The 124,673-nt window shown below is 39.4% G+C and overlaps 7 protein-coding genes across 9 annotated transcripts; 5 read left to right on the top strand and 2 right to left on the bottom strand.

Moving 5' to 3' along the window:
- The first annotated feature begins 473 nt into the window (after positions 1 to 473).
- Positions 474 to 2,669, top strand: LOC106925038 (uncharacterized). The gene is made up of 2 exons (XM_014999065.2): positions 474 to 825; positions 1,147 to 2,669. The coding sequence occupies exons 1-2, from the start codon at positions 585 to 587 to the stop codon at positions 2,457 to 2,459; spliced, it is 1,554 nt and encodes a 517-aa protein (XP_014854551.1). The 5' UTR covers positions 474 to 584; the 3' UTR covers positions 2,460 to 2,669.
- A 13,569-nt stretch (positions 2,670 to 16,238) lies between these two features.
- On the top strand, positions 16,239 to 32,389 carry chst13 (carbohydrate (chondroitin 4) sulfotransferase 13). The gene is made up of 3 exons (XM_014999063.2): positions 16,239 to 16,895; positions 27,500 to 27,573; positions 30,779 to 32,389. Exons 1-3 carry the CDS (start codon positions 16,802 to 16,804, stop codon positions 31,622 to 31,624), a joined length of 1,014 nt encoding a protein of 337 aa, XP_014854549.1. The 5' UTR covers positions 16,239 to 16,801; the 3' UTR covers positions 31,625 to 32,389.
- LOC106925036 (solute carrier family 41 member 1-like) lies at positions 32,388 to 43,385 on the bottom strand. Of its 2 annotated transcripts, none has more exons than XM_014999061.2 (10): positions 43,134 to 43,385; positions 39,357 to 39,464; positions 39,164 to 39,235; positions 38,506 to 38,650; positions 38,267 to 38,413; positions 37,298 to 37,442; positions 37,035 to 37,114; positions 35,171 to 35,305; positions 33,405 to 33,553; positions 32,388 to 33,328 (listed from the first exon to the last, which is right to left on the bottom strand). In XM_014999061.2, exons 1-10 carry the CDS (start codon positions 43,260 to 43,262, stop codon positions 33,158 to 33,160), a joined length of 1,281 nt encoding a protein of 426 aa, XP_014854547.2. In that variant the 5' UTR covers positions 43,263 to 43,385; the 3' UTR covers positions 32,388 to 33,157. The 2 variants fall into 2 exon arrangements, with proteins under 2 accessions (XP_014854547.2, XP_014854545.2); XM_014999059.2 differs by lacking the exon at positions 43,134 to 43,385 and adding an exon at positions 40,680 to 41,483.
- Positions 43,386 to 45,699: 2,314 nt separating this feature from the next.
- On the top strand, positions 45,700 to 47,292 carry ppp1r3db (protein phosphatase 1, regulatory subunit 3Db). The gene is made up of 2 exons (XM_014999057.2): positions 45,700 to 45,978; positions 46,059 to 47,292. The coding sequence occupies exon 2, from the start codon at positions 46,065 to 46,067 to the stop codon at positions 46,941 to 46,943; it is 879 nt and encodes a 292-aa protein (XP_014854543.1). The 5' UTR covers positions 45,700 to 45,978; positions 46,059 to 46,064; the 3' UTR covers positions 46,944 to 47,292.
- A 5,282-nt stretch (positions 47,293 to 52,574) lies between these two features.
- phactr3b (phosphatase and actin regulator 3b) lies at positions 52,575 to 78,464 on the bottom strand. Its single transcript, XM_014976258.2, has 12 exons — positions 78,301 to 78,464; positions 78,077 to 78,151; positions 77,788 to 77,928; positions 76,345 to 76,581; positions 76,069 to 76,276; positions 74,973 to 75,163; positions 71,978 to 72,131; positions 55,978 to 56,033; positions 54,728 to 54,789; positions 54,501 to 54,641; positions 54,077 to 54,153; positions 52,575 to 53,119 (listed from the first exon to the last, which is right to left on the bottom strand). Exons 1-12 carry the CDS (start codon positions 78,452 to 78,454, stop codon positions 53,104 to 53,106), a joined length of 1,512 nt encoding a protein of 503 aa, XP_014831744.1. The 5' UTR covers positions 78,455 to 78,464; the 3' UTR covers positions 52,575 to 53,103.
- A 29,700-nt stretch (positions 78,465 to 108,164) lies between these two features.
- acot8 (acyl-CoA thioesterase 8) lies at positions 108,165 to 114,023 on the top strand. Of its 2 annotated transcripts, none has more exons than XM_014978127.2 (6): positions 108,165 to 108,383; positions 110,138 to 110,274; positions 110,370 to 110,595; positions 111,562 to 111,719; positions 111,800 to 112,012; positions 113,187 to 114,023. In XM_014978127.2, exons 1-6 carry the CDS (start codon positions 108,202 to 108,204, stop codon positions 113,303 to 113,305), a joined length of 1,035 nt encoding a protein of 344 aa, XP_014833613.1. In that variant the 5' UTR covers positions 108,165 to 108,201; the 3' UTR covers positions 113,306 to 114,023. The 2 variants fall into 2 exon arrangements, with proteins under 2 accessions (XP_014833613.1, XP_014833614.1); XM_014978128.2 differs by having other exon boundaries at positions 108,166 to 108,383; positions 111,821 to 112,012.
- Positions 114,024 to 114,712: 689 nt separating this feature from the next.
- Positions 114,713 to 120,335, top strand: ift52 (intraflagellar transport 52 homolog (Chlamydomonas)). The gene is made up of 14 exons (XM_014977583.2): positions 114,713 to 114,828; positions 115,191 to 115,360; positions 116,572 to 116,659; positions 116,764 to 116,893; positions 116,978 to 117,053; positions 117,161 to 117,232; positions 117,322 to 117,448; positions 117,548 to 117,631; positions 118,131 to 118,199; positions 118,277 to 118,431; positions 118,504 to 118,591; positions 118,667 to 118,775; positions 119,839 to 119,984; positions 120,125 to 120,335. The coding sequence occupies exons 2-14, from the start codon at positions 115,239 to 115,241 to the stop codon at positions 120,164 to 120,166; spliced, it is 1,308 nt and encodes a 435-aa protein (XP_014833069.2). The 5' UTR covers positions 114,713 to 114,828; positions 115,191 to 115,238; the 3' UTR covers positions 120,167 to 120,335.
- The last annotated feature ends 4,338 nt before the right edge of the window (positions 120,336 to 124,673 follow it).

The raw sequence follows: 124,673 nt of genomic DNA, 5'->3' as shown, positions 1-124,673 counted from the left end.
TTTTGAAAAATACAAATAATGCTTACTTATGGGAAGACGGACCATAGTATTTAACATTTTTCTATAAGTAAACATGTTTTAAATGCTCTAGTATTTGATGTTCTATAATTAATACCATGGTCACAATATCTGAGTTATATTTCCATAATAATCATAACAGTGGTCAAATAGGAGTGTTTATTTGACCGTATTTCTTTCCATTTGTTTGTTCCCCTCCCCCACAGTATACGTTCACAACATACGGTGGTCAGGTCACAGAATATGGTTTAACACCTGTGGCTCACCGGGAGACGTGCTGCTGAGCTGCACAGTTTGTGCCAGAAAAAAAGGGGGGAAAACCTTTCCATTTTTTCAAAATAAATCGTGTAAGTTCAGTAATGCTGTTCCATACATATGTTAGCTAAATTATGCTAAGCTTGTTAGCAAGATTGCCAATGTTGACGTCACTGGTAGGCATAGCCTGCGGCGCAGTGGTTGATGGGATATGAGCGCCATCTTGAAGGGCAACAAATAATCATATCCGTCGAAAACAAAACTTTCTCGCAGATTCTTTAAAAATTTAAGTAGGTTAGAATTACTTAGCAATGGTTCGAACCTGTTGTGTTGTTGGATGTAACGTCCGGTCACACGACCGGAGTGGTAAAAAGATAGAAAACGGACTTTCGTTTCATTGTTTTCCTGCCTGGAAACAACGGGAGGGAGAACATGTTTCTGAGCTAACGAAACGAAGACGAATGGCCTGGATATCAGCGGTGAAACGTCCTGATATAAACTTCTCCAGCATTCCAAGATACATACAAGTTTGTTCCAAACATTTCCATTCTGGTGAGTGTCTAAATTCGCTTTGTTGGTGTTGTGCCACACGTTTTTGCCACGACTTTGTTCGGATGTACTCACGTTTAGTTCATGCTTAGGTCACAGATGGTAAACACGACCTGGTTTATGCATATTTTTTGTATGTAACGTGTGTTGTATTCTAATGTGGTTTTATGAATACCGTACAGCACTGTGGTGCAGTTAATAGCTGTTTTTAAAGTGCTTTATCAATGAAATTAACATTAGATGAAATAAACTGCTTGCATTGTTCTAGTGTTGCCAGTTTCACATTAGTAACGCTGATCTGTGTTCTCATATGTCCTCTTCAAGGCAAACCTTCATATGAAATGGATGAGCAGAATCCAGACTGGGTTCCAACTCTGCTGATGAGTCCCCCCTCAAATATGTCGACATCAGACCGACGTTCTCGTCGAAAGAGGCGCCGCAGCGGTGCAGCTGAAGACCATATAGCGACGGACATGTCGGATCGACAGCTGGAGGAGCAGGTTCCAGAGACTCCATCAGAAACCCCAGAAGAGCCAAATAATAAACACACAACAGTACAAACTATAAAAGAGGAACTCAGTGAGGCTGTAGGTCGGGAAGACGAACATGAACCAGCATCAAAAAGGCAACCAACCAAATGTCAGTTGTGTGAAGAGAGGATGGCAGAAGTAAACCGTCTGTTACAGGAGAACAGGGAGCTCAGGTCCGAGCTCAACAAAAGACTGCTGGCCGAAAATTTTTTTAAGGATGACACAAAAAAGGTCACATATTATACAGGACTTCCTTGCTTTGCTGTCTTGTTGTCGTTGTTTAACACTGTTATGCCTTTTCTCCCAGCATCAAAAAAACTTTCACAATTTCAAATGGTTGTACTTACACTGATACGTCTTAGACTTGATCTACCTGTTCAGCATCTCTGCCATCTTTTTAATGTGTCACACAAAACTCTGTCTGATACCTTTGCTGACACCCTAGATGTATTGTACACACGCCTTAAGCCAGCGGTGAACTGGCCTGAGAGGCATTGCTTACAAGCCGACATGCCACCTCAGTTTTTGAAAACATTTGGAAAGCGTGTGGCAATTATTGTCGACTGTTTTGAAATAGGCACAGAAAAGCCCTCAAATTTAAAAGCACGCGCGCAGTCCTTCTCTCAGCACAAAGGTAGACACACAATGAAATACCTGATTGGGATCACACCGCATGGTTCAATTTCTTTTATTTCTAACGGATGGGGCGGGCGAGCATCAGACAAGCACATAGCAGAAAACTGTGGCATTCTCTCCAATTTATTACCTGGGGACATTGTGTTAGCTGGCAGAGGATTTGATGTTAAAGACAGTGTAGGAATGATGTGCGCTGAGGTCAAAATGCCCTCATTCACTAAAGGGAGAGGTCAGCTCGACGCTAAAGATGTCGAAGACACACAAGCTGTAGCTCACCTCAGAATCCATGTGGAAAGAGTGATCAGTTGCATGACAAACAAATACAAAATGTTGCACAGAACTGTGCCAATAACTTTGCTGCTCACATGTGAGGGAGAAGAGACGACACTTCTTGATAAGATTGTGTATGTGTGCTGCAGTTTGGTGAACATGATTGTAAAGTCTAACGCAAAAGAAACCTCCACATGTTGACATGTAAAACACAGACTGGAAAAAAAAAGTTTGCTGCACTCATTGTTTTGAACTTTTTGTAGCAGCTGCTTGTACTGTTTTATGCAAAAATGTGCATTGTAAGAAATGGATTTGCACAAATTGTTTTGTGTTGAAATGTTTGTACAGTTGAATACTAACATGGACTTGACTGATTTCTCTCATTTAATAAATGTTCATGTGGTGAACATTCCTAAGACGTTTTATTCAAACACCAAGTAACAGTTTAATATTTCAGGTAACAAGCATACATGTAATGAAATAGATCCTATTTTTAAATTAGCACTTCGTGGAATTAAAGTAAACAATTATATAGTCAGACATTTCACAGTAAATATTAATATAAGTAAACTGAAATGGAGTCCATCTTTAAACATTTGATGTGATTAAATATTTCAAAGTAAATATTAAAGGTGATAAAACGTGATAAAGATTCCAAATGTACATTTGATGTATGTTAAATAAATACATCAAATGTATATATGTACATACATAAAACAAATGTACATATAGTGTATTTTTGATGTACATCATGTTAAATACATCAAATACATTTGATGTATTTAACATATTTCAGGTCAGAAGTAAACAGGTAATGAAGCAGATCCTATTTTAAAGTAAACATTTTATGTAATTAAACATTCCAGCTAACAAACATTGTCTGATGTAATACATTTTATAGAAAACTTGCTTCACAACAGTAAGTGCAAACATAAGTCTATGCATTATTTACATGCTGTTAGATTATTCTGTGTCCCTTGAAGCTGGAGTACAGTCCAGAGCTCTGATAAATATCTACCTACAAACTCTGGAAGGTAAATATTTTGAAAGAAGTTTTGCACTTTTTGTAGTCGTGGTTCCCAGGATTCCTGTGAAAAGACACGGACGACCAGGTCACGGCGGTTTGATGTTACAGAAAAATCTCAGTTTGCACCTGTTTATAGTGCAGATGATGTTTCTTCAGGTGAAGTTTGTTGCCAGACAGCTGGATGGAAAAGTTTTTGTCGTTTGCATCCACAGCTGCTCTTTGTGACTACTAGCTGTAATTTTAATGTAGACGTTTTGCACATCACCCTCATGATTCACACCACAAACACTATTACTACACATCGTATTACCACCCAAATGTCAAATTTCCATAACGTTTTGTGAGTAATACCAGTTTAGACGACACATGTAAACACATATTTCATCTACACTTTCACTCACCTGTGGAGATGTAATGGCCTTGTTTGGCTGTTATGTGTCCAAAAGTATTTATCAATAAAACAAACCAATCAAAGACAAAATGACCAAGTCTGGACACCAACTGATGCCAGAAACCAAAGGCCAAACAGTTCTGTTTTACTCAACGTGTTGTTCTGTCAGTACCAGCCTGGATGAGACGTGGAGGAACGAATGAGTGAATCCAAACACTGCACGTCACAACTTTTTTTAATTCAAAAAGTTGTTTTGAATATAAAAAACATGAAAATCATACATTTAAATTTATGATTTTAATCATTCCTGATTATCTGCTGCACTGCCAATGTTTGACAGCTTCTTTACTGGAGAAAAACAGATGTTAAATTTGTTTTATGCACGTTAACGATTCATACATCTCCAAACAAAGATCACTTCTGGGGAAAAAAACAGATCACAATCTTATTTTTCTCTGCTCAAGAATGTAAACACCTTGTTCAGAGGAAACCTGTAATAAGAAGAACAATCAGAAGATGGTCACAGGAAGCTGAGGGTCGTTTTGAGGCCACGGACTGGGATGTACTGTGCCAGCCACATGGAGATGACATCAATGAAATGACCGTGTGGTCAACACCATACGAAAGTTTGGTGTTGACCAAACTTTCGTATGGTCAACATTATCTCCATCAAAACAGTGAAACGCTTCCTTGGCTGACAGAACTACTAAACAAGGAAAACAGCATTCAGGGAAAGAGACAATTGAGAAAACAGAAGCAACTTAAAGTCAAGATTATGGACAATAAGGAAATAGAACAGAAAGATGCTAGAGAGCAGGAACCATGTCAGAGGGTTTCATCATCAAACCACTGCTAAAAAAGAATAATCTGGACAAATCAGTGTTGCAGAATTACAGGCCGACATCCAACCTCCCACTCATCAGCAAAATGATTGAAAAAGCTGTTTAAACAATGAAATAGCTTCTAACTATAACCAACTGCTTTGACGTCTTCCAGTCTGATTTCTCACCCTACACTAAAGTCCCTACACTGGCTCCCTGTAGCTCAGAGAATAAACTATTAGTTTATAAATCATTGAACAGCTTAGCACCACAATACATTAAAGATCTCCTGTTGTCGTAGCAACCTTCCAGATTCCTCAGGTTCTGGTTCTGGTTCTGCTCTGCATCCCCAGAACCAGAACCAAATGAGGAGAAGCAGCATTCAGCTTCTATGCACCACAGATTTGGAATAAACTTCCAGAAAACTGAAAAACAGTTGAAACACTGAGTCCCTTAAATGTAGATTAAAAACCCACCTATTTAGAGTTGCTATTGAAACATAATCGATTAAAAATGTAATGATGGCACTTGATTAAATGTAAATGTTTTGATTGTTGATTCTATTTTGCAAAACTTTGTGTTTTTATGATGTAAAGAACTTTGAAATGTCTTGTTGCTGAAATGTGCTATACAAATAAAATTTGATTGATTGATTGATTGATTGATTGATTGATTGATTGATTGATTGATTGATTGATTGATTGATTGATTGATTGATTGATTGATTGATTGATTGATTGATTGATTGATTGATATGTTGTTAATATTAGTGGGCAAATTACTTAACAGTACGAACCCTATTATTATTAATCAGGTGTGGTCAAACACACCTGAACCAAATAACTTAATTACTTCATCTGTATGCAGTGAGGGCAATTAACAAGGGGCAATTCAGACAGGTGAACCATCGTCACCTAATATGGAGCTTTTATGGGGAGAAGTCGGAGAACCCGAACAGAACCCGCAAATGTTTATGTTTTATTGTTTGAATATTTTGATTGATTCTTCTGACATTTATTTGCATATTTAATTTGTTTTGTGCTTGTCTGGTTCATTGATCAGGTGAATGTTATATGTGATATGAAGTTATTTTAGGTGTGGGTGTGTGGAGAGAAAATAATTGCAAATGGTTCAGCAAAATGGTTTTTGCACATGTCTTTAGATAAGACTAAGGACATGTTGATGGTGACGTTTCTCCAGATTTCCTGTTTGTTTCGGAACAACCCTGAATGGAGCCAGTTGTGCACTTTGCTGATAAGCAGGGATTTTAGAAAAAGGCTTATTGAGACTCAGCTTCTTGGGAATATCTCAGATCACCTGGAGAAAACTTGAAAAAGTTTTTTGTGTATTTGTGAGTGTGCTTGTCTGCACGCGCGTGTGTGTGTGTGTGTGTGTGTGTGTGTGTGTGAGCTAGGTCTTATTGTCTGCCAATGAACTAATTGTGGGTGGTTTTAGGTAAGGCAAACAGCATGTTGTAGAGGGACACATTCCACCATCTCCCCCTGTGGTTGGACTGCTGTGGCTCAGTTCTGTCACACGTCTCATCTGCACTACATCCATGTTCCGCAGTGACTTCTGTCTCGTCCACTTGGTGGTCAGGTGAGGAACTGAGGTCCATGGAAACTTCCACCATGTCGTCTCCTTTCAAACTCTCTGAATCTGTCTCTGATTGTGCTTGGATGGATTCTGCTTTATTGTCGGTCCATTGGTCATCAGGATGTGGGTCGCCATGGCTGAAGGAGACCTCTGTGTCCTCCACTGAGTGGACAGGTGACGTGGAAATAACATCCAGCATTTGTTCAGGCTGGCCTGTCTCACGTTCATCGGTCTTTGGTGGACAGGCTGACTTTCCAACTTTGTCCTCCGTGCTTTTAAGATTCTGCAGTTCCTTTCTAAGTCTTAGATTTTCCAGCGATAGAGAGGCGTTTTCTTCCTCCTTAGCCAGAACAGCGGACTGAATGTCACCGTGTTTGTCCTTGAACCTTTTAGCTTTCCTCAGCTCAAGCTTGAGCTTCTCGTGTTCTGCTTGAAGTTTGCTGTTCATCTCACTTATATCCCTCCAATGACTCTTGATAGTTTTTAGTTTGTCAGTCCAGTATTTTTCAGCCTTAAGCTGTTTTTGGAGCTGGCTGATTTTAATTTGGAGGTTTTGGGTGTAGCTAGTCATAAAATTGGTTTCTTTTTCCCAAAGTTTGTCCTCTAGCCCTTCGAGCTGTTTCTTCAAAACCTCGATGTTCATTTCTAAGCTTCTGTTGTACCGTTCCGTTTCTTCACACTCCTTTTCCACCTGGTTTTGTATTGAAATCTGTTTTTGGACCTTCTGAATCTGCATTTCCAACCTGGTGTTTTCTTGTGTCAGCATTTCTTTCTCATCTTTTGCTGCCTGGTAGTTTTCTTTCAGTTTATTGGGATCCTTTAGTTTCAAAATTAACTCCTCAAGTACTGTTTCAAAAGCTTCGTTGCTTTGGATTATTTTCTCAAGTTCTTTCTGTTTCCTCTGGTGTTTATCCTTCAGGGTAGCTTGAGCTTCCAATTGTTCCTGCAACTCAGTAAAATCCTGTCTTAAATATTCATTTATCGCACCATAAATTAATACCTGGCTTTTGAGGTACATGTAATCTTCTTCGAGACATTCCATGTCTCCTATTTTCCTCTGCATTTGTCTCGTTTGCTCGGTCAAATCCTCCTTCTCCTCCAACATATCGGTCGCCTCCAAAAGCAGAGACAGGACTTTGCCAAAAATGCTCTCGTTATCTTTCTCCTGCTTGAAGGAAGGCTGTGGAGTCTTTTCAGGATGAAACATTTTCTGATGGCTTTCAGCGATTCTTGTTTCACCAAAACTGAGTATGCAAAAGTTCAAAAACTTTGTAAGATCTCTGTCGGAAACAACGCAGTGTGATTCTGGAAAGAATTCCACACAAGATCAAAGGACTCAGTGACATAATCAGTGACATCGTCAATAACATCAAAACTTTTTTGTAGTCATGCATGAGTTCCAAACTAGTCTTTATGGCTAACTCTGGCATATTACATGTTTTGCATTGTCCCTTTTGAAATAAGTGAACAACCTATGGATAATTAATAACAATAATACATTTCAATAAGTTAGGATAATGTGTGTTATGAATTAAATTCCTTATTAATCTTATTTTTGCTTAAGTTTTTATGTTTTCCTTTTTCTTGAAGACCTAAGAATCGAAATTTAAAGATGAACAAATCCTACAATTTATGAATGAGTGAATAGGAAACATTTATTATATCATTCTAATAACTTCTCAGCTTCCATATCACATACCTCCTACCTGTACTTTAAAACAATTATTACTTTAGTCATTTCTTCCATTATGTTATGCAATCTCAGAAGTACAGAAGTACAAACAGATACTTTGTAATAATTCAACTCTTTTTCTAAATAAGAAAAATGATCATTTTCTTGGTTAAATGAAATAACATCATATTCCTTAATGTGTAGTTTGGTTATTTGTAGCAAATGGTGCATCTGCAACTTTCTTTTTTTCTTTTCTTTTTATTTTTTTGACATGAAAATGTGCTTTCCTCGTCATCAATACAGTGTAGATCTGAACTGGTGATAAGTTTTTTAGTTCTAGGTTGAATATATTTACAGAAAAAGAAGCTTTTTTATATATATCTTAAATGCAAAGTGCATAATTTTATAATTACTGCTCTGAGGGTGTTTGTTCAGCAAAGGGCATGTTTTACAGCCTGTATGCTTGAGGTAGTGATTAATTGGTTGATGAATTAGTTGACGATTATTTCAGTAATCAATTCATCATGACTAATTCGCTTAATAGTGACAAAAAAGTGTTTTTATATTTTTCTTTTAAAAATAGAAAAACAGTTCGCGGACGGCAAAACTCTTTAGATGGCGAGTCACACAAAGAAATAGTCACCTGTTTAAAAAAGTTTTTCCATTACAAATATGGTTTAATTACTACTCATCTTCCACACAGTTGCAGTAAATCTCTCCTCATCCTGCAGCAATGACAGAACAATGAAAACATCCGGTGGGAGGAGGCTGTGTGCACATTTGAAAGGTTCAGGCCATTGAAGTCTCTTCACATCATCTGCATCAGAGAGGCCGGGAAAGAATAGCATCCTTTCCTCTGCGTGTCTGTGTCTCTGTGGGACTATTCAGCCTCAATAGCGTCCAGACTGGTGTGAAGCCTTTGTCCGGCTCAGCTGTTCTCATCTGAAAGCTCCATCACCTGCAGGCACTGCCATGGCAACTGGCTCTTTGATGAGTTTTTATTTGACAGATACCCGTTCAGGACGAATGATAGGAGCTAATTGATTCTCTGGCTTTTTGTTGTGCAAATACAGACAAAGACTGATAGACTGATAGGCTGCAGCTCTGTTTGTAGGGGAGTTGGCATTCTGACACATCCACACAGCTCTGAGGAAACTGACTGACAGAGAAACTGCAAACAAAACTATGGAGCTCATCATGCTAATATCGCTCTGACACCAATACTCACCGTGGTCTTGATAGGATCGATAGTTTGTTTCTCTCAGTGTTTATGATTCATTTTAACTCAGCCTCTCATAGCCTCTGTCCATCCGACCCGCCTGGCTCCAGTGCCACTGATCACCTCCCCAGCAGTTATAAGCTGCTCAGATCCGTCTTTTATTTGATAAATATCACCACCAACACGAGGCTTCTGCTGTCTGTACCTGGAGTATTCTCTTGCTGAACTTCAGGTATTATGGAAACAAATACCTGAAGTTTCAGTTTCTAAATATGTAACATCTTGAAGTTGTATTTGGAGCAAAAGAGTTAAAAAAAAGAAAGAAAAAAAACCCATCTCCACTTTGAAGTGACTTTAGGAAAATGACCAAACTTCCTTGGCTTATTACTTCTTTGTGTCATCTTTGCTTTACTCAATGTTGTTTCTAATTTGGTTTTCTTAGAAATGTCTCTGTGTCATGACTTTGTGTCTCATTTCTGATTGAGGATGACAGCTCAGTTTGTGGGGTTTATTATGAAATCTCAGCTTTTTTTAGTACCTCTGTTGTTTTACATCTGTTAGTCGTTGTCTGTGTGATGTCTTCTGTCTCCCTTTAGCTCCATTGGTTCTGTAATAATTATGACACATGATTGTTGGTTTTGTGCCTTTGATGATATTTCTGATCTCATGATTGTTACGGTGCTGACAACAATGTCAATGTTTTGACCTGCATCACAAAGCCCTGATCTAAACTCTGTAGATAATTTGTTTAGAAGATTTGAAAAGACATGTTGGAGTGAGGTGGAAACCTACAAACCTGACCCAGTTCCACCAGTTCTGTCTGGACAAATGGACCAGAACTCCAGCTGGCTGCTGTGAGAAACTTGTGGAAGGAGACCTAAAAGAAAAAAATATATATGTAAACTTCTGATTTTGAAGACTTGATAAATAATTTTCTGACATATTCACTGTCATTGTTGTGATATTTATATAATAAAAACAATTCTGGTCATTCTAAATGCCCTAAAGCAACATAAGACTGGTCTCATTTAAATGCAGGCAGTGAATTTAAATCCATGGTGGTATAGTTCAAGAAAATACTTGGTTAAAGGTTTTGATTCACAACTTTTCTTACAAAACCGTTTACATTAATTACATCAAGTGTTATGACCTGAACATTAACTTAAGAAATATCTTTAGTTGGACATAAAATAAGTCAAACTAACTGTGTGTATAGTATTTTTATTCAGCGTGTGTATAATAGCTGTATATTGTCTGTTGGTATCTGTATCTGAGTAGAAATGATTTCAGGCTCAAAAGTCTTTTTCTGCTCTTATTTTCACGGTCAGAAAATGAACAATTTGGGAATTTCCATATTAGATGGAAACTTTTGGTGGATGTTACAGTAAAACCACATATTTAATGGAAATCTAATTCATATTTCAATGTTCTTCCAATCTAACCTGGTTATTTGCACCAAAAACAAAATCTCTAGAGCAACCATCAGTAAGGAAGTGATATCTGGAAATGTCTACCAGACAAACACAGACCACAGTGAAGCTGACTTAGATGACTCTACTTCCTTGTATTATGCCCACTTTATCTAAAGGAAACTTGGAGCTTTCTTCTCTTTGGTTCTTGGGTGAGGAGTACAAAGCGTCCCGGAACAGCTGAAGAAATTTCCAGAAGGACATTTAAGTGTCTGCTGACGCTGTGGAGCCTATTTACCAAAGCCATTAAAAATCAACTTTGTCTCACTATGACTTGCTGATTTCATCACTGGCCGGCACAAGCCACGTGGTGGAACCCGTAATTATGCAATCAAATGTCCCAATGCTGCTGACTGCCATGGTGACACAGATTCTCTTTTGTATTGTACTTTCTGCAGATCATTAACCCACCTGAACATAAAAGAAGTTCAACTAACCGCATGTCATTTTCATTCATCTCACCTTGACTATAACAGCTTATGTTCCTCAGTTACTGATTGATTTTGAAACACAGGTGGGTTTTTTCCAGGAAACAATCAGTTTGTTTCCTGCAGGGAATCGGAGAAGTCATGTGTTGTCTGTATCTTATCCCTGCAGGATACGCCCTGAGGAAACACACTCACACCTTAAGGCCAGTCATGTTCTGTGGGAGAAAACCTTCAAAAAGGAAAGTGATCAAACATTTCCCACCTTCGTGGCTCAGAGTGGAATTAAACGGTTGTACACCACCTGGGCAGTTTTCTCTATTCTTTATGTTTTGTGTGAAACTTTTTACAGCAGGCACCGCAGGACCACCTGGTGTTCTGACTCAGGCATTGGTCACACAATGATCTACATAGTTGTCTCCTTGTGTGACTGTATACTGCTGATGCTGACAGTCATCAGCCTGTAGAGGGCAGACTTGTCCAACCAATCTCTACATCCCATGTCTGCACCTTAAAGAGACAGCATTGTGTTTATATCATTTTAGAGTACAGTCAAGTAACTATGTTACCTTCAGTTAATATAAAATACTGTATATATCAAATGTGACTTAAAAGAAATTAGACTTTGCCTTGAAATTAGGCCTGCATCTCTTTCTGAAACTCCGCCTTCAGGAAGTCATCACAATCTTTCTCTTGTGTGCTGTTTACAAACGTTCATCACACGAGCTACTTCTCAGTGAAACAATTCAGTTTCACTGAGAAGTAGCTCGTGTGATGAGCTCAGCAGAAGTTCGGTTCCACCAGGTGTTTGCCAATTGCTGCTTCTGCTAGTCTAGAGGAGCTGAGTGTGGGAGCAGTGGGCTGCTGCTGTGTGAGGCGGAACCTGAGCTGGAGACTGCAGCTCTGAGGAGGAACTTTGTGAGAAAAAGCATTTAGGCACTCCCTGAGATTCAAGGATTTCTCAAAAATGCATGAAAGAATCAAGGCAACGCTCCAGGTCTGTTTCAGATGAGGGAATGACATTATGACATGTCGTTAATCATAACACTGCCCCTTTAAAATGAAATTCTGGAGTGACTCTACAATTTAATGAACAACTATTTATGACCACTAAATGTTTTACACGCCATAATGACAAAAATCATTTAAGCAATATGTGGTGAGGCACAGCAGCCATCTTGAAAAATGACCAACATCTTGGATTTTCACATGGCTAGCAGTAGTTTTGAAAATCGTAAACCTTGGAGAGTATGTACAAACTGTCATGCTTGCATTACCATTGGACTGATTCTTATAAAATGTGCAGTAGGGAGCTGCTAGCAGGTGTGGCAGCTGCTCAGTCTGTGAGCAGCACCAGGTCCCCCTCACTCCTCTCTCCCACGTCGTGTTCTTCTTCCTCGCTGTAAAGGGATCACTCTCTCTCTCCGTCCCTGGGCAGAGGGGTGGGCGTGGTCTGGCCCTCTGACCTGCGGTGTGGGGCCAGCAGAACACTGGGTCAGAGTGATTAAATCTCCAGATTTTGATGGAAAGCTTCTTCTTGAACATGGTATTTAAAATTCATCCTTTACGTTTCAGACTTTTGGAGATTGATCTTTTCACAGATTATCTGTCTCATATTAACATGACTTGGTGACGGTTTTAATAAATAAAAACATTTTTTTTTTAAATAAAAGTTACCTCCTGCAGTTTTAAAGGCCTATTAATGCTTATATACACAAATATTTTATACTTTTCCCATTGCCATAATAGGATATCTTTATTACAGAATTTTGGGGAAAAAAATATTTGATCATTTTGGATCCAACAAACAGCTATGAATTGTTCTAATAGGTGTTGACCTGACCTCGTCTGTCTGCTTCAGTCAGTGTTACAGCAGGAAGCCAGGGGTCCGGACCCCGTGTCTGTCTGATCCTGTTAATTCACCAACCAGATACAAGCTGGCAGCTGTTTGTGCCAACCTCTGACCATGGAATGACTCAGCTTCACACTTCTCGTTAGACCGGCCGGCCTCTTGGAAAATGTGCTCCGGTTTGTTGACCTGACAGCCATTAGCCACCATTCCATCCTGAGACTGTAAACAGAGACAGGCTTCACACCAGCCTTCCATTAGGCCTCAGGTTTGATCAGTCGCGTGTTTCCAAACCTGTCCTGACTTCTCCTGGGGATCTTGATTTGTGACTCCCGGGACGATGGATGTGAGGAATGCAGGGGAGGTCAGAGGTCAAAAGTAGCTCTGTGGGCTCTCCTGTACTGCTCTAATTAGCTAAAGGTGGACTCTTGTTTCGGGGCACAAGGAGCCATGAGATGTTTCTTCCTTTGTTTTAGGGTCTTGAAGGTTCAGGAGGCGTGTTTCACATCATATCAGTTAGATTACTGCACTTCATGTGCCTCTATAGAAAGCAGTTTTACCATTTAATAAACAAAATACACTTTTTGGAGAATATTAATACATTCTTATTTGTCAAAAATCAAAATCAATGATTACATTACTTACATGTAACTGCTGGTAAGTAAATTTGAGTACATTTATATTCTCATTAATACTGTACATATAGTAGACAAAAGTTTAGGGTTTCTACAGGTTTCTATAAACAGGAAGGTCACCTCATCTTCACTGTGGGCCACATCTGGATCATGAATGTTCTCAAGGGCTGGTTGATAAAACCGTTTATGACTCGAGACAAAGTGAAGCAGCAGTGTAGTAGAAGCAAAAAATACTGCCACCTGCAGGTGGGAAGTAGCATCACTTAAACTCAGTGTTTTTGACATTTTTTGTTGAAAATGTGCAATAAACTCACACTTGTGCGTTAGAGGGAAAAAAGTGTAGATCTGATGATTTTGTGTGAATTTCCACATTTGTGTAATCGCATAAAATTGATGTAAAGCAGAATATCATAAAAAATTGCTCTGATTTTACTGCTAAAATAACATTTAAGCACACAATTGTTATCTTGAAGGCTCTATTTGTGTCTCTCTAGAATCTAGACTTCTCCTGAAGCCTAGATTGCAATGGTGGGCCGGATTTGGACCCCAGACCCTCAGTTTGGCACATGCTATGAAGCTTATTGGCTACTCTGACATTTTAAAGCCAGAATGGGAATGTAATCCAGATATCCATAAACAAACTCTTCATGGTACAAATAAATAATTCAGATATCTAAGACATTATTGTAAATAATGTTTAGATATTTAGTAGCTAAATTACATCACATTTTCCATGTATTTGGTTTTCAGCAATAGATATCCAGGAAAACATGCAGCCTTCTAGAATGAACAATATGGATATTTAATCATAATTATTACCAGGAGAAACCGTCATTTCAGATCCCACACAGTTCTTACTAGTATTAAGTTGAATTTAGACAACAGAACTCCGGGAAAACAAATATTCCAGATTATAATTCCAGATTATAATTTGGATGTCCAGATTATAATTCTGGACATCCAAAAAAGACTTGGTTGATATGGTTTTTTGGTATTAGAAATTATTTTGTTTTTTACATTTTAATTTTGTGCTTGCTAAGCTTACCTTACATGTCAATGACAGACATAAAACAAGTTTGATGATGACAGAAAGTGTGCAGGTCGTGTCCTGCATGGGAAGCAGAAGTGAAAACAGTTTACTTTCATGTTGTATTTCTTTCTGTGACACTTTTTTCACTTAATTTAGAGACTGATGTTCAATGTCGTAAACTATAGTTTATAGTATCAAAACAAGTCTGACAATATGGATGACATGTACTTGTCGGTTATCACAGGATAACAATATTTATGAATTACAGATAAGACGATTTCTACGTTGTCTTGAAAAAAAATTACAAAGGAATATTTTACAGCAAAAACCAACATTTTCATACTCCATACAGAAACAAAGAAAAGTTGTATCTTGTTCTCATTATGAAAATAAAAAGGATTATCTGTTGATAAAGGATCTTTATTATTATTATCTGGAGCATCGTAAGGAAAATGATTTAGAATAGGAATATCTATTCTAAGCTTCTGTAAGTTTGTTCAGGATGTACAGTATGCTAATGACACGCCTTCTACCATCCTAACTCTGATTTCCTTCATTTCTCTAATCATGTCTAATCATGTTTAGACATGTAGAACTCTAGAACTTCTTCTAGCTTTACTGAGATCCATTTCAGATTTTTAAAGTTTTTTTTACCTCGTTTTTTTACGTCTGGGTCTGACTGCAACACATAAACTCCCTTGCCCGTACTTTGCAACAAAACATTATTGTGATGATGAAAAACTTTTTTGACACTTGGTTCAGTGAATAGAGAAGAATTCCTTGTGTATTCCACATTAGATGCTAAAGCCCTGACACAAGTTACTATAACCGCTCCTCCACCCATAACTTTTCTAAAGTGCAGTGAGTATTTTTTTTTTTTCCTTTTTTTGTGACCCTTGGCTTTTGCTCTGACCTCAGGCAGAGAATCCAGTCAATCGCTAAACTGGGAGGAATGACCCGACCAGCCATTAAATTTGTCACACTGAGATATAACACGTGTGAGTGTTTGCAGGGCTCAAACTTAGTTAAAATCAATAGAAATACCCCGGATGAGGATTTGGTATGACTACAAAATAAAAGCGGGGTTCTTACTGAATTTGTATTTTTTTTAGTTTTTCCAACTTTTTCAAAGCTTTCCATAAATACAATTTCTTTTTATTTCCTAGAAATTGCTTGGTAACTTGTGTTTCAGTTAAAATTATACATTTCATAGTAAATCATGATAAAAAAAATTACACAAAGCATATAAAACCATACAAACACCATACAAAAGTGTTTAGTTGTTTTTTTTTTTATCCAAGAGTCAAGACTATAATTATGTGTTTATAATGTTGTTGTTGTTTTTTTTTTTACCTATAATGATGTAATCAACACATCTCATTATGGGAATGCTTAATGTTCTTTTATTTGCCTATGTATAACATCTCACCCAATTTAACACAGTTACTGATATAAGTTGGAAAACTTGTTGGATTTGACTGTAACCAGGCAAGCTGATACTGGCTACACCAGCTAGTAGAATGTATTTCACTCTTTTTTATTCATTTCATCACTGAACAATAATTTGTTTCTGTTATGAGTCTGTTTTATAAGACATGGCATATACGCATGGCGGACATGTAAATTGCATCATGTATACATGTCAAATACATGGCCTGTTGGACCATTCATACTTTAGAACTTTGGGTAAAAATTGCAAAGAACTAAATATTTTTTACGTAATTTATATGATAAAAAATCAGGTTGTAGTATTTTTAACATTTTAAAACAAATAATTGCACTTATTTTCCAGAGTTGAAAAGTATCAGTAGGCGAGAGGCGGGGTACATCCTGGACAGATCGCCAGTCTGTCGTAGAGACAGACAGGACAAAACATCCGGTTCCTTTCTTGGAAAGCTTTTACTTTGAAAAAGGTGACCGGAAGTTCACCCACCGAGACAACAGCTTGACGGCTTACTTTAAGAGTAACCGCAAACCTCTGGATTTTGGGCAGAAAGGGGTTAACCGAACGGTAGGAAAGGCCCGCAGGGTCACATAAAAGCCCTTTAACGGAACCAGGCAGCCGGTGACCTCCGCTCGGACGACGCTGGCAGTAAAGAAGCCCGCCCGGCTGGTTTTCCAGCAGCGCACAGAAACGCCATAGTAATCGTTAAAAAATACCGGAGAACAGCGGACTCTCGTTTCGCTACCGCTGCCCCCCACCTTTTTTTTCTCTCCTTTTCTTTTCGTCGCTTTGTCCTCCGGTACGGACATGCAAACATGCGCGAGAAAATAACCAGGGCCGTGAGATGTGAGCGGGCCGGCTCGGTGCTGTTATCGGTAATAAAGTAGTTAGAGGACGGACGCCGGTTGTCGTATGAACCCGGGCAGAAGTCGGCCCAGCTGCTCGGTCGTTTCCACAGACTCAGAATGAGGAAACCCAAAGGGATTCGGATGGTTTCTGCCCTGTGTCTGGGATGTTTCATTGTGGTCATCTTCTACTTTAACAGCAGTCTGAAGCCAGGTGAGCTTTAACACAAATACATAAATATAACCCTGCGGCGGGAACAGAAATACTTGTCTGTGTTCCAGTATGTCCGTTTGACATTTATCTTTATCTGGGGTAAAAAGCTCAGTCTGAGCCTGATTCACCAGAATGTGTTGGATCCCAACCAGAGACAAAAGAAGAACACCTTCCACTGAAATGCATTCAGGTGTGGCAAATCCCGTCAGGTTAACTGGAATTATCAATCATTAAATATGAAGCAATCATTCCTGCAGCCATCATAATAAAATAAACATCCGAATTCATTTACATTTAGGTCATGTTTCTATATTTATATATATTTTTAAAAAATCTTATTTTGTGCTTCAGTGCACCCTGTTATGCACATGAGTATTCTGCACATGGAGCACCAGGTCATTTTCTTAGTGACTTAATAATGAAGTTCATTCAGTCTTTCTCAATATTTTGTGTTTCTGCTTCCATATTTCATGCAGTACCTAAAAATGGGATTTTATTACAAGAAGTATAATCTAAATCACACACATGAAGTAGAAGGAATGGTGAGATTCAGTTTTATTATTATTATTATTATTATTATTATTATTATTATTATCACAGTCTGGCGACCTGTCCAGGGTGTATCCCGTCTCTCGCCCAGAGTTTAGCTGGAGAGGCACCAGCAGCCTTCCTGACCCCACTAAGGGACAAGGGTGTACAGAAAATGGATGGATGGATTATTATTATTATCATAATTTCTTTTTATAAATAAAAATGTAAAACCATTGGCATATGAATCCAGCCTCCAATTTACTCTGATACTCCTTAATAAAATCCACTGGAACCGCTAATCAATCGGAACAGTACATCCCCTGGAGTGACACACGGCAGTGGCAGCAGCATGCTGCTGGGATCCTTCAGCATAGCAAAGTGGGGCGGAGTTAAAGGGCGGAGCTAAATCCAGGAGTGTCCTGTCCTGCTGAAAGACTTGAGACAATACAGCCAGAACTCAGAACATTTTCATTCATATATATATATATATATATATATATATATATATATATATATACATATATATATGTGTGTGTGTGTTCTTATTGCAACACAGCATTTCCCTGTCTGTGTACGTTATTGATTATCACCGTGGTTACTCGTGGAATATCAGAAGAATATCTGGTCCCTGCTGTGATGTCACAGAGCGGAGTAGTTATGTGTTGTAATAATTATAGAGATTTCTTTTTTGTACTGTAAGTGTTTCCTGAATATGTTTTATCTTAGTGGATTTTAACCAATCAGATGAGCTGCTTCATAGTGTGGGACGTCCTGGTCAGGATTATTTTTGCCTCCAACATTCAACATGAGTCACTTCATGATACAGTCGATGCCATATACATGTTTGAAAACTGCAGTTTTACAGTGCAGTAAAACCAACAGTAGTTCATCAGTTTTATAATCCGAACTGAGCAGCAACTGGTTTAGCAGAAGATCCAACACAGTTAGCATCAACAGCTGCTGTGATAGGCCTTCAACATTACAATTAACTAAAACAAACAAAATAATAGCGACTGAAATTAAGACAACATTTCCGTTAATTTAAATAAATATTTAAAAAAATGGTAATTATTGGTAATCGGTTCAAACTTTTCGAACCGATTTTTTTTTTCCTCCCACAACAGCAGTCTACATCAGCCATCTGCAGATTACTGCCCTCCATCCTCATCCTGGTGGTCTGCAAAACCATAACAGAATGAGTTTGGAGAAAGTAGCAGTCAGCTGGTGAGTCAATAATTGAAAATATTTTTTATATATTATATCTTCTGTTGACTATTTATTATCCCAAATGATGTATAAATAGTCACTTTTTGAATTCCGCACCTACAAATTGACCAAATTATGAAAAACAAGACTATTATCATAGCTAGTAAAACCTGAACTAAAGTTAAACAGTGTTAATAGCAAACCCACTGTAAAAACGAATTTAAACAAACTGAATTAGTCAAACAAAAAATCACAATGAAATAAAACTAAGCTATAATGAAAAGCCCCAAACTATTCAATCCCTGATTGGAACATGAAGTTATGCCGTTACTATTAGTTATCTAATAATAATGGCATAATAATAATAATAATAATAATGCAGTGACACATTGTCAAAGATCAATAAACTTCCAATTCTAATGAACATTTAAAACTGAAACTGGAAAGCATTTTTAAATATCCAAAGAAATAAACAAACAACATCAACAACAAATAAATAAATGATGAAGTTTCTGCAAACAAAATTGTCCTTCAGAAAAAAACACCAGACTGAAGCCTGGAGAGGAAAGGGGGGAAAAAAACACACTAATGGAAATTATTGAGCTTGTTTTAATTTTTCATAAGATTTATTGTGGCAGGTGTAAATGTCTGCCAGATTTTACTTATTGATACCGATATCAATATGTGAAGTTGTGCTAATATTGGCCGATATTCCGGTTGGAATCTTTGTGTATTTAAAAAAAAAAAGCAATTAATTGCATTCAGTTTTTTTAACACATTAAAATCCATGTAAATAATGAATCGAGACAAACAAATCAGTGAAGGGTTGAATAAGTTCAGTGGAGTTTTGTGCTGACTGTCCCTCCTGCTGCTCTCCTGCCTCGTGTCTCGGATCCGTTGCCGATCGTCTGCATGAATGAAGCCGTGTGCAGAACGGTGGAAGACTCACTCTGGTATTTCTGCTTTCATGCACTTCAAATGCACTTGGAAAGCAGCATGTTTCTGACAGATTAATACAGCCTGCTGGCTTTCAGTTTGAATAAATTGATTTCAGAAATAAGCATGAACAATTCATCCATATTTGGAACAGCTGAACAGTTCTTTTCTGCTCCATGTGGGCTAAAGGTCAGGCAGTTTGTCTAAACTCTATATGGAGCAGCAAGATGCTCTGTAAACAGAGGAATGTTCGGGTTGCACTTATTATAGGATTGTAGTTTTTTATGTACTTTGGCACTCTGAACCCACAACACTGAGCTACGGACTCAGTGTGGCTTTACAGTGCATGTACTGTAGATGTGAGCATTGGTCCACTTTAGTCCAAGAGAAAAGGGGAAATGTTCTAAGAAACATCCTGCTAATTCGAGTCACAAATACTTTATTTATGCCAAAGGGAAATTAAATGTTGTCATAACTCATATCATTTGTTATGACAACATGTGGAGGCTGATGCTGTAGGCAGGAAGTGTCTCCAGTAGCAGTCAGTTTTACAGTGAATCTGAAGAGGCCTCTGACTGAAGACAGGTGCTGTCTTAGTCTCACAAGCCTGTTGCAATGAGCAGGTCATCTTTAATTGAGATATAAATTAAAATGAGCTCAATAATTTCCATTCAGATGATTCATATTTTTTGAAGGAGGATTTTTTTCACAGACTTCATAATCCTTTTTATCTGTTTATTTCAGTTGCATCTGGTTTCTATTTCTGTTTTATGTATTGTATTTGGTTTGTGTTTTACTTAGAATATTTAGAATATATTCTAGTTCCAGTGTTGAGAGATTTTACAAAATGAGTTTATCAAACTTGTATTGTTATGCCATTTTAAATATTAATTTAAAAATGTCTCAAAGTAACCGTTCTTAACTGATAAATCAATAACAATATGTTGCAGTAAATATGTGATCTATATAAATAGATAAGTGCTTAAAAATGAAGAAAAACATTGTGGAGAAAAACCTGGATAAACAGGAAATAAAAAGCTAATTAATGTCATGATACATTTTCAGCCATATGGTCCAGTGATATTAACAGAGATTAAAAGCCTAAACATGCAATTCCCAAACCCAAAAGATGTGGAGTAAAAGTCTCCAAAAAGAAGAAATGAGCAGCAGAGACCTTCTGCTCCAGCAGGCCGCCTCCATTTTGGCTCATTTCTAGACAGATATTCTGTTAAGGCTTTACTGGCCTTAACAGGTGACCTGATGGAAACCAACAGTCAGACAGCTTCACTGACAGCAGCTCTTCTGTATAGATGCTGTTACCGAATCCATAAGGTCAGTCTCAGTGAGCAGTTTTACAGTTATTTTCATGTGGGCACATAAACGTTTCTGTGTGAACCAGACTTTAGTTGTCCTGACGGGCTAGTGGCAGAATCCTCAACACTTCAACATTTACCTGTCGCTTTATCACTGTAATTGTGCTCAGAATGCAAAGATCCGTTTTGCTTTCTCTCACACAGTGTGGCGTCTCCACTGCTCTTTACATAAATAATCCGTAACCAGTCCAGGTAGCGTTGAATGCTGTTTTCATGTTAAAGAGAAATCTGAACCAGTTTATGTTTTATTGGCAGCTCAAAGCTTTAGAGGGTTTCCTGTGGCTGCATGCACCTGTCTCAAATTATGTTATATTTCCCTCCATTGCCAGAGTTTTCCTCTTACATGATCCTGGAAGCAGGATTGATGTTTATGTCAGCGGTAACACTACAGACCCAGATGTGGAGTGACGCCTCTCGTGCAGTTTGTTCTAGAGGTTTAATTAGCAGCAGATGGAGGATGGAGGGTAGAGACAGCAGCCTGGAGGCTGCAGGCGGCCGTCACCATCGCTCCTGCTCAGCTCATTCCTTCCCTGCCCAACCTCCACACCACAAATTATCTGTGCAGTACTTCATCTCACTGCATGCTGAGCGTTAAAGCAGCTTGTTCCCCGGCTCCCCGGGAGACATTTCATCTCTTGGATCTGGAGGAAAGCTTTAGATGTGAAGAAATTTGCAAGAAAAAAACTTTTTCAAAGTCAAAAATTTTATACTTTTGGAAATCTTCTGGATTTAAAATGTCAAAAATTCACAACATTTGAAGCTCAGACATGTTCATGTTTTTAATTAATTAATATAAAACTATCTGAGTTTTTACTGGTAAAATTTTGACTTTTCAAACTCAGAAGGTTCCAAGTATTTTCTAGAAAATTTATAAGATTGAGAAGATCTCAAAACTTCTGAGATTTTCTTGCAAATTCTTGATGTTTGGAGATCAGAAGCTTCCTTGTTTGTGTGTGTGTGTGTGTGTGTGTGTGTGTGTGTGTGTGTGTGCGTGTGTGTGTGTGTGTGTGTGTGTGTTTTGGGGGTTGGGGGATTAGAATTTAGTTTTTGATTAATATCAACATTTCTGGGGAATTTTCTAGCAAAATTTTGTCATTTCAAACTCAGAAATTTTCAAGTGTTTTCTAGAACATTTCTGAGAAAAATCTTAAAATTTGTATTTTCTAGCAAAATTTCAATTTGTTTTTGGTCGTTTACTTGCAGCTTAATGCTGCAGGTTCTGGCTTTGAGTCTGAAAGGAAACTAAATGACCAAAAGTTCAATTTAAATTTTTATATAAGCTACAACATGATTGTTATTAGAAACATAATGATCAGCATCAACACAAACATTTTATTACATAATGCGCCACATTATAATTTGTAAAGCAGAGCTGCCTCATAATTGGTGGAAAATGTAACGTTTTTACATAATGTGGCAGAAAGTTTTGCAAAACGTGTTCAAGGATTTTATTGTTTTGCGTTGATTATTACATAATGCTATTTCAATGATGTTTTATTACTTTTTGAAGATTTTACTTCATTATTACATAACACAGCAACACATATGTACTGCAGGCCGGGTGTAGAGGAGGACTGCTCTCCCTCCTCAGCCTGTCTGATGACGGCTCTCAGGTTCTTATACAAGCAGTCCTCTGGTTCCTCTGAATCTGATCAGGACCATCTGTTTTGGAAGCGGTTATTCTCAAATGATTTGCAGGTTTGCTCTGTCGCAGCTGAAACTACTCATGACGTTCTTCAGAACCTATCAAAACGAGCTGCACAGATTACATTTCCTTCAGCTAAACGCTCCCCACATGGAGCACAGCCCACCTGGACCTGTCAGACATGATACTTTGTTTCTGAGCACAGCGTTCCACTCAGAACTACACCTGACAGACTCTTGTTTGCATTATGATGCGATGGTTTGGTCGACTGTCTGATCAGGAGAGAAGTAAAGAGGAATAATAAAGTTGGTTTCTCAGCAGTTTTTGTGACCCTGCCATCCCCAAGAGATGGAGTTATGCAACTGAGGAAAACAAGAAAAATCCTCCCACATTTTGTTTTCTTCCAAACAAGTCATTTTTCTCGCACACGTTGGGGCTCAACATTTTTCTCATTTGCTGTGTGTTTGTCACCACAATCCCCAACGTCCAGGCTGAGCATAGATGTCTGCGAAAAGATAACAAAAGCAGACGCAAAATTTACATCACGCACGCTGTCGCAGATATAAATTTGCCCATTTGTAAAACAAACAAACAAAAAAAAAACTACTTGCGAGGTTCTAGAGGAGCCTGAATCTGAGGTGTGTGGACGTACTAATTAAATCATGTTTAATTAGTTCCACGTTTAGACGAGACCACGTACACCTCAACAGCTACAGCGGTGTAGTTCTTATGCCAGGCTACTGTGTGGCGCTGTGATTTTAGCATGTCAATGTATGCGTTTTTGGCCCTTAGCTTTTATTTTCCCTTTTTAATGTAATTATATTTTAAATATCTTTGAGAATAAAATTGGACCAAAGTCAGATTCCTTGTTTGTCTGCACAGACTTGATGAATGAAGCTGGTTCTCCTTCCTAGACTTCACTCCTTCTGACCCGGCCTCAATGTTTTATTCTGAAAAGTTCCCTTCAGAAATGTTACAACTCTAAACAGGAGTCAAGATTTAAAGGAACTCAGTGTTTCAGCTGTTTTACAGTTTTCTGGAAGTTTGTTCCAGATTTGTGGTGCATAGACGCTGAATGCTGCTTCTCCTCCTTTGGTTCTGGTTCTGGTGATGCAGAGCAGAACCAGAACCAGAAGACCTGTTACCTCTTACAATTCACACTGTGTGGCTCAAAGTAGCATTTCTTAATTTAAAAGCGTATTTTATGTTATTTTGACTTCTTCACGTTTTTCCACTGGAGTCTTGGCCCCCAAAACGCCGCTGCCATCTTTAGCATCAGCACTAGCTGATGCTAACTGCAACTAGCGCTTAGCTAGCTTACAGCTTACTGCTTACAGATATATTATAGTTGTATCCAAATTCAGGGTCTGCTAATGTGTGTCAAGCTTCAGCATAACCAAAAGTCTTTATTAACCAGCTCTGTCATCACAAAATTCAAAAAAGACTTCCCTTTTCACTTCAAAATAAGAGCCTCCAACATGGATGCAACATGGTGTTGATGTCATTTCTTATGTCTCCTAATGATGGCTTCATTAATTCACCATTTGTCATGTGTTCATAGTATTTAGAATTAGTAAAAAAAACTTGACTGGTGATTTTTACTGTTGAGTTTTTGTCCAGAACTGGTCTGGCTCTATACGTTTATCATTTCTATGCTTTTTGACAGGATAAGATTTACACTCATTTTTCACATAAAAGGATGAGGCTTTTACTTTTACAGCATTTCTCATAGCAAAGTGACTCCTTGGCATTAGAAGCTGAAGGGGGTTTAGAGGATTGGGGGCTGTTTCCCCACTGGGATTCAAACAGAGCTCTGTTCATAGCCAAGACAGGACGAACATACATGGGCCTTCCTGCGTTTTGCATTTCCTGCGCTGTGGTTGTGTGACTAGCGGAGCTGCAGGGTTTTCACACCAGACCAGGTGAAACCGGAATGTTTCAAATGGAAAAGTTCCAAAGCGGGATCGATCAGCGTCTTTAGCCCCGCTTTAGTTCTCTCCCTCTCTCTCTTTTAGATGGATTTTTTTTAAAACATTTCCATAATTCCATATTGCAGTGATTTGCTCTGGTAGAATAATTAGATAGCTTAATGTCCTGATATTTTCACCAGAGAGCCACTCAGATTTCCCATGATGCTGCACTAGCAGGGAGATGATGTCACACAATGCATGCTTTCAATGTGTGCCATCTCAGCTTGTTGCTGAGCTCGCTGTCTGCCAGGTGTTAGTCATTTCCTAAACCCAAGCAGACATTACCTTTGCTCACTGGCCTTTAAACGGAGGAGAGAAAACGTTACTTTGGATGTTTTCATGCGTGAAATGTGATTCTGAGTCAGCAGATAAATCAAAGAGTTAAAGAAAAATGTTGAGTTGGACCTTCTGTTGGCAGAAGGATCATCTGATTTGTCTTTGTTGCTCTTCTCTGCTGATGTGAATCTTCTTGAGGAAATACAAAAAATCTAAAGCTTAGCTTGGTGGAAAATAAGCGTTATCCTTGTATTTAAGTTATAAGCCAATGTTTCTGGGAGTGATATTGAGTCACTTTATAGTATTTCCACACTTCTTCCTCAGAAACTGCAGCTATCTAGACTGGACGATCTGTTCCAGAAGCACATCGGTACATCAGCTAATTTATGCTAGTGCTAACAGAAATGCTTCCAGGAAGGATATCTTTATTTCCTTTTTTTCTTTTTCTATGTCATTGTATGGTAAAAATAGTGTATGATTTAAAAAGAATAAGAAATAAAAACAGAAACAGTTTAACAGCAAGTAAATATATAAGTATATAAGTAAGTATATATAGTAGCTGGTGTAGAATAATCAAATATGAGGAAAGATTCTTTATAAAAACATCAACTCCTTCAGCCTCACTGCACAGAGTAAAAGATCCATTGATTTTTAACACAGGATTACACTTTACTAAATGTTGTGACTTTTCTGAGAATGGGCTTTAAGAAAATGTAAAGTTTAAACACTGAATGTTTTGTTGTTGCGTCCAGATGTGGGTCAGTGTAGAATCCTCTCAATATTCTAATCTAAAATGTTTTCATTAGCTTTTATGATCAGCATTACAGAAATAAAGATTTGATATGATCTGAGTTTCATTTAGTGAACTGAGTTACTGAGATACATCAACTTTACATCAAAATTCTGACTTATTGAGTAGGACTGCATGTAGATCACGTAAGAGACAGACATATATACATGTGGACTACATCAATTTTTGTCTTTTAGATTTATATTTTAAAATTTAAAATGCCATGTCTGCCCTTCATACTCTGTCATTCCCTGTACATTACATTTTTACAGTGTTCTCCTCCAGTGTGTGTGGCGCCCTTGGCTCTCCAGAGCACATCCAGTGAGCAATATGTGAAACGGCTGCAGCTACTCCATGAACTACCAGCTCTGCTGCTTCAGCTTTTTCTAAAACGATATTAATTTATAATAATCCACTCACAGTGGAGCAGTCTCAGGTCTGTTTCCAGATGTTAATATAACATGTAGAGAAAAATAGTTTTATGCTGCTGTTTATGGACTACATGTGTTTATATCTCCTATTACTGAATAGATATTAATGAGAAACAAAATATTGAATATTAGGTCGGTGTTAAGGAGCCACATTATAAATGAACTCAGTTGCAGTTAGATAAAAAAAAGCTTGAATAAAGGTTCATTTTTATTCAAGTAAGTGGATAGATTTATAATATTTAGTATAATATGTTTAAGGGTTGATTCAAGTAAAATGGATCATTGAAATAATAATAAAAAAACCCTTTAAAAAGTGAATGTATGTTTGGTTGTTTTTGATCCAAAATAGAGAAGTCCTTTAAACTTTCTGGCTTCTTACATTGTTAGCATGTTAGCTGTAGCTTACAGTTCTGGTAAAAATAGAATAACACAACAGCAAATGATAGACCCAAGGCCCATATCATCAATCTATGCTTCATATTTCCCTTTTAATTCATCAATCATATTTCTGAAATGTAATGTGAAATGTGGTTAGCCACCAACACAGTACAGTGAGACAGTATTTTTGGAAGATGGGAATGATTAAAAAAAGGATCTTAAAGTTAAGGTCTGACCCGCTGATTCTGAATTTATTTATTTTTGTCTGAAAAGTCATTAAATATGGCAACAAAGTGACTAAGTTGGCAACTCTGTGCTGACTGTCATTAACTACACACTAAGATGTGACCTAAGATGGGCTTTACAATGAAGGATCTGTCAACTGCAGCTCACCCAACATGAAGTAACTCTTGGCTGATTTGTTTGTTTCTGTTGCTGAAAATGAGAGGATTTTGTAGAACAGATTTCTCTCGTTGCCCTTCATGAGTTTTGCCGTTATTCCCTGGACCTCCTGGCTTTGAAAGTCTTACAAACTCATTCTTAATGCAGGTCTTTTTAGTCTTTTTAAGTTTTCAGGGATGTTCTGTGGTTACTGCTGTTTGGGCAGTTAGATGGTACAGATTGTTGCACTAATCCAACAAAGCACATAAATGTTTCACAAAGTGTGAAGTGACTGTTCATCAGTGTAACGTCTGTCTTCTGATACCACAGATTCACCACATTTGCTTCAAGTGTGGCTGTGTGTGTGTGTGTGTGTGTGTGTGTGTGTGTGTGCCCGTGCGTGTGTCTCTGAGCCTGTGAGGTAAAACGATGCCGACCTGAAGGCTCAGACTGATCCTCATCGCCCTCAGCCTCCATGTTAGGTTGGCTTTACACTCAGCCTGCCGCTTTATTCATTTTTAAACTTCAGACTTTTTATCCTCGTTGTTTGTTGACATGTTGTGATGTTATAGCGTTATTGTCTGTGATTCCCATCCCTTTAAATATGCCAACACCTCGTAATGTGTAGTGTGTGTGAGTGTGTGTTTTGTGACGTGAACATTGTCACTGATGTGTTTTGTTCTTCAGAACATTTGTCGGAGCGGAGCAGTGGGCAGAAAACCCGGAGGAGCCCCCTGCAGAGCCTGTATGAGGGGGAACAGGTGAGTGGTGTGGAACACGTTCCCTTCTTTTAGAAACCTCAACGCTGTTTTGATTTTCTTTGTTTCTTTATTTTGGGGCGGTGTTAAAAGCCCCTTTGATTTTTGTGTCTTGTAGTCAAATTGCACTGCTTCAGAAGTTTTGTGCCTTTTTGTTATTTGTTTTACAAAGAAGAACCACTTCCTTCTCTTGCAGTTATTGTTAAAACATTTTACAACTACATAAGTCACAGAATATAATAAGTTATTCTCTTAATGTATATTTTTAATTTATTGACCTAGTTGACAACACTTCCCAGTTTATTATTGTTCAGAATGTTCTCAGAAATAGTTTTTTGAGCACATAAACCTTCTCTTTGAATTTTCCATTTTTAACAGCAGAAAGCATCACCAGATGATGAGACCTTTACATGTTCTATCTTATCACCTGCATTTTATCCTTTGCTGCCTTCGTCGTTGGTTGTGTTTCCTGTGTTGGTTGTTCACTGAGATCTGCACAATTTTTTTTCTTTTTCAGATTTGAAATGCTTTGTGTAAAAACACAGCAGCTGTTCCCAGTTAAGTCTTTCTGTGTGGAGAAGGAAGGTTTAATTTTCATAAAACAAACAAGCTCCAGCAGGTTCCCCTTAAATTTAACTGCTTGTAATATTTCCTTCCTCCTCAGGTCTTAACTTGCTAATCTCTCAGGATGGTAATTAGGAGGTAAACTGTTGGCCAGACTCACTTATGTGTCTGTTTGGACCAACTCAACCTTAAGCAGCTCTTAAAACTTAGAGGTTTGGGCAAAATAAGCTGTAAATATTGTAGAGTAAATACTTAAAGTGGGGAAACTTGGTGTTTAATAAACAACCAATTTTTTATGTTTCCCTTCTGAAGAACAGAGAGATCTTGGCCACATAGAATCTGAGCTCATAGTGACGAACATTTTAAGAAATTTCTTATAACTTCTTGAATTCTACAATTTTTCCTTGAATTTTAAATCAGTAAGATAAAAGTTAAAGAGATGGGCAGATCGATCCGAAATATTGATAACATGTCGGTATTGGTATATTGAAATTTCATCTTATTTAAATATTATAGTTTCTCAATTTTACCCAAAAACAGATTTTTGTTTTGCTCTCAAATTATATTTTTTGCACTTTAAGGAAAAATATCCTCATAAATTTGCTTCGTTTTTTTTAGTATTATTTCTGTTTATCTTGTATTTTGTAGACGTCTACAAACTTTGTCCAAATTCTGTCCTAGATTTTAATAAAATATTTCTAAGAAAAAAAAACACAAAAACACCTAGAGGTCAGCAGTATAACGATATAAAAACCTACATAATAAAAGTATTGATAATATTGATATCAGTATTGATGATATTGGCCTATATTTACTTGGTATTGGATTGACAGCAAAATATTTAGTATTGCACTCCTATCTAGTGCAGGGAATTCTGGGTAAAATACAACCAAAACAAACATGCGTGTCCAGTGCTAGCAGAAGGAACGACTCAAGGTTGTTTTTTTTTTACCAAAGACAAAAGAGAAATCCTACAACCACTAAAATCTGATGCCACTCCATTTTGGTTTACATAAAGAAGGAAGATTCCTAAACTGTAGCAATAAAGTCAGAATCAGAGGAATGATTCAGACTTTTTATGGCTAGCAATGATGTCGTGCCTCTATGTGATTGTTTACAGCACATGCAGATTTCCTGTAAGCTTCATAGCGCAGCTGGCCCATTGATATTTAAAATGTCTTCCAGTTTCAGTTTATTAAAATTTAAAATATATTGACCTTTGAGGTGCTGTTCTTGCATTATGATGTCATTACCATTATATTACTTGAAAATGGTCTCTCGTTTACCGCAATAACTTTTGGGACAATTTATCATCCAGCAACATTTGTTAAGGTGACAGGCCTTGTTGCATGTGGCTCACCTGAAAACCAAACCCTTTATGTTAACCCTCAGCAGCAGTACCAAACCCTGCTGCTGTCTCCCAAGGACATGTTTGACTTGGACGGTCCTAGTTGCTATTAATGTCCCCTCATTGTCCACACGGACAGACTTAAAGGCGAGGTCTAGGTTTACGTGAGAGTACGGGCCAGGTTCTGCTGCTCAGAGCGTAGCCCCTCAGTGTTTCCTGGATGTTCCAGTGTCTGTCGGCAGACACAGAGAGCCAGTCATCAGGTCGGACACAGTCAGACTCTGAGCTCTGGGGCTGTGGCCGCTGCACTGCCAAGCCAGCCCGAGTAAATAAAAAGAGTAAATAAGACATTTGTGCCAGTAGGAGAACAGGATGAACTAGATGACCCTTGGTTTTACCAGGTAGCTGCATGTTCCAGCGGCTGTGAGACCACCCTCTGTGGAGTCAGAGCTTCACTCACCATGGAGAAGTGAAGTCCTCATGACATGCAGAGCATCTGGTTTAATGAGGAGTTTGTCCTCCAGTACAGTGCACTGCAAAAGAGGTTTTTACCTAATAACTATAATCTTCAACATACAGTGCATCCAGAAATTATTCACAGCACTTTACTTTTTCCACATTTTGTTATGTTTCAGCCTTTTCACAAATAGTCTCAATTAATCATTTTCCTCAGAATTGCCCACCTGAGGGTCCAGGTTTCTGGGGACGGGTGTTGTGACTTAGCTATGGCTCTGAACACTGTGATGCAGGCATCAGATTGTCTTGAGCCATGTTTCTAGTATCTGTCCCCATCAAATAAACTGTAAAAAAATAAATAAATAAATAATAGAGCTAAGTTGGTGACATCATATTCAAAAAGACTTGAGGCTGGAATTGCTGCCAAAGGGGGATCAACAAACTATTTATCAAAGGCTGTCAATGTTAATGTAAATATGATTTCTTAATTTTAAATTTGCAAAACTCTCAAAAACCTTTTCCACATTGTCATTATGGCAGATGTGTAAAATGTTGAGGAAAGAGATTCATTTAGTAGAATCTGGAATAAGGTTTTCCAGATCCGCTGTGTATTGTGAGCACATCACCAAGTCATGCATATGTGTGAAGTAGGAAAATGTTACATGGTCCTATTAGCATTTTCAAAAAACAAAACATCTGATATGTGTGATATGCATTTATCAAAAGCCAAATGTCATGAATGTATTTACAAGGTGTGCTACTTTTTTGTTCAAACATTCTGAAACCATCCAAACCTGAACCAAATTAAACTATCTGCTCCTGGTTTTCCTTCCCCAACAGGTGGAGTCTGCTGTGGCGGCCGTCCATCAGGGTCGCCGGGAGCTGCTGGAGGAGGCCTGCCGCTCCTACACCCGCAAACGCAGAGTCCTCGTCCCCGAAGACCTGAAGCACATTATTGTGGACGACCAGCACGGCCTGCTGTACTGCTATGTGCCCAAAGTAGCCTGTACCAACTGGAAGAGGGTGCTCATGGTTCTGACAGGAGTCTCGGGTGACCACAAAGACCCACTAGCCATCCCCGCCAACGAGGCCCACGTCCCGGGAAACCTCCGGACCCTGTCCGAGTACTCCACCTCCCAGATCAACCAGCGCCTGCGCTCCTACCTGAAGTTCATTTTTGTGCGTGAGCCATTCGAGCGGCTGGTCTCTGCGTACCGCAACAAATTCACGCGGAGCTACAATACAGCTTTCCACAAACGATACGGCACAAAGATCATCCGCCGGCATAGGCCAGACCCTCGGCCGGAAGCCCTGGAGAAAGGGGACGACGTCTCCTTTGAGGAGTTTGTGTATTACCTCGTGGACCCCGCAACCCAGCGGGAAGAGCCCTTCAACGAACACTGGGAGCGGGTGCACTCGCTGTGCCACCCCTGCCTCATCCACTACGACGTGGTGGGGAAGTACGAGACGCTGGAGCAGGACTCCCGCTACGTGCTGCAGCTGGCTGGGGCGGACCAGCAGGTCCGCTTCCCCGCCTCGTCCAAAAGCACCAGGACTACCGGAGATATGGCAGCCGACTTCTTCCAGAACATCAGCCCCTTCTACCAGAAAAAGCTCTACAATCTGTATCGCATGGACTTCCTGCTCTTCAACTACTCGGCTCCAGCCTATCTCAAGTTCAGATGAGGCTGGGACGTCTTTCAGACACAAACTTATGGACCTGCTTCTCTTTCTGCTTTTAATGGAAAAATCATGAAGTTTTCATATCTGAGCAGGTGAGAAAAACAAAAGCTGGTGAGGACATTCCATGAGGAGATGGGAGTTTCTGCCTCACGAGGCAAATGAGATTTTATGGAAGACGTGGAGTTAACTGTTAGTCACTGGCTCTGAATGTGTGAAATGCTGTTCAAGTTTTGGTTTTCTGCTGTTTCAAAGGTGAATTTGCACAACAGGTGATCTCTCTCTAGAGCAGTGGTGTCCACTTTTTGCCATGTGGGCCAAAATTGTAAAGCGGAAAGTATCCATTTGCCACACAGACTAAATTTTTTTAATAAAATGCTAAATGGAATGTGTCCATGATAGAAACAAACTGGTCTGAAAATGGATCTCTAATTCATGTAAGACTGGAATCATACTCACTTTTGCCACCCATTTGTTTGTAAAAGTTTGCGGTGTTTGGACAGCGCTGCTCTAGGAGGAGAATGAATCGCATCCAGATCGTGTGTGGACAGCGAATGTCTCCAGACATGTGCCTTGGATCGTGGGCCTTCATTTTGTCCCTTGGCAACAAAGAGCTTTTCTAACTGTGACTATTGTTCTGTTTTTTTTACTGTAGGAAACATTTTTTTGTGTAACTATTATTTTAATTTATTATTTCTAGCTCTAAAAAAGCCAAACCAAACTAGATATATGTTCTTCCATGTCTTTCAAATAAATGCATTTTCACCAAGATGGTTCCATGTGTTTTATTTAACTGTGTTTTATTTCTTATTTTCTTAAAAATAAGAAAAACAAATTGTTTTTTCTTATTTTTACAAATGCAGAAGCTCTACAAATTCAGCCAGGCCTCACTGTTATTGCTATTTTTTTCTTTATGGACATCAAAGAAATAAAGAAAAAGGCTCCACACAAGAATAAACTCTGACCTCAGACACTATTTGTCAATAGGAACACACAGTCAAGTTAAATGCTAGAGCCTTATAGTGTCTGCTTTATGTTGACATACAAACACAATTATGTCTATTGGTCGTAATATAAACACCCACCATCTAGCAACTATAGACGTGCAATAATTGGTGTTTCTACAATTTCAGTTTGAGCTCATTAAACTGCATGTGAACAACAGAGAAACACTAAGGACCAAAGTACTGAAGTTTACAGTTACATTTTTTCGTACTTGGACACTTTCTTACGTTGAACTGGTCAGATCTGTGACCTAATTCTGACCAGGAAGTGATAATCAGAGCAGAATGAACAGCAGCAAAATCTGAGTTGTTGATCTTTAAACTACTCATTATGTGAGCGTTTTGTTTTCCCTTATAGTGAATCATGATTGTGATAGAATTATGATTTGATCCAAAGTCAGATTATAGCATCTCTAATTATTAAGTCACCACCTGTCACCTGTCTTTTTGTTTCATTGTCTTTCAACTGCAGCTGCAGTGAGCTCAGCGCTGTGCTTCAGTCTTTCACATTAGATTCTGGTGCTGACCAAATGTTTCAAAGCCCGGTCCCTTCAGAGCTGAAAAGCCTGAAGGTCAGGGCCAAGAAAGCAGTTCCCAGCAGGTCCCCCAGAGCCGTGAGGTAGGGGATGGAGTAGTTATCTGGATCCAAGCTCCGTCTCCACAGCCAGCGGACCATCAGGACGGAAGAATAGAGCAGAATCACCACCTGGAGGAGGAGGATGCTGGGCTTCAAATGCAAACCGTAGAGGTTTTATTACTTCTTGCAGTAAAGTGTTTCTAACCTGAAGCAGAGCTGCACACAGGTAGCAGATGATGAAGGAAGGTGTCATGGCGGTATGGCCTCCCCTCAGCAGCTGGACTGTGTAGAGGAAGAGGAGGTGACCCGGTACCACAAGGGCCACCAGAACTCTGGCCGATTTAGAGTTCACATCTGGACAAACATGGACAGAGAAGCAAACCTCCAGTAGGTACACTCACAGCTAAAGAGCCAGAAAATGTAGAATCTCCGATTTAGCCAACACGTATGTTTTGTTCTGTGGGAGGAAGCCAATGCCTGGGGCGGTTTGGAGGTAACTTCATTGATTTGTGTTAGTTTAAGTGGCAGCCATTTTGTTGTTTTGGTACACTTGTCTCTTGCATTTTTAACTTTGGTTGTTTTATGTATGAATATGTTCTGGATGCAACATTAACTGCCCATCCAAGGCTTGAAAAAATCTGAACTGAACTGAACCCTCATTTCTCTGACTAAGAGTATTAAAGGGGAAGTATTGTGCAAAATTGACTCTTTAATCTTTACACCATGTCATAATGCTATTCCCTCATCAAAAACATACCTGGAGTGTTGCTTTTATTCTTAAAGGTATGTTAGAGAAGTCCTTTAATCTCCATGGCAACCACTCAGCTATGTAAAACGCAGCAGTTAGCAAACACCTGGTGAACTCCTTCTGCAGTTTCCAAACTTCTGCCTCACAGGACAACCCTCCATTGCGATTCCCCCATTCAGCTCCTTCAGACTAGTCAGCAGCAATTAGCAAACAACTGAAACTAAGCATCTACTGAGTTTGTTATAGAGCAATGCTGGTAAAGATGTTGTTAAAGGGTTAATAGAGGAGCCATGTTGTGATGAGTTCTTGAATGCAGAGCTTTAGAAGGAGCAGGAGTTTCTTAAAGAGACGGAGGCTCAATTTCAAGGGGTTAAATTATGAAGTCAAAATTAGGTTAGATTATATATATATTATACGTATTTGATATTTATAACATTTATGACAGCTGAATGATAGTAAGAATAGTAGTAATAAAAATATATAAATTTTTATAGGGCTTTGTCAGACATTCCAAGATGTTTTACAAGAAAATAAAATAAATGAATAAAGTTAACATAGTAACTTGATTGGTGCTATAACATGGCAGTGTGGCTGGAAAACACATAAAACTGCCCCTGTCTAATGTTTTCACATTAACAATGCTGTCTCATAGAACCACATGAATGCATTCAATTATTTTTACACATTTGTTAAGTTTAAGTGCATCTGCCCCTGAAAATCAAATAAAAGTGATTCACACTTGACCCCTAGTTAGGCTTCACTTGACTTCAAATAGGTTTTGGCCTCATCCAACATGTTGGCTGTTGAACATCCAACAATATGTTGGAAAAATCAGCTATTTTTCCATCACACATTACATTGCATGGAGTGCACACATAATTCTACTTTATGTTGTATTAATACATGTGTTCCACTTTGAGACTTTGAGTTTAGTTTATTAAGCTGACTTCTTTTATGTTGGCCTGTCTGTGTAAATGTCGGATTTGTTCATTTTTTCCATGTTTTGAGTAAACAAAACTCACTTTAAGGCGCCATAAATAATGAACCTGAAAATTAGATTTTTTTTAGTAAACATTCCCACTAATCTCAAAAGTAATAAAAATGGCTGTTTTTGTTCTTTTACTTTTATTTCCCAACTAAAGCTCACTATGATACTGATCTATTGACAAAGGGTTAGTAAAGATCCAAGCACTTTTTTAATGTAACATTGTTGTTGGTTTGACCTGAGGAGCAGAAGGCGGTGCAGGGTCCAGGACAGTCAGCACTCATTTTTACTGGCAGAGCTCCAGGAACGCTCCAGTGATGGAGGTAGGTGGACATCCTGCTCGCTTGGACCGCCACGAGATTTCCTCCAACTCCTGCGAGAACACGGAAACATAGAGCAATGGTCATCACTTCTAAGGAGGAGCGGCAAAAGCAAATGAGGGGGATTAGCTGAGCCGGTCAACAATTGATGTCATCCAGCACAAGTTGCTGTGGAATATTATCTCTGCTGCCGCTAAATTCAGGTGTGAACAATCCATTAGGGCAGATCTATTCAGTCTAATGTGTCTTTGGTTTCTCGCCCTCAGAATCACTGTCGACTCCATGAAGATACTTGTGTCGACTATGAGTTCAACATTTAATTTCCTGTTGGGACAAATAAAGTATTTTTAGCTGAAGTGACTTAAAAATAAGGAGAATAATAAACGGCACAGTTGAAGATCTACAGATTCATTTGGGAGGAATTACATTTCAATGTCTTTAAACAAAGAAATGTGCCATCCTCATAATCCATCATGAAGAGAAACTACATCATATGTTGAATCAAGGTTCTGATCTGGTATGGATGTGATTTTAAACGCTGAGCCCAGTGCGTCAACAAATAGAGAAAAAAACTTAATCCATATCCAAACAATCACTTTACTGGAAATCTAATCCAATTCTGTTTCCCATGACTCCTTTCTTTCCCCTCAAACTGTCTAAAAAGGCATTGTCAAGTTTATTTGGTATTTTCCATCTGCCTTATAACCCCTCCAGCTGATTTTATGAGCAGCAGAGTGACTACTCTCTGCTCTCACAGCTTTGAAGCACACGGATCATCGGAACAAAAACAGGGAAAGTGTTTCTGGTCAACAAGGCGTGAGAGGAGAGCCTGCATTGGAATGCAAATGCACTTCCTGGAGCGGGATGGCACAGAACAGCAGCCAGTGAAGGCATAGTTGGCATTCTGATCAGGCTTGTGGTCTATGTAAAGGCCGTTGTTATTGTTCTCCGCTCAGCGTGCCGCTCTGTGGTCAGCAGGACTCGGGTCACAGACGATCTGGTCCTCTACGCCCCTCTGAGGATCCTCTGACACAGAGGCCAATCAGACTCCAGCAGCTCTTTCATGGCTAATGATTGATGATGGACTCAGATCTGACGCTGAGCTCGGCCTCAGCAGGGGTTTGGTTTACAGTCAGGCTCTGGAGGAGTTAGAAACACTTAATCCCGTTATTCATTATGGGATTTACTGCTGGCTTCCAGCGTAGTTCAATCATTTCGACATGTCATCATTTTTCTGCTTTGCTCGTAGTTAGTCTCTTTAAAAGCGACTTTAGAGAGAGAAACATCATCATTATAAATCCCGTCATTGTAATTTAAAGCATTGTTTTAGCTCAATTAAAAGGATTATATCAACAATGATAAAAGAAAAACAAAGTTACTGTTCAAATCTCCAGAGACACTAACAGAGGATGAGTGCTTTACAAAAACATTTTTTACAAAACATCCTTAAACATCTATTGTTTAAGAACGATACGATTGTTCTTCTACTTATCCAACTACCTGCAGTATCTAGCTGTACTGTTATGGATAAGGCTAGCTTGAATGTAAAATGAGTGGAGAATCAGTTCTGGAAACTATTTATTCCTAATACAATTTGAAATTTTTTCTTAACTTTAATGTTCCTTTAAGTTATTTTGACAAATCTTTAAAGATCTTTCCATTTTTTTCAAATGTCAAGATTAAAATTATGCATAGGTATTATTATTATTATTATTATATTTCTAGGCCGTTACTGTCTTGTGAATAAAGGGTTTAAAGTTTGTCTTGTCTGCTTTGACTCACCGTTGATGATGGGCGTGAACACAGCCATGCCTTCAAAGCTGGGGTTGCTCACAGTTTTATCCAGAATCAGACCACCAATACTAAGAAGATGAAAATATGATTACATATCAATCAGAATAGAATAGTTTTGTTAAAAATAATTTTGATTCCTAATGAGGTAAATTTTTGACTTTTTGGAAATGAAGCTTGTTATGTGAAAAGCTCATGACTAATCTTTGAGTTGACTGAGGAAATGATCAGATGACTCTCACTGGTGAACTCACCTGCTGACAGACATGGCCAAAATGACTGGCTGCCATCCTGACTTTAGGACCTCTCTGATTGGTGGACTGCGGCTGGCGATGATGACCCACACAGGGGTGAGCACCAGGAAGAAGCCCCCCACCACGGTGGGCAGGTACCACACATCTGGAGGGCAGGAAAACAAAGAATCAGGAGAATCTGGCTGTGGTGACTCAGCTCTTTTCTAGCTCTTAGCAAGAAGTTAATCAGGATTTTGCTGCCCTCCTCTGGTTAAAAACAACAACAACAATAAAAAAGCAGTTAAAATGCATTAACAATGTTTCTATAACAAGCGTTCCAGATGTTGGTATCACAAAACTCCCTTTCAGTTACTCCACATCTGGGATGTTTTTGTTCTTTATTCTTTAAAGCAGCAGTGTTTTCCAGTCACATGGTATCAATTTTTTAGCACAGTCAAATAACTATGTTACCTTCAGTTGCTAGAAAAATGCTGTCTGTTTCAAGTATGACTTTAAATAAACATGACTTCCTAATTTAAATCCTTTAAATTGGGCCCATCTCTCTTTAAAAACTCCTGCTCTTTCTGAAACTCCACCTCCAGGAACTATCTCAGTATTAACCCTTTAACAACATTTTTAGCAGCGTTGCTCTGAGAAGTAGCTCCTATAATGAGCTCGGCTGCTCCACAGTCCCACTGCTAATTGCTGATGACTAGTCTGAAGGAGCTGAGTGGGGGAGTCCTGGAGAAGGGCTGCTCTGTGAGGCAGAAGCTTAGAAAGTGAGGAACTTTGTCCTTGAAGGCGGGGCGAGTTCCACCAAGGTGTTTTGCTCAGCTGAATGGTTGCCATGGAGATGAAAGGATTTTTTTCAAACATGCATGAACCACTCCAGGTATGGTTTTAATGAGGGAATAACATTACGACATAATGTAAAGTTCTTAAGTTAGTTTTATACTATACTGCCCCCTTCAGGTAGGTTGTGTCTCTGACCTCTGTAGGTGAAGAAGAAGCTGCTGACCCCAGCAAGCAGGGACAGAGTGATGAGGTCACCGAGGCTAGCAGCGATGGGCGTGGCCACGTTGTCCGGGTTGATGCCCAGCTTTCTGGAGCCAATAATCACGGCCACCACCACCAGCCCTGTCTCAGCCCACAGGACAGCTGGATGAAGCTGCAGCATCACATCAACTATGTTGTATTGTGTAAATTAAAGTGTTAAGCATCGGGCTGACCTAGAGCGAGCGCGGCAATGAAAGCGGTGCTGATGCTGCTGGCACACAGGATGGCAGCCTGGATACCGTCCACTCTCTCTCTGCTCAGATGGCCCAGCGCGACGGCGGCTACGGCAGCCAGGAAGCCCACAACTGTAGCCTGGACCTGGAAACAAATTCAATGCAATGTTAAATACAGAGTCCACATTCACACATGGAGGCAAGGAACCACAAACCTGGATGCTTCATTCATCAAGGGTACGCAAGTACATCAATTTTATGAAGCAGCTAACTAACAGAGGCTAGCTGTCTATGTGTGCAGGGGCTCAAGCTGTTGAGGTCAGGCTGAAGTTTGACCTTTGATTGGCTGGAAAATTAAAGTGCAATCAGTGATCAACATGACGTCTGCCTTAAATGAATGAAACTTCTCTAAATCTATTGCCTCCCTTCCATTTCTACTTTAGTCAGAGGTCAGTATCTTATCCATTCATCCAAATGACAGCTGGACGAGTTTCTCTCTCTATTTTCAGTCATATGAGCTGCTACAGTGTTTCTGGATTTTGGTTTTGGTTTTGGAGCAAAAATCCTCCAAGGGTTTGGAGTGAGCTGTTAATAAGATAGTGTGTGTATGTATGTGAGAAAGAGAGAACGAGAGAGAAAGAGAGAGTGTGAAGGCCACCTGAATGAGGGCCATGTTACAGAGCACCATCCTCCAGCGTTGCCGAGTCTCGTCCATCTGCCCCGTGTTGGCCTGCAGATGGGAACAGATTTACAGAACAATCACAGAAACTTTTCAAAGCACCAAACATTTTACTCATTCTCACAACAGACTTTATTTTGCAGTGTGTGTTTAGAGTGAGTGTTGCACTCACTGCTGTTGACAGACGGGATGCCAGTGTCATCTCTAGGTTTCCCTTCAGCCCCACCAGAGCCGGAACCAAGACGAACACCTCAGAGATCTGCTGGAACACCTGCCAGTGCTGACAAGCACAGAGTGGCATAAACAAATCACAAAGTTCTAATCCACATGTTCAGCTCATCCTCATACCCTTCATTCAGTCACCAACTTTCAATGTGAGCTAGATATCTACTACAGGTGTGTAATACTTCAAACTTTCGTATCGATCTGATACCAATACAGGGTCAGTATCCCCAATACCCATACCGATACCGATACCGATACTGACACTTATTTAAGTTTGATACATCATCAAACTTCTGACCGTTAAATGTTCTCATCGTTTATTTATTATTGAATCATTTTGTTAAAACTTTGGACAAAATTTGTACAAAGTTCACAGGTGTCTACAAAATGCTTTAATGACACACTGACACAATAAACAGAAACAATAGAAAGCCTGTGTGCATTGTTTCATCGATAAAGTGCAAAATATACTTAATTTGAGGGCGAATCAAAACAAAATCTTTTTAAAGTAGAGTTAAGAAACTACAAGTAAAAGTTCAAGAGGGAATCTGAAGCTAAAGTATCAGTCTTACCACGTGTCTATCGATTGATACTAACATGTAATTGTTTTTTTTTTTTAATATATTTTGGATCCATATGCCAAACTTTAATAACTACATACATAAACAATCTAATTTCCTTAATGCCTGGCATGAAATCAGACCGATCATTTTTTGGTCTGAAACAAAAGCTGCCGTAACCGAGTTGCTCCAAAATCATGACTTTCTTGTTCTTTCCTCATGATGTCATATTTTGTAAAGTGCACCAGTCCCTCCAGCAGCAGCACAGGGATTCCCTGCTGGGTTTGTGTTCTCAGGTGAGCAAACCTCCTAGTTTTCCCTCCAAATGTAACAATGTTCTTTAAGGTTAAACACGTCAATCTTCCTTTCATCAGACGACTGGTCATGTCGTCTGATGAATGTCTTTTCCCTTCACTATATTTGTGAACTGCTGTGTGTTTTTTTCCCGTTGTGGCTTCTTCCTTTCTGAATTGGATGAAATGAATAAAAATCCCAGTCCTGTTGTCATTTACAGTGGAGCTTAGAAAACTTATTTCCTGAGCAACAATTGGTTATAAAGAGTTTCAGAATGACTAGTTTGGATCCTGCCAAGTTCAGTAACAACTTTTCTGATTTCTTTGTCTTCATGCAGCAAGTTTACCAAAACCTGACATGCTTCTCTATATTTATGTTTAAACAAAAAGCCCACTCTGAAGTATAATTCTCCATACTTGCGCGGCGTCCATGACCGGCCCGGACAGCAGGATGTGGAGCCGGACCGGCTTCACCATGAGGCCGCCGGCAGAGCGCCTCCGTCTGCAGCCGAGGCCTCTGGGCTTGTTCCCCTGGAAACGCAGCTGCAGATGTGAAACCGCCATGGCACATCGGTCTGAACCCATCACCACTTCAAGGCTCAGCTCAGATCTGAGATGACATCACTTCCTGTTCATCCCAAGACCTGTCACCTCCACCTTCGCTTTGAAAACTCGCAACGAAGTTAGTCTGACTTTAACTCAGAGGGAAGTTCAGCGTGGAAGTCGAGTGTATACACACACACACACATCTACTTAATGCAGGTCTGGTAGGAATCTTCTGACACACACACACACGCACGCACGCACGCACGCACGCACGCACGCACGCACGCACACACACACACACAAAGCCCCTTTTGTCTCCTCACGCCTCGCTCTTCAGCAGCCGGGCGGCCGAGGCAGAGCGCTGGACGGCCGGCCTGAGCAGGCTCCACCTCTTCTGGGTCAGGGACATCCAAAAGGCCAGGAGCTTCCTCTCTGTCCTCCCGTTCTGCCACTCCGTCTCCTCCGTCTCCCTCCACATGTTCCTCTCTTTGTCCCCCGTGCCGTGATGTCCCGCTTGAGCCTGGAGCCCCTTCTTCATGTCGACGAGGTCTGGTCCAGGCTGTGACCTTCGGACTGACCTCTGTGATGCTGCGTGTCTTTCAAATTCCAGATGAATAAAGACGACGATGTTTTGATCTGAGAGGAAGGAGGGAGTGTGGAAGAGGATGAGACACTTTTCCCTCTCCGGTCAGGTGGAGCAGACTCCTCCTCCTTCTCCGCCTGCAGCGGGCCGTTGACGCACTCAGAGCGGCAGCAGGTGCTGGACCTGTCGCCAACACGTGGTGCTGCTGCTGTGTGGGAAGGACGAGCTTTACCCTGGTGGACTTGGGAGGGGATGGAGACACATGACCAGATCCCATCTGCTGTCTGCCAGAAGTCAGCCAGTTTCCCTACATAATCTACTGACTTATATGAATTCCCAATCAAAACCCCTCACAGGTAATCTGTCAATGCTGGTGAGACAGGGAGATAAAAAAAAACCTAACTAGCTCAGACTGAATCTGTTCCTGCGGTGTGTGATGTCTGATATGTGCAGATGATCAGCAAGTGTGTGTCCTAAAGGTCCTCACACACACCTTCAGCAGGACGATGACTCAGCTGAAAACTGTCCTTGAGACATGACTGCTGTCTCTGCAGCGCCCCCTAATGACTCAGGCGGCACAGCTCACACTTAATAACACATCACATAATACAATCTACTGTATTTTATTGAGGTTTTATATGACAGATCAGCCTCAAGGACAGCTGAAAACTGTCCTTGAGGCATGACTGATCAATATTAAGGGATGATTGCCTTAAAGGGGCGGTATTATGTATTGGTATTATGGTGCCATTTTATATCACAATCAAATAACTATGTAAACTTTGGTTGTCATAAAAATTCTGTATCAAACATAAAATAAATTTGACGGTTTTAGTGTACTAAGGTATTTACACTGAAAGCTAGCCAAAAATACCTTGTCACATTTGGGGGGTTTGCAGTGCAAAGCTACAAGTTTTCTGTTGCTTTTATGCCCAAGCAGCCAGTTGAGAGATGGTGCTTCCTGCTTGTTGCTGATAATTAATACAGAACTTTACAACACTGAACGCAGCAGTGTGAAAGGTGGTGGTGGCAGCATCATGATATGGAGATGTTGGGTTTTCTTTTTTAGCAGACAGGGCAGGTGGTCAGAGTTGTTGGAAGGTGAATATGGATAACTTCAGGGAAATATGTTGTTGCTTCATATGATTGTATGGAACAAGATTTCTGTTTATACACGACAGAAATCTTTGTCATAAATTTAGTCATAAAGTAGTTGAGTAGCTGCCTGTGGGTCCAAAATGTTTTCTCTATAATTAACAGTTACAAACAGAGCCTGATTCATGTTCCTGAATCTGACACTGCTTTTACATTCTTTGGCATCTTTGGAATAATACAAACTTCTAAACTTCTTCAGTGAATTAATTGTAATAAGCTAATTTTAACAGTTTTTCCAGATACTTCCTACATTTAGACCTGCATGTTGACACTAACAGAAACAGCAGCTCTGTCTTATCTCTGAAATTTGTTTATTTCTTTCCATGGGTCGGATTGGGGTCACCTCACAGGTCATCCTGACCTCCATTCCCAGTTAAAACTAGATAACAGTTTTAACTTGTGTAAAGCTTCCATGTTGGCTATTGGAAATCCATTTTAACTCTGGAGAATTTGTAAGCAAATCATTACTAAGAAAATACCTTCCTACAAAGAGCTCTTTATTATAAAGAAACCCCATGGAGTGTTTTTTGGATCTCTGCGGTTCCCGTAGATGTCATGTACTAAACTCTAGTTCTAGCGTCACCAACCTGTGCGCAGTCCAACAGCATTCCGGCTGTCACCATACCCTGCCCGGCCAGCAGGTACGAAGGCAGAACCTGGAGACACATAGTCCAGGATGATTGTCCACAGGAAAGGTGGAGCTTCTCCTCTCTCATCTTGTCAGGACCAGACAGCAGTGCTGCCGAGGTTCATACTGGAAAACTGACCATCTCTAGTTCTCTCACTCCGACTCAGAGCCAAGAGGCCCAGACTCTGTTTGTCTTTCAGCGAGCCAGCCTGCACCCCTCCCCCTACATGTTAAGTAAAAATATAGGACAAAGTTTCCAATTTATTGGGCGTCTTGTCATAGAGATATTTACATTACGCAATATTACGTTATGCCCCCCCACGCCATTCATTGACTTAACCTGTTTGTCGCGAGAGGACCCAAATTTGGGTCCTCTGCGCTTGCCGCAACAAGATCGATTGAAAAAACATGCTATACATTTATCAATATAGGCATATTGCATATCCACAGATCGGGAAAAAGCTCTTCTAAATGATACAAACAATATTTTCTACATCAACAACACCCAGCCTGAACACGAAGTAGCTTGATAAAACGAAACGTAATTAGATGCTAACGAGGCTAACGAGGCATACGCGGTAAAAAATGCAACAGTGAAAGAGCGACTATTCCCAAAGCCCACAAACTATCAATCAGAGTAAAGCCGAAGCTCTGCCGTTTCCAACAATACCAGAATCACCACGCTACGTGCAAAACTCACTGAACCAGCAGCTGAAGAAGAAAAAAAGAAATCGCTAATTTCACGAAGCGAAAAACATAAATTCAGTCCTACCTTTGCTGTTTCGTGGTCATAATCCTTATTAGACTAAATATTTCCACTTGGTTCGATAATCCATTTTCCCTAAGTCCATCTCATACTGTTTTCGGCTCTGCCCAGAGCCTCTTCCGCCTCCTGGGCTTCCATATAAAAATGTAGAGGCGAACTCCGTCAATGCACGTCACATGCGTTTCTCGTCCTCTAATTGGTGAATGGCTTTAGTTTCCGTATTAATGTCAACGCCCTCGGATTCTATTGGCTCTGACGGTTCGAAAGACGTGTCAATCATCAAAATTGGCCAATGGGATCCCGAGAAACCGCCCCGCGTAAGTTTGAATATCTGTATTGAGAACTGCATGGTTTTACGCGCAGAGCGCAGAGCGCAGACTAGAGACTCCAGGAGGAAATTTTTTTTTCAAAGGAACCCCCAAAAACAATTATTAGATGTAATTACTTATCTATGACAAGTAATCATTTATTCTATAAGAATAAATAATTGAAACAGAACCTACAGAAAAAAAACTGAGAAAGTTCAAATGGCACAAATTGTGCCAAAATGGCTAATTTGGAAGGTCCGCCTAGATTTTTATCAAGTAGTACCTCTCTAAAACTCATGTGATGCACTTTCTTTCCATGAAACTTGGCACAGTAAAAGGTCAGATTGTGTACTGTTGTTTACTACATCCAAAACATGTAGTAAACATACTTTGAAAGGAATCTTCATATATTGAACTGGTTTTTTTTTTGGCGGAAATAGATATTTTGCTTAATTTCTGCTGTGTATCATATTAATTCACTTTCCTCAGTAACAGGCAGGGTGGGTTTTAGAGCTGTAACATATTCTCTAGAGTCTTGCCTTTATTTTGATACCAAAACAATTAAAATAAACTCTGTAGTTCTTGAGATACATTCAATTCATTTTGGGCATGTATTTTCAACCATATTTCTCAAAAAGAGGCCTAGAGATGAAGAGGTTTTAACTGAACAGTGGTTTGCCTCACCAGTTTCATTGTCCTCATTTGACGTTGTTTACTGCGAGCTTGATTTTGTGAAAATGTTACAAACTTTGCACATTTAGCTGAATTTGTTTCCAAAGCTTCTTTTTAATGTTAGCCTCCTCGACGCCAGCCTTACTCTTCCTACTTTCCGCCATGTTCATTGGGGTATTACGTCACGTTGCGTCTCCAAAGACAACAAAACGAGAGCTGCCAATGGGGCGCGCGCTCTGACAGCCCGCTTAAATATAATATCTGCTTCACTTACATTCCAAACATCTGAAACTGGTTTATGACTTGACATATGACTTAATTAAGATATTTGTAATTATCTTAAATTAAATCAAAATCAAATCAAATTTTAGCACATTTCAAGGCATTTCAAAGTGCTTTACATCACAACAAACACAAAAACACAAAATCATGCAACAATCAAAACATTACATTAAGTCAAATTACCATTCGGGATAGTAAAAATGCAGTTGTTTAGTAAAAATTCGTTTTTAGATATCTGGAATGTAATAACTTATAACTTATGGTCGTTGTTTAATAACACCTACAAAACAAACATCCTTATGTCCCAGTTTTTCCTTTTTTATGACAGTGTTAAGCAATAATCTTCCAACCCTTTAACGCTGTTTGATTTCAGTAGCTATAAATAAACAAGAAAAGCCTCTTCACTGCCCTGTTGCTATTAATATACAGACCTGAACCCGAGTTCATGTCTCATGTTATATGTCAAACACTGAGCTCAAACACGAAGGGGCCACAGATTACAGTCTGTCTTCATGTCATTAGAGTCAGCTCTGGTGCATTTATTGCTAAACTGCGAGGCTTCTCGGGTCTTTCTTTGGGGTCTTCTGTTCTTGGTGCTTCGTGGGAACTTTGCTAATGTGTTGCACCCTACCTCCTGTAGGGCTTCTCAGATATGTGCTTGCAGGTGTCATCTCCTCCTAGCTGTCAGGTAGCTCCAGCTGGGTTCCACGCAACTGCAAGATAGCAACACGGTCACGCAGCAGAGAGCAGCTCAACAACAGGACACAACTGGGAAGGTCTGGTTCTTCTTCAGCATATTTAGCATGAGGCAACAATAGTCTAAATGATTATTGTTGTTATTATGTTGAATTTACAGTGAAAAATGCCTGGGTCAGCTGGTGAGAAGAAATGGAGCCAAGCACCGGTCATCACTGGTCCCAGCAGACCGACCACAACAATCAGACTGCGAGACATATACAATCCAAAGCCTCCATCTCCAAAGGCCCCTGTCCGGATCCGTCCGCCATCTCCGAGACCTGCCTCTCTGAGCGAACGAGGTCAGCAGCAAACCCCTTCAGACAATCCCTCTGTCCAGAGGAAAAGGGCCCAGTCTTTGTCTTTGGCTTCAGGAAAGAAGAGAGAACCTAGGAGGGTCCAGGTACGCTTTGTGGATGCACTGGGTCTTGATCTGGAGGAGGTAAAAGTCTTCAGATGTCAGGAGGACCCCCTGATACCCCCACATGTGATGTTTAGGCTGCTGATGAGCTCTGAACTGACTTTTGGAAAGTCACCTGAGCTGAACATGCCTTACTTCAGACCCTGTTTCCCTGAGCACCCGGGAGGCCTGCCAAACTTCCAGAACCGTGTCTGCTCTAACAACGTCTCTCTGGAGCGGGTGATGTGCTCAAACCAAGGCATAACAGGAACCGTACATGTACTTAATTTAGCTTATCAGAAAGAGATCAAAGTGCACTACTCTTTCACCAACTGGAGAACGCAAACACACACATCAGCTTTGTGGGTATCAGGTGGGTACCCTGGCGACTGCGGAGCTCCAGGCACGGATGTTTTCAGATTTCGTCTGCCTGTCCCGCCCTTCATCTTGCAGCCAGGAGCCATCCTGGAGTTTGCCATCTGCTACCGTGTGAATGGATGGGACTTCTGGGATAACAATGATGGCAACAATTACAAACTGGCATGCCACAGTTACAAGGTGACCGTGCCGAGGGAGTGTGAGGACAGCATGCTGCATTTCACCTGAGTGGCCGCATGAGGGGGCTAGCTCCTGTTAATGCATGTGGGAGGACATGAATAGCTTCTGTATGAACTCTTCTTTTGGTTTTCAAAATGTTGGAATGTTACTCAGTTCATCTGGACCTTTACCAGTTTGGACTTTTTCTGTATTTTTCCCAGACTGCAACGCAACTACACAGCAAATGTTATGTTATCAGCATGTAGCACATCTAATACTGTATTCATATACTGAATATTTCACATTCAGTATATGATTACTAATATTAAATTGATCATTCTTAACTACAGGTCATAAATTACTTATTCGTTCTAAAATGCTTGTCACCCAGCAGATTAATAAAAATATATTTGTAGGATCTTTTTTTTCTCTTTGAAAACTTTGTTCTGTCGTGAGAAAATAAAATAAAGACCTGGAGGAGAAAATAAGTATTTGTGAAAGAGAATCTAAAAAAAAGTAAAAATCACATTGATCTTCAAATAATTTCCTTGCATTTGTTGTTGCACGAAATAAGAATTTGGTCATTTACCAACCAGTAAGAATTCTGTCTCTCACATTTAACCTTAAAATTTAGCAAATTGGAATTAAGAAAATAAGTTGGCATAACAGAAAAAAAAACAACCCACGTTTTTCGATAAAATGTTTTGGCGCTAGGATCAGGTGTTTTTTTCCCCAGCCTTATCAAAATTAGTGCATTTCACAAAACTGCAACGGAGATACTTTTTTCACATCACACCAGTCACATGATCAACAACTGGATGTCGCTACTGGCGGAAAAGACAACGAAAACAAGAAGTGGTGGGTAGGATGGTGGCGTGGCATGTTTTTCAATAGGGGTTCCATTTGTGTCAAAAGTAAGTAGAATGGAATCCCTTATCTAAGGACACCAGGGACAAAGTGTAGACCTGGACAAGGTCAGCATGGGCGATGATTGGTAAACAGGTTGGTGAGACAATTAGAAAATCAAAGGACATCCAGATGCCTGTCAGTCTCCCTTAGACTGGGGCTCCATGATGGATCTGTCCTACTAGACCTCATGGAGTATCAGAGAGATCAGCACAGGACCTACTAAATGACCTGAAGAGAACTGGGACTACTGTCTCAAGAGTTTTCATAGTAACACTGTACCATCATGGATTAAATCCTGCAGTGAGTACAATGTCCCAATGTTGTTTTATTTATTTTTACTTTTTTTTTTGAAAATCCATTTTCTTTGTGGAAATAATGCTTTTCATTCCACTTCTCAATTATGTACTACTTTATGTTGATCGGTCACATAAAATCCCGTTAATCATATCTTGCCTGTTGTGAGGTATGTAATGAAGAACCTCTGCAGTCTCTTGCAGAAATGAAGCAGCAGTCGGAGCAGTGAGGCTGGTTTCTGCTGAAGCAAACAGAGTGTTGACCCCACTCCTGTGGGACTTGTTTGGTTTTATAAGGAGGATTATGGGGAGAAAATGTTTGCTTGACCTTGGATCACAGACTCACACCAGACTTTCACTGCAGCGTTTCCAGAAATGTCACAGCCCAGATTCCTGAGTGCTTCCTGCCTGGCCGTGGCTTTAGAAAACACCCTGTCAGCTGGACTAATCACTGCAGCTGTGTGACACGCTTCAAACCAGCCGTCATCTAAAGTTTGGCAGATTTTACAAAGGGTGCAGTAGACATCAGAGTGTTTTACACAATTTTGAAAGAGACAAAGATTTTCATTTTAAACTTTGTGGGAGGAAAAAAAGCTTTTTGGAACCCATTAAACATAATTCATTTTATTGCATAGTTGTACTTATTCTGATGTCGTTCAAACACTAGATGGCAGCACTGCTTTACTTAGCGATAATGTTCATGTTGCTAAGCATATCGGAACTAAAACCTTTGTCAGTCTGTAAAGTTGCTGTCAATAATGCTACATTAAAGACTGAATCAGGACATCCTTCTTTAAAAAATCTAAATTACTCAAGTACTATGGGGGAACGTACAACAAGTGTGTTTTGAGTATCATCATCATATGTCAGGATTAAATACATATTTTCTATCCTTAAGCAAACGAAACATTATTAGGACATACCTCAGGATATACTCAGTTAAACAAATTCCTTGTGCAAACACAGCTTTCAGATGTAACTTTAAAATGTGTCTATCTAAGACATGGATCTTAATAATAAATAAATATATCTAATGCTCATTTTTGCTCCCTGAAAGAAAGGGTGGACTATTTACAACTGCAAACATACACCCAATAATGGACGTTAGTGGGAGTTTTATTTTATTTCTGACAAGCAAAATGGCAACATGTTTGAATGCTACATACAGGCTAACAGCTAGCATCGCTCTATGCAGATGGAAAAAGTGATGTGTATTCTGAGATTTCTTGATTCTATGATTCATGATCTAACCAGAAGCAAAAGTAGAGGAGAATACCACCATCATCAATTGTTCATTATAACACTGGGTTACCATGGAAACTGAATGCAGACTGGCAGATCGATGCTTTTGCTAACTAAGGAGTTATAATGGCTTCTTAGGAAAATCCATCTTCTGTTCAAGAGACTTAGGAGGAAATGCTTCCTTCCCAGGTTCTATTAATTCAATTCAAATCAATTCAGTTTATGCTGGTTAACAATAAATCAAATATATAAGAGATTTAAAATTAAGACTTATTAATTTGCCAAGGGACAGAACATTAATTAACATTGTATGTGGGGTGGTCAAATGAACTAAAATAAACACATTTTCTTCAGTACTCAATATTGTCAAAACCTTATCCTAAAAAACTTAACATTAAACATATCAACACACTTAGTTCCTAGAGACTTTGTGTTTTTTTTACTTGTTGGTTTCTAAAACACATTTTACTCCCCAATCAAGTGTACATTACAATCGGAGTTTTTATTGAAGCTCAATAACCTGTCAAAAGCCACAAGATGTCCCTTTGGAGGAATATTTAGAAGATCTGACAAAACACATTAAATTATTCTAAGTACTGTACATGAGATGACTATGTAGCATCTAAATTGCTATTAGGCTACTGGTTGCTGTTGTTCTTGGTAGGCTTTGGTTTTACATGTGTTTAATCACAATTCATTATGGTAAAGTTATTTATTTCCTTCACAATGTCAAAACCTGAACAGAATCACACTCTACTTTAAGTAGCCCCACCCCCTTCCAACATACTCAATACACAAAACAAAATGTCCCCCCTAATGGAGAAAAACACAAGAAAACAAGGTATATGGCTCCTACATGACACTGTTAATTTAACAAACATCTGTGTAGATGTAATTTAGAAGTCACATGACCATGCTGGAGTAGAAGACAGTCCAAACATACTTAGATGAATTTAGATGTGGCGCTTGTTGAAGCCTACGTAACAAAGCACCATGTTATGAGAGTCAGAGTGATGCTCTTAGATCTGAAAACTTCCAGCTATTACAGGTTACGTAATGTGGCGTGTGTATTTTTGGGATAATGGGCACTGTAGTTTCTGTAGGTTCCAACCATTTGTTTTATGGATTACCAAGGCTAAAAGCAACAGGTACCAGCGGGGCACTCACTCGTAGTTGCAGTGACGCAGGAGTCCAGAGATTTATTATTTACAATGCTCCACTTATTTTTAGGCATATAGGAGTTCATCACTCTCACTTGGCTCAAAACTGCACAACATATGTTCAGTGTGTGTGGTAGCTACGGCCCAGTCCCATCTGAGGAACACCCGGAAGTAAGGGATATCCCCCTCAGACATGATGAGAGCTCCCCCCGTTCCTCCCACTCACCTCCACGCTCTTCCCATCAGCCACCGTGGTTCTCAGCCAGTAGCTGCTGGTTTCATTACTCTAAACGGTGAGGGGGGGCTGGAGTCCTCCAGATCAAACTGGACCTGCCACCTGTTCTCACACCACCAGCACCACGACAATGAGGTCAGGACTGAGTCACCAGGATCAGAACACGCTCGCCCCATTAGGTTTTTCACATTTTGTTACATTAAAGCAAAACAAAAAAAATTCTATTTGTACTATTAAGATTTTATTTGACAGAACACCAAGAAGTGCATAACTTTGAAGTGGAAGGAAAATTACACTGTTTTAATTATTTTTTCCCCACTAATAACCCAAAAGGGGGTAATGGCATTCAGCATGCTTTACTTTGCTTCCCCTAAATAAAATACAACAACTAAATGGCATCATAAATCTAAGGGTTTTGCTGTTTGTCAAGTTACACAGTCACAAATGAGAACAGCAATAATTTGGGTTATGTATTCTGTCATAAGAGAGAAAATGGGGGTCATTTTTCAAAGTCATATTTTCACATTATTTATTCATTTATAAATGTCAAAGTATAAAACTAAATACTTTCATAGCAATCTAAATATTTAGCTGTGTTAAATATTTAGCTGGTAAATTAAATATTTAACTTGCTATTTAAAACTGTAGTTTGAACGTGACATTTATAAATGCATGAATAACATGGTAAAAATTTGACTATTAATTTGTAGCTAAGTATTTAGATTTAAACTACATATTTATCTCTGAGCTAAATATTTTATTTCAAGCTAATATTTAGTTTGTAAACTTAGCTTACTCACTCAGAACACATATTTAAGTTGGAGCTAAATATTTAGATTACCAACTAAATATTTAGTTTGAAATATGTGAAATATTCTATGGAAATGCACACCACATAGAATTTTTCTGTCCACTTCACAACTGACTGACCTACAAAGTAATTATTAGAATGTGGTTGTAACATAACAAGAGGTGAGGTGACCAGACCGGGTTTGGTTTGTTATTGTTGTTATATTTCAGTCTCAGCTCAGCAAACAAGTTTTTACTCTGTGAAAGGCTTTGCAGTGATCTTATGAACCACCAACACCGTCTGAGTGTGAAGAATCAGAGAAGGGAGATCACAAATCTCATTAATCCTCAGGCAGGGTGATGCAGCAGCAGCACATAGACTGGATGATTGAACAGGCCCAGTCAGGTGAACTCGTTCTTGTGAGGGAATTCAACCGGGCTAACCCGCTTACCAGGATAATAGTTTGATCAGAAACGGGTCACTGCCTGCATTTTGTCCAACAAATGGTGTTAGTCTGGAGCAACAAGATGAACTTTGCTGCCGTTTCATTATTTGCTTCATAAACAGTTTAACAGTGACTGAGGTTAATCACAAGGCTTTACAGCCCAATCATGAGACAAATGAAGTTAACCTGCCCCTTATACTGGCCTCTATGAGAAGAACTGCACTTCCAGTCACACACGGTCATTTTTAGTTCATTTCTAAAGTCTGAACAGAAAAATTCTGTTTATAGTGAAGGTTCTGTGAAGGTTGGGTTTTTAATAAAATATTTGCAAAAATACACAGAAGGCAAAGTTGGATGGATGGATGGATGGATGGATGGATGGATGGATGGATGGATGGATGGATGGATGGATGGATGGATGGATGGATGGATGGATGGATGGATGGATGGATGGATGGATGGATGGATGGATGGATGGATGGACTTTCAGATCTACAAACTCTTGAATGAGATTCCAGAAGTTTCCGTTCCAGACTGTGTAGGAAGCTGACCTACTTTAGAAAACTCCTTCCTGCTTTGCTGTTCAAAGCCTCACCGTCTGCATGCAGCACACAAGACAAACTCAGTTTGTTACCAATAGAAAACTTGTATTGTGCAGACAATAAATAGTGCTTACAAAGGGATTTCTGTCTTGTACACCAACAAGGTCTCATTAAGAACATTTTACAGTCTTGATATGAAACTGATCGATTGAATCGTTGAGACTCACACACGGCTCAGGGATGTGACTAACGTTACTGGAGTGGGACTGGTTGACTTCATCACATGCACCATCTCCCCCTCCGCTCCCCGCCACTAGTGGCCTCAAAAACAAAGTCTTTGAAAATAGTCTGTTTACAAAAAGAAGTCCCTGCTGGTCTGCTGGAGCTGCAGGGCGGATCTTTGTCCTTTCTGCTGCTCTGACCGGGCGGTGAAGGAGGAGGGCTTCCCCTGAGCGCAGGTGGAGCGTGCTGCATGCCGCCTCTCCTACCAGCAGACTCCCTATTAGAGACATAGCCTCCAAGGTTTGCTGAACCCAAATATCAGGACAGCCACTGATGCAAGGTCTTCTCTGACAGAACCAGATTTAAGCAACTCTTCACAGAAGAAACCTTGCTATGGCCGGTGGAACCTGCACATAAAGGAGATGAAACAGAGCAAATGTGTGAGTGAGATCTTAAAAACTAAAAGTCTGGAAAAACTATTATTAGCTCCATGAACAATGCTGCTCAACCCCTGCTAATTCAGCTACCGATGACATAAGCGAAACGTAAGCTGAACAAGCGAGGACATTCATTACTGTGGCGAGCCGGGCCAAAGCAGCACAACTTCTCATCTCCTGGGGAACGGGTGAGGATAAATTTAGGCCCGGCTCCGCTTGCTGCACACTTATCGATGTCAGACAATTGTACAATATCACAGTGACCCTGTTACACACCCAACCACCGACACCGATTAACTGAATAATCAATTAATCAATTAATCAAATAAAATAAATTATCACATTGTGCAGAATTTTTATTTAATATTGGAAATGTATTAAATTCAGTTTATACAGTTTATTCAGTTCCTTTTTCAAATAAGAAAAAAATATGTTTAACCTACAATGCTGACAGCATTGCTTTAGTGAATGCTGAGTAATTTGTAGCAAAATTGTATTTGCAGCTACTGAACATCAACATGGGAAAAGCTCACCCATTTCTGCTTGACTGAACATCAATACAGTGTCGAGCTGATCTGGTGATCAGTTTTAGATTAACAGATTAATAATTGGATTGCAAAAGGTGATTAATAACAGTTTTTTTCTAAACAATTTGAACTGGGTGAAGCTAATGCTGCCACCTAAGGAGTTTTGGGTACAGATTTACAGACAAAGATTTTTTTTTTACTAAAGAGCAAAAATGTATATTTTTCTGGTACAGTTTTGTCTTAACTACTGCTCCGAGTGTTGTTATTTTAGCAAATAGCCTTTATTGACTGTATACTCCAGTTGCCGATTAACTGATTACTAAATGAGTTGATTATTCCAACAATCGATTTGTTTGCGATTAATCTGATTAATCGCTCAGTCCAGTCATCTTGTGCTCACCTCGTCAGATGCTTGCTAGAGGAATGAACTTCCATCTCGTTGCTTTTGAACTCGTTCAACTCCTTCCTGATCGCCGCCTGGAGAACAAAAGCAACATGAGGCCCAGCTGGTGAGGCTTAAATAGAGATGAAGAATCTGTCTTAAGGCAGATTATGGGGGTAAACATAAGAGAGTTTTTACCCAGTTAAAACATTTTGTTTTCTTACATAATAAAAAGAAACTCTACATAGATTTTCTATTATAAGGTTTTTTTTTCATAACATATTTTACGTTAGACCTCTGTAGAATTTGATGGAATTAACCTTTTTATTTGAAATGATGTTGGTTTAATTGGCTATAACTGACATTTCCCTTACATTTCAGAACCTTCTTTAGTAAAAGACGTGTATCTGGGTAAAACAGAAATGGGGGGTTTAAAGGCTACCTTGTCAGCAGCTGATAGTCTGGTCCATGGCTTGTCTGCGCGTCTGTCGTAGTCCTGAGCTTTGGCCACTTCCACATAGTCGCTGAAACGGATCAGGATCTTCCTGTCCCGCAGCTCATCCACGGTTGGCCTCTGGTTGAGCTGCAGGAGAAAGGTGATTGGTCAGCAAAGGCCAAAAAGAAAATAAAAACATTAATGGTTTGTAGGTTTGCTTTAATCCGTCTTACCTTTCTGTTGAGCCGCTGCTTTATTTCCCTCCTCTCTTCCTGCTCAATCTGGTCATTTCTCTCTGTTGAAACAAAAACAACAGAAGATTAATACCAACAAACTAAAGTGAATGATGGAGGAGAATTCAGAGGAAATATATACACTTCCTAAAACACCTCATGATTGTAACAAATGCAGCTCTTCATTCTCTCAGCAGAGAGATGTTTGGAAGCTACAGAGTGAAACCAGAGCAGGTCCACCACCACATTCAATGCTAACTTCCTTTTAATCAATTTTTTTCACAAATGTATTTGTTATTTTAGCAGATTTTGTTGCTCTTATGCATCCTTTTCATAGCTGTTATCAGAGCGGGTGCGTGTTGCTGCTGTGGAGCATGAGGACAGCTGCTGAGGGTTCACAGGTGGTCCAACACACCCAGGAGACCCAGATCAGCACAAAATGTGGGTCTCTCACATGGTCATTTCAAAATGTTTCTGTAGTGACGACAGCAGGAACGCAATGCCATAAATTCTTTCATATTAGCTAGCAAAAGCTCATGTTTCTTCTTCACAAGTTAGTCTGCAGAACCTGGATCAAATAATATGACACGGCCAGAATTATTATAGAATAGTCTAGGCCCATACTAATTGGTAGAAATACTATATGCAAGTAAACTAAAAAGCACAAAATTTAGGAAATGCCTTAATGTGGTTTAAAGCTAAATGTGGCAGTTTAGTTCCAGATGTTGCATTTGCAGCTTTTAAAATATTTGCTTCGTTCTTTTGTTTTATTTTTATTTCTCTTTGGTTGTTTTTCACTTACAAATTAAAGTATTTTGAATGTTTAGATTATAGAAAATGGGGCTGCAACTAAGTTTTACAACATAAGAAAATATTTGATACGGTATGTATATATCGGCAAAATAATAGAATACTCTTTGTTTGTATTTGTTGCAATACTTCTTTTCAAAGGGAATTTATTTAAAATTACAAGATTAAAAAAGTTCTCAAGTTAATTTATTACAATTTATATGGTCTATGGAAAATGAAATAACTCAATTGTTAAAACACTAAATAAATTATAAAGCACACTATTAGGAAGTGGAAAATCATCATCATAGTATAAAGCGTAGTAACTTTTAAATTAATAGTAAAAATAAAAAATAAAAAGATTTCAGCGGTCTTTTTGAAAACGTTTCTTAACTTTGTAAGAACTAAGTCACTCATGGGTGTGACGGTATTAAAGTTGCATCCAAGTCCCGGCTACTTACGTTTTAAAATGTTCCGACTCTCCAGTTCCTCCACAGCCGGTCTCTGGCTCAGTCGCCTGCGGAAGAACACCAGAATTACGTTCTGGACCATCCTCACACCCTGCAAGTTGTTCAGCCTTTCCGCCAGCTATCAGCACTGCTGCCGCGCTATGAGCGCGAGCGACCGCTGGGAGCCGCGCGACCACTTAGCGAACAGCGGGTCCCCACCGCGGCTTCTTTCTCTACTCCAGCATTTTAAACTCCACATCGGGAAGAAAAAGTCCGGCTGCGCGTTAGACAGCACCTTTCCTTGCCGAGAAAGTAAAAGCGACCCTTTCCCAAAGAAAGCAGAACAGGTTGAGTATTCCAAGCAGCAGCGGAGGAGTGGCGGTGCCGAGTAGACCGACTGAATGACTGGGATGCTGCGCTGCTTCGCTGCCTGGTTTTCACTACATGCTCAGTGCGAATGTGAAGGGTGGGTCGGAGGAGGAGATTCCCCACACCCCACCCCCCCACACACACAGGAGTACACATTGTGTTTGTTATAAAATTGTCAGCGTCCTTTTACACAAAATATTAGACAGGAAACCAGCAAAACAAGACATAGGAAAAACCACATTTCACAGATTAAATAAAACTTATATTATAATAAAAAACGTATAACTTATAATTTAGTCAATATTATAACTAAATATTAGTTACATCATAAACATGTCAGACATGTTTATGATGTAACTAATATTGTATTCTGCTCCTGCTTATGTGGTCATGTTTATGCATTTGGCCTGTCCAAAATAACCAAAATTTTTTGATTTATGCAGTTTATATCTAAGCAGATTAGAAGGAAGACCACTAGTCATGTTCAGTGTAGAAATAAAATGCAGACATGGATGGAAGTGCAGAAAAATATGTTTTGGAGGGGGGTAGAGAAGAAGTAGGTGCTAGGGTATGAGTTCCTCCCTAAAAATCTTTTACAGTTCCCTGAAGAAAGACAGAGTAACCCAGTTCTGGTGCCACTAAGTCATTCCAGCACCGTGGGACCAAATACAAGAGTCTGAATTCCCTTGGGTGTGGTAGCCAACACTTATTTGCAATTACAGTCTACGTTTAGCAACTCCATCTATTCCTTTTTTTTGTTTGTCTATTTCAAAATAGTCTAAATACAATAAATGACATTAAGAATTCCCCATTTTCAGATTAATAAAACAAAGATTTCAAACACCTGAAATTGTTTGAAGAATCTCTCTTCAGTGTAAGATGTTCCAATTCAGGTTTGATCAATGTTACTCAATGTCTGAAAGGGGCAGCCGATTGAGTGGATGTAAAACAGCTGCTCTTCCTGTACTGGACAAGTTTGGATGTACTAATATGCTGCTGGACAGCATATAGGAGTTTGGGCAAACTTCTGTGAGATAACAGCAGTTAAATAAAGACAACAAGTCATGACTCAATTGATAAAACGGGAAAAAAACTCTTATTAGGATCCACTTTCCTAATTCAGAAGAAGGGAGTTAGAACATAGTGTAATAAACCGAGCTGAGATGGAGCAACGAGAGGAAACAATGAAAGAAGCTGAAGGTGCAGGCTGAAAAATGTCATGCTATGTTACCTGGGAACACAGTGCCACACTCAGAAGGATATTCTCCCATCTTTCACTCTACACTGAGGCTGATTTTTTTATATCTATCTGTATTCACAACTTGGCAAAATGACCCTTGATAGAACTTCCCACTCTCTGAAACCACCAATTTGGTTTTATTAATCAGAAATATGGAGAAGTTGGTGTGTTTAAGTGGGTATATTCCTACACGTTAGTGCATGTGTGGTGTGTGTTTAGTGACTACAACACATCACACATGCAGTTGTTTTTATATAATGTTTCATTGAGTTCAGCATTACTACCACATTGCTGGTGTTTTCAGCTTTTATTGCCACATTATGGGATTGAATGCTGATGAGTCTGAAGCCAGGAGAACAGAGCCCACTCAACAGTCACTAATTAGATCTGGCCATGAATATTTAACTCTAGTGTTCTCAAAAAACAAAGTCGATCGTGTTTTGTGGTCTGCACAATGTTCCAGCATTTCTCATCGTTTTTTCTTTTCTTTTTTTTTTTTTACATATGCTTATCTCTTGAAAAAATTTCTTATGCATCTAAAATATCACCAGAGTTCGCAGATTTAAGACAAATAAACTATTTCCTATTTTTTTATGATAATCCTTACCAAAGGTTGTGACACATGGATCTGGGTAGTGTCGTTGGGGTGAGGGATGCCTAGATGTTACTCCTTTAACTATTACCATGGCAGTTGGTTTCCTATGCAATTCTGTTTGATTCTAATTTTCCTTTATGTGTGACATTTCAAAGGTTCTCTTAAAATTTGCATGCCAATTGGATGAAAATATACCTAGTAACTTAATTCATGTTCACTTACTGAAACGTGAGTTCAGACTATGAAAAAGACAACAAAGTAAGGTCTGCAACATTTGGTCCAATGCCTTGTGAGCAATGAAAGAGTGGAAGGCATCTAGAGTGCATGTCTAAAATAATCTCCCTGCCCTGTGATGGCTTCAGCTGTGACTGGGATTACTTGTGGCTTAATAAACAAGACCACAGACATGGCAATACTCAAAGCGAGTCAGTGTGCTAAATGAAGCAGAGCTACAGCCTGAAAACATTTCAGGTCAATAAGATTTGCCTCAGTTGACGGAGAGAATCAAAATCAGTTGCGGTCAGAAAAGCTGGATCAGAAGTATGCTACATTAGGAAATATTACTGCTGTGCTTTAAAAGCATCTAACAATAACATCACAAAGGCAAGTGTGAGTTAGTAAGATTTCAAGTTGGCCAACAAATGGGCATTAGTCACAGCCTCCTGCATCAATCTGTGCCTCACGAGTCCTCACCCACTCTGCTTGGCTGGAGGTAAAAGTTTCTCGCCGGTTGGAGAACTCACCAGCATGTCAAAGCGATGAGCTGTTTGCGAGAGTAGGGCTGATGGGAATGTCAGCTCATCAAAACTGGAGGAGAATGGGATGAGTCGAACACCGCTGGCCTGTTCGTGCTCACCGAGACGTGTCCTAATCTCTCACTCCCATCTCTACAGTGACAGAGTCTGAGGACGACAGTGTCGCAGCCGGATGTGGATTCAGAGTGAGTCCAGGATGGCCCGGGGGGATGGGACAGTAGTTAGAGGGAGTTGTGCCAAGGATTGCATTCACTGGAACTAAACTTCTCAAACAGCCAACCAGATGCTGCTTATTTAGGAAATTCTGCTCAGTTGTACTCCTTTATTACTGGGTCGGATTCATGTGAGACCATAGGTCAGGAAATGTGGTGTGCCTTTCTTTCTTCCTTACTTTACTCATAAATGTCAAGATACAAAAACAGTCTTGATTCTTGCATCTACATTGTATAACCTTTTCAAAGGCTTATCGACATGAAACTCTGAATCAATGTCTTATCTAACCAGTTTGTGTCCAAGGTTTTGGCCTTTGCAGTAGGTCTGCAGGTCAACTGAGAGATCATGTCTGGATGTTAACCCTCCCACAGGGAGCACAGTGTGGAGGTGGCGACCTCAAACAGCAGGGTCTAGCTTCTGACACCACAGGAGACTGATGCAACATTAGCCAGCCTTTAGGTGGCTGTTTCTGAGGTATAGGTTCTCAACACAGAAAATACTTCAGGTGGTTTTGGTTAGATGTCCAAATCCAATATGGCACAGCCTTAAAGAGAAAGCTTAGAACACGTTCTGATAGTACATGTTTTACATGTGAAGATGTTTGGTCTTATATCTCCTAGCCTTGCATTGCTGTAGGTTATGATTCTAAATCTGAACTATTTGTCCTTAGGCACATATTATGACATGAACATTTAGTAATTATATCTTTAAATCTTTATGTAATATGAAGAATAACCTTTTCATTATTTAAAATTTAATTCACCATCCAAAAAACTGATATATTATTTTGAAAATTAATTCAATGTAGTATTTACCTTATAAGAAGGATAAATAGACACTTATGCCTAAGAAAAATAATAGAAAGAGATGAGAACCTGTTAATGTTGGATTTATGGATAAATCAAAGTGCTATTTTGTCATTGTTCATCAATGCCTTCACATTGTCCAGTTAATCATATATTGAACTAAATAGTGTTTGGAGGCATTTTTTCTGCTCATGCTTAGCTTAAAGTTTTAAAATAATATTCAGAAACCGTGTCATAAATCCACATTTAAAGCTTTTAAACAACGATAGATAAACTACTGCACAATGATCAAGGTATGGTGTAGTAAGCAATGGGAAGAGTGGTGATCTTCTGAAAGTAGGAAACCGGAAGTACAATTTTCCTTGTAATGTTGCTGCTAGCTTAAAAACAAGAATTTAGGAGGTAAATTATATATTTTTTATTTTCTAAACAATCCAGTAATTTAATATGGTGTTCATTTGGAGAGACATCCATGTGGTCACTATTATTAAGCTAACATGAAGATATTATTATGAGCCATTAACACCCTATAATCCACCAACTCTAATGATCAAAATTATCTTTTGACAGTAAGACAGGCGCAGCAGCTGCAGTCTGTTAATATATGTTAATAGGACTCAAGTCTCTGACAAGGAGTCCAAGTCTCAAGTCTTTAGGGTTGAAGTCTGAAGTCTTATTTCTCCTAATTAAGTGTAATTCGAGCTACAGTCTCAAACTTAAGTTGCCATTTCTGATACTTACACACAAAACCAAACTTTAGGAGATATTCTCAGGTATTACTTATTTCTAGTTTTTTGAAAAGCATTAGTGCTAAAAGGTAAACACTAAGTTCAGTAAGAACGTGCACATTCACTTCCTAGCCTTTTGGTTCCCTTTTATTTTTGGTCACAATGCTTAACTGACAGCCAAAGGCCAATGGACATGTCATATTGCTTTTTCTTCATCCCAACATTAAAGTACTACCACAATTTTGAAATCAGAAGATTATTCATGGGTTTACCATACGCCAGCATGTGAAGTTGAAGGTACATTCAGGAAATATGTAATCCAAGAGTGATAAGCATCCTGCTCAGTGGACCCAATGAATGTGGTGTAAAATTATGGAACAAGTTAAATGAGGCGTTAAAACAAAGTACAATACAAACAAAATACAATACAATTTAAAAGGAAACATAAGGAGGTTATTATCACGAGATATAATGGGTAGCACTAATGTGTGTATGTAAATTGAGGCTAACACATACGGTAAATGGACTGAACTTATATAGTGCTTTCCCAGTCATTTTGACCACTCAAAGCGCTTTACACTGGAGCCACATTCACACTCACAAATGCTCACACATTTATACACCGATACACAGATCGGTAGGCAATTTGGGGTTAAGCGCCTTGCCCAAGGGCACATCAACATGAAGCAGGAGGAAGCTGGAATCAAACCTACAACCTTCTGATCGCAAGACGACTACTCTACCCACACAGCCACAGTCATCCCATAAAAAAAAACAAAAAAACTGCAAATCAACTGAAACACTGAGTTCCTTTCAATCATCTAGAGCTGCTTCTTAACCGCAATAAATGGAACATTTAACCAACATATTTGATGTGAATTGATCATTTTAAGCATGTTACTTGACAAAATGCCAAGTAAGTTACTGCTTTTCACAACTGTTGACCGCACCAGAACATGTTTATGATGTAAAGCACTCTGAACTGCCTGTGCTATGCAAATAACTCATTTGACTGATTGACTAATGATTGTACCTGTTTGAATCTTAATCTTAATCCAATTATATTTCTTTAGCGAGTAGTAAAAATGAGCTGACCAGTAATGGTTTGTACCAAACTGTAAATCTTTTATGACGAAAATACTTCCAACATACAGTATCTGTTCATTTATAGCACTCTAGTCATGGGTTACATCCATGACTGCTGCTGGTTAACCCTTATTTGGGAATGGTTGGGAAGCAGAGGGAAACAAACAATGCTCTGAGTGGGCGCCAAGGCTGAGAGACTTCTGACATTTCAATTAGAGGGTTCTTGCAGTGAGATCCCTCGAATAAAAGACATTGTACAATTCTAATTGCTATTTCTGGGACAGGGATGGTGGCAACATATAATTTGAGGATTTTACTTCAGGCCATGTATGTACAGGCTGTCTCATCGGGCGCTCGCCTCCCTCCAACCGCTCCACAGTACAGTATCTGCCAACTCCAACACTGAAATTGGAATGACGCCCAGTTGTGATGTTGCTCACCATAACAGGACCATTGGAACTGGAAATCGGTCTCTGGTGACACCACAGTCGTCATGATTACGAAACATGTATGATGTAATGTATATCTGGCATAGGTAGAAAGGTTATGGAACTTTCAGGCAACTTGGAGGCATAGACCTTTTTAGCAACTGCTACCATTAGCAACATAGACAGTAGACTGAAATGCTAAAAGGATCTGACTTTCAAAACTATTAATTCCCTTTCATCTTTTGTCACACCAGAACCAAACTTTACTGACGCTTTTTAACCCCCCTTTGTGCAACCTCTCTCTGCAATCAACACTACCAAACTTTTTGCACACATCCTAACAATTTTGCCCATCCATCTTTGTAACAAGCTCAAGATCAGTGAAATTAGATAGAAATAATTGGGGGAAGTCCATTTCAAAATCTTGCCACGGTTACTAAGGTGAATTTAGCTCTGAACTTGGACTGTGCCATTCTAACACCTGAATATGCTTTGACCTAAACTACTCCACTGCAGCTCTGGATTTACGTTTAGGTTTGTTGTTTTGTTGGAGTGGATAGGCTTGTAGTTTTGTGTCCCTTGACAAGTTTTCTTTTAGGATTTTCTGGGTTTAGGTTAATCCAACCTCAACTCTGACCAGCCTCATTGCCTCTGCTAAACAACTGCATTCCCCACAGCATGATATTGGCCCTGGGTATCACTATGTCGAGTGTGGATCATGTGATAAGCAGCGTTAAGGTTCTCCCATTCTTCATCTGAAGCTGAATAGTCGACGTGCTGTGTTTATTGTATTTATATTGATTGTATCTTGTGGGACTGCAGATGAAAACTAGCCAAAGTGGCTAACTCTGGCATAATATGTAATGTGGATAACAAAAACAACCCTCCAACTGGTTGCACTTAATGATTTTTAGGGGTATCTGAGTAAAGCAGGCTAAAAATAAATGTATGTCACACTTTTCAGATTTTTCATAAAAATGAATAACTTTGCACTCTATGATCAATCCCACTCACCAGCATGCAACTTCTGTAAGCACAAGTTTATGTTTTTTAGTAACTTTGAACAAAGGACTGTTGATAACATTATCTGCAGTCTTGATCAGAAAATGCACTGCAGTTGAAAAAAAAAAAAAAACTTCCACAAGCCAAAAAGACAAAAAGGAAACCAGCATCTCTATTACAAAGTACTTTTTCTTTTTGCCTTGCACAGCACCCGATTGTCCCTTCAGTAACACTTTGTATGTTTCATAATAAATGTTTTGAGCCTGGATGTTGCTATGTACATTCACCTTATAGTTATGAAAGCAGAGCACTCAGGCATTTGGGATTTTGTGGGAATGAGAACTTTTTAAACCGCCTTACTTTTACCCAGAGAATAGGATACGTAAGAGGGAGGGTGACCTCTGCAGAGCAGGAATTAATATTTCATCTGGGGTGAAACAGATTACGAAACTCAGAAATACAGCAGCTTGTCAACATGTGACAGACTTAGTTGCCTAGAAACTGCCATAGTGGTAAATACACTTGATCAAAATGATACTGTATATGATCAAAATATGTTTAAATTGCTTGAGTTGAAATACTTGATCTTTGTGTATTACTGTCTGAGCACAATGTGCTTCAATACTGAGGGGAGAGCAAAACCCAGCTCTGGTTCAGCTTCTGGCATTGGGATTCCTCAGTGCTGATACAGCCATCCATCCTTTAGTCAGCTGTTGTGTGGGCTGAGGGTTTCAGAGTTATTTATAGCAGCCCTGGACAGCTGCTTCACACAGCCAACTTCTGTTGTCAGCAGAAATAAGTCCCTGGGCCACAAATATCCAATTATTGGGTCCTTTACAGGCTTACCGGGTACCTGACATAGTCATTGTCACTGCTACTTAAATGTCTTTTTTATACTTCATATATAATCACTATTGTCTCAGTAGGATACATTTCTGGCTAGAGGCTTGCATGGATGCTTGAGCAAGAGTCTCAAATTCATTTGTTTTTCATTTTGTATTTTAGCCGTACATTGCTCTTTCTCAATAAGATCATTAGATCTGCACAATATAATGAAAGGACAATATTACTGGTAAACATTGCATTAACATTATCAGGTCTTATAGATTTATATTTTCTTCTCTTCTTCAGTAAATTGCCTTTTTTAGAGTCTGCATAGTCCAGTTAGCGATTAATCGATTCCTGAATTAGTTGACAATTATTTCATTCATTCATCACAAATCATTGTTTCAGCCCTACTGGAAACATACAGAAACAACTTATTCAACATATATTCTGCAGAGCTAATGGCAAATCTTAGCCTCTAGAGGCTAATGACCCGCTAGCGGAGGGTGATTACTTCACAGCCTACTTCCACACATCCTTATTTAAAACAAATCTACAAAATATAAAATTTAATCTCTAGAAACATTTCTAGAGATGTATTTTACCTTTTGTCCAAAAGGCTTCTTCACTTCTGAAAATAGGTTGAAAATTTTTTTCTTAGAAGTTGGGGTCAGTAAAATACTGACTGGTCAGTAAAGTACTTTTCAATTCCTATTGTGTAATGATTTTACTACATAAAAAAAGTTATCACTTGTAAAAGTAAGAACTGGGTGTACAAGTTGGAACGATACCTGAACATCATTATTATCATTATTATCATCATTAGCAGATGAGATGAACAAAGTCATCTTATCTGCCAGACAAAGTGGTTTTAATCATCCACCCTTAAGCCAGTCATAGTAACAAATGTTGCTGGATGATAATCTGACCAAGTAATAAAATGGCAATGGTATAATAATGCAAGTACACCCTCTCTAACTTCAATAAACTTCAAATTATAACGAACATTTAACACTAGAACTGGAAGACATTTTAAATATTGTCACCTTCCTAAAATAATGATGTACATCTTTTTTTTTTTTTTTGGCAGTGATTTAGGTTTTTTGTTTTTCTTTTGCTAAAATTTCTTTTGGCAAAAATGATTTCAGCCATTATTTTAGGAAGGTAACAATATCCAAAATTGAATAAACCCCTAAAACAACAAATAAAATGGATACTGAAGTCTCTCTAAATAAAATTGTTCTTCAAAAAACCATATAGAAGGTAGCAAAGTGAAAAGAATCAACTCTTCTAAGCAGAACAATCAGGGATTTTTTTTTTTTTAATCGCTCATTAGATGGACGATCTTTAGCCTCATAACCACTTCCAGTTGGGTTGCAGAACTTCTCTGCTGCCATGGCGATTTCACACTTATATAACAATGCCTTTAGCTGAGTTCACAAACACGAGTTCTCGCACAAGAGCCTATAAAGTAAATGGGGGGGAGGGGGGGTTATAGCAATGCAGTAAAGCTGAAGCCAGCTCCACAGAGGAATCCTGCAGACAGAACGGGGCGAGCTCAGCTGTGACGTAAACAGGCCATTGATTATGGGTGCTGATGCACCATTTGCACTGCTAAATTTAGAAGGAGAGGGTTCCCTTCTGCTGTAGCAGGGCTCGCCTACTGCTCTGCATTCTGCTGCAGAGCAGCACACTGAGGCAACGTAGGCCAGAGCAATGTGTCAGCTGCTCAACTGGACTTCACAACAGGAATATATGTCAGCTGGGCATCATCTTTAATATTAAAAACTAAATGCATGCATTCATTGATGGATTCACTCAAATATATAATGTCTCAAAGCTATGATACAGCTGAGGGAATGATGCAAAGTCAACATGATGCAGTCAGCTGGGTTTCCTGAGAAGCTTTTTACTTGCTGCATTCCCATGCTGCATTGTCCCAAGATGCATGGGACAATGCTGCTTGATTGTCCCATATTCTAATACAGAATATAAGGGTGGGAATTTATCATATTGCATATCATTTATTGTGATAAATTTGTTAAGTGTTTTTAGTCATTAAACTGTCAAAGGGCAGCAAAGTGAGTGACACATTGAATGTAAAAAAAAAAAAGAAAAAAAAAAAAAGGGTGGAGTGGTCAGTCCTCATTTCCAGTTAATATCAAAGTCTATGTAAGTAAGATTGCAGTGGGTTCCAGATCCCCCAGAATTTGATGAAGATCGTGAGTCAGTTTTTCAACTGGGATAAAATCAGAGATTTGTGATATCCACATATCAACTATAGCGGCCTGTGGTGCTGACCATCTCAGTAGTAAACATTTCTTGGACAGAAATAAGAGAATTACAAGAAAAATTTAGTATCTGCATTAAGTAGAATGTCTGGAGCAGGATTAAAAAGAAAGAAGGAGGGGATCAGCAGGAACTGCTTACCAACGATCTCTTGTATCATCATCAGATGAACCAATTAAATGTGCCCCTATGTATTTTGCATTTATGGCAAAGCTCTGAATCATCAGGGAACATCCTCTGAAGGATAACAGGTCTATAATAAGTTTAGTAGAAGAATTTAAAGTTCTGCTCATGTATAGAAATCAAAGTGCATTTTGGGAAGACTGTGTTTCTTAACACCACAATTGCAAAATTGTGTTTTTCGACATTAGTGGAATATCAACAAAGTTTTATGCACATTTGTAATGGAAACACTGCGAATAACGTCAAGCTAAATGCTAAATGAGACAAATGCCTTGATACCCTGCTTTCCATTCGGTGTGCTCACAGCGGATTGTTGTTTGGCTGTGATTTAGGCTGTTCTGTTCCTGAAGCTGCACAGACAGCAGCGCAGCTACTTGAACCTAAAACAGGACAATTAGTTCCATCCGCCTCCACAAACATGGCTCTGCTGTGTTCTGTCAGCGTGACACAATCAGTATAATTCATGCAGAGGCAACACAACCGCTGGGACAGAATGGATGTTTAGAGAGCGGCTACCAGGAGGGACTCATAATATCCTCTGGCAGACCGTAGAGGTCAGCGGGCCGCCGCCGCCCCCCAAAAACAATGGCGCGCCTTAGCTGTGCTCAGTGGTGACTCAGTCATGTTAATGCCTCAGTCCTGCAGTCCGTCACTCTACGAGCTGAGAGGCCAACACCTGGTGAGTTCCACAGCAACACTCAGCATGGGACACTGGTGAACAACTTCTGCTTCTCAAGCTACCCAAGAGCAAATGTTGCTTCTCCTGCACTGTCAATTTCAAAGTGCCATTCCAATAATATTCAATAAAATTTCAAAGAGGTTTGTTGACAAGACAGTGGAGCAATTAAAAGAATTCTAAGCACTTAATATCCTGAAGATATGCTGAGAAAACAACCTGGGATCAGAACAGAGTGATCTTTAACTTTGTTGGCCTGACCGATAACCAGTTGGTCAAAAACTAAAAATTGCATCTTTTACTACATAGCTACATGAGAACCTCGCACTCTTCAATGGGACATTGTTACTGAATGAAAAACACTTGGTAACATCGTTATCGGTCCCCACACTCACAATTCTTTCAACTGAACAGTGAGATGGTTTTACACCCCAACGTTACGTAGACATCAACCTAGTTGTACTGCTGTAACCGATCTGAAAACCCAACTGTAGTAGCCACCAAGACGGAACGGATTTAGACCAAATATTGCAGAATTAAACACGTTTTCATGAAAATATCACAATTTAAACAGAAAAATAATGATAGCAACCTTAAGACAAATCTGGACAGTTTATCTGCAACAAAAGTTGATTTGGTGTTTAGTTGCTCTTCAGTTAGCTATTTGCAGTACCAGTGAGGTGTCTAAAGGGAAAAAGAAGCTATGGAAATAGTATTTTCTCTGACATTTCTACCATCGTTTGCCGACAATAACAAAGCTCAAAGGATTACAGCAAAGTTACTCTTTATTTTTATCCTCTGTTCGGTATGGATCACGCTGGATTTGGAATCGCTCAGAGTAAAGACAAGGGACACATTAGCACATTAGAAGGTCAATGAGTAAGGTGCAGCCCAATTATAAATAAAAACAAATCATATGAACAGATTTTGAAAAGAAGACTTGTCTTTGAGAAGCAGAGATTTTTGTTTCCACACAGCCTGGACCTACAGAGATTTTTAGCATTTGACAACTTTTGGTTTATGAAGATTTGAGTACCTGCGACAGACTGGCGACCTGTCCAGGGTGACACCGCCTCTCGCCCAGAACGTTAGCTGGAGATAGGCACCAGCAACCCTCCCGACCCACTAGGGACAAGGGTGTATAGAAAATGGATGGATGGATGGATGGATGGATGGATGGATGGATGGATGGATGGATGGATGGATGGATGGATGGATGGATGGATGGATGGATGGATGGATGGATGGATGGATGGATGGATGGATGGATGGATGGATGGATGGATGGATGGAAGATGAGTACTTCATAAACTTAATTCATATAAATCTAATTCAAGTACTTGTTACCAACTGAAGTAATTTATTTAAGTTGGATCAATTATTCTCTTTTTTCAGTGTTAACTTAATTTTAACTTCTGAAAAAAGGGAATCAAGAAATATAAAGGTAGAGTTTGGTCTCTCCTAATTACAGTATATATATAAAAAAAATTATCATTGCTTTCATTACATCTTGAAAGTGATAACAGAAATTCATCATTGGTTTCTTGATTTCTGAGGAGCGATGTGACAACTAATCACAGCAGTAATGCAGCACAGCATGAGCAGCAGCCTGTCACCTCTGACCTCTGTCCTACCTAACACTGTGTACACTCTGTCCGTATCCCTGCTTCATCCAGTCACATTGTCCTTCCATGACACAAAATTGATCTCTTCCTGTTTTTATTACACAAGAGTCAAGACTAATCAGCAGCTCAGTTTACATAAGCTGTGTTTGGGATGATAAGTGTGTCATATAATGCTCCTTAATATATTTAAAACCACGGGGCTTAGCAAGTTTTCTAGGGGAATCCCCGAGAAACCATCCCAGTATCTGACTAGAAGGAGAAAATAAAACCAAAATAATCTGACTGAATGACTTCCCAGTTTTAATAAATTAAAACTGGGAAGTCATTCAGTCAGATATATTTGCTGATTTGTGGCCGTGTGCATTTCCTGGCACATGTTCACTTACTGACATTACAACTCTCCACAAGCTTCATTTGTGGATCCCACAGGGTAAAACTAAAACACTACTGACTCAATAAGGTCACACCAGGCCTACAAATTGATCCCTTCCTTCATGTCCTCTCATTTACACAGTCAAGTTATCAATGACATAATATGGTGCTTTCAGGACAAGCTAGAGCTCAGCAGGCTCAAACAGAATGTGAGTGCATCATCTGTTACTGTTGGTGCTTTGTGCTAGCTTTCACATTATCATCACAGATTTTAAAACACTAACACACTTCCCTGATAAAGAAATTACTGAGCATATGATTTGTCAATGGATCGCATCAAACCTCCGGTAGGACACAGAGACTAAAACCACTTTTAAACCGCCAGAGGGTTTAAAAGTGCAAGCTTGTGGTTAGCTTGCAGATGCTAACCACAAGCTAGTCATTGTGAATATGACCCCACAAGCTAAGAAATTTGGGTTAACCAGTTATTTCATATTAGCTACTTTATATTCTGTGGCCATATTCAGATGTACAATACACTCATGAAAGTACTCCAAAAAATGACAGAAACTATTCCTGTTTAAAAAGATTTGGCTTAAAGTGGAAGCTGATTATTTCACGCCTGCAGCCTCTGTATTGTGTTTTAACTAGCAAAAACAGATGAAATGCTGAAGAATTGTGACGTATTGCGTTATATATTATATAATATTTTGTCAAAATATTTGTCTAACACTAACAAAACATTTAGTCACACACTTCTCCTTTCAAACAATATGTGACAGCTGCGGCTGAAGCATTTGAGGTTCTAAAAGTCTTGTTGCTGGTTCCTTCCACAGACTTTAATCTTTTATATGGTCATCACAGATAGATTTTTATGCTGTGTTCTTTACAGGGAAAACTCTGGAGTTACAGTTGACCTAATATGGTGTTTTAAGGACTGACGATCTGACATCGACTTCTTTATGGATACCTTCTAACTTCGGAGATAAAGGGAAATAAATGCTGTTTCTTTAACCTTTGTAACTGGTGCGTGAGTTAGTGATTCCAATAACGTTCAATCAGCAGTGTCACTGAAACATCCCTATCTGTAATCAAAACCTTTAAAACAAATTATTGAATGAAATATTCTGTTTTAGTTTAGGGGGATTTTTAGCTCTTGTTCAGCTAAATGCTACACAAACAAGAGGTCACCAAATTATTTAACTTACACAACACTCAGGAGGGAAATCTGTAAGTAGTGCAACTCCTTCAAGTCTGCAATATTTTTATTCCTGCTATTTGCTTTTCTGCACTAAAATCACAAATCAAACTGCATTAAAGACATGCAGGAATAGTTCCTCTCCATCAAGTGTAGCACGCGCACGCGCGCGCACGCACACACACACACACACACACACACACACACACACACACACACACACACACACACACACACACACACACAACAATGATAATTTCTGTATTTTCACCTAGAAATGGAGTTAGTCTGTTTCTGTAAAAAGACCAGTCTCCATTTGGAGCATGTTTTCAGTGAGCAGTTTGTTAAGAAACTCTGGAACTGCTTGTGAACTGCAGAACATGCAAGTTGTTTACAAAAGCAAAGTTAAATGTGTGAGGCCAAAAAGTTGATATACCTCCTAATTTTCTGTTCAGCACACATCTATTATGCAACTCTGAAAATTATGATGTAATTGTTACAGATTTCAGGTATAAATGCTGATGTGGTAACTAAACTTGTGGTAGCAGAGTCAGTCTTTGCAGAAAAACAGCCTAATCAGAGTCCTTGTAATAAGAGCACACATTGACAAATCCGATCACACTGCTCTGTTCAGTCCACCTCAGCATTTCAGAAAATCCCCTTCCTCACTCCAGGAATTATTCTGCAGCACAAAGGCCAGTACTAGAAAGAAAAATAAAGAAACTCAGAAAAGTGCAGACTATTAACGATGAAATCTTTGTCAACGTAAACCTGCGTCTGCCCTAAATATCATTCAAAAGCAACACTGCATTATGATTATGATTGCAGTTTTTTTGTCTAATCATCCATCTTTAAAAGGCTGACCCGCCAATTCTGATTTTAGGCAATACAGATTGGTGTTGTCTGAAAAGTTGCTAAACGTAGTGAAAAAGTTGCTCATTTGTAAACAGTGGGGTGGCTACTGCTAACTGTGCACATGCAGACGTGACCTGCAGGACGGTCAGTCCTCTGAGTAGAAGGAGACAAGGGCTGGTTTTCAGACCTTTGGTTTCAAATGCAAAGATCGGCCGATCATCGATTTCCCCAAATTAAGGAAATAGGTGCTCCGATAAATTCATATTCATAAATTTCACTTCATATAAAAAACTATTATCATCGGTGTTATTTTTATGATTTTTGTCTACTGTTTGTATTTCAAGAGCATCAATAAATATTAATAAATTTGATAACATGATTAAACGGCATTACTCAAACCAGCTTAGTGATATATAAAAGAAAAATGTTTTAATCACCATTGTTATCGTTATCACAACAGTACAACATCATAGTCCATATCATCCAGTCCTATATATTATATTGACATATCACCCTAATGTTGAAGATGACTAAAAAATTAGTTGTGCTTTTTCATGAAAACCAATATTCCCCACAATGCATTGTTATGAATAAGGAAAGAGTGAGTGCTTCTTATGGGGATGTTAGGTGTTACAAAAGGAAGACAAAAGCAAATAAAATGTAGACAAACGAGCGATGTGATGTGAAATGAGCCAACATACATGAGGTGATGAGAGGGGTGGGGGGTCTGACGGTATGCTGAGCTGGGTCCACACACAGCGACTCACTTGGCCAGCTTCATCTCTATCTGCTGGCGGATTTCCTGTCGCTCTTGGTCGCTGCGAACCGGGAAGATGTTGCGGTCCTCCAGCTCCTGTTTGCTGGGCCTGTTTCGAAGCTTCACAGCCAGGAGCTCTTTCCTCATCCTGCGGGGGAGTGTTCCTGTTGAAGTTCAGAGCATACTTTGGGTAAGGGAATGGTAGTTTTTCAGCCGCCATCATGGCCAGATTTACAGGGAAGACAGGGGGTCAAAGCTGCCAAATACTAGCAGCAGTATTATGTAAAAATCAACTTTTATGAGCTTTACATAATTTTATAATGTTATTCCTTCTTCAGAAACGTACCTGGAGTGTTGCCTTGATTCTTTCATGCAACTTTGAGAAATACTTTAATCTCCATGGCAACCATTAATCTGTGCAGAACACCTGGGTGGACCTAGGTCTGCCTTTGAAGCACAGCTTCTCCTCTGAGCTATAGTTTCTAACCCTCACAGAGCAGGCCTCCCCACCACTCCCCAACTCAGCTCCTTCAGACTAGCCAGCAGCAATTAGCAAACACCTGATGGATCTGTGCATAAGCTGAGCTCATTATAGGAGCTACTTCTCAGAGCAATGCTGGCAAAACATTGTTAAAGGGTTAATAGAGGAGCCATGTTGTGATGACTTTCTGAAGGTGGAGTTTCAGAAAGAGACAAAGGCCCAATTTTAAGGCGTAAAATTACAAAGTAAAATTTCTTTTAAATCACTTTTGATATATACATCAATTTTATAACAACTAAAGGTAGCATAGATAATTGATTGTGCTATAAAATGACACTACGTGCCTGGAGAACACAAAATACTTACACTTTAAATAAAAATGTATAAAGCTCTAATGTCCAACAAAAAACAGAGAAAGAAGAGATTAAGTTACCAGAAAAACAGTGAATGAAAAGACAAGTGCAGAACTGAAGGGGCTGTTGATTCTGAGAGAGTACAGACTGGACCAACTACCATTCTCACCACTGCTGTCATTAATTAGTTGCACTATATTTTATAATTATGTCTTTGTAATCTTTGTATTTATTAAAAAACTTGTCATTATGATATCTTGTCATATATTCTCAATATATGTAATTGAATAAAACAGACATTTATTTGTGGAAAGCTGCCAAAATAATAATAATAATAATAATAATTGTTTTTAGTCCAACAAGTTTGTCTTTTGGCATGTGGTGTTTAGCTATCCAGCCCAAAGTGTATCCTTATTTTAGAGTTGTATAGTGACGAGTCTACAGATGTGATGCTGAGGTCGTAAGATGTCATGCTAAAATGTTTATTTTATGGGAAACTTCATATTGTCAACACTTGTGTTATGTACTACTGATGTATGGCTGTATAATTACTCTGGAAAAATAATAAAAGTGTAAGTTCTAAAAAATAATAATTGTTTTTTCCCCTAAATTCCATTCATTGAATATTTTTTCTCTAAGTTCATGTGTTACAAAGTAAAGTAGCATTTTAAATGCTCAAAGAAAAACAGATATACATTTAAAAAACATCCATATAAATATGAAATGTTTCTGACGAAAATCAATCTACTGTTAAACTATTAATTTAAAATCATATCAAGAAGATAGGTTACAGTGCTAATAGGAAATATACAGTAAGGTTCTTAGATGTGCATTTGTTTAAAAATGTCCATGTTATTAACGCTGAAGGTGCTGCTTCCCCTGTAAAGACGGTCCCTTAGAACTTAAGGAAAACTTATGGAATTTGTTTTCCAGGTTTCAAATTTTAGCCACTAGATGTCAGTGGATCCAAACTGAACAACTTTGAGAGCTTTGTAATAATGTAATAATCATCACCTCCTGCTTTACAGATGCATTTGTGAACAAACCACCTGGTTCAACCAATAAGCCACATGATATTTAACCAGATATTAGCATGAGTGTTAGGAATATTTTGATATAAAAGACTACCTGGGTAAAAGTAAGTTGTTTTCCCATGAGGATTTCATTAATTAGATGGAAAAGGTATATTAAGTAGGGTAGTTTAAAGTAAGTGCTCCATAAGCCTAACAATTTGTTGGCCATCAAGAGTCTACTGTCAGAGAAAAGTCCAGAGGATTTTGAAAATACAAGTTTTTCATCACAATTCTATTACTTTTATTTGATAAGGGTCCCTCATTCACATCTTAAAAGTCTATGGTTCTTGACTGGGTGAATATTAAACACCTCATTCTGATGTTTTAAGATGAAATAGTCCAACTCCAGCAACTTCACCTAAAAAGATACAAAACCTCTAGAGGTGTGCTGATCGATCGGCCACTGATCATGATCAGTCAATTTCTGTGAAACAGTATGTAATCAGTGATCGCTGATCACCATCTCTTATTGCCGATCACAAAAACCGATCACCTGCATCTCATACTTTGCACTCTGTAGAGGCCCAGCTGCAGAGTCTCTCCCTCTTTCCTTCACACTGCACAAGCGAGCAGCAGCAAATAAGTGATGTCGTGTGGAACTTCAACACTCTGAGAGTGAAGGTGGAAGTTTACACATTGTAACAGAAAAATACCTCGGAGGCATACATATACAATTTGAAAAGTAAAATGTTAAATAAATTTAATTAATATTCATCCCAGATTGGCATCATTGCTTTTGTAGCCACTAGATATCTACATCCAATCAACCAAATGCTGGAACCGGACTTTTGTTACATCTGTGCTAATGTTGCAGCCCAACAGTTTAACAGTTTTTGCCCTGGTCACTGTTAGATGTCCAGGAATTAGGCCACCACAGCAGATGCTGATAGGCAGCTGGAAGTTCACGCTAGCAAGTGTGCCGTTCATCATCGCTTCTAATCTGCCTGTCATTCCCTGGCTGGAACGGCCATCAACAAAGATTAGATTGCTTAATCATTCCTCTGGAATGGCGCCTACATTTAGTTAGCTTTGTGCGCTACGCAACAGGGAGAAAGAAAAGAAAATATTAAGGCACAACTCTGGTGCCAGCACACCTACCAGAGATTACCGACTCGTTCCAGCTGTCCTGGTCGCTGGTGTACTGATCCAGGCGACAGTTCTCCTTGTTCTCGTCTGATCTCTTCTTGCCGTCCATCTCCCCAAGCGACTCCCTCTCCATGCTGGACGTCCGAGACAGCCGGCCATCCGCTCTGCGCTTCGGGGAACAGCGGGCTTCCTTCGTCTGGAAACTTGAATCACATGTCACAAGATGGATCTTTCATTGTCATCTTTGGTAAAGCAGCAAAGGAAAAAAAATGTTTTGATCGATGCAAAAACAATTAAAAACAAAAACAATTAAAATGCTGAATTAAAAATAAGCAGGAATGTTAAGCCTCATTCACACTACATGATTTTAGAATTGTCGGCCGACTTTCAAATTCTGAGACCACACAAGAGCAGAAAATCGTAGGTAAAACAGGTTTGATCATGTTGTTATAAGGGGAAAATCAGGGCAAAAAATCATGCCGTGTGAACTGGGCTTTAACAGTTTGTGAGACAACCACAAACTGTTTTTTTGGGTTACTTATGTGAGACCAACCCCAAAAGACTGTACAATGTTGAAGTCTACAAAAAGGGGTACATGGTTTTTTAAGTGTTTTAAATAACTGTTTTTCACTTCTTATTTTTTCAAATGTAATTAACACTGAGCTCTTGTGAAGAAGGAATGGGCAAAAACATTTCAAGCTTTTATTTATTTTCTGAAAAAACCCCAGAAAACATTATTTCATAGGGAAATGTAAACCTGTAAACATCATTAGAGACTTAACCCAAAAAGATCTGACGATGTATTTGGCTCAGGGGTCAAACCTTATGCAAAGGTTTGACCCCGGGGGAATTGAACAAAAACACATGACACACTTTCCAGACTTTCATTCTTAAAAGTAACTGGAAAAACTCTGAATTGTTTCCTATCAATTATGACAATTACAATTATGACTATACTGAAGTTTGTGGCTATGAAGCGACCAAATATGGGGAAAAAAGGTCAAGAGATATATTCACATCCGAAACCCTGTATCTAGAACATTTTCAGTCATTAAATTAAAAACTTTCCCAAAATCTCTTTCCATTTCAACACCAACATTAGGCTGACCTCTCCTGTCTGTGTTTGGTGGCCAGGGCACGATGCAGTTCCTCAATGATGCAGCTGGGGGGCAGTGGCTGGTGAAGGGCCCCAAGGTGCGGAGAGCCAGTGGGTGTAGAGATCCTGCCTCTCAGCAGGGATCCGTGAGGTTCTTTGGGGAGTGTGAAGTTCCTTGGTAATGTGGCGGGAGACTTTTTCACTGGAACTGGAGGAGCGCCTGAAGAAGCAAACAGTCAGACACTCTTACCAGAACGCATGTCTGTCTGTTCGTCAAGGTCAACTCACCATCTAAGCTGCCCAGCCTGGTGAGCAGCTTGACAGGAAGACTTGGCGGAGGAGGGGTGCTGGCTCGTCTCTGGGGCTTGGCTGCCACCATTTCCTGTTTCGCCTCAGCAGCCTCTGCTGTTTCCATCGTCCGCTCCTCGCTGGAGTTGCTTAGTGACACGTTCCCGTCTTCTGTGTCTTCGTCCTCGCCCTGACTGCTTTCTCCAGCCGCCTTCGGATCTTCTTCCACATCTTGAACTGAAAAGGGAGCAAGGCCTGGTTTGTTTCTGAAGTCTCTGTCTCCACCTGGTGGACCATCTCCTCTCAGGAAACAAATTTTACTGCAAACTTTTATTTTTTAGTTAAATATACTGAACACAAAAATCTCACTTCTGTTAACAGCAATTTATTTACAATCAATTAGATCAAGCTACTATTCTCTATTTTATGTCCAGCATTTCAATTTCAAATAATACAGAAAAATACCTTACTGATCCCAAAGAGAAATTAAATTACTACTCCAACATGCTGGCATAATGAGTGCCATAATTCTAGTATTCTCAAGTTCTTGTCATACTCCAGAGCCAGGCAGAGAATGTCTTCATGGAATATGTTACTTGGTGTCTTATATCACCAATTAGATTTGGCTACAGCGGTGTCCAGAAAGTTACGTTTCCATTGACCACATAATTGCGCAATTTGAATTTTCAAAACCAATTTGCTAAATGGAAGCAAATTCCCGTTTCGGCGCTGGGTGGAGGTGGTTTTTTTGGCCATACTGAAATTTGCCTATTGAACAAAACTGGAATGGAAACACATTACACAAGTCATGTGATCAACAACTGAATTTCTGCAAAGGGAATTGAAAAAGACAATGACAGAAAGTGATAGGAGGATGATGGTGCAGCATTTATTAATGTGTGATTTTAACTATGTTTCTTTTTAAAGAAAACACTACAATTGCAAAATTGTGCTATACCAACAAAGTTGTGCTCATATTTGTAATGGAGATGCATTTCAGTCTTGTGTGGGACATAGCAACTGAGAAATGGCTTCTCATCTTTAAGACCTTTTTGAAAGTCAAATATTGGAACAAACTTTAAAGTTACTCTATAATTTCATTTGTTGATTCCAAACTGAGAAGGAAAGCAGTGATAAAGCTCAGACAAGAATAATAGGCCAACACACTGGTATGGTACCTCAACCCTAAATACTTAAACATAATCATTTTCTTCTTCAATTTTGGACTACCACCTGTAGGTCTATTGTATACAATCGCAATACAATCCATTAAAGTTTACGGCTAAAAAAGGGTCCATGATGAATCTATACTCTGATTTTCCCTCTTGTATAAATGTAAATATTGATTCCTGCAGCTTTGCCAATAAACATTGTAAGGTTTTCAGAGAAATAACTTCTGACAAAGTCATCTTTGTGCCCTCTGTGACAGCTGCTGGTTTCTACCTGCTGGGGCTTCTGAATCACTTCCCAGGTCCTCACTGGCACTGGCCAGGGGGGCCATGAGTTCCTCGTCTCTGTCCTCGCCGTCTGACTGGGCTGGGGTGTCAGGATCCTCGCCATTCCCCCCACAAGCGAGATCTGACTCTGCATACAAGCCACAGAAAGGACAGCATTGAGTCTGTTTAGCAGTTGGGCATCATGTGGCTGAGCAAGTAGACTGTGATAAGCCTAGAACTGTTTGTGTGCATGCTTGGTGAAGGGGAGGGGGGGAGGTTAATCTCTGGTTTTGCACCTGTTTCCATCTCCCCGGGGCTTCGCTTGACGAGCTCATCTCTCTTCTGCCGTACAGCTGCCTTCTTCTCAGCCACTGAACAACACAAACATTCATGAAAACTGGCCCAAAAAACGTCTGGCAAAAAATGAGAAACCTTGAGCAAGAACATGCTGCATTCTTCCCCATCCTCCAGCTGATACCTCAAAACGCAGGAGGAAACCAGAGTCTGTCTCACCACTCACCTCCAGGGGGCCTCGGCTTCTCACTTTTCTTTTTCCTCCACTTCCATGGCTTGAAGATGCGTCCCAGGCTCGCCAGCTTGCTGTTGCGTCTGACGGGAGGCGTGCGGATTCCTGAGACCAGGTCACCGGAGTGCAGCGCCCTCTGCTGGTCCATTACATCTACAACAGAAAACAACTATCTTAAAACAGGATGCAGACAAAACAATCAAGGGCTTCTCAAACCCCTCACAGCTTCTTTAACCTCTCCTAATTGGTCGAGTACTATGGCCATCATGTGACAGAGGAAAAAGTGGGTCGGTGGCTCTGAATGATTTATCCAGCCTAATTCCTGAGAGGAAGACAGAATCGCATTGTCCGCGCGTGACTCACATGGTTTCAGGGCAGAGAGGACCTTCCCAGGCCAGAGATCCACTCACAATGGAATGCTTTGGAAAACGACATGGAAATAAATAAAATCAACTTCAGCACAACTGCCTTCTCTCAGGATCAGTGTAGACATCTGCAGCTGGCACTTCTCAGAGATTTGACTATTCTAGGAAGTGAATGTGGCTGTAGAATGTCTGTATCTGCCCCAATATTGAAATAAATTCTACTTCGGGTATTGGTGACAGTTTGCCCCATCAATAAAGGTGGATCTATTCAATTAAATTCTATGCTCTGTGGTCTGAGCGACGTTATGCATTATTTATTTATTTTACATTATATTGACATTTACATTTATTCTTAATTGCACCTTAAAGAAGGCTTGTTGCAGCTTGTGTTTTGACCAAGGTAGTCACCCCATTGTTTTTATCAGTTTCAGTTTCTTTATTATTTATTTTATATTGGTTGTTATATTTGTAATTACACTGACTGAACAAATTAAAGTTGTGTTATTTTTACGTTTGACCAGGCTTGTGAAGCTATTGGTGTATTAAAGTGTGACATACTGGTGCAGAGTTATTAAATAAATCTATAATTCATTACATTTATATCTGTGTTTAAAACAAAAGTCAATTCTGCAGTGTTAAACCTCAGATATCTGTATCAGTATTGAAATTGAAAAAAGTGGATCATGCATCACTAGACTTGACAGAATCTTGTGTTTATTGGAGCTGTCCATCATTGTTGCAATAACAATAATAATAATTATAAAAGTTAATGAAATACATACAATTTATTTAAGTGGTGTGTTTCTTGAATTTCCTGAATTTTGGGTGAAAGACGATCGGCCAATACCTACACTTACCTACTTTCACAAAGGTCTGAAAATCGTATTTGTAAAAAAAAAATAAAAAAAAAAAAGGAAGAAAATTTGTGTTCTAGCTGCCATAATTAGAATCGGCAGGTCAGACTTTTAATAGATTGGTGATAAAAACTATAGTAACAAACCAGAAAACTCAAGTAAATGAAAAAGCGAGTAATCATTTATTGTTGAAGGATGTCACAGTGTTACCACAATGCCAAGAAGTAAAGACATCAGCAATGATTTTACAGTAACTGCTGATGCTAATCAATCAGGCCATTGATATAAAGTCACTTCCAATTGATCTGAAAAGGTCAGACTGTAAAATGCAGAGAGAAATTATTTCTGTTTTTCTTTCTTTCTTGGTTATTTGCACAGGAACAGGCAGTAATCTTAAATAAGAAACACTAGAACATTTATAGCCTCAGCTCATTTGCAACACACATCCCAAGAAGGACTTTTAAGAACATAAAACAGTTTAAAGGCAAATGGGAGACGCTGAGTCTGGGTGGTTCAGTTGGTAGACTATAAGCACAACGAGCGGAGGCTGAAGTCCTCAAAATGGTTGTCCTGGGTTCAATTGCTGAGGCAATTTGCCCTCTCTCTCCACCCCGTTTCCTGGCAATTTACTGTCCAGTGAAGGCTAGTAGTGCCAAAAAATCTTTTAACAAAGACAGTAAAACAGCCCGGCAAGATAAAATATTATATACAACACAAACCTTAAAATGACCTTAAAACAGAGCACAATGAAACAAGCGGCATCATAAAACCATTGTGGGCTGCTGTTAATCATGACTACAGGACTGGTCTTCTGAGAGAAACTGCATCAGTCTTCATGTGAACAAGGCACCACGTCTGCAATCAGTTTCAAGTCCTGATATAAGAATTCCACAAATTAATGTCGCAGAGAGAAAAAGCCGTTTGACCAAAAGAGGTTACTAGACCTACAGATCTGACAGGAGCAAGGCAGAATATTTATAATTTGTATAATAAACAAAGCTTAATAAAAGTTTAAGAAAGGTGTCAAAGTTCATCATATTTAGATTTGTGGGAACATGATGATGATGAAATTTGACAGATTTTCTGTCCAAAACTTTAATTTCTTGGTAATAGATCATTCTCACAGGCCTCCTGGTTGTTGATATTGCTTGAAACCAGGAACTCAAGTGGGAGAGATTCAATCCGACACAAATAATGAACGACTACTCAAGACAGCAGCACGGCTAGGCATCATGCTGTTGTAAAACCAAAAACAACTAAGGGAAACAACAGGAATAACTCTGAAGAAGACACTGACAAAAAGGACTGATGTCAGATTTTAGCGGTTGCAGCATTTCTCTTTTGTCTTTGGTTAAAGACCATGAGCCTGCTTTTGGATCAGTTTCCTGTCTGCTTGTATTCACATAAGCATTCAAATTAGGGATTGAAGTTATTGACTAATTAGTTAATCAAAAGTTGATTGGTCTAATCAATTGACAAATAATTAATTGATAACCTGCCACTTTCTTAAAAACCGGAGTCCTCTTTTGTATCAAGAGGGCCGACCATCTTTTCATAACAAGAGTTAAATTTTTCATATACTGAATTTTAAAAAGAAGCACATCATTGTGTTAGATTTTTGTGTTACCTGTGTAAATACTGACTGAATAAAATGAAATTTGTGATTTTCTCACATTATTACACCCACACAACCTTCAAAATTAACAGTGCTTATTGACACCATGTCATTTTCCATAATGTTACAATTTTTCTGAGTTATGCCCTTCACTTTTCTGTCGTCGTCACATCCTCGCCTTCAAATCAACTCAGTAATATTTTATTGAGAAGTTGACGCTGCTCTGCCATGCGGCACACCTATTAAGATGAAACCTAAGGAGTTAGTCGAGTGTTAATGTTTCTAAATAGAATTGCAAAAAGTGTATTTTGCATCCCACACCAGACTTGGACTGATTCTCTTTCCCATTCTGAGATAGTTCTGCCATCTTTATTCCTGTATCAAATGGTTTTGGACGACCAGTGCCATCCTGTGCTGGATGGCGGCCAAACTACTACACTAAAAGAGACATTTATCCATTGGATCTAATTTTAATCTAATAAATCATTCATCGACAATTTATCTTAAGACAACTAATGGTTTGCATCCCTAATTTCAACCACACCAGAGTTCACTGCAGCTGACCTGGGTTTAATTCTTTTAGGTGGACCAGAGTTCACTTTTTTGGTCTTTGGCTTTTTTGAAGTGCATTCCACCAGCCCTGTTAAGCCTGCTTTAATCAAACTCTCTTTAATCAAGCTCATTTGTCTAGAAAGTCTGCTTTGTTGGGGGAGATTTGAATGCTTAATCAGATGCAAACCAAAACAGTGAACTCTAGTCCGCCTAAAAACCTGGGTCTGGATTCGATTAAAGTGAACTCTGGCATGGTTTCAATGCATATGAACACCAAGCAGACCAAAGATACTCCAGAAGCAGAAAACATACTACAGCACCAGGCATTCTGGGTCAACACAACCAAAACAAATGTGTCCTAAATCCTACAGCCACTAAAATATGATACTATTGCATTACTATATACATTTTGAGAAAGAGGAAGCTGCACTCTGTGTCTCCTTCAGAGAGACACTGAGTGTCTCTCTGCCCACCCTCACAGGTTACTCAAAGGGTGGGCAGTGCACCCACAGTGCAATGTGAAAAAGAACCACACACAGCAGCTGAAAATGTAACAAATGTTGCAAGTTTGGTCCCAATCAAACCAGGACAACTGGACTATAAGTTGTGAGTGACAGCTAAAGAACAGAACAGCGATACCAAACACACTAGCAAATCTACATTACAACAGTGGAAAAAGACACTCCAAAGATTTTTTGAAACCCAATAAAAAAGTGTTCAAACCAAGCAACTGCTGGATTTACTTGTCTTCAACACCCAACACTTAACATGCAAGCAGCAGCGAAATGAACATCTTCCACTTATTTCTGTTGGGTAACCCAAATAGCTAAAGATTTCCTCCATGTTGATTGACAAACTGCTTTAAGGATGCTTTGATCTCATGCCACAGACACAGCAAATCAGCTGCTTCCCTTCTTAGTGGGACGCCCTGACACATCCAAGTTGGCGGGATAAGCAGCAGAAGAGGCATCCTGATGACAGACAGGCAGGCAGAATCCACAGAGGATAACTGAGCTGACTTCTGTTATGCTTCAGCAAGAGGAGGAGGATGGCTTGGAGAAAGGACAGAAATAGGAACTCCTACACAGTCTGGCTCCGACAACGAGCTGACAGCTCAGGGAGCCTGCAGCTGAGTCGTGGGCAGCCAGCGAGCAGTTCCATGAGCAGAGCCACCTTTAGCTTCTATCGGCAGTGTCTTCATCCACAACATCTTTTTTTCTCATCTCTTAAACCATGATTTATATTCACTGCAACTCAAACTGCAAACTGGTGGAAAAACTAAAATGGAATATGTTGTGATTCATCATGAAGAATTCACGTATTTGGTGAATATATGCACCCTTAGTGAAAAAAATGCATTAATAAAATAAAATAATTTAGATTTTACTGTATTATATCAAAAGCATGTTTTTTAAATCCACCCTTTAATTAGAGGACACTGGGTCAAGAGGAAAAAAATCCTACATTGAGAAATACACAAAGAGAAAATCATTAAGAGCACAATTATTGATATGAAATGTGGATTGATGGGTCATCAAGTCTCCATGACAACCTTTACTTACATATCAACCAATTTGTTTGAGAGAAAAAAAACATTTTCTGTCCTGCCATTACAAGCGTACAAACTGTGGAGTTTGCAAGGACTTCTCTTTGGTCAAATAAGAGTAAGACAAGGCTTTTCAGCAACAGATACTCCAGAACTGCATGGCATGAAACACAGGACAACTCATGCCCACTCTAACGTATAGCGGAGGATCTGTTATACTGTGGGCCTGTTTCTGCTCTAAAGAGGCTGGGAACTAGAGCTGCTTCGTTCACACGAAAAGATTTTTATGCCAGTGTTTGTCCCAATTTCCCCCTTCTTATCATCTTAAGGACGCTGCAATTATTAGCATGGCTCTACAGATAATCTTAAGAGATCCTTATGCTGTCTGTGATGTGTTAAGGGTGATATGGTCCTCTGGGGAGGACGACTGGACAGCTCTGATCTGAAAGATATCCAACATGTTGGATTGTTTAGGTGCGGTGAAGCAGCGGGTGTGGTGTTGTTCCCCAAGAACAAACGTGAACGTGGCCTGTTGAATGTGACGTGTAGCTAATAGAAACTGAGGTGACGGAATCATGGAAGGGAATTCAAAATGCACAGAAGAGAAAACAACTCCCATGGTGCACCAAAAAGTCCGGTGGACAGCAGAGATGTTTTTATACTGTTTATTTTTTGTCTCTGGTAAATAGTCCACCAATGGTCACTGTTGCTTCTTCCCAGTCGGCCATGTTTGTTTACTGTGTTTGTTTGGTCTCAATAGGTTTTGTGAGATTTTCCGTCTGACGTCTGACTGTTGGCAAGTCGGAGAAATTGGTGTGTGTGGTGTGTTGCTCGACACCACGCACTGTACAACCAAACCTACCTGACATTTTTTGCATTGCCACGTGTGTTGTCTCTCAGGTTTTGAAAATTGTCTGACAATTTTAAAATCTTGCCATGTGAACCTGAAACAGTGGTGTGATTATTGTTAACCATGCATGTCCAGACGTGACCTAGTGGTCTGTCAGTCAGCCATCTTTCACTGCAAAGCAAAAGGGGACATTGGTTGATTTTCAGAAATCATCATAAGATCCATGGATAAAATCGGCTTCACGTGTAAAAATCGGTCAATTTCACAATCTTAAGGAGATCTGAGTCAATTTATCAATGCAACCCCAATGAGAACCTTGTTAGAGTGAATGTTCATTACTTCTAACCTCTCTGTATGCTTTAACCTCTGTGAAGTGTAAGTGGAGAAGACTCAGTGTTCTCCTACTGGTGAAAGGGACTGACTGGAGGGCTACCAATAGTTGACAGTTTATTTTATTAAAAACAATTAGTTTTAATTATGTTTCTGTTCCCCCAACATTTTTTTCTGCAAGAGACTTTTTAAAAAAAAAAAAAAAAACAGGGTTGCTAATAAAGCTATCTGTTACTGAAACATGAGAAATATGTTCTCCAAACACTAAAAGATAAGGAAGCAGAAGAATGTGTAGGGGCAGAGACGTCAGAATCTTCACATCAAAACGTTCATTCATGCAGATGATGAAAGGGAAGCAAGAAACCGAAGAACTTATATTTAGTAGCATGCTCAATATAGGAAAACAAGAAATCCTTTATGTCACAGTGATAGTACGTCTTCCCTCCATGCTTTAAGAAACCATCATAGACCTGAAGAGATATAACCTCACAAAGTCCACAAACAGCAGTAAGGTCAATCAGAATTTCATAAACGTGGTGGATGTCAAACATGTCAAGCTGCCTCAGCTGCTTGATCACTAATCAATGTGAGAAGCGGGTCAGTTGTCCAAGCTGTTACCGCCCTGCCTGGGATGCGGTGAGGAAACCAGGTCAAGCCCGGCGTAACTGTAACAAGCTCACCCAGGGTCAGTGCTGCTGTTTCCATAGCTACCACGCTGGATGCTGCAGGAAAAAAAGGCCCTTGGAGGCAGAGAAATCACCACGGCATGAGGAACACGGAGTTGCTGGGTGGACGATGGGAAGGCTTGTTGCCACACGGATCGACACGGAGCCGCAGCCAATCACAGCCCGGCGTGTAAACGATGCATAATGCAACCCGGAGAGAAGCTCATTTTTAATTTGCAAGACGCCCTGAAATATTAAAGTGGAGAAGATGTACGGATCGGGGGAGAGGTGGAGGGGTCATTTTACGCTGGCGGTGCTGGCAGTGCAAAAATCGTAGGAAAATTATATCCGGATCCAGAAAGAACTGGCTGTTGATAAGTCAAATGTTATAGACGGTATCGCTGCTGTAAGCAAATGTTCACTACTACCATTATTGCACTCACAGAGAGCACGTGGAAATGTCACTTCACAACTTCATTAACAAAAACGCACGTTCCGTGTCAATTAACTTTAGTTTTAACATAGGGGTCAGACCTCAAGCTGCGGGAATTCTCAAGTCAAACACTCATAAAGCACAACTTTATGGACATAGGTAAATTCAGCTACCACTATTATGATACTAAACCCTCCAAAAGAAGCCCTGTGTTTTCGGGCAAAACACACTTATAGCTGTCAGGTATCCAGCGCTCCTCCAGCTCTTCGTGTTCACTTCATAGGTTCTCCAAGAACTAACTAGTAACGGAACTCACCACAACGCTTGTACGTTTTAGAAAATAAAATGAAAATATAAATAATAAACGTCTCTACCTGCGTCAAAAGTTGTCCGAAACGTGTCGGTTTAACTCGATTGGAGCCGCAGGGACAGCGCGCGCGAGCCGGTGTTACATCTGCAACTAGCTGCTCGTGTTGATGTAGCATCATGTGGACCCCGCCCCTCCGGACGGGAGGAGGAGGGAGAGAAAAATGGAACACACACGCACACACCCAAGCTCAGCTGATAAACACACAGTATGAGACTCAGCGCCTAAAAATTATGAGAGTAATTATGGTTTTACTTAGGTTAACGGCTCAAACACAAGCCGTTAAAACATTAGAAAAGTTTTAGGTAAAACTTTATTTTATCCCAACAAAACAGCAGACATTCAGCGCCAGAGTAGGAAGCGAACCGCTGAGACCAGTGGCGGTTCTTGCATGAAAGGCTCCCTGGGTGAGCTTCTTCTTCTGCCTCCCCAAATACACTATGTTAGTGTAGACAGCAGGTAATGCAACCAAAATCCAAATATTTCCGCATATGCAACCCATATTCGACATTTTCATGGCAGTTTGAATGACCCAATTAAATTAGGCCTAGTCTAAGAATTTTAAAAAAATCATAGAATAAAGTTGTATGAGAATAAAATACAATGATGACAAAGTCATACAAAGTAAGTAGGAAAAGACAACAATAAAGTCGTAACAATATGAGTGATAATATTTTAAGAATAAACTTCAGAGAATGAAATTGTATTATTATGACAATTCCTCAACAAAATCTCAAGACAAAGTTGTCATACAGCTTAAAAGATAATTACTAAGGAGACGTATGTAAATGTCTGATTGAAGAAAGTAAGAAGCTCTGAAAAAGATTCAATGATTGGCATTTTGTAGCACTTTTAAAGTTCTTAATATTTTTTGAATTTTTTGAATTTTTTGCTTACATAGTTGTCAAGAAAAGGCAAATTACTGGCAAATAAAGACGATTGTCTACGGCAGTAGACGATAAAAGCTGACAATGTAGCAGCACAGGGAAGGCTGTGTTACATCAGAGATAATAAAGTCAGTGTGTGGATGTCTCCTCAGGGACAAAAACCGTAAGCAAAGAGTATTAACAAGGATGTAGGAAATGCAGCTCAACTCAAAACTCATTCAACATTTATAGGACTTCGTTTTATACTTAGGGCCAAAGATGGAGGGCAGACACAAACTGCTATCAGTTATGCCCTGCAGCTGCAGATGTACATATTCTAAAACACTGGAAATATTCAGGAACAACCAGAGTTTGAGTGTGTTGTAGGCCTTTACACTAAAGAGACACATTTTCTTAACTGACTCAAAATAAGTGGTATTTTTAATTGTAAAAATTATATCACCACAAAAGGAATGCCGATATATCAGCACAGAAATCTTGTACAAATGTGACCGGCAGAAATGAGGAACCTTTAACCCCAGAAATAAAGAAAAGACAGATTCTAAAGTTGGGAAATCACCAAATGGCAGTTTTTCTGCAGATGCCTCTTACATTATGAGATGACATTTATTGTGATTTAGCACTACATAAATAAACTGAATTGAACTGAAAAAAGACAAACCATAAATGTGCTTATCACAACAAAACTAACATAACTTGATGTGACCTTTCTGTAGTAAGCATCAACTCAATAATAGCTGAAAGCTTCACCATTTTTAGAGATCAACGTACAATAAATCTAAGCTATGTGTATCAGAGTTTTGCTGTGCGTGTAGGTGTGTATATGCGTGTGTGTGTGTGTGTGTGTGGGTGTGTGTGTGTGTGTGTGTGTGTGCGTGTGTGTGTGTGTGTGTGTGTGTGTGTGTGTGTGTGTGTGTGTGTGTGTGTTAGAGTGTGTGCAGTCACATGGGAGATGACAGAAATTGGAGAAACACACTCAGCATCAGCACTATAACTGCTCAGACCTGCAGTTATGAAATGCCCGTTTATGGGAAAAAATGCACCAAAGCTCTTTAGGATTGATTGCAAACCTCAAGTGCAAAGTTCAGAAACAAAACATGTTGCACTGAAAATGTCTGGATAATAAATATAATCTTGTGCCTATTCTGACTTTACCAACACAGTCGGGATGAGTCAGGACTGGAGCCTACAAAATCAAAACCAGACTAAACATCGAGATATTTGAGTCTGCTGGAAAGGAGGGCAGGTGGGAGCAGCAGAAATGTTGAATGTGGATGAGTTTATGTTTCAACCATCCATGGCAGAGAGTTCAGGCAGTATGTATAAGGAATGAAGGTCAAAGGTGAGTTGTGACACAAAAACATAACTCCCAACACTTAAGGTTTGAAAAAAACAGAAGTAACGCCAGCAATTAAACCTGGTTTGAACTTTGGGAGGAAGTCAAAGTATCAGCAAGTTCCATGCAGAAAGACCTCAGACCAGGATTTGAACTTAAGATCATTTTGTCATGTGGTAACAGTAAAAATAACAACACCAGCAGAACTTTAAATCTCTTATGTACAGGTCAGCGCCAGATATTTAACTCATTAATTTCAATTAATTAACTGTATAGATTTTAATGCATTCAAATTTTTAGTGGAATTACTCGCTTTTTTTAATGGGGCAATTGCAGTCAGAACCTTTTGTATTCTCATGTTTCTGAAACACCCATAAACCTGACACACAAGCAGCATCCGCTAACAAAGTAGCATCTCAATGCTAAACATGTAGCAGCAGCAGCACAGATGTCCCACATGCTAATGTTAGCATCCACAGTCCAAATTTCCAAAGAAACTCCATGAATAATCAGAAGTTCCTGAAACTCTGGGAAGCTGAATGGATAGAATAACACTTTGCACCAATCTGTTGATTGAATAACCTAAATAACAGATTAAAAACAAGAAATATCTATGTTGTTGTATGAATATGTCTAGTTACGCAGTAATTTAGCAGCAAAACAGGTTCTGAATTGAAAATGTTGCTTATTTTGTTAATGTACCAATTCCTCACAGACTGATTAATTAATCAGATTTTAATTAATCTGATTAAAAATTTTAATCAAGTCCCGCCACTAATACAGGTATGAAATTAAAAATTAAAAAGAGATAACATAAAGAAACAAAGTAGAATAGAGCAATATTCTTAGATTACATTATCATGTTATTTTTTCTATAAAACCACCAGGTTGGGTAATTAAGTTACCAAATAGTGAGATGCTACAGTTTGTTTTATCTCATTTCCTAACAGATATTATGTTTTCAAATGCATAACGGCAAAAGTTAACTTTTTTTTTAAACAAATAATTTATATTTAAAACAACAAAAAAATCAAAGTGTAATATTTTATAAGACTAAATTAAGATCAGCCTGTTTCAAATGTTATTTTACCAGATTTGCTCGTGGCCCAACAGCTCTGTTAGCATCTCCAGATGATCATTTGAGTCAGAGTTTAACTGCAGCAGTGCTTCCACTGCCTGACTTCCAGCAGCCCTGCTGCGGCTCTGCTTCAGTCCTGCTTCCCTTCAAATATGCTGAATCATTGATCAGGTATGCCTACTCGGCCATGGAGCTGCTGCCATGTCACAGTGACAGATGGAGGACGTAGTGGTGGGGAAGAAAGTACCTCCACTGAGCCGCACATGTGAGCAGGAAACATAATTGTTGTTGCATTTCTATTGACCATAGAATTGCACAATTTGACTTTTGAAAATACATTTGCTAAATGGACCCATGGCAATGTCAAAGAAACTCTTGTCTTTTGCTATGTTTTGGCGACAAGATGAGGTGTTCTTATTTTGGCCATATCAAAATTTGTTTATTTTGCAAAACTGCAATGGAAACACTTTTTCTGCATCACACGAGTCACGTGATCAACATATCACACCAGTAGTGGATGATACTACTGGCGGAAACTAAATAGAATAAGACAGGAAGTAGTTGGAGGATAATGGCACGGCATGTTTTGTAATGACTTAATGCATGAACAAACATATTCATGTTTTTTAAAATTGCGTTTATAATTTAATAGAAACACTGCAATTGCGGAATTATGTTTTTTCGATGTTAGTGGAATATCCGCTAGGTTTTGTCCACATTTGGAATGGAAATGCAGCGACTGTACCACTGTTGGAGGACACTAATTACAAATATGTCATTAGGTCACAGTCCACATCTTTAATTACATTTAAGTTGTAATATAAATGTATGTTTAATATGTTTTTTAGTGAAACATATTCTTTAACTAAAGACATCCATTCTTTTGCGATCACATCTGTTTGTTGGTTTGTCTCCCACAGTAAATTCTCATCTTCAGTTAAACAGGTAACTTAAAAACAGATAACTTTGATGAAGAAATCCTCATTATGGAGAAATTTTGAGGTATTTTGTTGTGAGGTATTTTTGTTGAGCACGCAAGCTTGTGCTACATGAAAAATGTTGAGTAACTTGTCAAAAACCAAATACCATTCAAACTGTGACGTATGACCAGATGCACTGAAGTTTTCACACTGTTTATTAAATATGGTCCAAGCTCTCCTTTCACTACCCCCAATCATCAGCCTTCTGATCCAACATGATTATCTAAACCTAATCCTAAAGCAATCAACCAATAAATGACCAGTCAGTCTGGAGATTAAAGGTTTAAAAGGCTCATGTTGCTATCATGCAATAATGCTAGCAGTACTATGATAAAGATGGTAAACAACTAGAACTGAGTGAAAATAAAATGACTAGTAAAGTTAGTTCAGTTTCAACAGGAAGTCAAATATTTCAGTCGGCTCAGAACGCCAGTTTAGATATGACATTATTTCTTGATTTGAGAAGTAGCAGTTCAATAATAAGGGCCACAGATTGTAATTCATAATTTTTCTCCTTATGTGATAATCTGAAGTTATTTGGACTCTTAGTTTCATTTGTGTTTGATTCTATTCTGATAATTTCTTTATTGTTTATTTCCTTACCATTTTGGGTTAGCCCATATGTTATTTTATTTAGTCTCATTTGCGTTCACATCCACTCACTTGTAATGAGCTCTTCTGGTTTCTTTGACTTTTCCCTCCTCAGAATATATCTAAGCTCTCCACTGGCTCCTCACTCTGTTGCCATTTATTGTTTCCTGGATCCTGGATTGTAAATTATTTTGCCCTGCTGCTTCCTGCCTGACTCTGTTTTTGTAAATTTTTTTATTTGCCACTCAAATCTCCAGACTGCTTTGGTCCTCTTTTAAATCCACCAGTTATGACACTTGGCCTGGGTTTGGAAAGACAAAATCTAAAAATTGCTGTTGGTGTTTATTGACCACTATTTTTGGTTAACACCTACCATGCACTTTTTAAAAATAAAATCTGCAGAAATTGGACATATGAATGAACCCCTTGAACAAGGATTGAAGGATGAACATATAGATGGGGATAAACCTTTAATGCCTTTTCTTTTTTGTTGGATTCAAAGCTTCTTTATTAGGCAATCTGGACATGATTGTTCCTGCTTTTTGGGTCATAGATCCTTAAATGCTTTTTTTCCCAATGGAAATGCGGCAAAAGATGATGAGGACCAGCTAAAATCAAAATCAGGAAGTCAGTCTCAAAGGGCGTTTATCACATCATTTATCATGAGAAATTTCTAAACATAAGAATTTTCATTCGTTATTTTCACAACAAACTCCAATGAATGATTCTAAGCTCACCAAAACTGTCTGTGTTTATTGGATAACAGTTTTATCTACTGTTTGTTCAGTAAGGGTATCAATAAATTAAAAAATGATTAAATCCAGTTGTTGTGCTTAGTGATGCAAATTACACTTCTTTATGAAACAGGAGTTCTAAAGATGTATGATACACATTTTTTAAAGAACAATATTTGTGTTTGTGGACATTTATGCAGTCGCACACATACAGTTACCTAAGTAAGAAGGAATAAATAGTTCTTTTATCGTTATCACAATAGTACCACAAAATATCATGACCCAGTCAGTGGTGTCCAAATGTTTTGCACTGAGGACCAAATCTGTCAAGTTGAAAACACTCAAGGATCACAATTTATGTATTTATTTATTTTTCAGTTAAAAATGTGTAGTGCTTTTTTTTTGGTTAATTCTTTTCTTTTTACCTGCACAGCAACAAAGGACATTTAAACAAAAATGTATGAAAAAGGATCTCAAAGTTGTACAGTTTCCTAGCTTGTGGATCAAGATATGAATTTTAGTTTATTCTCAGCAACAAAAAATGAGAACTGTCTTTAAAAACCCTTGACCATATTTAGTTCATTTTAACTATTAGGTGTGATTAAGTCTATGTTCAAGTAAAAAATGTCACTGAAGATTTTTGGCCTTGCTTACTGTAAGATTAAAACGTAAGCAAACAAAAATTATGCCTTATTTTGTACCTAAAATGTATCATTTAAGACATAAATTTGTCATTGAAAATGTCATGCAAAGAAAAAAACAAAAAGTCTTGATCTGCAACAGCTCTATTTGCTAGATTCCACCCAGGGGCCACACAAAAGGACAAAAAGGACCTCAACAAGGACCTCATCTGGTCCCCAGGCCACGCTTTTGACACCCTGCTTTAAGTCTACATTGCCCAACCTGACCTCATGTCACAGCAAACCAAAAATCTATATAAACCAGAAAAAGCCTGAGACCTGCATCCATAGAGACGAGTGTTGCTTCAGGATGTTGATGTAAAGTTTCAAAAACTGGGGAAAGGGCAAATTTATGAAATCAAAATCTGACTAGTTTTATTGTGGATGTTGACTTCACATTCTTACTACCACAAGGTGAGCTGGAGTCTCACAAGAGCTGCAGTCTGGCACTGATGGAAGGCTTTCACTTCTGCTCTTTAGGCTTAAATACTAACGGGGGTTAGCCTATCAGTGAAGCTATTCACACCTAAAATAGCATCTCAATGCTAAATATGTAGCAGTAGCACAGACATCCTAACGCTAATGTTAGCATCCATATTAAACACATCAGATATCTTTGTTGTTGATCTAATACGTGAATTTATTCAATAATTTGGCAGCAAAAAAGGTTTTCAGTGTCAGGGTTCCTGTGTGTGTGTGTGTGTGTGTGTGTGCGTGTGTGTGTGTGTGTGTGTGTGTGTGTGTGTGTGAGTGATGCATCTGTTCCAGCGAGGATCTTGGTGGAGAACCTGGGCAGCCTACTCAGGTGGATCTCATCTGTCTCATCAGTGTTGGGGATAAAGGAGCAGCAGAACATTCACTCAGTGCTGGATGATTAACGCGCACCGGTAGTCTCTCTAGCTGTTTCTTGTGGTTACTAATTGATTTGATCTGTCTCTGCAGTACTTTACCAGTGGTTTCAAGTCCCTGTGTTTGCCTGCTTCTAGGTCAGTCTCTGGATTTTCACTGGACCAAGTTCCTTTGTTCTCTCCTCCTGAGGATTTCCCTCCAAGTCTGCCTGCCTGCTGTTCCCTCCACACCTCTCCACCAGTTCTCCGGCTCCAATCAGTACCATCCTCACTCTTCTCAGGAACCTCCGTGACCAATCTCCACACTGGACCTTGGCAATTCCCCCATGCCTTAACCATAGCCATTCTAAAGTAAGCCTTTTCTCTGTGCATTGCTGAACATCTATTTTTTGAGCCACCAGTAACCCCACTCTCATTCCAGGCACCTCCGATTGTTTGACACAACCGCCCCTCAGAAGGACTAAGAAGATTTGTCTGTTGACTTAAAGAAAATAAAATCTTACCTTTACTCTGGCTTGTTGATTTTGCATGTGGGTCAGAAGGTTAAAGCTGAACATGGCATTCAATTGAAAATGCTTATTTTGTCAGTTTGGATTGTTTTCGATTAAATGTGATTAATTAAAATCAATGGATGAATGAATGAAGTGATATGACAAAATCTAAACTGATACAAGCCACAATAATAATCAAAGCATAAATATGAACACAGAAGAGAGAAATCAAAGCCAAATATTCCAGCATCGTGACAGTTTTATTATGCTTTTTCTTTTAGAGAAAAGAGAACTAAATTCAGAGAAGATGTTGGCAAGAAGAGATGTAATTTAACTGCTACAGTGAGAGAAATAGAGAACCTGGATGAACCCATCCCCCCAACACTGTCTCCCCTCCTCCAACACCAACAACAGTGCAGCCTCAGCTGCAACAATATCAGTGTCTAATGTTGACATGTTACAAATGCTGCTCAGATTTGCACAATCTGTCAATCATACAGGCAGAGTTAAAAAATAAGTCAGTAAAGACTTAGAGAAATATGTGATACAGGTTCCTTCCTTCCATTACCCTCATCCACAGTCTCACTGCAATCATTTTTACTGCTATTGCTTTTTTGTCTAAATGTTTTTTGGCTCTAGTGGCCTTCATTTGAGACATGGGGCAAAGGTCAACCGGCCGGTACTCGAACCCATGACGGCTGTGCGTGTTGGGCGCTTGATCCCTTCACCATCGCCACGCCCTGCTGATTTTGAATGAAACTGCCTCAGTGTGTTCACATAGACGTGCAGCTATTTTGTTACCTTCCTGTTGGGGTTTCGACAGACTGGGCGTCTATCCTCACGTCTGTAAATATCCAAGTATCTTCCAGAGAAGAAGTGGAGATCTACCCAGCAACTGCACTCCGCTGTGGGGGGAAACTACTTGACATAAGCTGTCAGCCATTTACACATTAAGTATCTTTTTATGAATGTTTCATGTGCTGACCTAAATCCTTCCAGAGCTGAGTAAAAGCAATATGTTGCACACAGTGCACCCTGCTGATCACTACAGGCTGCATGGAAGAGCAGCTCAGACCACCCAGGACTCAGTTCATTTCAGACATTTGTTTTTTTTTTTTAATAAAACACACAGTGAGAACAGAAACAGCGTAGCGTGGGCGCCGTCACACGGAGAAGTGCTTTACTCCCTGTGGCAGATGTAATTAAAGCAAACGCTTAAGCCCAGAGAGCGGACGGAGAGGCAGAGAGGCGGGGGGCGTACTGAAGGGAGGAAAACTGCAGCTGCAAAGATCAGTCTGCTGAATCTGGAGCACTGCTTCCTAACTCCTTTTAGCACAACCTGAACACAACAATGGTTCAATGACATCATTTCAGAAATGAAATGAACTTCCAGTGGTGCAAGAGAAGCAGCTTTGTCGTCCTTCACTGTTTGCTTGTGTTGTTTGAGGTTCAGATTTACGGCTGTAGCAGAAACTCTTGAATACACAGGTTCCAGCCAAAACTGTCTCTTTAAAAGGAAACCGATCATGATTTAAATAAGAATATTATTTTAGAATAATTAAATACAGAACTGTGTTTTAGCAGTAGTAGTTGTTGCATTTGCATAAAACAACAACAAAAAAAACATATAAAGTGCCTCACATATAGAACATAAAAATGTAAATATTTAATCAGGGATAATTTTTTTTCTTTCTTTTTATTGATTACTAGTAATATATTTTTATTGATTACTAGTAATATATTTTTATTGATTACTAGTAATATATTGAAAAATATGGTGTAATATATTCCAATAAAATTTTAGTAGATTTTAACCCACAAACAAATCCCTAGACAGCAGACAAACACATAAAGCTAAACTGAGGTCAAATCAACTCGGTGTGGTTCAGCATGCTATATTGTCTCTTTCCATTGTTAAAACAACCCATAAAACCAACCTGTACAGCTCTATTCCTGGTCCCCCTTCAGTGGTAGGTCCATACAACAAAGGTACAGTAAGGCACAAGACAATAAAGTACAGTATGGTACAGTATGGTATGATATGGTTAAAACGGAGCTCCTGGCATCACAATATAGCCCGTGTTAGGGGGAAAATAACGTCACTGCTTGCGATAAGCATGTGACGAACTACTGAGTCACTTTTTTTCGTTGCACTAGTATGATGTAATGTTAGGCGTCATGCTGTGCCATGCTCAGTGGAAACAAAGCATAGTGCTGGGTTCCGATCCAGGCCTCGAGTTGGATGGTTGTGCACAAGTTGTGCACAAGTCAGGTGCTTGATATTGAGCATCAAAATCGCTCTAGAAATGCGTCTGAGCAAAGTGTGGAATCCTGTGCATTGGGAGGATCCTCTTGACTTTTGCCTTTATTTTCCTCTGCTGGCCTCTTTCTGCAATGGCAGATGAAATGTATAGAGAGTATCGTGGCTTTATTTACTAAAAGCAAGACAGCGTCTTTGTCAGGCATCTCTGCACCATGTTTGAATTCACCAGATGATTCAGAGATGTTCTGAGTTTCACAACTCAGCCACTTGCTGACGAAGGTCACTATCAACGGTGCTCTTGTCTCAGTCAGGCCCAGTTTCACGGCTTGCTAACTCGCATCAGTGCCTACATCTCCTGCCAGGACACCACCTACAGGCCACTACGTCATATAGTGGAGTCTCTCTGATTGGTCGATATTCCATGTCTAGTTACTAAACAACTCCAGCAGCAGTTGCGATGGACGCCCGTTAAGCAAAGTCAAAATGTGTGGCACCAGATCCACCGTGAGACTTCATGATATACCTGTGGATGTGCATCCGCATAGACTTTGCATGTAAACCAGACGCTCAAATCACTTAAATCTGAACGCAGCATAAGTGGTGAAGAGTTATTCACTTCAGGTAAGATACTGATTTGTCAGACTCTTAACATAGCCACACTTTGCACACAATTCCCTGCTTCATTAGCTTTTCAGAGGGGATTAATGGCGGATTAGCCTTTGCACATGACAAACCTGAAAGACATTTTCTTTCACATTGCTTGATATTTTGACGTGCTTTGTCTTTGTGTGTAGAAATAAAACCCTTATTGCTCTGTTTCTTTGCTGCTGCTGCTGCTCCGAATCACATGACAGCCTCCTGCATAATAGTGCTTGTGTCCTCTTGTTAGATTGGTCCAGGGTGATGTCATGCTTTGTCGTGCTCTCTGTGATTCACCCCAGGGTGCTGTAGTCAGTGGGACCCAGGGACGTCTCTGCAAAGAGCATAACAACGCAGGAGATGACTCGGCAGAAAATACGGAGATATGATTTGAACGCTCTTCTGAGCCACTCAGTCTTAGCCAAGTAATTTAAAAGAATCAATGCCACCAAAACTCAAGGGTAAAATCTATACACAGCAGCACCTATAGGGATACATAAGGAGTCTTACTTCAAATGGCTTCATGTTAATGCCTTCATCAGTGCAGCTCGTCTTTTGAAACAAAAACAAGATGGAAGAAATTGAGGGGCCTGCAGCATGTCTAAAAATACTGTATGCGGATCCAGGATATGAGGGAAATAAAGCATTGGTTTATTCATTTTATCCACATCTGACTGGATTTCATTTCAAAATATCCCGATGTTCATTCTAACACTGAGTGTACAGTGGTCAGGCAGCAATCGCAAACCCTGGAGCAAGCTGCTGAGTAATCCAGACTCCAGTGACTGTGCATCCTCACTCAGTGGGAAGTTCGACCTTGTACACTCCATTTGTCCCTATCCTGTATGAGAGATCTGCTGCTTGTGGTACCAGGCCCGCCGTGACAGTCACCTCACTTATTTATCCCATCTGCAGAGTGGAGCCCTCTGGTGGCGACCGTTACTGACTGTTTCAGTACTTTTTGACCCCGTTTTGCTGCATTTACTTTGTTCCCTTCAAAAGTATTACGGTTTAAGTTTGTTCAGATGTCTACAAAAAGACTCAATTCTTTTGTTTTTAAATGGTTTCCAGCTTCTTTAAATTCAAGGTTTTTGTTTTAGCTTGAATACATCTGGTTAAAATGTTTGAGATAAATACCCTTCTGTAGAGCAGAACCTAAGGATTTTTTCACACCTTCGTCCAGCAGACTGTTGGATTGGGGACCAGAATCACAGCATTTGTTATATTTTCAGCAGATGTGGTTCCCTTTGAAACTATACTGTGTAAAACAAACCAAACACTTCAACAACCTGTTCTCCTCCTTACCTGTGGTGGTGATATACACACATTTGTTTTGGTTGTACTTACCCAGAATGCCTTGCGCTATAGTCTGCTTCCTTCTTTTGGAGCGGTATCTGGTCTGTTTGGTGTTCACATATACTTTGAAACCTCAACAGATTTCTCTTCAACAAACTGAGACCTTGGTCTGTAGGCAGACTAGCGGGGATACAACCAGTCAGAGTTGAGGAGGTATCATTGCACATAAGTATTTCAGCTTCTAGTTGCATTTGCATTAAACACTGGAAACGATGTCTTGAGCTTACAACATTCCTTTTAACTCAATAACCTCTTGTATCTCTCTTCTTTTCTCCCATCACGCTACCAGTGTCAAAATTAAGAATATTACACACCCACTGGTAGCTACTTCCTTATCACAGGACATTATATCCGCAAAGTACAAACTAGGTGTCAAGTAGTCTGCTTTCAGTTTGAAGAGATTGTTAATTTGTTCTAGTTCTTAATCAACTAGAACAAATTAAAGATGCTCAAGGTACTGAAAAATTGGATTACAATAAACTGTCAAAAGAACAAGTCAGTATATCTAATTTATATCAACTCCAGATTGTACACCAACCATTTTTCTCAAAAAAATGTTCTTTAAAGAAAAGTTTATAAATTACAAATGACCAGCCTTGGGATGATGGCCACCAGCCTCTGTAAGGCTATTGCTTGCCAACCCAATGCTAGCGCTAGCATATATGTGGTAAGGGACAGCACAGTTAGTAGGCAATCCAGTGGGTGACCAGCCCAGGCATGCTAGTTACCAGTATCTCCAAAGCTAATCCTGACCTAGCCAATGTTAGCATTAGCCTACTTCTGCTATTGGACATCAGAGGAAGAAGGCAAATCCAGAGGTTAACCAGCCTAGACATACTAGTCTTATGCAAGTTGTCTCCTAATTTGCTAGCGATGGCTGTTATTAGTCAATCAGTAGCTAGTTTTAGAAAGGATACAGCCTCCTTCAAGAAGGAAGTAGACACCGTTGGATGTGCAATAGTTTTAATTTTGACACAAACAACATGCCATGGCCACCCATGGGCCCCTACAATCTAAAAGAGCAATAGTAATAACTGAAGCACATAAATATTCACATTCATTGTATATTAGCTTGCAAACACACCACTTCCCTCGCTGCATTTTCTTTGAAGTTTTATGTGCTCCATGAATCTATGAATAGAGCACATATTCAGTAACTCCAAGTTATTCCACAAATAACCTGGAGCTCCGTTCCACAGAAATCTGCAAATTGGTGAATATGTGAACAGGATTCCACCAAAATTGAAATTCTAGCCTTTTCAGTCCACCCAGGTCCTCTTCAGTATTGTTTCCATGCAATTTTTTGATCTTGAGTTATCAAGAAACCTTCTGGTGCTCTTAATTACCCAGAACTCGAGCATTGCTCTCAATAAAACGGTTCTGGGAGTTGAAATTAGCCCCTACTAAGAACAGGCGTGAATTAAAACATGGAGGAAGAGGCTGCAGCAAGAGATAGAATCCATGTTCTGTGAGCTTCAGGACCCAGATTCTGCCAATAGGTGCCACACGCTGCAATCCTGCAGAGACAGAGATATGCTGTGTGAGTGAAATAGATTTTCTTTTGTTTCTTCTTTCCAGACTATAGGAACACCTTTTGTGAGCTGGAGTGTGCGCTCCATGACTTGTGTGTCTATGGAGACGGTTTGCACATACTCCTTGCTGGGTCTATGCATGCATGTAGGCGTGAGCTGCCAGGCGCTGGGTCTTCTGTTCTCACAGTTCGCTCACAGCTCTGAATTCAGAATGAGACAAACTGTCTTATAAACAGGCTCCCCGATTAATAAAACATAAGGCAAGCAAAATAAAAGGAATCCCAGCCTCATGCAGCTGCCCATACCTTCTCTCATTTGACTTATAGAGAGGACTGAGCTGAAGGCCATGTGCAGCTGAGAAGGGACAGTGGAGGTGGAGTTGCTGCGGTCGGACGATAAGAGCCTCTGATGTTAGCGCAGCATGTCAGAAAAGAACAACAGCGCCCACTTTAAAAAGGACAAGAGGCTCTCACAGGCTGCAGGCAACAGGGCAACAGCAAGAGACGAGCGGAGCCTCAGCAGGCCGGCATGTTGTTCAGAAAAACAGCAAAACAGAACATGAACAATAGCAATTTCACTTTTTTCACGTTCTGGCAACTATATTTTTTTAATCAAATGATTAAAAAAATATATAATTGATATAACTGATATAACTAATCTAACCAGTCCCAGCTCAGATAAAATCATTTTGGTACAAAGACAAAACAATGATTTTGTTAAAAAAAAAAAATCCATTATGATTTTTAACAGATTATGAAAGCTGAGACAATCATTTATCCAGAACTAATCTAAATTGTCACAAAAGAATTGCTTGGTTTAAGGTTCAATTATGTGATGAAAAGGTTTATCCTGAGCCTGACTGCGACTTTATTATATATATAATATATATATATATATATATATATATATATATATATATATATATATATATATATATATATATATAGTATATACAGTTGTTATATACAGTTGTTGCTCTGACAGCAACAACTGTCAGAGCTCCAAAGAGGTGCAATGAAAAGACCAGTACATAAGAAGTACAGCCAGATGCCCATACCTGAAGCACTCGAAACTGCCAAACAAAGGCTCCAAGCCTTGGCCTGCCGCCTAAAGAGATACACAAGAGAGAATGAAGCCAGGAGGATTAACCGGCTCTTCTCCACCCAACCAGCTAAAGTGTACTCTCAATGGCAGGGTAATAACAACAGAGCAGACCCACCAAGGCTGGAGACTGAACAATACTGGAAAGGCATATGGGAAAGGGAGGCGTCCCACAACAGCAATGCACAGTGGCTAACCTCTTTACGAGAGGACCACAGCAAGCTCCCTGAACAAGCCCCGGTAACCATCACTGTGGCAGATGTCCAAGAAAGAGTCTCAGGTATGAAAAACTGGACAGCACCAGGGCCTGACATGATCCATGCCTACTGGCTAAAGAAACTCACTGCCCTCCATGAGCGACTGGCAGCTCAACTGAACCAGCTGCTACAGAATGGGACTCACCCTGAATGGTTAACTGAAGGGCGCACAATCCTGATCCAGAAGGATCCCTCAAAGGGTTCAGTCCCATCCAACTATCGGCCGATAACCTGTCTCTCTACAACATGGAAGCTCATGTCAGGCATCATAGCAGCTAAGATAAGCGGGCACATGGATAAATACATGAGCACGGCACAGAAGGGCATCGGCATAAATAGCAGAGGAGCCAAACACCAACTCCTTGTAGACCACACAGTCGCCCGAGACTGCAAAACCCGACACACCAACCTGTGCACCGCTTGGATTGATTACAAGAAAGCCTATGACTCAATGCCACACACTTGGATCATTGAATGCTTAGACATGTACAACATCAATAGGACTCTAAGAGCCTTCATTGCAAACTCGATGGGGCTGTGGAAAACCACCCTTGAAGCCAACTGCAAACCACTTGCACAAGTGTCCATCAAATGTGGCATATACCAAGGAGATGATCTGTCCCCACTGCTGTTCTGCATAGGCCTAAACCCCCTCAGCCAAATCATCAACAAGACTGGCTACGGATACCGCCTCAAGAATGGGGCCACAATCAGTCACCTCCTATACATGGATGACATCAAGCTGTATGCCAAGAGCGTGTGGATCGACTCACTGATCCACACCACCAGGATCTACAGCACTGACATTGGGATGTCATTCGGACTAGAGAAGTGTGGCCGGATGGTTACAAAGAGAGGGAAGGTCGTCCGCACAGAAGGGATCTCACTCCCAGAAGGAACAATAGCAGACATAGAACACAGTTACAAGTACCTGGGAATACCACAAGCAAATGGCAACCTCGATGAGGTCACAAGGAAAGGAGCCACAGCCAAATACCTCCAACGAATAAGGCAAGTCCTGAGAAGCCAGCTCAATGGCAAGAACAAGATCCGTGCAATAAACAGCTATGCCTTACCAGTAATCAGATACCCTGCCGGAATAATCAGCTGGCCAATGGAAGAGATAAAGGCCACGGATGTTAAGACTCGGAAGCTGCTAACCATGCATGGAGGGTTCCACCCCAAATCCAGCACCCTGAGACTGTACACAAGCCGTAAGGAAGGAGGCAGAGGACTAGTGAGTGTGAGAGCCACTGTCCAGGATGAAACATCCAAGATCCATAAATACATCAAGGACAAAGCCTCAACGGACGATGTGCTCAGCGAATGTCTCAGGCAATGGGGAACAGAGGACGAGGTGCTGGAGGAACCATCATGGGAAGACAAGCCCCTACATGGGATGTACCACCGACAAATAACTGAAGTGGCTGATATCAGGAAATCCTACCAATGGCTGGAGAAAGCTGGACTCAAGGACAGCACAGAGGCCCTCATCCTGGCCGCCCAGGAACAGGCCCTAAACACCAGAGCAATAGAGGCTCAGATCTACCACACCAGACAAGACCCAAGGTGTAGGTTGTGCAAGGAGGCCTCTGAGACAGTCCAGCACATAACAGCAGGGTGCAAGATGCTGGCAGGGAAAGCGTACATGGAACGACATAACCAAGTGGCGGGCATAGTGTACAGGAACATCTGTGCAGAATATGGACTGGAAGCCCCGAGGTCAAAGTGGGGAACACCCCCAAAGGTGGTGGAGAATGACTGAGCTAAGATCCTGTGGGACTTCCAGATCCAGACAGACAAGATGGTAATGGCGAACCAACCGGACATTGTGGTGGTGGATAAAGAACAGAGGAAAGCCGTTGTGGTGGATGTAGCAATACCAAGTGACCACAACATCAGGAAAAAGGAGCACGAGAAACTGGAGAAATACCAGGGCCTCAGAGAGGAACTGGAGAAGGCCTGGAAGGTGAAGACCACAGTGGTGCCTGTGGTCATCGGGGCCCTCGGGGCAGTCACCCCCAAACTGGAGCAGTGGCTCAAACAGATCCCAGGAACAACATCAGACATCTCAGTCCAGAAATGTGCAGTTCTAGGCACAGCTAAGATACTGCGCAGAACCCTCAAGCTCCCAGGCCTCTGGTAGAGGACCCGAGCTCAGAGGATGAAAGAGACCACCCGCGGAGGGTGAGAAGGGAATTTTTTTTTTTTTTTTTTTATATATATGCTTTTCTGAAAGGAAGTCATCACTCTATTAACCATTTAACCCATATTGTGCAGTTTTGTACAGTTGAATGGTTGCCACAGGAGACTAAAGAATTTCTCAAATATGTATGAAAAAATAAAGTAACACTCATGTTTTTGAATAGGAAAATAATAACATGATGTAAAGCTCAAGAAAGTTATTTTTACATGACACCACCCCTTTACAATCCATTGGTAGGTATTTTGCCTTATAAGAGGTACAAAACTTAGAAACTTTAAATGTCCAAGTGTTGCAATGCATTACTTTGTAATACTTGTATTGAGAGGTCATATGAAAATGTTGTCAAGGCGATTATGCAGCGGATTCCCTTGACATCAGAGATCTGTTGCTCCCACTTTTATCCCTATTAATGGACATGATTCTTCAAGCAGTGAATTCAGTCATAACAGGGTTGATAGCTAAAGTGCTAGCATCAAGTGTGATGGGATGGAAGAGCAGGGGAGGAGCGGGACGACTCGCTGCAGAGCATCCTGATGCGGATGGAAGACGCTGACAAGGGAACTGTGGGCTGGTGGGTGGACATTAGGTCTAAAACGATTACACAAGGGCCATTTTACACCCTTCTGATGTTGACTCAGAGCTTCTCAGACAGAAATGAACACAGTTTCATAACCATAACAACCACGAGAACAGAATGAGCCATGAAGAGGAGCAAGGGCATCAACACAGCCAGAGTCAGTCAGCCGCTGGCAGAAGGACTAGAAGATCCTTCCTGGAGACCTCAGGTCCAATGACAGCTGACTGCGTCGTGTTCAAACAGAATTTATGAATGTGTAAAGTGTGGATCTGCTCCATCTCTAGGCTGAGGAGTGTGTACGAACATCAGTTTCAAGTCTTGCCACAAAGTCTTAACTGGATTTAGGCCGTTATAGATGCTTTGATCTAAATCATTGCTTGGTAACTGGCTATGTTTTCTTCCACATACAGCCTTTAGCATTCAGTTCTGGCCTCATCTAACCAGAGCAGCTGGTCTACTCTACAGAGCTTTTGGCAGACTTTACAAGATTCTTCTTACAGTTTTGGTTTCTCCACTGCTCATATTCTCAAAGAATCCTAAGACTAAAAGGACCTTCAAGTGGGGTGCTGTGGTGGTGCAGGGGCCGGAAGTGGCCTGTGTGGGGAGGCCTTGGTCCTTGGCATGATAAATTGTCCCAGAAGTTATTGTCGTAAATGATCATATAGTTGATTTGAGACCATTTTCAAGTAATAACATTGTAATGGCATAATAACATATACACTCTCAGAGAATGAACATTTAACACAAACAGGAAGAAATTTTAAATATTCAAAATAAATACAGAAAACAACAGAAACAATAACAAATAAATCATGAAGTCTGTAAAGAAAACATGTTGTCCTTAAAAAATGACTTATTGAGACCGAAGAACCGAACTGAAGACTTTTGTCATCCAGTTTTTGGTAGAAAGAGAGGAAAGAGAAAAACAATAAATAATGTAAATGAAAATGATTGAGGTTTTTATAATCTGCTGTCAATTCACAAAAAAAAAAAAACAAACGAAAAAAAAACTATACTCCTATGCATTTATCAACACTCCACAGCAGTAGCTTTTAAAAAAGCTCCCGGGCTGCCAAGCAACAGAAAACACCTTCCCAACAACGTCCAGCAGAAATAGGGATTCCACCTCAACACTAAAGGCCAACGTCAAGGCCTGAACCGGCAATTCACTTGGAAAGGCTTAAGACTGCTGCTGGAAAGACGTGGAAAAAAAGTGGAGCAGACAGATGAGCACCATGTCACCTCACAGTTGGAAAGCCTGGCACTGCCTTCTGCCATTTGGATCACCATGGAAACAGCCAAATACACCAGCAGCAGCAGCAGCAGCAGCGCTGCTCCAGCTTTAAGTAAAGGGAACATGTAAAGGAAAAATTCAAAGCAAAAACATCATAAACCCAATGAAAATTATCAGATTTATGGAATAATAAGGTTGTTTTTCAGATTGCTCACAGACTCGACACCGTGATGGAAGCATGGCAGAATGCACACACAGTCTCAGAAATGGGGGGGGGGGTTGTTCCTGGAAGGCCCTGCAGCGCAGCGCAAAAATACGCACATGACGACGCATGTTGCACACAGTATCAGCGGGATCACCGAGCACGCGACCACGCACACGTGATTCACCGGCTTCAAACGGAAAAAGAAAAAAAAAGAAAAAAAAAAAGAAAAAAAAAACAGACGTCCAGCCGGCGCCCTCTTCTTATCCTCTTACCTGGACCGTGGGCTTCTCCCGAGCGGACCTCGGTGACGCTGCTAGGGTCACTCTGAGATCTTCCGCGCTGCACCACGCATTCATCATCCAGCCCGTCGGATGGTGATGCTGTTGATGATGAGGATGATGCCATGGTTGGAGAAAGAAGAAGGGGAAAAAAAATGTTTAAAAAAAAGCTTGATGTGAAAGAGGCGTGATCTCCGCCAACAGCCAACCAACCGGCCAAGGTCAGCGGCATCAAGTGGTAGGCGCTGATTTCATGCGCTGCGCTCCGCTGCTGCAGCTGCGGCTCCCCGGTCAGCAGCAGCCACCAGCGGGAAATCCATTACGAGCGCAGCATTATAGAGAGTGTCGACGGTGCCAAAAAACACGTGATTCCCCCACTCCCCCAAAAAGCCCCTTCAATCTTTTCTCAAGATTTTTCTCAACACACAGTTGAGTTAGACAACGTGAAAGTGGGCTGTTCCTTAAAACAGATTTGATAATTAGCAGCAATTATTGTGTTTTTTTTTTTTTTCTCAGTGACTTTACGTTTTCAGAACAAATAAAGTTGTGGCTTTTTCATTATTATTATTAAGTTTATTTACTATACATCACAGTACAAGATACTACAACAGTTTGGACATAGAAGGTAGAAAGAAAGAGGACATTTTCAGCACAAAAAAAAAAAACTCAATTTTTTAGATTAATTTCAGAAATTTTCCAGAAAAAACAAGGACATTTCTGAGCATATGACATTTCTATTTTCCCTTTTATTTTAGATGCTTCCAGTTTTAAGCTATATGTTCACACAGCAGGTGTTGATGCTCAGTTCTGATGTTCTGATTTTTTTTTTATAAATCTTTTATGCCATTGTCATTCAGGAATTTGCATATATGGTCATGCTTCACTTTACTTGGAGATGCTAACCAACAGCTAGTAACAGTTAATGAGAAACTATTGGATCTTTACTGCGAGTGTTACAAACAAAGCAAAAGCTATCCGATAGTTCCTGATTTTTTTTCCTCGTTGAAGGATTGAATAGAATACGATTGGACAGCCGTTCTTCCAGGTTTATGTAATCATCATGTTATATAATAAACACGAATCTGCCCAACCCCTGATAAGAGACAAAACATCTTCAAGAAGCAAGTCAGATGTGTGGCTGCTCTTTAATGTGGTACTGAGGATTATTATGACCTGAATGAAAGACAAATCTCCAGCATTTTCCAAAATTATTCCTCACAAATGTTGCCTAATTATGCGCACCTTTTATTAATAATCATTTCTCTTTATTTTTTTCCTCATTCTGTCTTGTTACAACCACAAAACTTCAAAGTGTCCTGTCATCTAAGTAGCATACAACTGTGAGGAAGAGAGAAAATGACATGTTATTTACAAAAACTTCAGAAATAAAACTCTGAAAAGTGTGGCATGCTTTTGTTTTCAGTTCCATTTACTCTAATACTCTTAATTAAAATCAAATGGAACTGGGTGGGATTTGAACACAGGATCTTCTTGCTGCAAGGAAATAGTACCAGCTGCCTCTATTTTCAGTCACTCTGCTTCCAATCTGACTAATAAACTATATTGCCAAAAGCATTCATTCACCAGCCTTCACTCACTTATGAGATTAAGGAACAACCCATTCCTAATCCATACGTTCAATATGACATTGGTCCACCTTTAGAACAGCTTCAACTCTTCTAGGAAGGCTGTCCAGAAGGTTTAGGAGAGATTATGGGGATTTTTGACCACTCTTCCAGGAGTGCATTTGTGAGGTCACATACTGATGATGTTGGACGAGATGTTCTAATTTATCCCACAGGTATTCTATGGACCTCGCTTTGTGCTCTGGTGCTCAATCATGTTGGAAGAGGAAGGGGCCAGCTGCAAACTGTTCCCACAAAGTGTGGAGTATGGAATTGTGCAAAATGTGTTGGTATGTTGAAGAATTCAGAGTTCCTTTCACTGGAACTAAGGGGCAAAGCCCAGTTCCCGAAAAACAACCCTACACCATAATCCCCTCTCCACCAAACTTTACACTTGGCACAATGCAGTCAGACAAATACCGTTGTCCTGGCAACCAACAAACCCAGACTTATCCATCAGATTGCCAGATGGAGAAGCGCGATATGTCACTCCAGAGAAGGCGCCTCCACTGCTCTAGAGTCCACTGGTGGAGTGCTTTAAACCACTGCATCCAATGCTTTGCATTGCACTTGGTGAAGTATGGCTTGGATGCAGCTGGTCACCATGGAAACCCATTCCATGAAGTTTCTGCACACTGTTACTGAGCTAATCTGAAGCCCACATGAAGTTTGGAGGTCTGTAGTGATTGAGTCTGCAGAAAGTTGGCGACCTCTTTGCACCTCTTCACTGTCTGCTGACCTCGTTCTGTCTGTTTACGTGGCCTACCACTTCATGGCTGAGTTGCTGTTGTTCCCAAACACTTCCATTTTCTTATAATACAGCTGACAGTTGACTGTGGAATATTTAGGAGTGAGGAAAATTCACGACTGGATTTGTTGCACAGGTGACATCCTATCACAGTTCCACTCTGGAATTCACTGAGCGCCTGAGAACAACCCAGTCTTTCACAAATGTTTGTAAAAACAGTTTTCATGCCTAGGTTCTTCATTTTACACACCCATGGCCATAGAAGTGATTGGAACACCTGAGTCCTATTTAGGATGGGTGAGCATAACTTTGGAAAATATAATGTATATAACTAAGACTTGGATGCATGTTTTCAAAAAATACTTTTGAAACATGCAGAATTTCCCACTGCATCGCAATTATGCACAACTTTGTGTTAGATTTCATAAAATTCAAAATACGTTGAAGTTTAGGCTGTACTTGAAATGTGAAAACATTGAGGGGAATATACTTTTGAAAAATATAATTAACTGTTTTTTTTAGTGCGAAAACTATTAATATTTCATATGTAATCTACAAATATATGCTTTGGAAAGCTTGAAAATAACTCACTTCATCACTGGGAGGCGATAAAGAGCAATATATCTGATTGGCACCGAGTCTTAAGGAAATAAGAGGAAGTGCTAAAGAAAAATGGCAGACGGGAAAGTGAGTGAGAGTGATGCCGTTAACCGGTTAATTGATATAATAGAGTCACATAATTCAGCTGAGGATGACAGCTCGGAAAGTTCTGGAGCTCCGTACCCGCAGGACCTCCGAAGCGTCCTGGTTACCAGTGTTTTAAACCTGGAGCAGCTGGACATTGACCTCTACAGGTAAGTAGCTCCAGTTCGTCACTTCTACAACATTTAGAAGTTAGTTCACTTGCTTCTAGTTAACTGGGGCTTTTGAAAGGATAAACAGTTTTACAGATGTGTTTTTAGGGAGGTGTTCAATACCGAAAACCGTCTCTGTCAGTGTAACGATTCCGGGTAGGTGACTGTCACAATGCCTGAATAAATCGCTGCAAACGTAAATAAATGGGTTGAAAAATACACATGATCGCGACTCATTTTTAAAAATGATTGAATCGCATGCAGGCAGCTCCAAGCTTATGCCTGTTTTTTCCAAGATTAACATAGATAAAACCATTTTGGAGACGGAGCAGTGACTTTTTTATTTTATTCTTAATCTTTTGTTTTAAAAGAAAAAAAGCATATATATATATATATATATATATATATATATATATATATAACAAACCACTGGGAAAATATGCTTTATAATAGACTACTCTAACAAATTGCATAGTCATGTGGACTACAGTTCCTGTAACTGTAATGATTGTAATATAAAACAAACATTTAGATTTGCACTGAGATAATCTCCTAACTAAAATTGGCCAGTTTTTATACTGATGAGAAAATCAAAAATCAAATCTTTCACATCGTACTCAACACATCGTTTTTAGATGTGTCTGGCCCAACACAAGTCAATCAAGTGGCTGAATTACAGAGTCCTGCTAATGACCTGATTATTTGACACAGGTGTTTTAAAGCAGAGGGAATCTAAAAGCTGCAGGACCCCAGTCCTTGAGGCCTGGATTTAAGGACCTTATATGTAAATTCTTTATTTTAAGGATTTAAGGGCCCTGGTCTAAGACACTAAGTCCAAGTGACAGATGGACTCCAGGAGACAGCTGCTCAGCGGAACACACTTTTATCATTTTAAGGCTTTAAATCTGCTCTGAAGCCTCCTGGTATTAAAAATGTGAGAAGTCTTTTGGGAAAACACCTGTGCTAGCATCAGATGGACACAAAAAGCTCCCAAAATATGATGTATGCTCAATATCGCAATAATGAGTGCGATTGACTTCCGTTTCCCTGAATCCTTTTCTTTCATCACAGTGTTCCCACTCCTCTCTGTTAGCTTTAGCACTAAGTAAAATGAATACGAAGGTCCGTCTAATATTGCATCCAGGCAGTCTGATTCCACATACTGTCTACTCTAATAAGTTAGAGTTGAAAGTGTGATCTCTATATTCTTAAAAATTTAGAGATCACACTTTCTCTGTCAAAAAAGTGAGATCTAGCTTCTGCTTCCAATATGAATTAACAATGGCTGCTAATGTCAGAAAGGCTGGAAAAAAGAAATGCACCGACTGTAGTTTTCTGGCCGATCATTAATCTTTAAAAAGCCTAACCTTCCGATTCCAAATTTGGCCGATACAAATTTTTTTGTCACTAAATGCACAACGTTGTGTTGTTAAGTTGTGACAACTTTTTGTCACAACTTAACAAACTTAAGTTACATCGGTTTCAGCTGATCATGACGTTATGGAAATTGGAGCCTATTTGTTATTGCACCCTTACTGGAAAACAGTATTTATGAGAACTGTTAATTTTTTTAATTTATTTTTATATTTTGCTATGAACTGGAGATCAAAATGGTCATCCACCAAACTCGATCAGTTCATCTCTAGGAGCAGCTAGAAGCTACTAAACCTGCTTGCAGGAAGCTTTATGTTTTATTACTAGCAGCTGGATCTGATGAGAGTATTTTATTTCAGTCCCATCTCTTTCTCCCCCAGGGGAACGCACCACTGGGTGCCACGCACACAGCGCTTATTTGGCGGTCAGATCATCGGCCAGGCTCTGGTGGCTGCTGCCAAATCGGTCAGTGACGATCTCTATGCCCACTCACTCCATTGCTACTTTGTGCGAGCAGGTAAGACTCAGGTTATGAAACATCTGGAGCCAAGCAACAGTTTGAAGAGTTGAATCATTGTTTGTTTGTTTTTTTCCTCCTTTCTTTTCTTCCAGGAGACCCCAAGGTACCGGTTCTGTACCAGGTGGACCGCACTAGAGATGGGCGCAGTTTCACTGTGCGCTCTGTGAAGGCCATCCAGCACGGACAGCCCATCCTGATCTGCCAGGCGTCCTTCCAGCTGCTGCAGCCGAGCCCGCTGCAGCACCAGTTCCCCATGCCGGTGGTCCCTCAGCCTGAAGACCTTCCCACCGTTGAGGAGATCATCCAGCGTTACCTCAGGTATGGCGCTCTGTGATGGAGCTTGGTTGGAAGGTCAAAGATGTTCTGCTGTCTGTATTTTGTGGTGGACATGAGGCTTTTGATGGGGTGAAAGAATTACATGGTGCTGATGCACTCTGTCCCACCTGTGTGAAATTTGCTAGTGAATATTATAGCAATAATATTTTTACAGTAGTGTTTTAGTGTCAGATAATCAAAATCAATGTTGGAGGTAAGCAATCAATTAATCTCATGATAAATTAAAATGAAATCAACAGTTTTGATTCCACTCATATTTTTTGAAGGGTAAGTTTGTTTACAGACTTCTTAATCCATTTTATTTTTGTGTGGGCATGGATTTGATTTCTGTTTTATCGTTTTTGGTTGTTGTTTACTTTGGATATTTAAAATGTCTTCCAGTTCCTGTGCTAAATTTTTACTGAAAGAATTAAAGTTTCTTGGTCTTTGAGAGTGTATCATTACACCAGTATAAATATATTACTTCAAAACAACAATATTATTGTTTATCGTAATAATTACTGGAACAATTTATCATCAAGCAAAATATGTTATCTTGACAGGCCTAGTTGAGGGAATAACTAAAACGTTTTAAATTTAAGACGGTCTGAACTTCCTCCCTCTCTCTGGACCAGATCAGAGGAGAAGCCGCCTTCTCCTCTGATCTGGGGTCAGAGTTCAGGTATCATTTGATCTTTTGAGATGCCAATTAGCTACTGGTTGTAAGGAAAAGCACCTTGTTTCCATGGTTTGCATCACACCAGCTCTCTGAAAGTAAAAAAAAATTGAAGTTGCACAACATCCAAAACCAAAGGGATTTGTCCAAACATGCAATGCCTCACCCTTAAAAAAGTATGAATGAAATTGTAGAAAAAGGATAGATGAGAATTCACTGCTCCATCTGGCTGCACAACAAACTCTGTCTTCATTCTGCTCTGAATGTGATCTGAGGATCTGCTCACCTCACAGTAAACCAGACCTGACAGAGAGTGCAAAACAAGGCCTGAACAAACTCCTGGCTACTGAGGTTCCCATCGAGGTGAAGCCCGTCAGCCCAGCACAGTTTTACCGCCACGTTTCAGGACAACCGCGGAGGCTGTTCTGGGCCAGAGCGCGAGGACATATTGGTAATATCTGAACAACCCATAACGGCAAAAAAAAAAAAAATATATATATATATATAATTGAATGAGTTCTGTGGATGCAGATGGCTTTTGTTCCCATGCAGGTGAAGGAAACATGAAGTTGCACTGCTGTGTGGCCGCCTACGTGTCAGACTTTGCTCTCCTAGGGACGGTACTGCTGCCATACCCTAAATACAAGGCCCGCTTCACCGCCTCCTTGGACCACGCCATGTGGTTCCACAGCACCTTCCGCAGCGACGAGTGGATGCTGTACGAGTGTGACAGCCCCTGGGCAGGTCAGAACCTCCTCCTGTAACCCCGCTGTCCTCACATACCTGTCCTGCTTTGTTCTGGACAACAATGGTGAAGATGAACAGCAAAATACGAAATAAGTGTTGGCACCATTCTGAGTGCTGCTTGATTAATGAATGACTCACTCATTTGAAGTGGTGGAACAAGGGCCTCTTAGAGCAGTGGTATCCAAAGTGGGTCCTGGAGGGCGAGGCACCCTGCATGCTGTCGTTCTCCCCCTGGTGGTAGTAACAACCTTCTCAGTATGTCAGTGTTCTTCTTAGTCCTTCTAATGAGCCATCATTGGATCCAGGTGTGTTAAATCATGGAGAGAAATAAAACATGCAGGATGCCAGCCCACTTTGGACACCAAGTGACTTGTTTAAATCATTATAAACTCTCGCCGCTCTAATTTTCCCTGTGTTGACTTACCAACCATGACAACAGAAGCTGTGGTACCTGAACCTTCAAGTTGGAGTTTATTAAATTGCTCTGAAAGGCTCTTTGCATGTAATCATACTTAAACTAAGGACACAGATTGCTCAGCCTTACGTTTTGGGATGTGTCCATTTTCAAGTCTCACTCTAGCCAGTTAATACCTAGAGATGCACCGATCTGATATTAATATCTAAATCGTTGCCAATATTGAAAAAAATTCTGGATATGTTATCAGTGGCAATGTGCCCTATCCATTAGGGCAGATCTTTCAGTCTAATTTTGAGTGATGTCAAGCTTTATTTATTTTACATCATACTTAGAATTCCTAATTGTGTTTTCTGAACCATTTGAAAAAAGGTTTGTTGCAATTTATTTTTATATGTTTGACCAACATAGCCAACCTGTTGTTTCAGTTTCTACTTAACTGTTGTACTTTAAATTGCACTGACTTAACAAAATAAAGTTGTTGTTTTTACATGTCTTACCAAGGTTGTAAAGCCATCGGTGTATCTATGTGTGCTGCACTGGTGTAGAGTTATCAAATAGATTTGTAATTCACTACATTTATGTCTGTGTTTAAACAGAGAAGCGTTTTAAGTCAGTTCAGCTGTTTTTCTGTATCTGGTCAGTATCGGCCGATACGATACCTCAGATTTGTCCTTTTTCCTAAATTTTTCTCCATTTCCAGTTTGAGCCTAACGTTTGTGTTCGTTTTTGGTGTGTGGTTGTTGACTCCTGCAGGAAGCAGCAGAGGACTGGCTCAGGGCCGGCTGTGGAGAAGAGATGGGGTCCTGGCTGCCTCGTGCTCTCAGGAAGGGGTCCTCAGAGTCAAACCTGTCCCAGAGAACAGCAAGCTATAGCAGTTTTTTTTTTTTATTACATATTTGCTATAATTATGAGTGACATCTGCTGTTTTAAGTGTTTTATGGAAGGATTGCTTTTAAAGTGTTCAAATATCAAATTAAAATTATTTATGCATTTGGGGGAGCGAGTACAATCTTTCTAACTTCTAGGGTTTTACATGTCAGGACTTGAATAACATTTTTTTCAGTTTTATGAACGAGTGTGATATGTTTGTACACTGGAGGCTAAAATATAAGCCATGTTAGAACCTAATAAAGATGTGACGATATCCGCAGATGCAACCAGATGTACCGTTTATTGTGACTGTGTAGAATTTATAACATTGTCTATCAGCTTGAAATATTTCAATTTTATAAATAAATTTTTATTTATTAACATTCCCAAAGACAGAAAAGCCTGAATGGATTTAAGCTTTTCTGTATTTCTTGGAAACATTAATGCAATGATGTTATATAATATAAAAGTGAATATACAATGTTGACTTCTTTTGTTGATTTTGTTGCAACATTTCTGACCTGTGGTGCCTTGATGACGTGAAACACAAAGCATGGTAACTTGTTTTTAATGTATCATTTTCCTTACAGGGGTATCCCAGAAGTCAGTCTTGTTTCAATTATTGCACTAATGTCAAAATGTGCTTTGTATTTAGCTTGAATGTGAAAAAGTTAAGAGAATTCTGCACTGTAACAATAAAGCTTGTAACTTGTGATAAAATGTTTGTGCATTTAAAACCTGTGAGGAACAAGCAGCTCAATGAACAGGGTGATGGTGAAGAACCCAGAACACAGTAGGTGCTATTTTTGTTTTACTAAAATGCAAAGGGATGCATAAAAAATGAGTGTCAGAGACTTTTCTATATCTTTTCACATGGAACTGGTAGAGATTATTGTGCAAGGAAGAATTTTTTTTTTTTTTCATAAAATTAAAACTCGGCCATGTTTGTACTGTGGGAGGAAGCCGGTGTACCAGGAAATAACCCACATATGCAAAATACATGAAAATAATTTAAAACCCAGGGTCTATTTTCAGTGCCACTGTGCAACCCTTTTATATAGCTTATGTAAATATCTACTGTCAACATTTTACTTCCTTGCAGAATCCCCAAAAGTTGTGTTGAAAGTGTTTTGGAGATTTCTATGGAAAAGTAAGAGAAAACTTCCAATATCACTCTAGGAGTAATTCAAATTCAAAAATACTATTGATCCCAAGGGGAAATTAAAATTAAAAAGTATGATGACTCGGTCATCTTTCCCTCCTCTATCCCTGCTTGTAATTTAATTAAATATGTAAATATTAATAAAATATGGTACCTACAATTTTATAAGCCAATTCCACAAAAGGAATTAAAATCTTAGAGGAAGCTTTTGTTTTGACACGTAGCTACGCCACTCGGTTGCTATGTAGTTCGCGCCCTTAGTTACCAATTCTTCCCATAATGCATCACTTCAAGGAGCCCTTTAAGATATTTAGTTAACGCTAAATAACATTATATAACAAAATAATATTCTATTGAAAGGAAGTAAGTATTTTTTATCTCCTTTCTGAACTCTGTTTTTAATCACATATCCGGAAAACTGATCACACTAACGTGTTTCAACCCCGTTAGCGGTAGATACTGACAGCAGCTAACATTAGCTTCTCAGTTTCTGAGCTTTGTCCTTTCAGCTGCGGACTGCAAACATGTATATTTAAAAAAAAAGTTAAGTCTTAGAAACGATTTCTGTGATGTGTATGAAACAATGCTGGCTTAATTGTTTTTTGACGCTGTATAAAGTGCAGTGAAACAACCGTGCTAACATTACCGCTAGCTTTCCACGCTACGTAGTACTGTAACTGAAGGCACGAGACTTTGTTTAATATTCAGTTTATATTGTTTTTCAGGTATATGGAAACAAACACAACCCGAAGTCTTAAGTTTGCACATTAATAATGATGGAGAAAGAACAACAGAGCTTCATAATCTTTAATGCTTCTAAAAGAGAGCTGTTTGGCATCAACAATGGCTACAAGTACATGCAGAAGAGACTCAGAGCGCAGTGGAAAATCCAGAGGTAAGAGTAACCCCACTGCGGTCAGCGTGTTTAAGTTCGACACATAAGTACAGGTGCGTGTCAATAAATTGGAATGCCATCAAACAGAAGTTCAGTTCAAAACGTGAAACTTCTATATAGGTCTGCCTAATTTAAATGACCATGGCTTACATCTAATGAAAACCCTAGTACATTTGAATGTTATATAAAACCATTATTATTTATAATACCGAAATATAACATTACATCAATGTTTTGGCCTGTACAGTCATGGGGAAAACTGACTTAATTGTCCAGCAGACTATCACTGACATCTTCCACAATGAGAGTAAGCTGTCAAAGGTTATTGCTAAATAAACCTGGTGTTCACAGAGTGCTGCATCTAATCATAGAAGTAGAAAGTTGAGTGAAAGGGAAAGATAGTGGTAGAAAATTATGCACAAGAAACTTGAATATCTCCAGCCATGAGAGGATTGTGAAGCAAAATCCATTCATGTGTAGGGAGGTTGGTAAGTGCATCTAAATATGGTGAACTTTTCAGTGGCATTTTAACTTATTGAGATGATATTCACACTGTACTCTGGGTTTGAATTGTTTAAATTATTTCATGACAATAGTGCTACCACAAGAGCCATGAAATAAATAAATACACAGTGAAATAATTACATATATTTTAAGATAAAAGTTTTCCTTCAAAGTACAATCAGTAAATAAATTTTATTTAGACCATTAGATAGATTTGGTTACAGTGAGGGGAGTCAGCTTTCTTGACAAAAAGAAAAAATTGCATCAACACACAAAGAATAAAACATTATTCAAAATGGCTCAATAACCATGAAAACAGTAAAAAAGAAAGAAGAAAAACTGACTCAAATACCGTAACCTGTAGATTAATAAAAGTAAATAAAACAATATTAAAACTAGGCCAATTATTTTTTATCTAAACTTATTTAAAAAGGTAGATTTAGTTATTTCCCAGGACATCTAATTATTTGCATATTTCACAGTTTCATTATATATTTAATTATTCAGTGATAAATTATTTAAGGATGTTTTTAATTTTATGATGTATATATTTTATGGTATATTTATGTACTTAATTTAGTCACTCTTTACCTTCCATACTGGCTACATACAAGCCAATTTAAGAAGTTAAAACTATGTGTGAGAAACCTGGTCATGACTTTAGATTTTATCCTCCTTACTGAGTAGCTCATCTTCATCCCTTGCAGTATAAAGGAAGAACTGTCTGTAGAGAAGCTGAAGGGTGTGAAGCTGTGGATAACTGCCGGCCCAAGGGAGAAGTTCACAGCATCAGAGGTGATGTGCATTAAGGCATTTCACTGCAGCAGAATGTTACACAAAAGCTTCAGGAAAAATGAAGATTGTTTTGTGCAAACTTATCCCGTATTTTTTTTCCACAGCTGGAGGTGCTGAAGCACTACCTGGATGGAGGAGGAAACATGCTGGTCATGCTTGGAGAGGGAGGAGAAATGAAATATGACACAAACATCAATTTCCTCCTGGAGGAGTTTGGAATAATGGTCAACAGTGGTGCGTACAGCAGTCTGACACAAAGCCCAGATTCGCCGGTCTGAGTCAAAGCCAATCTTTCTGTCTCTCCTTTCACTGCAACAGACGCTGTAGTCCGGAATGTGTACTACAAATACTTTCACCCCAAGGAGGCCCTGGTCTCCAACGGCGTGTTGAACAGGTCAGCTGTCACCTTCTGGTCTTCGTTATGGAAATGCAATCTTTAATTTGCAGAAGTTTTATCATTCTCCTTTCTTTCTGTTTCTTTTTTTTTTTTGTTTGTTTAAGGGAAATCAGTCGAGCTGCCGGCAAAGTGGTAACCGGGGTGATCGAGGATGAAGCTATTGGAAACAACACACAGTAAGCAACTCTATTTTCTAACACTGGTTGCTTTGGTTTGTATGGTTGCTGTGGTCTGAAGTTGAGTTGATCTGTGTGGGTTTCTGCAGGGCTCTGACATTTGTGTACCCTTTTGGAGCCACACTGAGCGTGATGAAACCTGCTGTGGCTGTTCTGTCAACCGGCTCCGTCTGCTTCCCGCTCAACAGGCCCGTCCTGGCCTTCTACCACGGAAAGGCCCGTGGATTTCATTCTTTCTACATATTTTACCTCCAAACTTCATCACATGACCACCTGTAAATATAATTAGTATAATTAGTTTTTTGTCTCACACAGGAGTCTGGTAAACTGGCTGTTTTGGGTTCCTGCCACATGTTCTGTGATCAGTACACAGACAGGGAAGAGAACAGTAAAATAATGGTGAGTCCAAATGTTGAAGAACTTTTTGTAAAATGATTGATAACAAATGAGTGAAGATCTAATGTTTTAAAGGGGTGTGTTTTCCAGTGGTACCACAAAATGTGTTATATATTGATATAATGATAAAAATAATAAAATAATTGCAGCCTATTTTCTGGTAAATAACAGCAGTCAGAGCCCCAAAACACAAACATTGCTCTTAAAAAAAGAAACCTAGAAGGAAACAAACTTCTCCGGGACACCAGTTACATAAAAAGCATGATTTTTAACTGCTTATGTTTAACCGTATTTTCTTGTTAACTTATATTTATGTATGGTCTCATGGAAGTTGCAGTGGAGAAAAGACTAAAAGTAGCTTTATGGGCTTTTAAACCTCATCAGTTACATAATTTCAGCAACTGCATACCTTTGAAATTTATGATTTTTTTAGCTTCTATTTAGAACATTTTGAACAACATGCAAAAACAGAAATAAAACTGTTTACCGCATTTCATTGCAGGACGTTGTGCTTCAGTGGCTCATGTCAGAAAACATTCAGCTGAATCAGATCGACGCAGAGGATCCCGAGGTGTGCAGACTGGACCATACTAAAAGATCACCTCCAGCAATCGCCGTTAGCTCACTTCCTGTTGTTGTGTCGCCTAGATTGCAGACTACACAATGCTGCCAGACACGGGCCGCTTGTCGGAACAGCTGCGAGTGTGTTTACAGGAGGGAGACGAGAACCCGCGGGACTTCACCTCCCTCTTTGATATGTCTTTGTTCAATTTGTCGCCCCACAGTTTACCAGAAGTCATAAGGTATATGGAACGAGCGTTCAACAAACGCCTGGTAATTTTCTGTCTCTCATAGCTATAACAATGTGTTTGCAGTTCCTTTAAGCAGCTCAATGTGAAACACGAGCCACTTCAGCTCATCACTCCACAGTTTGAGACGCCGCTGCCTCAGCTTCAGCCTGCTGTGAGTCTGTGGATTCAGCATTCACTGAGCAGGAAACAGATTGTAACACTGATGGATGTTATTTTATCCTTGAAGGTCTTTCCACCTGCGTTAAGTGAGTTGCCTCCTCCCGTGCTGGACCTGTTTGATCTCGATGAAACGTTCTCCTCTGAGAAAGTACGACTCGCCCAACTTACCAATAAATGTAAGGCGATTAGAATCCCCAATATCTGGTTAACTTCCTGTTGAGTTGGTAGCTTGCAAATTAAGTCCATTACCACTACGTCAGACAGGGCTTTGCAAAAAATAATTACCCCATATAATTACATCATATCACATTTTGTGACATTAATTTCAATAACTTCAATTTTTTTTCTTGTACAATTACAAACCTATGAAGACATAACTGTCCCTCTAGATTGGAAAGTAAAGTATGAATCAGAAAAATTTAAATTACAAAGTTGTTGAAAGCCATAAGTTGTCAAATTTGTAGTTTTAGTCAAAAAGTCAAATTTTGTTGATGTATTGATTTGTAAAAGAGTATTCAAGGGTGTGAATTTATGGGCACTATGGAGGACAACACTTGGAAGGTGGTGTTCTGGTCAGAGACTGAAATTAAGCTTCTTGCCATCATCTGTGATGAAAACATATTACCCTGAATGAGCAGTAACATATTGTGGTGGCAGGATCATCCAGACAAGGTGGATGGTCTCAAATAGAGGGAAACTCTGCTTCTGTAGCAGGATTTGAAAATGTTAACACTCTCCATTCTGACTTGACCTTTTAATTTTTAGAATAAAGAGAGGAAAATGTTCCATCTGGATGTGTTCAGAGCTGCTAGAGACAAACCAAAAACACATCAGGGTGATTCAATCCAAATGCATGGCACATTCCAAATACAGATGTGTAAACTTTTCATGCATTAAGTTCAAGTTAGTTTAATGCTACATAGAGCCAGTAGGTATCAGTCTTTTCAACCATTTCTTCAGTGATTGTCTAATCTGCATTAGTAGTTAAATTGTGTGATTTCCTTAATCACACTGCAGTTTTCTGCCCGTGTGCAAATTTATCTGCATACTGACCAGGTTTTTATTATAAACTGGAAACTTTTTGCTTAAAGTTCATTTTGATGACCTACTTGTAAACATCTAACATGACCTGATGGACTGGAAATGATGCAGATTTTGTAAAGTAAAGCTTTAAGAGTGAAACAGATTTAAATTGTCTCATCCAACTGTTAAAACTTTTTTTTTTTTTTTTTTTTAAAGGCACAGATGATGACCTTGAGTTTTATGTACGCAAATGTGGTGAAATTCTGGGTGTGACACCGAAGCTGGATAAAGAGCACAGGGATGCCAAGCACATCCTGGAACACATTTTCTTCCAGGTGGTAGAATTCAAGAAACTTAACCAGGTGAGACGGTAAATGGTGATTCTTGGGGCCAGTGCCCTGCAAATATTGCTTTCCCTGACAAATGCCTTTCAAGACCAGACACCATGATCTATGGTGACTGCTGTGGGAGCTTTTACTTACTGCAGTTTTACTTTTTACAGGAACATGACTTCGACCCAGAGACCCAATTCACTCCACTCTGATCGGAACCACAATCACGTCAAGACTTTTTCTTCATGGTTTCAATATAAAAACTACATGGAGACCAAGACTGTAAACAAATGTTATTTCACACTGCATTTTATTTAATGGAAACAAATGTTTGATTTATTAGGCTTCACTTTATAAAATAATTCTGTAATTTGACCCTGATTGAGAGTCAAAGTCTGGTTTTCCTTCCAGCAACGTTTCATCCAGTCAGCTAGCGTCTTTATTGGCCCCCTGGTCAGGGCAAACTTCAGGCAGCTGGGGTTTGGGGCTCCACGTTTGCTCCTGGGTGCCAGACTCTATGAAGAACCTGGGGCTGTTGCTTTCCGACTTGATCACGGAGACATCCAAGGAGACCGGCGAAGCCGAGAGAAACGCGTGGGACTGGTCGAAACAGACGGAGTTTCGGGGCTCTTTGGAAAGCACGCGGGGGGTAGAGAACTTCCCCTGCGGAGAGATGGAGAGGTTGCAGCAGTCCGCCTCCTTCATGTTGAAACCGCAGGGTAGAAACCCCACGGAAGGAGAAATTGCATCCGACGACAGGCAGAGGGACGCCAGGATGGACGACCTGCCGTCAAACCCGTCCGCTCCGGCGGCGTTAGAAGGCTTCGACGTGGACAACTGGTCCAGAGACGAAGAGGACAGGAAACTCTGCTCCCCGAAAAAGGCCCTGTCCAACTCCGACGGAGAGTACTCGAAACTTTTGACGTCTAGAAAGGGAGAAACGTTTGGAATAAAACCATTGGGCTAATCGGATGGATATGAGGGCGCTTTCAGAAACATGGACCTTACCTTTGAGGACAACAGCTTTCTCCATTGCGTCCATGGAGGCAGGAAACTATTCAGTCAGCTGCAGGTGGATTTTAGCTGCTGGTTAAATGAAGCAGCTGGGGTGAGAGCGGGTCATCAGGAGGAGGAGATGACCTGCTACAAGCCGAAATGGTTCTGAAAACTTCTGTATAAATGTACAGGATTGCAACGTCCTGCTTTATGAGTCGATATGTTGGTTTTAATATCTAGAAAGGAAGAAAATATGCTTTAATTTTTTCTTTTTGCCCTTTTTAACGGTAATTTTTTTTCCCTTTTTAACGGTAAATTTGCTATTTAAATGATCATAAAAAATACCAGCCAGAGACAGCCCAAAGCTTTTTTTATTTTTTATTTTTATTTATTTATTTTTTTAAGCATATTTCAATTTTGGTGCCCATTACTCCTTATCCACCATACCAGCACTGATATTTATTACATGTATATTGTATGATGATTTATTATTTACATGCTGTGCTTTCAACAGAAATTGACAGATTTCTAACAGATTAGTGCTTAATTCCTTTAACTCTTCCAGTAGTTATTTTAGGAATTTCCAGCTCTCTGATTGGACAGATGCCTTGGAGGGTGAGAAGTGGAATGTTGCTGCCACCATAGACATCAATACGTAGACGCCTCATGGAGCGCTGAGCCGTACGTAACTGCGTCCGCCATCTTGTATGTGGCAGCAGAGCGATCGGAGCTCCTTAAGTCCTGTGCTGTGTTGACTTGTTTCAACCGTTTTACGAAAAACTGGATTCATTAGGATTACCTTCCCCAGGTAAGGATGAAAGATCAGAATTACTTGACTTTGCAGCCAGAAATTCGCTTTTAAACAACCGAAAAATATTTCCTATGTAGCTAAATTGGCCCGAAATAACCGCTGATTGTTAGCATAGCGGCTAATGTTTTCATACTGTTTTCTAATGAGACAGAGCTGATGAAAAACCGCTGTTAGAGGAGAAGTTAATTAAAAACCAGAGGATTTAGTGAGGAAAGATCAGTCAGGATCAGAGCTGGAGCTGCTGTTCTTCAGTCTGTTTCCAGCTCAGCTTCACCATGTCGGTATTTAGCTATAAAGATGCTACGAGTCAGAGCCCAACATGCTGAAAATGTCTTTTTATGAATGTGAAAGAAACATATACGAAACATATCGCATGTATTTTCTATTACACTTTTGGATAATTTCTCTTTTATCCTTGGCTTTAGCCTGTGAACCAGGACGTCTCAGAAGTCATTGAGTTCTCCCAGTGAGACCAGCAGACTGAAGCCTGTGGCCAGTGTTCCCAGTATAATAAATAATTGTTTTATTCTTTCACTTTTTGTGTATTTTTAAATGTCTCAATCTGAAGTATTGTATTAATGGAGCTTATATAATGAAATAAAAAATAATTTACTCTGTTGGAATTATTTTCACTCTTTGCTGTCAATAGCAGAGTTGACATACTGTAAATTCTCTGGAAAAAAGTAAGAAATATATGTAGTTTAATGTTTGACAATGACTGATTTATAAATCAAAAGTCATTTCTCAATAACGTATAAAAAATAAATACAGGAAAATTATTTGTTTCTTGTCTTGAAATGTTAAATGTACATTAAACTATGGAATTATGTAAATATATTCTTCAATAAAACACCGTAAAAGTGTGTCTGTTCATCAATGTCAAAAATTTTCAGAATCGTTTCTATCAAATAAAACATTGTGCTCTTTAATTTAATTGTGCTCTTTAAAGTTAGAAACGATCTCTTTAGTAATTTCTTTGATTGCCAAATATATTAATGTGTGTGAGAAAATGTGTCAATGGCAGGCATTAACTTAAAATACTTTGTAGAACGGCACTTTATCAAGTTCAGCCCATTCACTTGTATTACCTTACTGGCACATATTCCACATTCAGTAAATATGCACACACACACACACACATATATATATATATATATATATATATATATATATATATATATATATATATATATATAATTTCTTATATATTATTCATATATTTGTTATTTGAATAATAAAATTTTTTATTTGTTAACTAATAAATAAATGATATATATATTTTATATATACATATATTTTATTATTTAATATATTGATGTCTGTGTGTGTGCATATGTTCATAGATGTTGATTACTGTATATATATAAAAACGATTTATCAAAATCAATTGTATTATAGGTTCACATTTATTTTCTTTATTCAGAAATTACAATTAAAATATAATAAAAAGTCATAAATGTTGTCTTTGGTGATTGTTTAATTTCCAAATATATTCACGTTTATATGTGAGTGGGTCGATAATGAACATTAGCTAAAAATACTTTGTGGAATGGCATTTTCTGTAGTTCGGTCCATTCATTTGTATTAGCTTACTGGCAGAGATGCCACATTCCATATGGCGGACGCGATTACGTATCGCTGCAACGGGCCGACCCGCTCTATGAGGCGTCTACGTATTAATGTCTATGGCTGCCACTGGCAGCACAGCTTCCATTCATGCAAAGCTAATGGCTTCACTGATTTTAGAAGCCAGACATCCCTTCAAAATAAAAGCCTTGAGATTTCAAATGGTCAAACATTAGAAAAGCTGGATTTGAGGTAACCATTTTAGTGACAGGTAGTTTAAAGAGTCATTTAATGTCCCATCAGTAAATATTTTTTTGGTCAATCACTACTAAGATTTTTTTCTGTCAAGGCATTTTGAACTGTTTTGGCTTTATTTCTTTAGGAAGACTAAACAGAAAAGAGCCCGAAGTTAATGACATAGTCAACATTTTACCAATATGTTACCCAATAATACGCTGGAAATTCCAACTGTGTCATAATTTGCTCAAAAATATCACTTTGTCAGCTTTGTATTCCTTTAACAAACTAAGCAGTCTAGAACTTAACAGTTAAGAGGTAAAAAAAAAAGTCAAATATGTCAAGAGGATTAAACTGGTATCTCAAAGGAAAAAAAAAAGAAAAGTTGAATAAAAACAATTATTTCTCTATTTTAATATTTCTTTGTGTTTTGATGATGTTTGGTAAAATTTCAGCTCAACCAAAGGACAATATGAATTGTTGAGTTGACCTGAGGATATTTTTCAGAAGCATGCTAATTGTAGTTTAGCATGCTAGTTTGGTCCACTAGATTTAAATTAAAAAAGGAGAGAGAGAAGTAAACCAGAAGGTGGTGTCCTGTTCAAACACTGGAGGAATGTGGGGGATAAAAAGTTGCAAAGGAGATTATCAAAGCTTTCTTACTGAGCTTTTAAGTTCATTTTTAAAATTAACATGTATTTAGTTAAATTTACCCATTTCTAATACTTTTCAAAATTGTTGAATTTAAATTTGCTTTTATCAGCAAAATCATGGCAGTTTTTGCCTTTGTTCTGCTTGTGGAATACAAAGAGGAAAAACAGCTTTAGAATAAACATGTTTTATATTTTGGATGATTCTAAGCTTGCTACAATTTATTGAGCACAAATGATTCCTCTCAGTACAGGACCTCAGAGAGAATGGCTCCCAGGAGGAAGGTAGATGCTCATTTAGAAGTGAAGTGAGTTGCATTGTTTCTCAGTCTGCTGTTCAAAATGCAGTAAATGTGTTACAAATAAATAATTGAATTTTAAATGACTCATATCTCTATCCTGGAGAAAACCTTGATCCAGATGTTCCTACGATAAGGCATTGCTTTTAAAACCTGCACG

Source organism: Poecilia mexicana, unplaced genomic scaffold (genome assembly GCF_051168715.1).
Source record: "Poecilia mexicana isolate PSO_F unplaced genomic scaffold, ASM5116871v1 scaffold_5, whole genome shotgun sequence".
Taxonomy (NCBI): Eukaryota; Metazoa; Chordata; class Actinopteri; order Cyprinodontiformes; family Poeciliidae; genus Poecilia; species Poecilia mexicana.
Note: the sequence above shows the minus strand (reverse complement) of the source record. Positions and strands in the feature narration are given on the sequence as shown.

Bases quoted from the DNA above. Each gene is read 5' to 3' on its own strand.
- LOC106925038 (XM_014999065.2), top strand. From the start codon at position 585: ATGGTTCGAACCTGTTGTGTTGTTGGATGTAACGTCCGGTCACACGAC. The intron at 826-1,146 runs GTGAGTGTCTAA...GTCCTCTTCAAG, and splicing joins TTCCAAACATTTCCATTCTG to GCAAACCTTCATATGAAATG.
- chst13 (XM_014999063.2), top strand. From the start codon at position 16,802: ATGAGGAAACCCAAAGGGATTCGGATGGTTTCTGCCCTGTGTCTGGGA. The intron at 16,896-27,499 runs GTGAGCTTTAAC...TTTGTTCTTCAG, and splicing joins TAACAGCAGTCTGAAGCCAG to AACATTTGTCGGAGCGGAGC. The intron at 27,574-30,778 runs GTGAGTGGTGTG...CTTCCCCAACAG, and splicing joins GCCTGTATGAGGGGGAACAG to GTGGAGTCTGCTGTGGCGGC.
- LOC106925036 (XM_014999059.2), bottom strand. From the start codon at position 40,847: ATGGGTTCAGACCGATGTGCCATGGCGGTTTCACATCTGCAGCTGCGT. The intron at 38,651-39,163 runs GTGGCCTTCACA...ATTTGTTTCCAG, and splicing joins GTAACATGGCCCTCATTCAG to GTCCAGGCTACAGTTGTGGG. The intron at 38,414-38,505 runs GTCAGCCCGATG...GGGCTGAGACAG, and splicing joins CATTGCCGCGCTCGCTCTAG to GGCTGGTGGTGGTGGCCGTG.
- ppp1r3db (XM_014999057.2), top strand. From the start codon at position 46,065: ATGCCTGGGTCAGCTGGTGAGAAGAAATGGAGCCAAGCACCGGTCATC.
- phactr3b (XM_014976258.2), bottom strand. From the start codon at position 78,454: ATGGACCAGCAGAGGGCGCTGCACTCCGGTGACCTGGTCTCAGGAATC. The intron at 72,132-74,972 runs GTAGGTGTGCTG...GAACTTCAACAG, and splicing joins GAACGAGTCGGTAATCTCTG to GAACACTCCCCCGCAGGATG. The intron at 54,642-54,727 runs GTAAGACGGATT...TTTCTCCTGCAG, and splicing joins AGCAGCGGCTCAACAGAAAG to CTCAACCAGAGGCCAACCGT.
- acot8 (XM_014978127.2), top strand. From the start codon at position 108,202: ATGGCAGACGGGAAAGTGAGTGAGAGTGATGCCGTTAACCGGTTAATT. The intron at 110,596-111,561 runs GTATGGCGCTCT...CTCACCTCACAG, and splicing joins ATCATCCAGCGTTACCTCAG to TAAACCAGACCTGACAGAGA. The intron at 111,720-111,799 runs GTAATATCTGAA...CTGTGGATGCAG, and splicing joins CAGAGCGCGAGGACATATTG to ATGGCTTTTGTTCCCATGCA.
- ift52 (XM_014977583.2), top strand. From the start codon at position 115,239: ATGATGGAGAAAGAACAACAGAGCTTCATAATCTTTAATGCTTCTAAA. The intron at 116,894-116,977 runs GTGCGTACAGCA...TCACTGCAACAG, and splicing joins TGGAATAATGGTCAACAGTG to ACGCTGTAGTCCGGAATGTG. The intron at 117,632-118,130 runs GTGAGTCCAAAT...ATTTCATTGCAG, and splicing joins AAGAGAACAGTAAAATAATG to GACGTTGTGCTTCAGTGGCT.